Source organism: Xyrauchen texanus, chromosome 21, assembly GCF_025860055.1.
Source record: "Xyrauchen texanus isolate HMW12.3.18 chromosome 21, RBS_HiC_50CHRs, whole genome shotgun sequence".
In the NCBI taxonomy this organism is placed as follows: domain Eukaryota; kingdom Metazoa; phylum Chordata; class Actinopteri; order Cypriniformes; family Catostomidae; genus Xyrauchen; species Xyrauchen texanus.
The window spans coordinates 9,253,585-9,397,763 of NC_068296.1; the positions used below are offsets into that span (position 1 = coordinate 9,253,585).

Sequence of the window (144,179 nt, forward strand, 5' to 3'; positions counted from 1 at the left end):
GTTGTTGTTGTTTTTGTTGTTGTTGTTTTATAGCTGCAGTTTATCATAATACAAATAATAATAAAATTAAATAAATGTCATTAATAAAATAAAAAATTTGAAAATATATGAAAGTTTACCAACTTTCCGCTGCTATGCTAATAAGGTGGAAATGCATAATAACAGTCTGTGAAAAGGGTCCAATAGCATCATTTACCATTGGAATTTTTCTATAAAAAAAAGGGCAATCCACTAAACCAGATACCTTATTTTTTTATCTGTCAAAATGAGGGAAAGCATTTTTAATCATCTGTTGATGTTTTTAAAATTGCATATCATTTTCATGTGTGTATGCATGTTTTTTGGTGACTGTAATAGTGTGGTGTCATGTAGTGTATGAAACATGATGCAGCATGGGATATTTTTAGCTATCTCATAAAATAGCTCCACTCACATGCTTATTACTGGAGGTGTAGGTGTTCTAACTGCAGACTAAAAGCTCTCTATCTCTTAAAGTAATAGTAATTGTTTTCAGTCTTCTGTGGAACACAAACTCAAGCAATGCGTTTCAGTCAGGCCATTTAATGCTGTGTTCCATTCAACTCGGAAAATCTGATTTTCCAACTTCCTAATAACAAATGTACAATTTACACTACATTTACATTTATGCATTTGGCAGATGCTTTTATCCAAAGCGACTTACAGTGCACTTATTACAGGGACAATCCCCCCGGAGCAACCTGGAGTTAAGTGCCTTGCTCAAGGACACAATGGTGGTGGCCGTGGGGATTGAACCAGCGACCTTCTGATTAACAGTTATGTGCTTTAGCACACTACACCACCACCACAACAAATATTAATACACACAGACATGTTGATAGTTCATGGTCAGACATGTTCGCTAGGCATCTGCGTACAGGATGCGTATGCTCCTGGAATTATTTGCACTTTTTAGTGGGTCCACAAGGTGGCAGAACTCACAGTTGAGCCATTGCTGTCAAAAAGAAGCACTAGAAGAAGATGTCATCGCCGCTAAACAACAAGAGACAAAGACGAAAACAACAACAGTGGATGTGCATGACAAGAAAGTGTGTTTGAGGTCAGGAGATACCTGCATTTGTATAAGTTGAGTCTGAAAGAATATGAAGGCATCTCTTTGGGTCTAAACTCCTGAAGAGATATAGTTCACTATCACATAGCAGTCGTAGCGTGGATACGCCAACCGCCTGTGTATGTGCGCACAGTCACATAAAGAACATATACTTTGAAAGGCTGAGCATTTGACTGTACACAAGACTCTAAGCATTCGGATCAAAACTGAATTATACTTTGGGCTTCAGTGCTGAAATCTTTTCAAGACAGACAGAGAGACAAGGAGAATACAAGTTTCAATTTAAGATAGCACTTACCACGTCTTGCTTGCCTCTTACTATGTCATGAAGGATTAAGAGTGACTTTTGTTGGGGCCTGGGTAGCTCAGCGAGTAAAAACACTGACTACCACTCCTGGAGTCCTGAGTTCAAATCCAGGGCATGCTGAGTGACTCCAACCAGGTCTCCTAAGCAAACAAATTGGCCCGGTTGCTAGGGAGGGTAGAGCCACATGGGGTAACTTACTCGTGGTCGCTATAGTGTGGTTCAATCTCGGTGGGACGCGTGGTGAGTTGTGCATGGATGCCACGGAGAATAGTGCGAAGCCTCCACATTCACAATGTCTCTGCAGAAACGTGCTCAACAAGCCACGTTATAAGATGTGCGGATTGACGTCTCAAATGTGGAGGCAACTGAGATTTGCCCTCTGCTACCTGGATTGAGGCCAGGTAGGAAAAACTAAATATACCCTAGGTAGGACTTAGAGCACATTGGGAATGGGGTATTCCAAATTGGGGAGAAGAAGAGGAGAAAATTATAAAGAGTGATGTTTGTTGGCAGTGAAACAAAAGTCAGATTTCTAATCCCTTTCTGGAAATTATCCAACTTAGATGTCTTCAACTAAATTTAATTTGCTTAATACTTTGCTGCTGGGCTGTTTGTGTGTATGAAGCAGATGAAGTCCCAGTGATGGAGAATAAATCAGATGCTCAGTGGAGATTTGAGAATCAATAATACAAAGGGACAGACTTCTGTGTAGTACACTGGGAGCATGTACTTTCATCCACTCTCAATCTTAAAGGTTACTGATGTCATCTGCAGGTGTGTGTTTGTGTGTGAATAAATTAGTGCCTGTGTGTGCGTGATTCACAGATTATTTTTTTCTGTCTCAGTGGACCGAAAAGATCAGAGTCTGCCCTGTACGCTGTCAAGCTAAGAGGTATTAACTTTGGGTTCATTGTAGCTATACATTTGCATGTAACTTCCTTTTGGTGTGTGCTTATTTTCCTGTGTCAGACAGAATCTGCCATTTTTTTGTATTTTTTTTTTATTTTTAGTATTTTCTGTGCTTTTTGGGGGGAAATCTGCTGATTTCTGCAGAATGTTTTTAAAATATGGTCAAATGTATTAAAAAGAACAGAGACAAAGGTTATTTAAAAGATACAAATTAAAAGATGCACTATTTGTGACAGGGCCTCAGAGCACCTTAGCTACCACATAATGATGCCCTGGCAACCACCAACACCACCCAAGCATCATGGCAGCACGTTTTGCACAGGCAATAATCACAGATATTTTCTTCACTTCATTCTCTTCACATATTTTTTTAGATGTGATTTTTATTTTTTTATTTTTTTTGCATGATATGATGCAGTTTGTTTGTCTGTGTGTTTGTTTGTGTCTCCAAGGTGGTCTGTAATGAACTAAGGGTTCTTGAGATGGAAATGTCAGTGTGCTGTCAGGGAGTTGAGCTGTAATCACATAAAACGGTCAACAGAAAGGAAAACAAAAAATAAAGTGACTATCCTTACAGACACACTAATGCCATACCATAAAATAACACGTCCAAGTGTTTACCAATCAGTCATTTCATAATGTCTAAGGCATCCCTATTATGTCAACCATATCTTCACCATATCACATTTCTGAAACCATTCTTACAGGGCCACAGCTTCAATAGCCTGTTGTCTCATCCATTACCACTGTCCTAACCTCTCCACCCTAAGCTATTTTTAGCTGGTCTAAGCTGGTCCTAGCCTGGCCAAGTTGGTGTAGCTGGTTTAAAGAGAGCCCAAATAAAACATTTTAACCAGCCAACTGACCAAGACCAGCTAACCAGCCTAGGCTGTTTTCTTTGCACTTGAATCAAAATGAATCACTATCCAGCTAATATTAGGCTATATTAATTGTATGAAACTAATTGAAAAGGCTTTCAAATATAAGCTGTAATAAGGAAATATTGGTAGTGGATGCACAGCCAATCAAATACAAAACAAAAGTTAAGCTTGCACATTTTATTTTTTACTTTTAGTAATCCTATGATGTCAGACATTAGTTTAACAATGCACACATCATTTTATAATCTTTGTTTTTTTCTCCAGTATTAATTATATAACTTCTCTGTAAAACACCCTTAAAATGATTATTTATGTTTTTTATCTGAGGAGCAAATTTGCATAGATGTATGCATGCAACAATAAAACAATTGTCCAGAGATAATATTTATTCTCTGTGCTCATAGTTTCTCGTACCATTAAACTCGATTGTCACGTGCCCGGATGGTGATATGCATACGATAATTGTATGTAAATGAGTTTATGCATTTACATTTACATTTACATTTATGCATTTGGCAGACGCTTTTATCCAAAGCGACTTACAGTGCACTTATTACAGGGACAATCCCCCCGGAGCAACCTGGAGTTAAGTGCCTTGCTCAAGGGCCCAACAGTGGCATCTTGGTGGTGCTGGGGCTTGAACCCCCGACCTTCTGGTCAGTAACCCTGAGCCTCAACCACTGAGCCACCACTGCCCCCCTGTGTTTATGCATAGTACACAGCTGTTGTACACTCCATATATGGATATTTTGGGGAGAAGATGGGGTGGGGAATAAATAATGTGCATGTATGAACAATCTCCCCCTAGCTGGGATTATAAAGTGAACTTTGCACCAGTTCTGGTGTTGTGACTTATGTTCTTATGCAGACTTTTATGATGAAATCTACGCAGAGTTTTATAAATGAAGCCCCAGGTGTTTTTAAAGGGATAGTTCACCCAAAAAATTAAATTCTCTCATCATTTACTCACCCTTATGCCACCCCAAGGGGTATGACTTTCTTTCTTCAGCAGAAAACAAACAAAGATATTTGGAAGAATATCTCAGCTCTGTAGGTCCATAAAATGCAAGTGAATGGTGATTGAAAAGTTAAAGCTCCAAAAAACACATAAAGGCAGCATAAAAGTAATCCATAAGACTGCAGTGGTTTAATCCATGTCTTCAGAAAAATACAATTGGTTTTGGGTGAGAACAGACCAACATATAACTTATTTTATACTGTACATCTTGCCATTGCAGTCTCTAGGTACAATCATGATTTCCAGCTTGATTACACTTCCTAGTGTTTGAAGCATGTGCAGAGTGCTAGATGGTGCTAGGATGTGTAATCAAGCTTGAAATCATGATCGCCAACTGCTGATGTCAAGAATTATAGTGAAAAAGGAGTTACATTTTGGTCTGTTCTCAACCAAAACTGATTGGATCACTTCAGTAGACATGGATTCAACCACTGGAGTCTTATGGATTATTTTAATGCTGCCTTTATATGCTTTTGTTTTGTTCACTATTCACTTGCATTGTGAGGACCTACAGAGCTAGGCAGTGTTAAGCGGAATGTTAGCCTCAGTCAACATTTACTTTCATTGTGTGGGAAAAAGATGCAGTGCCAGTGAATGTTAAAAATATTATTGTGTAGCTTGAGATATTGTAAGGATGATAAAAGTGATACGCTTGTAAGTGTGATCCAAGTGTAAAGTTTGCCAGATTTGCTCTCATAGGCTGAAAGCTTTCAACTTTTGTTCATACATTAGCATCTCACTAGACACTCAAGTTGGAGGGAGCACGAGCTGCAGAAGTCAATTGGTCTTGTTTGCCTTTGAGTCATATTCTCACCACATTATTATTTACAAGAAGCCTATTCCATTCAAGTACATTTCTTGTTTTTTCTTTCCAACATTTATACTTTGTTTCCACTCATATAAATGTGTGATGCATTTGAAATCAGGATTTGACATTCAAAAAAGTGTTCCAAGAACATGCAGGGATTTTACACTGATCAGCCACAAAAATAAAACCACTGACAGGTGAAGTGAATAATATTGATTATATCTTTAAAATGGCACCTGTCAAGGGGTGGGATATATTAGGCAGCAAGTGAACAGTCAGGTCTTGTGGGGTGTTCCCTGTATGCAGTTAGTACCTACAAAAAGTGGTCCAAGGAAGGACAACCGGTGAGCCGGCGACAGGGTCATGGGCACCCAATGCTCATTGATGCGCTTGGGGATCGAAGGCTAGCCTGTCTGGTCCGATCACACAGAAGAGCTACTGTAGCAAACATTGCTAAATAACTTAATGCTGTCCAGGATTGAAAGGTGTCAGAACACAATGTGCATCGCAGCTGGCTGCGTATGGGGCCGTGAAGCTGCAGACCATTCTGAGTGCCCATGCTGACCGCTATCCACTGCCGAAAGTGCCTACAATGGGCACATGAGCATCAGAACTGCATCATGGAGCAATGGAAGAAGGTGGCCTGGTCTGATGAATCACAGGTTCTATCAGATCATGTGGATGACCGGGTGCGTGTGGGTCGTTTACCTGGGGAGGAGATGGCAGCAGGATGCACTATGGGAAGAATTCAGGCTGGCGGAGGCAATGTGATACTTTGGGCAATGTTCTGCTGGGAAACCTTGGGTTCTGGCATTTATGTGGATGTTACTTTGACACGTACCACCTACCTAAAGATTGTTGCAGATCACCATCTCCCCTTCATAGCAACAGTAATTTCTGTAGGCAGTGGCCTCTTTCAGCAGGATAATGCGCCCTGCCACACTGCAAAGATTGTTCAGAAATGGTTTGATGAACATGACACAGAGTTCAAGGTGTTGACTTGGCCTCAAATTCCCCAGTTTCTCAATCCGATTGAGCATCTATGGGATATGCTGGACCAACAAGTCCGATCCATGGAGGCCCCACCCCGCAACTTAGAGAGCTTTAAGGATCTGCTGCTAATGTCTTGGTGCCAGATACCACAGATCACCTTCATAGGTATTGTGGAGTCCAAGCCTCAACGGGTCAGAGCTGTTATGGCGGCACGAAGGGGACCTACATGATATTAGGCAGGTGGTTTTAATGTTGTGGCTTATGTTGTGGATATGCAGAATTACTTCAAGCCAATGTGCTCGCAGAGTGTGTGTGTTGGAGGGTAGATGAGATGAGAGTGGTTGACAGACATGCAGATGGTGATAGCTTTTAAATAAATACAGTATATTGTGTGTGAGATTTACGAGAAAAGCTTGAAAAACATATATACAGTATATATATATATATATATATCTATATATATGTATATGTAAAGTTTCTGGCAGGCAATGATACAGGAGCAGACAAAGTTTTATTTACAGTGGTACCTAAGCATGGAACAATACAAACATAAACATGAACTTGAGTATACATAAACTAGACTTGACCAAAACACAATGCTACAAAAACAATACTTGTTAAAAGACAATGGCAACATGAGGTCTTAAATACATGGACATGGGAAACATCAACCAACGAACAAACCTAACTATAAACAAGATAACAAGACAATGACCAAGGACCAATTACATAACAGAACTAATAAAATAAAACCAATGACAATCTAGAACTGATAATAACATAAATTGAACAATACACCAATGAAAACAAGACACATGAACATGGAGGGAAAACAGGACATCACATCACTAGGGAAACAGGAACTAAACTTTACATAATCAAGATATGGAATCAAAAGATGAACCAACAGAATAAACATAGCATATCCCCCCTCTAAGGGGTGGCTCCTGATGCCCCAACACATGAACAACAACACATAAAACATGACATAAGTCCCAAAGTTCCATAGGGAGCTGGGGGGTCTTGAGGCGTGGTCTGGCGTGACAGGGCGTGGAGCATGGGATCAAGGTGAAGCTCGTAGGGGGGTGGAGCCATGAGAGGCAGAGCCGATGGGGCTGAGGACCAAGGTGGAGTAGGGAGGGCCTGGACCGTGGAGCGGAGGCGGACCTGGACCATGGAGCAGAGGTGGGCCTGGACCTTGGAGCAGAGGTGGGCCTGGACCGTGGCGCAGAGGCAAGGCCCTGACTGAGGTTCGGCTGTGACATGGCATGGAGAAGTCTGTAGCTTGGCTGTGACATGGCATGGGGCAGTCTGGGGCTTGGCTGTGACATGGCATGGGGCAGACTGAGGTTCGGTTGTGACATGGCATGGGGCAGACTGAGGTTCAATTTTGACATGGCAAGGAGCAGTCAGAGGCGTGGCTGTGACATCGCATGGAGCAGTCTATGTTTCGGCTGTGACTTGGCATGGAACAGACTCAGACATGGTTGTGACATGGCATGGAACAGGCTGAGGCGTGGCTGTGACATGGCCTGGAGCTGAATCTGGCGTGGCTGTGACATGGCCTGGAGCTGAATCTGGCGTGGCTGTGACATGGCCTGGAGCTGACTCTGGCGTCGCTGTGACATGGCCTGAAGCTTACTGTGGCGTGGCTGTGACATGGCCTGGAGCTGACTCTGGCGTGGCTGTGACATGGACTCTGGCGTCGCTGTGACATGGCCTGGAGCTGACTCTGGTGTGGCTGTGACATGGCCTGGAGCTGACTCTGGCATAGACAGAGACTATGTAATGACCACTGTTGTCGGGCAAAGACTGAGAATCGGAAATGACCTCCGGGGTCATGAACATGGGCAGAGACTTGAAAACGACCTCCGGGGTCATGAACATGGGCAGAGACTTGAAAACAACCTCCGTGGTCGTGAACACAGGCTGAGACTCAGAGACGAAATCCCTTCTCCTCCTCCTCCTCCTCCGTGAGGCCGAAGATGGCGGTGCAGGCTCTGGGACAGACGAGGCTGGCAACGTTTGCTCGCACGCTACACAAACAAAACTCGACAAAGGACAATGGCAACATGAGGGCTTAAATACATGGACATGGGAAACATCCACCAATGAACAGAACGAACTATAAACAAAATAACAAGACAATGACCAAGGACCAATTACATAACAGAACTAATAAACTAAAACCAATGACAAACTAGAACTGATAATAACATAATGAAGCAATACACCAATAAAAACAAGACACATGAACATGGAGTGAATACAGGACATCACATGACTAGGGAAACAGGAACTAAACTTTACATAAAAAAGACATGGAGTCAAAACATGAACCAACAGAATAAACATGACATATCCCCCATTTCATTTTTTTATTTTTTATTATTATTATTTGTGTTCTATAATGTGCTTTTCTGTGTATAGTTAAATAGTTTTCCTAATAAGAAATATAAATTTAACTGATTTAATACAGCAAGAAAAAGTCAACACAGACAGCAATAAAAGGCACACACACAAAAAAAGTAATTTGATATACTGTAATTACAGGACGCAGTCACTAACATGGGTGCAATAATATGCAGTATTTTAACAAAGTTGAATTGCATAAGTAAAATTGATATATATATATATATATATATATATATATATATATATATATATATATATATATATATATATATATATATATATATAATCTTTAGCAGGTAAATACATTTACAGTGTAAATTATGGATACTCCAGGATTTCTCGTGCTTTAGCATTAGATGCTGCAAATCTCCCGCCCCTTACTGAAACGGAAAATATGATTGGTTAGCAAATATCCAATTTTGTTTGAAATGAACGTTCTGATTGGTGGATCAGCTTAGTCTGACTATCTGTCTTGCTTGTGCCATCAGTTGCGTTCCTGCCTCCCGCAGCTCCGTGTGTGTTTAGATAGAATCTCTGTACACTTTTTAAAATAATAATAATAATAAACAATTCACTCAACGGTGCTGCAGCATCATGTCATTAGATTGAAAAAGTTTCGGGTCAAAAGCCTACTTGTTGTACTGGCGGCCATACTTATCATAACTAATTTTAGGTGGGCATATGCAAAATCCTAAGAAAGATAGGTGGGCATGCGGTGTATGCCCTAGACTACATTTCTGCTTTCATGTATCCACAAAAGGGCATTGACCTTTCCATGCCCATCTCTGTTCTCAGCTTTAGATTCTTGCAGATAACACATTAACATTTTCCAGTGTTGGGCAAGCTACTCCAAAAATTTAGCAAGCTAAGCTACCAACTACTCAACAGAAAAATTAGATAAGCTACACTACAAGCTACACAACAAAAGTAGCATGCTACATTTAAGCTACTTCATATTTTTTTTTTTAAAGAGATGCATAGAGCATTCTGTCAAAGCATCCAAAATACTTATTCACATAATGTATAAAAAGCCATGCTACAGCATATTACAGCATAGTGGAATACAGTACAGTGTCAGGTATGCAGTATGGGGCAAATGATATGCATTTAAAAAAACATGTAAATTCATATTTATTGTCACGAATATCAGTGAAAACTCCCCAAGTGGCCACCGGAGATCTAGCTCTCCTGAATATTGACTTTTAGACTACATTTCCCATATACCCACTCTCCTGGTCTGATTCATCTACAGCTGTTGCCTATTACCTTCCTCTATTTAAACCCTGTTTGTTTATTCATTCATTGCGAAGTCTTGTTTGCCCCGGCTGCATTTCTGAGCATTATTATTACCTGCAATTCTTGTCTGTGTTATCGACCCTGCCTTGTACCTCCGTTTACGTCTGTTAGCCGCCTGCCTTTGTATTGTTTAACCTGGAACATTATTATTGCTGTCTGCCGCCTGCCCTGAACTTTTGCCTGTCTGATTACGATTCTGCCTATCACTTATAACTGTTTACCTGGTTCTCGATCCTTGCCTGTTCCACTGTGATTATCCTTGTAATAAACCGCATATGGATCCCACTCAACCTGAGTCTTCGTTACAGAAGGCTTCGCCACTTACCGATCCAGCGGTCTTCGCACGGGTGACCGAAGAGCTCTCTGTACAAGGCAACTTACTGGCGTATCACCAGCACCAGCTGGGCCGTCTAACCTCAATGATGGAAGAGGTAATGAGATCCGTACAAAGTCTCCACCAGCCCGCGCTGGAACCCATACCTGTAGCAGCACATCCCATTCCGGTGCCCATCGCTATTCCTCACGACATTGCAATTACAACCCGCGTCTAGCATTTCCAGAGAAGTTTGACTGGACTTTGTCCAAATGCAAGTGGTTTTTAATGCAATGCTCAATGTTCCTATCCCAACAACCCGCGGCATATCCTTCTGATGAGAGTAAAATGTCTCTACTGTGCTCACTGCTCACAGGAAGAGCACTTGAATGGGCGACAGCTGTCTGGTCAAACCAAGGTTTAAACCAAACCACATTCGAAGCCTTTACTCAACGACTGACTGAGGTTTTCGATCATTCTAAGGGAGGAAGGAGCGCCGGGGAGCAACTGCTCAAACTCCATCAGAGAAACCAGACAGCAGCTGATTTCGCATTATCCTTCCGCACTCTGGCAGCGCAAACAGTTTGGGTAGAGGATACACTGAAGCTGCTTTTCTGCCAGGGTTTGAACACTGAAGTACAGTCCGAGCTGGCATGTCGAGATGAGGGCATCACTCTGGACCAATTCATTGACCTGGCTATTCGAATTGACAATCTCATTCGCTCGAGGAGACCAGGTAGATGGAACAAACCCCTCAGCCCTGTGCATCATTTCAGCGAAGACCCCGAACCTACGCAAATCGCCCGAACACATCTCTCCCAGGAGGAGCGGGACCGCCGCATTAACCATCATCTCTGTCTATATTGCGGTCAAGCGGGACATCTGAGAGCAAACTGCCCGACGCGACCCTCTCAAGCATACAAGCACGGGGTGAGTTTACCTATTCTCTCTATTCAATCCACTACCAGTCTAAATGTGCCCATAAATATAACTTGTACAGAGGGGAATATTTTCACTAAAGCATTGTTGGATTCAGGGGCGGCCGGTAACTTCATTGATGAAGCCTTAGCTGTTCAACATAATATCCCACTAATTCCATGTAACCCTCCTTTGACAGTGGCAGCGTTAGATGGGCGCCCCCTAGGCACCGGTCAGGTGCTTTACTCCACAACTGACCTCTCATTATGAGTTGGGGTTCTACACACCGAGACCATTCGTTTTTTTGTTATTCATTCTCCTCACAATACAGTTATTCTTGGCTTACCCTGGCTGCAAATTCATAACCCACAAGTCTCTTGGCGAGACAAACAAATCATACGATGGGGATCAGACTGTTTAAATAGATGTTTAGAACCTGTCACCCCCATTTCCGTGCGCATCACCAAGGTATTCGAAGAAACTGACGGAACACCACAAATACCTTCAGAATACGCAGATTTGAGTGAAGCATTCAGCAGATCCAAAGCCTCACAATTACCGCCTCATCGTCCAAGTGATTGCGCTATCGATTTGATACCCGATGCTTCACCACCCAGAGGCAGAATCTTTCCCCTATCAGAACCCGAATCTAATGCCATGAAGAAGTATATCGAGGAAGAGTTAGCCAAGGGTTTCATCCGTCCATCCATTTCACTGGCAGCAGCGGGATTCTTCTTCGTGGGTAAGAAGGACAGGGGTCTCTGTCCCTGCATTGATTATCGCGGCCTGAACGATATCACAATCAAGTTTCGATATCCGTTACCTCTGGTCCCCGCAGCCTTAGAACAACTACGATCTGCTAAGATTTACACTAAGCTCGACCTACGCTGCGCTTACAACTTAATCCGCATTCGGGAGGGGGACGAGTGGAAAACAGCCTTTTCCACCACCAGCGGCCACTATGAATATTTGGTTATGCCGTTCGGCTTGTCCAACAGCCCTTCTGCGTTTCAATCCTTCGTCAGTGACGTGTTTAGGGATATGTTGAATCAGTGTCTGATAGTTTATATCGACGACATCCTGATTTATTCCAATTCACTGGAGGAGCACGTCCAACAGGTCCGGGCTGTATTAAAACGACTCATGAAACATCAGTTACATGCCAAAGCGGAGAAATGCGAGTTCCATCAAACTTCAATTGCCTTCCTCGGATACATCATCAGTCCTGACAGGGTGGCTATGGACGAGAAGAAAGCACGTGCCGTTCTTAACTGGCCTCAACCCTCTACCGTGAAAGAACTCCAATGCTTCTTAGGTTTCTCCAACTTCTACAGAAGGTTCATTAGAAACTTCAGTACCGTCGCTGCTCCACTCTCTGCCATGGTAAAAGGAGGAAACTCCAAACTGCACTGGTCAACCGATGCCCTCCAGGCCTTCAGCCAGTTAAAAAAACGCTTCACCTCGGCACCGATCCTGCATCACCCTGACCCCAACACTCCCTTTGTGGTGGAAGTTGACGTGTCTAACACAGGCATTGGTGCCATCCTCTCCCAACATCAAGGTAATCCCCCTAAGCTTTTTCCATGTGCTTATTATTCGCGCAAACTTTCCCCCGCTGAACGAAATTATAATGTAGGCAACCGCGAATTACTGGCTATGAAAGCGGCTTTTGAAGAATGGCGGCACTGGCTGGAGGGAGCAAGACACCCGTTTCTAGTTCTCACTGACCATCGCAACTTGGAATATTTACGGTCAGCTAAAAGACGCAACCCCAGACAGGCCAGATGGGCATTATTCTTCACCCGGTTTAATTTCTCCATTTCCTACCTCCCTGGATCAAAAAATGTCAAGGCTGATTCACTCTCTCGCCAACACGACTCTCCTCCTCAGAATCTCGTTTCAGAACCCATCATCTCTCCCACACTGATTCTAGCCCCGTGGGATGTTATGGCAGAAATCTCCCAGGCCCATACACATCACCCACCCCCATCTGGATGCCCACCCAATCGCACGTTCGTACCACCCAACCTAAGGGAAAAGGTCATTCGCTGGGTACATTCCTCCACAAATTCTGGACACCCTGGCATTACCTCCACGATACACTTATTGAGGAATCGATTCTGGTGGGAGACTCTACAGGCCGATGTCAACACGTTCGTAAATGACTGTCATACTTGCAATATTGCTAAAACCCCTAGACAACCTCCGGCAGGCCTGCTTCAAACTCTACCCATCCCACAACGACCATGGTCTCACATCGCCATTGATTTCGTAACAGACCTACCAGTCTCTCAAGGTCACACCACCATCCTAACTGTAATTGATCGATTCTCCAAAGCATGTCGCCTAATACCCCTGGCTAAACTCCCTTCAGCCTTTGAAACCGCGGAACACCTCTTCCACTATGTGTTCCGCTATTATGGGCTTCCAGAGGACATCGTCTCTGACCGGGGTCCCCAATTCACCTCCAGGGTGTGGACAGCGTTCTTCCGATTGTTAAACGTCAACATTAGTCTCACTTCAGGATACCATCCTCACTCTAATGGTCAGACGGAACGACTAAATCAAGAAATAACAAAGTTTCTACGTATGTACTGTCATCACAACCAAACTGACTGGAGCCATTTCCTTCCTTGGGCTGAATATGCACAGAACTCGATCCTCAAGCCCTCCACGAAACTAACTCCCTTCCAGTGCGTTCTGGGGTACCAACCTCCTTTGTTTTCTTGGTCTGGTGAACCCTCTGAAGTTCCGGCTGTGAACAGCTGGTTCCAGCGCAGCGAGGCTGTGTGGGACCAGGCCCACATCCATCTTCAACGGGCTGTAAACAGGTCTAAGAAACAAGCAGATCGCCACCGCTGTCAGAATCCTAACTATGTTCCCGGACAGTGGGTATGGCTTTCAACCCGAGATCTTCGCCTCCGCTTGCCCTGCAAGAAACTTAGTCCCAGGTACGTAGGTCCCTTCAAAATCCAAAAAAAAAAATCAACCCTGTGTCTTTTCGCCTTGAGTTACCTGCTAATTATCGCATCTCTCCTACTTTCCATGTCTCCTTGTTGAAACCTGCCGGTGGCCCGAGAGCTGAGGAGGAAGACGTTAACCCTGGACCTCCTCCCATGATAGTGGATGGCGAGGAGGCTTTCCTGGTGCGAGATCTACTAGATTCCAGACGTCAGAGAGGTCAGATCCAATACCAGGTAGACTGGGAGGGGTACAGTCCGGAGGAGAGATCTTGGGTCAGAGCTGATGACATCCTCGACCCCAATCTCATCTCGGACTTTCATAGACTCAATCCGGAAAAACCGGCCCCTCGGCACAGAGGTAGACCTCGACGTCGGATGTGTCCTCGCGTCAGGAGCCGCTCGCAGGAGGGGGGCTCTGTCACGAATATCAGTGACAACTCCCCAAGTGGCCACCAGAGATCTAGCTCTCCTGAATATTGACTTTTAGACTACATTTCCCATATACCCACTCTCCTGGTCTGATTCATCTACAGCTGTTGCCTATTACCTTCCTCTATTTAAACCCTGTTTGTTTATTCATTCATTGCGAAGTCTTGTTTGCCCCGGCTGCATTTCTGAGCGTTATTATTACCTGCAATTCTTGTCTGTGTTATCGACCCTGCCTTGTACCTCCGTTTACGTCTGTTAGCCGCCTGCCTTTGTATTGTTTAACCTGGAACATTATTATTGCTGTCTGCCGCCTGCCCTGAACTTTTGCCTGTCTGATTACGATTCTGCCTATCACTTATAACTCTGTTTACCTGGTTCTCGACCCTTGCCTGTTCCATTGTGATTATCCTTGTAATAAACCGCATATGGATCCCACTCAACCTGAGTCTTCGTTACATTTATGCATTATACCTGATCACTATTTTTACATTTATTGATCATATTTATTGTCATGTCTAGATGTGTTTTTGTTCATGTTTTGTTTTCATATCTTTTACTTTTGAAATTCTAGTTCCTGTTTCATGTCATGTGGTTCCCTTGTCATGTGATTTCATGTTTCTCTCCATATTCACGTTTCTTGATTTAATTGGTTTATTGTCTTATCAGTTCTAGTTTGTCATTGGTTTAAGGTTATTAGTCTTGTTATTTTGTTCATATTTCTGTCTGTTTATTGTTTTTCTTGTTATTGTTTTACCCAATGTCTGTGTATTTTAGCCCTCATGTTTGCCATTATCTCTAGTCAAGTATTGTTAATGTACCTTGTTTGCTAGTCTAGTTTAAGTCAAGTTTATGTTCATTGTTTATGTTTAGTTTAGTTCATGTCTATAGTTAGGGTTTAGGATTTCAAGTATGCAAATAAACTGCACTTGGGTTCTTCATCTTCACATCATCGTCTTCGTCATTGCCAGTGCCAGCACATCATTACATTTATACCACTACCACTACAAACCCATAAACATTTGAACATAATTTCCTTTGCACATTCCTGAATAAAAACTCTACATATAGCCTACTATTAATCTTATCCTGTAATTCTGTATCTAGCTGTTGTATTTCAGAAGCTTCTGCTCAGATGCCAAATTCCTTGTGAGTTAAGCACATCGGGGCAATAACAATGTGATTTCTGATGGTATCTGATGGTAATACCATGGTACTTTGAGATACAATTACCATATTTATGTACTATTCTGTATTTATATGGTACTTAAAATAATACCATATTACTACCATGGTAATTGTATATATTATTACTTCATTCATATATAATTAAATGTACATGGTATGAATAAATAATTGCTTCAAGGTAATTAAAATAATACCATGGTACTACTATGGTACTTAAATAAATGTCTACCTTATTCATACATTCATATTCATATTCATATATTGCTTTACAATATGTATTGTGCATGCAGGTTGTCTCACTTTTGACTACTGACGTAAAGTCTGATTAACATTGCAGCAATTCTTGGCAAGAAATGCCAACTTAGACTGGAAGGGGGTGACCACTGCATGTTATTTCCTACATGAATTTTACATTGAACATGCATCAGCAGCATACTACATAATGAGGGAGGACAGCTCAAGAATGAAATAGGCAGGTCGGGGTCCTTGGTAGGGTTGCACCAGCTGTGCGTAAGTTCTCACGTAAGTTGGGCGTAAAGTTCACACTAAAGGATTAGTTAATTTGTAACTAAGTCAGTGCTTAATTTGGTTGCACCACCTGTTATTAAAGCAAGACTTGACTAGTAAGCCATAAGCTCTATGTAAAGTAATGCATAGTCGCATAATATGATGTTTACCTGTATTTATTCAATGAGCAGCCTTCAAATTTGCACACAGATGTGTTAAAAAGCCATGAACTTCAATCTGTTCTTGTTACGGTTGATGTTCAAACTTTGTTTGTTCACGTAACTGTCAGCTGTAATAAATTATATCCCCATTAAAATATGATACATAATAAAAGTACATTTGATAAATAGTATATTTGCCCTGTGAATATAACAATATATAGGAACTGCTTCTAAAATAAATAAGGGGTGATAAATAAATGCAACAGGCAGGAAAAATAGACATTTATTAATTTGAATATCTTATATATTTCGTATATTTTGACACTTGATACCGGGTGACCCATCCTGAAAACGGCACCTCTTAGAATAGTTTCATGCTGAAGAGCAGCTTAAAAGTATGTTTTTTCCTCTCTCTCATAAATGTAAATGAGTGTAAATGCCAACACAATCCTATATATTGAAAGGATCAATGCCTATCAGCCAAAACATGAACTCATTGATGAACACACACACACACACACACACACACACACACACTGTCTGTCTGTCTGTCTGTCTCTCTCTCTCTCTCTCTCTCTCTCTCTCTCTCTCTCTCTCTCTCTCTCTCATCCCCAGTCCCAGCCCCAGCCCCGGCCCCTCCTTTAACTCTCTGCTGCTGATTAGGCAACTCACCACCGGATGTACATACTCATGGCCTGGCCCCGCCCTCCTACTTGTCACACCGGAATATTCCATTAACCTCTGGAAATTCTCTTGAACAGATGCTAGAATATTGATTCATTTGATTGATCAACACTGGCAGTCATCAGTAGAGTGAAATAACATCACTGCTCAAGTGTTTAAAAATATTAAAAGCATCAACACATGCATCACTCAGTTGCTTCTGCCTTGCTGTGTTTGGTGGGTATCAGTTGGGTGGATTAATGACACTTGATCTTTACAACCTACGAAAAACAACCACCCATTCTAGGACCTCGGTGACTGGCTAATCAGAGGTTCAATTAAAGCCTCTGCATGATGGTATCTACATTAAGACCCTTAGATTAAGGTAGCCTATTTCATTGCCCACAATGCAGCTCTCACTCACAGTTGCTATAAGGATTAAGGATCTAAAAGCAGGTGCAGACCTCGGTTTTATGATACTCCACCTCACACTGGTCTCAGATCGGCAATGGACACATTAGCTTTGACTCTGAGGACTCTGATAAAGCAGGTCACAGAACTCTGTTGGCTAGTTTGATGGTACAGACAGGTGAACCTGCAGTGTTCATAGGGAAGAAGAAGACAGAGGGTGGTCGGAAGGTATTCCATTGAAGTTTTTAAACCAGACATCAGCATTCAATCTTTAATGCTTTGTAAAATGTCAATTACAGATTATGCTTACACGCTCCAGCTTAATCTGACACAGTCTTTTCAAGCATCACCTAGTTCTCTCGGATCAAGTATGCGGGTGGTCCTACCTCCCTTACCGGAGAAGGTGCAGATGGCTGGCACTGATTTGGAGCTTGTTTTAGCTAGTACCCACATTATGATCTGCACAACCTTGAAGAACATTTCTTTGCAAAAACTCATTACAGAAAGGTGATCAAAGAACATTATAGCCTTCTTTTTTTAAAGTCAAATGAACGGGCAGTGACAGGTGCATCATTTATGAATGGCTAACAGGGAAATTTGTCCTTGTGTTAAACAAAGCCTCTCTACCTGCCAAAAATATACAGGACACAGAGGAAAAGAAGCAGAAGAGAAATATCTGTTTGACACATGATTCAAAAACCTATGAATAAATTAAGTGGTGATTACATAGGTGACACAAGATAGAGTGAATGCACAAAGTACAAACTTAAAGGAATATTTTACCTCAAACGGAAAATTGTTATCATTAACTCATAAAATGTTTTGCCCATGCAGCTACAGATAATAGGGCTGGAACTTTTAAGATAAAAAAGCACAATAAATGTATCATAAAAGTAGTCCATATTTCTTTTGCATTATACTTATATACTTCCTCTTCAGAGAGCTGTTCGTGATGGGAAGTCCGATTCTTTTCCACAAACCGGTTCTTTTGGATGGTTCGTTTCAATGAACCGGTTTAAAAAAATACGATTCACCAGTTCTTTAACTGCATCGCATAATGACATCACCTTACATAAAGATAATACCCCGGCGTCATGGTACACATGCTCAAACACATTCAGTAAAGCCAAATGTAAGCGCATATTGCTGATTATTACATTTTATTATTATTTAAGTTATAACAGCTAGTGTGTTTATTGTCATCAGGGTTTCATTCAGTGTTCTTACATCTTGGATACGTTTCCTACATTACATTCTTTCATCTAAAGCACCCAATACTGACACTGATATACAACCGTGGATGTTCTATGTGTCTAAAGCATAAAAAGTGAATAAACTAGTCTTTACTCTTTTACCTTTTTTCAGAAACCATGATCCAGCTCATAACAACTTCAAATATGATCTGCATGCACAATACTCAATAGTAATACTCAACAATACTCAATCTCTCGACTGAAACGTTTCGCCAGTATTTTTTATGTGTTATACTTTCTGCTGTTCTGTAAAATACATCAGAAACATACATTTCGCCCCACCCCCCTTAATCACACGGCACATGACTGCTCAGTGTCATCCGCTCATCAGTTCTCAGTATGTCGGACACATCCAAAAGAGGCTATTCTCAGTTCAATGTACTGTTGGCTGGAGAACTGCTGCGAGCGACTGATCATTGTACTGTTTTTTATTAGAAGTGTGCCACAACTGTTAGTATGTTAAGTTGTAATATGACTAAAAATGAACATAAATTTTGTTAACATAACATATTTATCATAGCCTGGAATACATGTAGCTGCAGGCGGTTCCTCATCCTCTTGCAGGCACTTGTTCAGATGGTTTCTTGAAGTGCTTCCCTAAACTGTTGAATCACATTCTTGAAGGAGCTAACAGCATCCGAGTCAGATGTCCCAACACACATAATTGACAATCGGATGTATTTCGTCAGGTCATCAGACTTCAACTTGAAGCGCTTGTCTTATAGTCGCCGAATCATGTTCTTGAAGGAGCGAACAGCATCCAGGACAGATGTCACAACACGATGTCCCAATTGACAATCAGGATGTATTCCATCAGGTCATCGAAGTCCAACTTGAAGTACTTTTCTAACTGTTGCTGAATCATGTTCTTGAAGGAGCGAACAGCATCCAGGTCAGCATAACACTAGTATTTTGGTGATATTTGGAGTCCAATTTGCATATATTGCAGGTCAATGTAGCACGTGTGTCATCTTTATCAGAGTATCTGATAAAGTATCTATAGATGGAATGTCCTGAACATTATCTCTGTTGATAAAATGCTAAGCACATGTGCAATACAGATACGGAGAATCCGTAAGATTGTTGTTGATATGTTGCTGCATTGCATTGTTGAGCTGAGCGACACAGTAAACAAACACCAGTTCTGAAGTGCATTCTGTGTGTGTGTCTTTTAAAGTGAATGTCTGACAGAACATCTCAACCTAAATTTGAGCCACTGCACCTTTGTGTTAGTGCAGAGCCACCGGTCTTCACACCTGCTGTATTTCCAACAGATGCATTTTATAAATCACATGGTAAGCAACTAGTCGACTTCAGGCTTACGGTGTTGACTACGGAAGTGTAACAGACATTCCAAGCAACAGGCAGTTAGACAAAAAGAGAACAGACCTACAAGTGGATTTGTCTCACTCAGTCACTCAAATATTCAGACTTGCTGAGCTCAAATGTTATGTTACACAAAGAAGAAATAAACTGAAATCTAAGAGGCGGCACTGAAATTATGTAGCGTGATACAGCATTGAAGTCTGAGGAGCTGAGCAAGCCATTGAGGTGTGACAATTCTCGCTCATGATAGCAAGCCAGAATGCTGTCAAAGAGTTTCATCAAAAGTGCCTTCAGAGAGAAAGAGAGAGGTTGGTGGTGCTGAAGAGACTTATATAAGCCTTTGATCTGAGACCATATGTTCATCATTCTCACTCATGACTAAACCGCACACAATAGTTTATTTACCCTGTTCACTTTGACAGTTTGACTCACATAATGGCATGAATGCAAGCAGAACCACCTGAAAACCATAAATATGAATTTAAACTGATATATTGGTGAGAACTAGGCAAAAAGAACAGGGCTGATTAAGAAACTGTTCTTCGAGTTTCAAGTTACATTACCATAGAAGGTGCACTCAATGAATTTTCGCTCGTTAAAAAAATGATATGCCTAAAGAACTAAATAGTCCGGTTACTTTTGACAAATATGTTTTCAAATGTACAATCACATGAGATGAAGTATCCAGTCATATCAGAAGCCTAATAAAGGATAGTTTATTTTACATGGAGCTGGGCTGCCTCATGAGGATGGCCATGTTAAAATCACATGATCAGCCAAATTAGACTCGCTATAGGTGGCACCACTAGGTGTCAGTGTAAGTCAAAAATGGCTGCTATATTATCCAGAGCAAAATAAACACATTGTGAATCAGTCAGTATTATTTTTGACCCACCAATATTCCGACAACTCCAGAGATTAACGTATTTAGACATCAAATGATTAGCCGAAAGTTGTATATATGTCACCAGCTTGAAGACACCTTCTGATTGGATAGTTATCTTATGCCAGGGATCAGCAACCTTTCTGAAATGGAGAGGCATTTTTTATATTCCTAGTCAATGGCTGCGCTGAGCAATATCAAAACAATATCAAAACGGGACTTCGTCACCAGCTTGGTGACTTAGTTATGAAGTCACAACACTTGGGTCAATTGTCCATGGCAAGTGTTCATTGAAAAACATCCAATAGCACTTTTTGTCCATAAAAGTGATAAATCTGAGAAATATTGATATATTCTCCATTGTTTACATGAGATCTTGCCTGAAAGAATTACCCTTCGTCATCGTTCTTCAACAACTATGCAATCTGAGCAGCATTAATGTTGTAAAACTGTATATTATCTTATATATTAGAGTCTCGTAAACAAAACGAGCCTGTCTACAAAGTCTGTTTTTATAAATGAGGCATTGTTTTATTCATAATAGCCAAGCAGTGTGGTCAGATTTTGTGACGTCATGAAAGGCGGAGCCTTAATTTTACTCTATATGCTTCCATATTGCTTAATTTACATTAAATAAGATTATTAAGTACTGTTCATTGTTAGTTCATGTTAATAAATGTAGTTAAGTAATGTTAACAAAAACAACCATAAGTGTAACCAAAGAAAATGCTGTTTAATATAGTTTTAGATAGTTTTAATTGTATATGACACTGCTGACAATGCTTGAAATGTTCATTTAGAGCAACATAATCAATGAAAATGAAAAGTTGTAGAGAATGAGTGCAAAAGTTAATAAAAGTTAAAACATCAGGGAAAATAAGGTAACTACAGCAATGTATAATGTATAATCATTTATAAGTAAAATTATATATTTTAAATAGGGCATATTAACACAACTCCTCTAATATACATACCGCTTAGAGAGCTGACATCTTTGCAGATAGGACGGTTTGGTTATTTCCAGATTAATTGCTCATATTTTCAATCTATGTGAGTTTTTTTGCATCTTTATATCGGCAGTGTCTGAATTTCTTCCTGTGTAGCAATGATTTGCGTTATGAATAAATTATACAGATTAGTGTGTAGTGCTTCGCTTTACTTCTTTACGATTTAAGATACACTGCTGTTATTTTATTTGTTGTCACTTTCAGTTATTTATCTTTTGTGATTATTCAGAGCTCATTTTATACGTAATATTATGTTTTTAGTTTTCACCGTCATTGTGATTTGTGTTAAATGATCAGGTCCACGTGCGTTGTAAGTTGTCTTGTAAAGAAGTGCTTTGGAAACCGTTGGACTGCAGAGGGTTTTAAATGAAAATTCTTCAATGTAGTAAATTCTGTCTTGTTCATTTGTTTTTCACGTATTTGCAAAGGCGGTCTCCTTTATTGCCTATTGGAGCCCTGGCCACATGCTATTGCTGGCATGAGTGCCATAGCTTGCCGACAATGTTTGAAAGAAGATGTGGGGGAAAGACGTTCCAATTTTGTTAAGTTGTTGCTCTTGTTTGTCAGTTTTAGAATTGCATAACTGTGATTCTTAATATTGTTCCTGGGGCCCATGAGTTGTGTTGTGCGTTGAGTATCCCCCTGGGGCATGTGATTTTTATTTATTTATTGTTGCTTTGGTAACAATGGGTTAAAGGGATAGTTCACCCAAAAATAAAGAATCTTTCATCATTTACTCACTTACATACTCCATCTCAGATGTGTATGATTTTCTTCTGCAGAACACAAATTAAGATTTTTTGAAGAATATTTCAGATCTGTAGGCCCATACTATGCAAGTGAATGGTGACCAGAACTTTGAAGGTACAAAAAACACATAAAAGCAGCATTAAAATAATTCACAAGACTCCAGTGGTTTAATCCATGTCTTCAGAAGCGATATGAGAAGCGTGGGTGAGAAATAGATACATTATAAGTCAGTTTTCTTCCGTTAATCTACACTTTCACATTCAGCCATCTACTTATTGGGGCTGGTCAAAGGTGGAGATTTATCGTAAAGAAAAGGGACTTAAATTTGTATCTGTTTCTCACCCACACCTATCACATCACTTCAGAATATATGGATTTAACCAATGGAGTCTTATGGATTACTTTGTGCTGCCACATGTGTGTATATATATATACACTCACCTAAAGGATTATTAGGAACACCTGTTCAATTTCTCATTAATGCAATTATCTAATCAACCAATCACATGGCAGTTGCTTCAATGCATTTAGGGGTGTGGTCCTGGTCAAGACAATCTCCTGAACTCCAAACTGAATGTCAGAATGGGAAAGAAAGGTGATTTAAGCAATTTTGAGTGTGGCATGGTTGTTGGTGCCAGACGGGCCGGTCTGAGTATTTCACAATCTGCTCAATTACTGGGATTTTCACGCACAACCATTTCTAGGGTTTACAAAGAATGGTGTGAAAAGGGAAAAACATCCAGTATGCGGCAGTCCTGTGGGCGAAAATGCCTTGTTGATGCTAGAGGTCAGGGGAGAATGGGCCGACTGATTCAAGCTGATAGAAGAGCAACTTTGCCTGAAATAAACACATTACAACCGAGGTATGCAGCAAAGCATTTGTGAAGCCACAACACGCACAACCTTGAGGCGGATGGGCTACAACAGCAGAAGACCCCACCGGGTACCACTCATCTCCACTACAAATAGGAAAAAGAGGCTACAATTTGCAAGAGCTCACCAAAATTGGACAGTTGAAGACTGGAAAAATGTTGCCTGGTCTGATGAGTCTCGATCTCTGTTCAGACATTCAGATGGTAGAGTCAGAATTTGGCGTAAACAGAATGAGATCATGGATCCATCATGCCTTGTTACCACTGTGCAGGCTGGTGGTGGTGGTGTAATGGTGTGGGGGATGTTTTCTTGGCACACTTTAGGCCCCTTAGTGCCAATTGGGCATAGTTTAAATGCCACGGCCTACCTGAGCATTGTTTCTGACCATGTCCATCCCTTTATGGCCACCATGTACCCATCCTCTGATGGCTACTTCCAGCAGGATAATGCACCATGTCACAAAGCTCGAATCATTTCAGATTGGTTTCTTGAACATGACAATGAGTTCACTGTATTAAAATGGCCCCCACAGTCACCAGATCTCAACCCAATAGAGCATCTTTGGGATGTGGTGGAACGGGAGCGTCGTGCCCTGGATGTGCATCCCACAAATCTCCATCAGCAGCAAGATGCTATCCTATCAATATGGGCCAACATTTCAAAAAAATGCTTTCAGCACCTTGCTGAATCAATGCCACGTAGAATTAAGGCAGTTCTGAAGGCGAAAGAGGGTCAAACACAGTATTAGTATGGTGTTCCTAATAATCCTTTAGGTGAGTGTAATATATATATATATATAACTGAAGTCAGAAGTTTGCTTACTCCTTGGCCAAATACATATAAACTCAGCTTTTCACAATTCCTGACTTTTAATTGTAGAAAACATTCCCTGTCTTAGGTCAGGAAGGATCACTACTTTATTTTAAGAATGTGAAATGTCCGAATAATAATAAAGAGAATGATTTATTTCCGCTTTTATTTCTTTCATCATATTCCCACTGGGTCAGATGTTTACTTACACTTTGTTAGTATTTGGTAGCATTGCCTTTAAACTATTTATTTGGGTCAAACCTTTTAGGAAGCCTTCCACAAGCTTCAAAATAATTGGCTGGAATTTTGGCCCAACCCTCCAGACAGAATTGGTGTAACTGAGTCAGGTTTGTAGGCCTCCTTGCTTGAACAACATTTTTCGGTTCTGCCCACAAATTTCATATCGGATTGAGGTCAGGGCTTTGTGATGGCCACTCCAATACCTTGACTTCGTTGTCCTTAAGCCATTTTGCCACAACTTTGGAGGTATGCTTGGGGTCCATTTGGAAGACCCACTTGCGACTGAGCTTTAACTTCCTGACTGATGTCTTGAGATTTTGCTTCAATTTATCCACATCATTTTCCTTCCTCATGTTGCCATCTATATTGTGATGTGCACCAGTCCCTCCTGCAGCAAAGCACACCCACAACATGATGCTGCCACCCCCATGCTTCACGGTTGGGAAGTTGTTCTTCGGCTTGCAAGCCTCACCCTTTTTCCTCCAAGCACAATGATGGTCATTATGGCCAAACAGTTAAATTTTTGTTTCATTAGACCAGAGGACATATCTCCAAAAAGATCTTTGATCTTTGTCCCCATGTGCACTTGCAAACTGTAGTCTGGATTTTTGTATGGCAGTTTTTGAGCACTGTCTTCTTCCATGCTGAGCAGACTTTCAGGTTATGTTAATATAGGACTTGTTTTACTGTAGATATAGATACTCTAGATACCTGTTTCCTCCAGCATCTTCACTACGAACTTTGCTGTTGTTCAGGGATTGATTTGCACTTTTTGCACTAAACTACGTTCATCTCTAGGAGACAGAATGATGTTTCCTTTCTGAGCGGAATAATGGCTGTGTGGCCCCATGGTGTTTATACTTGTGTACTACTGTTCGTACAGATGAATGTGGTACCTTCAGACATTTGGAAATTGCTCCCAAGGATGAACAGGACTTGTGGAGGTCCAAAGATTTTTTCTGGGGTCTTGGCTGATTTCTTTTGATTTTCCCATGATGTCAAGCGAAGAGGCTCGGCGTTTGAAGGTAGGCCTTAAAATACATCTACAGGTACACCTCCAATTGACTCTAATTAGCCTATCAAAAGCTAATCGGCTAATTGCCTAAAAGCTTGACAGAATTTTCCAAGCTGCTTAAAAGTACAGTTAAATCTAAATAGCTCTAACGGTGTACTCTTAAGTACTGAGTACTGGATTCACAGTAAGCAGGGACAGGTCAGGTCTTATTTTAGGCACACACTACTATGGCTATTATATCTGAGCCCTTCTCAGTTCAGCATCAGGATCTAACTTGACAAGGTGAACATTTTAACAGGCCAGTTTCTTGCCTCAAGCATTATTCTGAAATTCCTCCAGTTGCAGTAAAATATTTTACTTTTCCCTGTCAATTATCAGTTATTATTTGATACCTACAGCACCCTACAAGAATCATGACATTAGAGGTAAAAGTTGTGAGAACAAATGCTTGTACATGAGTGTCAAAATTATACACTGAAATGGCTGCATTTCTAGAGTATGGCTTCCTATTCCCTCCTTGATCTGCAATGTTGCAGTGCCCTCTAGAGGTAAATAAGGAAAGAGAAAAAAAAACAGAGGCAGAATTTGGAAACATTCACATTCCAAAAGTTAAATAAATGTAAGAGGAACTATTAACCCTTTATAGTACCGTATAACCATATAGCAACAATTCATTTTCTTTTACTTTTTAAATGAAAGGGCAGCCTATAATAAACCAATAGTGATATCATGTTTTTAAGCCACGACATTTGACTTAAGACTTGTCCTGGGGTCAAACCTGCTAAAGTGCTTCTCAAATTGCACCAACATATTTCACTATGTTTATTCTACATTCTATTTATTTTTCGTTGAATTTTTGATAAATTAATTAGTTAATTTGTGGCACGCTTTACCACTATGGAGATACAATAATGCATTTATTTCATTTGGGATTTATATTGATAGTGGCATCAATCATATAATTGCATTTATACAAATAACAACAGTGATGATGAGCTATACTCTAGTGACAGTGAAAACAACCGATCATATTGAAAAACAGATGATAATTCACCCAACTTCAGTTTGTAGGAGTTCTACATGTATAAAAGCATCAATTAATTAAATAACGATTCATTTAATTTAAGGACAAATTGATAATAAAAATACAAGTTACAAAGCTTATATTTACCATTGTTCTTATAAAATACTACTTTTTTCTATTACAAATATCAGTAAAACAATTCAAGTTGAGTATTTGGTATGTTCCCCTTTTGCTTTAAGCATGCTTAAGTTTGTTCAATACCGGATGAAAGACACAGACACACACAGACAGACACAGACACGTTGGATTTCTATGTTTGATGGGGACTTTCCATAGACAATGGTTTTTATACTGTACAAACTTTATATTCTATCCCCTAACACAACCCCTAAACCTAACCCTCACAGAAAACATTCTGCATTTTTACATTTTCAAAAAACACAATTTAGTATGATTTATAAGCTTTCCTCATGGGGACCGACAAAATGTCCCCACAACATCAAAAATGTCGGGTTTTACTATCCTTATGGGGACATTTGGTGCCCACAAAGTGACAAATACACGCTCACACGCCATTTTCCCACATTTTAGAATAGTAAAATCATCAAAACTATGGAATAACATAAATGGAACTATGGGAATTATGTTATCCATGCATTTTTCAGACTCTTTCATCCAGAGCACTAACTACAAGCAAAGAAGTGCCTGTAGTGCATTCATTTATGTACATGCCTTAGTAAATTCTCCAACAGCCAGGAATAATGCGCCCCAAAAATGGCAACAATTGTTCTGGTAAGATAATTGCACGTACACGTTTACTTAACAAAGTTCTAGGGAAACACATTTTTTTTACAGACTTACACGGACGCACGCACGCGCACGCACACACACACACACACACACACACACAAATAGTTTGATAAAGGCAAAAAAAAAAAAACAACATGACAGCTTAGCTTGGTAAATAGTTTATATACTGTATGACTGTATCTTTTTTATCTTTGCAAATACAGCATAAAAAAAACACATATGGTAACATTTCAAAACATTAAAGTGAGTCTGAGCCATTAAGTCATGTAGTGAGAATGTTCATCTACAAAGTAAAAAAAAAATACAAATAAACAACAAATAGACACTCATCCTCATTCTCCTCTGACAATTCATCACTCAGACTACTCCTAGTTCTCAATCCAAATTCACAGTTGGCCATAATACTGATTAATTGTATGGTGCTCCTAACTTTATTCAAAAGATCTAACATTCAATGCAGTTTGAAAAAAAAAAAACATGGATACATTTGTAAATACACAAGCTTATTGAATGAGATTTAATACATTATATATATATCTTTATTTATGGATACTTGCTGCTCAGGGTCACTACTTCACTTGAGTTTTCTCTCCCTTTCCCCTGAGCCTGAATCCAGATTCACTCCAACAGAGTCTAAATCCAAATTAGAATATGATTTTATAATTAAATTCAAAATCGGAATACAAAATATAACTGATTCAGAGTCTCTTTATTCACATAACCATGTATTAATTCATTTTGCCCCACAATCCATCATCCCCATAACAAGGTTTTCACAGGTAAATGGAGCTGTGTGTATGATAATATGTGTGCGTGGGTGTGTATGAACAATTGTATTTTAAGAAAATAACATGCACACATCATCCCATCTTGGCATCTTGTAGATTGATTCAAATCTCTACTTCCAAACCATTTGCAAATACAAATGTATATTAAAAATATCTAAAATTATAATAAAACAATGCTTTGAGTACCAATACATATATATCGCTTGTTGCGGCACAAGATATATCATACATTCATTATGGGAGGAATATACAGGCACTCTATGTGACTACTTTGTTTTTGTCGTCCTGGAACCTCCCTCTCACCACACAAACATTCACATCATTCTCTCCAAATCTTTAGAAAGACATCCTGACACCCTGTATGCTAATAAAAGGACTGGTAACAGGGATTACTTTTACTTAAAAAAGCAGCACAATCAAAACAATATCAGCCTCAAAGACCCCATGAAATCAGTTTTGTTGAACAAACTCTCATACGCTCATGACTGTACAACAGACGTCAAGATTTTCACTGTGAATAAGAGACGCTCATTCACTGCTTCAACTAACTCTGAAAGTTCTAAAGAACGTACAAAGGATGTAAAAATGTTCACTGAAAACTGACAAATTGTTTGTAAAGACATGAATAGGAGTATATTTTGACAAGATTTAATTTGTGCGAACAGTTACTTAAAAATGTATTGTAGAAATGTAAAATGTCTTTCTCTGCCAGGAAAACAGACCAAAAATATTGACGACTCATCATGCACTCAGGGGCGTATCCACATTATTGTCCAATAAGATGCTCTCTAGAATGAGAATGTCCCTCCCCTAAAACCACCTGCCTCAGACTAGCAAGTAGAAAATCATGGTACATGACTGTGATGTAAACTACAAGCTGTTGGCTAATTAAAAAAGGGAAAAGTTCTTGATATGGCCTGCCCCAGCTTTCTGTTTTAATAAGAAGCATGTCAACTCAGGAAAGAAAACTGCAAAGCGATTTCATGTGGTCTTTGAAATGCAAAAGCCCTGCATGAGTGTGTATACTGATTTTTCAATGGCACGTCTATATCACTTTCATTCATCACACACACTAGTATTTCTCAACCCTTCGCTTGTTAAAAAAAAAACTCTTCTTCATGCACACATAAACACACAAAACTACCCTAAACAGAGAAGCAGACTTGTACACTCTTGCACACTGTAGCTTGTAAAAATTTGTTTTAGAGAACCTGTTCCATAGTTATTCAAAGGCTCATGATCTGCACAAAAACAGACTACATCACACACATTGACTTTTGGTATCTTTAAAAAAAAAAAAAAAAACACACAAATAGATGCATGGTCCCTAAAGGTGATTATTCTATGGCCCAATAAAGGTAAAGGAATGCCCTAGGCTGGCTGCCTGCCATAAATATCAAAATAATATTGTCTCTCTCTCTTAAACTCTACTTAGCAGAAGGAATATACCTGCTATTTAAAAGTGACCCCTTAGAAAGTACTGTATTACACTTTATGAATAACCCAACAAAAAGTTGAATAGGCCCAAGGTTTTGATTGGCTAAACAATGGTAGAATGACAGATAAAATCTGTAATAAGTTCTTACCACTTCTCAAAACACCATATTCAAATACAGCAACTTTCAAGATGAAGTGTAACCATCATAACGATCAAAGTTACACAATGATGTAACTGTAAGTTGTACCTCACTGAAGTCGAAATATCTCTATAAATTCTTTAGTAAAATGGGCACAATCTGTTAGCTTACTAGTTGTTTTGCTTTCTTAGTAATTTCCACGTCATTACTGTCCCGTTTCCATCGCCTTCTAATTGTGGTTTTGTTTCATTTTTGTCATTTCTGTTTGTTTTTCGGAATGTTCAATTATGGTACAAGGACTAGAGAGAGATAGAGAAAGAGAGTACAGGTACTGGTGTATCGGTGCTCTCTCACACTTATACTCCCTCGCCCCCCTCACCCCACCCCCCACATTACAAAAGCTTCCTCAGTCATCGTCAGGTGTACTTGAATCTTCGGGAAACTCGTCGGATGATCCACTTTTGTGGATACGTCCGTCACTGCGCATGCTGTGGAAGGTTTTCTTAAAGGCTTCCATCATGGAGTGGGCCAGTTTTTTTGCCTCTAATTTACTCTCGCACTCCACAGCATGGCAGTCCATCTGGAACGTCAGATCATCGTTGATTTGTCGGTAGATCCACGCAAACACGTTCGGGCTAATGTTGTGGTCTGCTGTGCAATATGCAATACGAGCCACCTGGAAGGTGTCCATGGCAACTGTTGCCTCTCCCCGCCCATCCAGGTGATGCATTCGCACCTGGAAAGGACGGATCTCCAGTATGGTGTTGCAAGCGGTGATGGAGTCATCGAGGGCGAGAGAATTTCGCTTTGAGTCCCATAATCCCACAACAGCTGACTCGGTGCAGCCAGACAGGAACTGAGTGCCGGAAATCGTCACTTTGCCCAGGTAGGTCACCTAGTAGAGGCAAACACACCACACAAAGTGAAAAAATGAGTTAGGAAAAAATGAACAAGTATATTTCTCACATTTACTGTCACTGTTTTCTAAACATATTTCTAACATTGGATGATATAAAAATCATTTTCAGTTGGGTAACATTTTCAGTCATTTTAAAGTAATCGTCAATGAGCCCTTTCGCATGCACTGAAAAAATAAAACTGTTTAGTCCAGGGTTTTTGCAAAAAGTGGCATTCTGAAATGTGAATCTAGTGAGATTTTTCTCGTTTAAAGCATTACGGAGGAAGTCAAGTCGAATCTCTCAAACAGTAGGCAGCCCTGACATGCCAAACAGCACTGAGGAAGAGAGCAACACTGTGCTATGTGCAAAAAAGAAGAAAAAAAATATACTAATAATTACACACAAAAGTGTTTCACGATTCTACATGAGGTACTGTTATAGTTTGACAAAATGTGTATAAATTCACATAAAATAAAGTTTTATCTATTAGACCTCATTTTATATCAACAGTGGCAGTTGTAGTTAAAGTTTCAAGATGTGTTTCAGCTAGTATTTAATTTTTCATAAATACTATAATTTGTTATTATTATTACTATTATTTAAGACTAGCTACACTGACCTAACCATGGTAACGAGGCGCCTTTCCTCCTGTGTAACTTGTGTGCTCCGTTTGAATTATGTTTGAAATTAGGAAACAAACGGGATAATAATGGGCTCATATACGTAAATATGCTCTTCAATTTTTAAAGGGGAGAGAAAACTTCCTGTCGGTTTTGTTGTTGACATCAACAACAAAAATAAGGTCACTTGATGCATGTCCTTGTGCTGGAAAACCATGAACAAAACTATGCAACATAAAAGGAAATGCGTCCCAGGATACATTAAATACAGGTTGTTTTTACTATGGTGTGTCACCACTTGATTTCCAATGTAAAATCTGTCCTGAAGCAAAACCAATTGAGAACCACTGAGTTAAAGGTACAGACATGAGCATTATATGTTAATTATTAATAATCATAGGACATGACTTTAAAAGCTCACACAGCTGATATTAGTTTTCATTTAGTATTTAATTTAACATGCTATGTTAACATGTAAACTATAACATGTTATAGTTAAATGCTATTTTTATCATGCTTAAGATTTATTATTATAATTCTGTTAGCTTTCTTACTCTATTTATTTTATTTTGAAAAGGGAGCATATTTTTTTACACATACTTCAATAATTTTTTTTTTCAAGTTTCAATTATAATAAAGTGTGCTAAAAAAAAGAAGATTTTTTTTTTTTGTCTGAGATGGTTATCATACTGTGAAAATGTCATGCTGTTGCAACCTTAGTCATGAGACTATGGACTTTTGCAGCTGTTTTCAAAACAGTTGCAAAGTAAACAGAAAGATTCCAGAGAAAATAAGCAGTTGTGAATACCTGTTCTTGTTATAGTGTTTGAAGTTATGTACTTTTGGCAAGGCTTTAGGAAGAAAAAGTCAAACAAAAAATCTGTGAGTCTGGCTGTCTGTTTCCTATTCCAGACATTCTGTTTAGTCTGCAACCACAAGGTCTAAATGTGGCCTTGCTTTCTCCTTCCCATTTCTTTAACTCGCAATGTCCACATTTAGAGAATGTTGTTTAAAACTAAATCGTTTTTTTATTGCTGTAACTGTACAAACTTTGAAAAAACATCTGCAGCAAGGGCACAAACATCTGTGCTGTACTTAGTAACAGAACTGCATACAAGACTAAATGCTACAATGCAAAGAGATCACCCTTACAAACAGGACTCTAATATAGTGCCTCTCTTTCCAGATGAGTCTTCTTCTGTCTTCATCTCTTTCTTTCTCTCAAACAGAGAGTTGAGGACTTGCTGTGAGCTAGGAGAGGAAATGCCAGCAATATCTCCTCTCTTCTGAAAACGATTTACATCAGAGAGAGAGAGAGAGAGAGAGAGAGAGAGAGAGAGAGAGAGAGAGAGAGAGAGAGAGAGAGAGACCTGAAAGAAGCAAAACCCTCAATACACTATGACTAATAGATGAGATGGTGAGTATGCGTGTTTGCGTTTCCCAATACTTGATTGAAAACATTAATCCTTATTATCGTCAATGGAAACATCACAAAAACAACCAGACTGAGAAAACGATACAATTAAACTAAAACAAAGAGTTTAAAAAAAGAATTAACTAAACTGTAACCGTAATGTGCATTGTACGAAAACTAAATAAATGTCCAGATACAAAACAGAAAAACTAATATTTTTTAGATTTTCTTATATTATATTTATTATTACAAGGTCTCTGTAAAGCTGCTTTTAACAATATTTATTGTGAAAAGTGCTATACAAAGAATTTCGAATATTTTCTTATCCATTTATACATCTAGTAGTGTGGCACAATAACTTGGCACATACAAAATAAATATATTCCACAAACAACATGTTCATCTGAGAAACAACTGAAAATTGTCCTCTGCCACTCGGATTGAGACGAGTCACTAAGCCACCATGAGGACTTAGAGCGCATTGAGAATTGGACATTCCAAATTGGAGATAAAAAAGAAAAGAAAAGAAAACCCCTGATCTTAAAGACACCATTAGTGAGGCAAAAAAAAACTTTCAAACTGAAATTTCATGAGATGCAACTGGCTGTCAAACACATATTGAGCTACACATAACACATAATCTTCACATGTGTAATGCACGTGTTGAGTCTAAATAGATGCACAAGTTACATTATTTCAGTAGTACACCCAAATGACAACAGTCATATCAACTTTTCATGTGTTGTACTTGCTATAAGTTAACTTCCATGTTGTTTTTTTCATCAAATAGCAATGTCAAATTAAATCAAGTCACTGAAACATCAGTGCCACTTTGAGTAAGAACTTGCATATTATGTATAGAAAATACTGATAATTCATTGTTGATAGTTCATTGTTGCACAAAGTCAACATGATATAGTATTTATTTGTGTGAATATAGTCCTCATTTCTCATGTAGTACACAAAGTAATAGATATAATTTGTTTGTAAACTTAAATAGATATGAAACAATTATAAAAAATGATTATATGGATATGTAAAATAATTTATGGAAGTGCCAAAAAACAAACAAAAAACAACACTCCTATATCTCGGGTCTCTTTAGACCCTATACACTTTTGGTACTTAAACCATTATAAAAAAAAAAAATATTGACCAATTTTGGAATTTTTTGTGTATCACTATTTATAAGAGATTGATTGAGGAATACTAAAGAAGTGTGGGCAAAACAAAAAAAAACAAGATGAGGTACATGGGGTGGAATAAGGTTCTGGGTCTCTAAAGACCTGAAGTATGTGTTTAAGGGTCAGTGTAGTAAAAGCATTGTTAATCGTATCAAAACAATGGTTTCTGCCCAAACAAACATGGTTACAACAATCGTGGTTACTACAATATTGCTCAAGTAAAAGCATGGTTCCGCCAAAAAAAAAAAAAAAGTAATTGTTACTGTATTAAAACCATGTTTAATTTTCATAAGGGTATAATTTATTAACAACAATTAAAAAAAAACATGATCATGTTTTAACAACTTTTAAATACATTTATAAACAAGCCCATCATAATAAATGTCATGTTTAGATTTGTCCTTAATAAGTGTGAACTAATTCCAGATGCTGTTTGCTTTTTCTGTAATTACCTCAGCCAAGCACTGGCTCCCTCTGTTTGAACGAACACTGTGCGAGCGCTGTGTGTGACCACTTGCATCCTTCAGCAGTTCTCGCATTAAGCAAAAAAACTAAAACTTCTTATCCTACTCAACCATTTGCTAATGTATACTTATTTCACTTTGAAGCTTAATGTATTCATTTTCATGGTAACTAAATAATAAGATCACTAGTTAAAAACCAAACTTGCGTAGGAATCAATTATTTGTATTTTGTTTGTGAGGATCATTAGTATCTGAAGTAGTGAAACTTTAGGATCGATCTGCCCATTCCTAAATAAAACAAATCATGTGTGTATTTCAATGCCAATCTGACTGATTACTTGACAGCTTTTTCAAAAAAACATGCCGTGTATTCATTCGCACAAATGCTGTCTGTTCCTGGGTGTGTCTGTCTGTGTGTATATTCCTCAAAAGGGAAAACTGTGAAAAATCCTCAAACGCTGAAGCAGATTGATGCTTCTCAGTCGGAGTCTAGACACTAACAGAGCATTCATTCATCTTTCCATCCTCTGACCACCGCAGGCAACCAAAGTTAAGGCTTCCAACAATAAAGTTCTTCCAGATCATTGATGCAAAGCTGAGCTAAATTAATGTGGAATTCATTCATTTGTGATACACTTTACCTCCCTTCAATTTTTGGGGCAATATCCAGGTTCAAATTGGCAGTTACAAATAAACAAACAAACTCACAGACACACACATGTATTTCCACACAGTGTAAACACATGCACACAACTATGTAAAGGACATGGAGAAACAATGTTGTTTGTGTTAAAATTGTTACGCAACATGTGGCCACTATTACCAGAATCACAATTTTTTTTTTTATGGGATGACATAGCTTAAAAAACAATTACATCAAAATGTTTGAGCCTTTTGAAGATATTTGTGCATTTGCTCTGAAAACAAAAATATGGCTTGATTTAATTTAGAAAGACCTTAGTTTCAAGTTCACACAGCTATTGTAGCCAAGTAGATTCAAAATGTATAATGCAAGAAAAAATTAAAAAATACAAGTTTAAAACAACCAAGACATGTTTTTCAAACTTGTATTTACTTAATGAACACAAAGTGTGGATGTAATTTTTATATAATGCACCAATATAACAAATCAAAGTAATAAACAGTAATATATTTACCTACGTATTTTTTTTTTTAAATGTCATACATGAATAAATGTCAGAAAAGTACAGAAAGAAAGAAGTGTGCATTTCTTTGAACACTGTTTAGTAATGATGCAAATGAGTCATTGAATCAATTTTGATACATCAAACCTGACAATACTAACAGCTTTTTTTTTTTTTTTTTTTGCTACTGACATTTAAATCAGAGGTCTACTACAATGTCTTGCACTCTTTAGGAAACTTACTGAATAAAATAAATAATTTTACACATTAAGCTAAATTTAAACAAAGTTGCTTAATTTTATAAATCAGCAGCCAAATCATAGTGAATAGGCTTCATTGTAAATATATATAATATAATAATAATTACCTCACAAAATAAACATTTCCAGTACACTGTTTACAAGCAATTTTGCCTCATGTTTCCAGCAGATGGCGGTGTAATGAACAAAAATAAAGCAGGTGTTCAGAACTCTCGCTGAGGAGACTCCATGTACAATTCAGAAAAATAATTCTTCACCAGCTCGGCATTCCAGAGCGGGATGCTTACAGAAGTGGTGATAAAATATTGTACAACCAGGCCAAGAAACACACTGACTAAGAAAATTAGAGTGGCTAAAAGAAGCTATTCTGAAAAGGTGAAGAAAATAAAATTTCAGCCAACAATCCTGCATCTGTGTGGAAAGTCCTGAAAAGCATCACCTTTACAAGACACCTCCCCCTTGCTCTGTAGAGAGTCAACTAATGGCTGATAAACTGAATGTGTTTTACTGCAGGTTTGAAAAGCCAAGTCTAACTCCCCTCCCCTGCACTGATCTTCACTTCACACACACACACACCAACACCTCCTGGAACCCCCCTCTTGCCCCTCCTTTTACTCAATCTGCACTTATGATCCATTGGGAGGATGTGTGCCGGGTCTTTCGGAAACAAAAGAGAAGGAAAGCTTCAGGCCCCTTCAGGTCTGAAAGTCTACGCCGACCATCCAGCTTCACACAGATCTTCAATAGATCACTGAGGCAGTGTGAAGTTCCCTGCTTCTTTAAATGCTTCATCATCATTCCAGTCCCCAAAAAAACTAAATCACAGCACTTAATGACTACCGACCTTTTGCTCACACATCTGTGTTCATGATGTCATTTGAGAGACTGGGTTTAGCCTACATGAAGGACATAACTGAACCCTTCTGGACCCTCTTCAGTTTGCTTACCGAGCAAACAGGTCTGTGGATGATGCTGCCAATATGGGGCTGCATTATATCCTGCAACACCTCGACAGACCTGGGACTTATGCAAGGATCCTATTATACTTCAGTTCAGCCTTCAATACCATCATGCCTGATCTTCTCTCAACCAAACTGACCCAGCTTTCAGATAGGCAGTCTCTAGTGAGACTGGGGAAACTCACATTTGGGACCCTCACTATCAGCATTGGTGCTCCTCAGGGATGTGTTCTCTGCACTGCTCTTCTCCCTGTACACGAATGACTGCACTGCAAAGGACCCCACTGTCAAGCTCCAGAAGTTTGCAGATGACACCGCTGCCATCGGACTCATCCGCGACTGTGACGAGTCTGCATTCAGATGGAGGTTCAGCAACTGGCAGTCTGGTGTGGCCACAACAACCTTGAGCTGAACACGCTCAACACAGTGGAGATGATAGTGGACTTCAGGAGAAATCCCTGCCCCCCTTGGTTTGTAGGCTCTACCATCTCTCAGGACCTGAAGTGGGACACCCACATTGACTTCACTATGAAGAGGTTGGACTTCCTTCGCCAGCTGAGGAAGTTCAACCTGCCACAGGAGCTGCTGACACAGTTCTACTCGGACATCATTGAGTCTGTCCTGTGTACATCTATAACTGTCTGGTTTGGTTCGCCACCAAATGAGGAATTAAGAATCTACAACAGACTGGCAGGACTGCTTAGAGGATTATTGGTGCCACCCTAACCATAATCCAAGACACTCAATAATGCAAGTTGAATCACTCTGGACCCCACACACTGCCCACTCCCTCTTTGAACTGTTGCCCTCTGGCCGGTGCTACAGAGCACTGAGCACCTGGGCAACCAGACACAAGAACAGATTTAACCCTCAGGCCATTTTCCTCATGAACAATTAAACTGCCTCAGCACTCCCCCATAGTGAAATAATGTAAATACATATCTCATGTATGTATGTATGTATGTATGTAAATTCACATATTTAATTCAATAACTATACATACCACTACCTTGCACATAAATTACCACTTGCACATGTACATATGCCACTGTTATATGTCCTATTATTTGTGTTTATTTATACTCTTACCTTGTTTTATTGTGTCTCACTGTAATATTCGGTGCACTTGTTTCTCCTATCACCCAAAAAAATTCCTTGTGTATGTGAGAACACTTGGCAATAAAGCTCATTCTGATTAATACTCCAGTCTGCTTACAGATTGAGAGCCATACGAGTCCGCCAACACAGATGCACAATGAGGGCATGTGCATATAGTCATATATACTGCATACACTCAAGTGTGTATGTCTAAGAGTGGGTTTGTGTGTTTAAGCCAGGTGGGGGTGACAATGTTTGTTAAAAGAATGTGTGTGCGAGCATGTGTGTAAACAGCAAACATAACAGACTTTTTACACAGTACTAAGCTCCAAGAATGAAGCTTTCTCCTCTGACTATATAATGAAGGCTTTCACAAATATTTTTCTTTTACCAAACACACATATGCACAAAATGAGAAAAATAAATTCCATGAGAAACCATCGACGTGATCTTACGGTTATCTGAATGATGTCACTGTGCACCACGAGTCATCCTCCCTTACTGTGCTACATAATCCAGACACTGCTGAAGTCTTCAAGGAATATTTCGGGTTCAAATAGCAATTGTACATTATTTTATACATTAATAAAATAATGTAGAATTGCTCTATTACTGCAAACACAACTCACAAAAGCAAGGAGTTTGATCAGCAATTTCAAGACACAAGGCGACCTCCCTCAAGATAATGCGCATTACAGTTTATGGAAACCTGTGATCTTTCACATTTTCTTAAGTCAAAATTTCAGCAATGAGCAAAAAATTAACTTTGGGACACAAACCCAGCCCCTGATATTTGAAGGTAACTCTATCAAACCCCTGAGTACAGAGGTTTGTAAACACCACAGTAACGCAAGAAATTATATGCACTAACTAAAATGCACAACGGAACCATGCATTTACAATGCTTTAGCCAAGCATTCACATCTGCATACTTGGAGAGAGTATGTTTTTTGTCTTAAAGTGTGTCCTAGCATTACTTTGGTGACACCAAATAGTTAACTTTAAATATGTGTCCTATTAAACTGGATGTGTTATTATTCAGGTTGCTAGCTATAAACATGCCAACAGTTTAACCCAAGAAAACTAAATCACAAAAGACAGTTTATACGAATTCTCGCCATAGCACCCCTTGCGGCAATGCTCAAAATGCAACATTTTGTATTGTGTTATGAACTACTTCCTGAGACATTTCAAATGCAACAACATGTGAAATCAAGATATTTAAATGTGCATTCACATACTTGCATACAGTATGTTTCGAGCCTAACTCTACCCAGAATGTGTGACAGGTGTCACTTTAAAATCTGAAAATACTAAATATTCCTGTATACTACATATGCCCTTTAAACGCACAGTACTTTAAATATTTCCGAGTATCTACTCCGCCTCACTATATTTTTAAAAGCATCTTGGATTTCGAAATGCACAGTCATCTCTTGGGAAAGAAGAGAATAGATTGGGAGGTAGAAAGAATGTGTTTATGTCGGATTGTGGTGAAGGCTTAAACCCATGCATGACCCTGATCAAAGTATGGCCAATTCCGCAAACCCTCAGCGTTATGAGGAGATTAATATAGAAACCACTGTTACGAACACACAACAACACACTCTAAAAGCAGCTTTTTATGGCATTCATCATTCCATTCCATTTGTCTACAAACATTGGCATCGGAAATCTTGACCACACACATTTTGGACCTCCAGAAATGAAACAGATTATTTAAATGACAAATTTGATCTACAATTAAGAGTTTAAACTCAATGACACGGAGAACAACTAGGCCTGTTGCGATTATTCTTACATACTCTAATTGCATGATTTGATCCAATCACGATTATTTGAGATAATCCTGATCATTGTGCACTTTAAAAAATGAAACACTTTTATGTCTCATATCATCTCACTTGGGACACTTTAAGTCCAAGGTATTTCTGCATTATGAACACACTCTGGTCAACATTTATGGTCAATTCAGGCTCTTCCGAGGAGATGACAACATGGAATTAGGAGTTTATTTAAAATGCAACATGAATAATGGTATTAAAATTGTATTACTTGGGTAACACTTTACAATAAAGTTCCATTAGTTTACAATGAAAAATACTTTTAAAGCATTTTTGAATTTTGGTCGATGTTAATTTCAACATTTAAAAATACATTTTTAAAATTTAAATTTGTATACGTAAACATTAGTTAATGCAATATGAACTAACATAAACTAACAACAATCAATTGTGTTTATTAATTTAACATTAATAAATGTTAACCCCAACCCCCCGAATATTTAAAAAAATGAATTGTAAATATGTTAATATTTAAAATGTTAAATATTTATCTTAATATTTGGCATATAACCACTTTCATCATTCTACCCTTTAAAACTTCTACCCTGTTATCATTTACTCTCCTTCATGTTCCAAGCCTGTATGACTGTTTTTCTTCCATAGAACATAGAGAGTGACAGCCTCAGTCACCATTCGTTTTCATAGCATGATTTTTCTTTACAAAAGAAAGGTGAATGCTGACTGAGGCTGTCATTCTGCTTAACATCTCCTCTTGTGTTCCACGGAAGAAAATATCATACAAGGTTGGAACATGAGGGTGAGTAAATTATGACGAATTGACATTTTTGGGTGGACTATCCCTTTAATTGACATACACAATTTTATAATGTTGACAGCCCAAGGGCCAACAGAAGGAACAACAATATACATAAAAACAAGAGGAGAAAAATGGGCTTAAACTGGGACAGAGCAGACATTTCACGTGTGCCTTGTGCGGAGTGTGCACATACACAGCAGGGCCGATCTCCATGGAAACAGCGTATAGACTGGCTTTGTTGAGTGGTTACATAATCAGAGGGCCTCAATGGATGATTAGGTCTCTTTTCTGTCTTGTGTTTTCTTTCTGTCACTAGCTTTCTGAAACACGGCTACTCTCATGCTAAAACACGTGGTCTGGCAGATTAATGCATTGGACATTGGTTAAAAGAATAATTCTACCAGTCTACACCCAAAGTGTTGAAATGCTTGTGGTCATGTGTGGTGTGTGTGTTTTGGGTATGCCAGAGACTTCATACTCTCTGAGGTTCATGTTAAAATAGATGAAATATGTGAAATGTTTCACATATTTTGGGCTCAATGAGGAGACAGTTTACTGAGAGCAAGTGTGTGCCCACATTAAATTTCTTTAAATGTCAGAAATATGGCAGCAATCATTGTGGACCCTAAACTCTCAGCGAGAAAAGCCATATACTATATTTACATTTATGCATTTGGCAGATGCTTTTATCCAAAGCGACTTACAGTGCACTTATTACAGGGACAATCCCGCCGGAGCAACCTGGAGTTAAGTGCCTTACTCAAGGGCACAATGGTGGTGGCCGTGGGGTTTGAACCAGCGACCTTCTGATTAACAGCCCTGTGCTTTAGCCACTACGCTACCACCACCATATACTCTTACTATTCTGCAGTATGTAGTATGTAATACTTGGAATAAGAAATACTAGGTGATTCAAAAATGTTCAGAGTAGAATAGAAAATGGGAGCAAAAACAATTTCAATTGTTCCAGAGTGAAACGTTTTAAATTCTAGTAACTAAATAATAATGTTATTTTGTTCCGATAATTTAATGAAACCAAAGACCAAATAATTTGCAGTCTATTTAGACTATTTTCAAGTAAATTTGACAGATTGCATGTAGCTTATTTCTTTATTCTTTATTATTAACCATCATTTTCTTTCATTCTAACCAATGAAAATAATGTTTGGAAAGGACAGTAAAGATGCTGTTCCGAACCAAATACAGAGACAGACCAAACCTAAAAAAGAAAAATACAATGAAATGCACTTAACTTGAACTACCATTTCTGTTGTTTACACAAAAATAATATCAAAACGCAAAATAAACCATATCTCTGAGACGATAACTAAACTTTACTCACTGAACTCACACTAAAACTTGAAACGTCAATTGCTGAATAATACCTACGGTTTCACTTATCATTTAAAATATTTTTAGGCAATATAGAGTGTATAATGGCATGGGATGTAGACATGTCAAGCCCATTGGTTGGAGGTGTCCTGCTTTGTGCCTGATAGGCTTAAAAGGCTCTAACCATAAACTTACCCCTAATTAAATCAGTGAGACTGACCAGCCTGTCAGGCACAAAGCAGGGCTACCTGTACACCATTTATTAATTCAAGTGGTCAGAAAATGCTTCAAAACTACTGGAATCTTCCACAGCATATAAGTGCAAACCACAACAGCAAAAAGTGTTGTTCCATACCTTAAATCCTGTATTTGTGCGGTTCTTTGTATGAGGGGTGGTGGAACACAGCTCGATGGCTTCTGGCTCATGAAATATCACTGTAGGCAGTGGGTCTTTCCGGAGCGTTAACACATTGAGTTTGGTCTTCAGCATGCTCTGTAAATGCTGAAAAAGACAAAATCTTAGATTACAGTTTTGACAATGTTAAACAATACAGCTACACAGGTGCCTCTGTTTAGGCTTTAAAAGACCACTTCCACAGACGGATGGATCATTTGTTGTTGCGTAACATTAAAGCTACGATGGAAAGTGTATGACATACTTTTTTTTTTTTTAACAAGGTGGAAATAAAAATGCATCTCCTAAAACATTGATAATTGAAACCTTTAGCATGTTCACCTTAAACCCCGCCTTCCTGGAAATGTAACACCATGTTCCTAACTTTACCTCCAACAGAGCAAATGGTTCACTAAGCCTTAAGCTAAAGACAGAGAGAGAGAAGAATTTCTCAGAGTTTCTGAGAAAGAGGGCAGAGTTAAGTATGAATTTCAAGGTTTACACTTTCATGAGTGGAACTAAAACATGACTGTAACAGTTCGGGAAAGGATGATGCAGGAACCGGAGTAACAAACAACAAGTCTTTAATCAACATAAAACTCAGAACCGAAACATGACACATCGACAGAGACACACACACACACACACACACACACACACACACACACACACACACACACACACACACACACACACACACACACACACACACACACACACACACACACACACACACACACACACACACACAGCAACTCTCTCTTTCTGGCGTCCCCGGCTCTTCCTTTATCTCTCTCCCGCTGATTAGGCAACTCAGCGCCAGTCGTGCATCATCACGGCCCGGCCACACCCTCCTCGTCACAATGACCATAACCTTTACTAACCTCTATTAACCCCATTCTGTCTCACCATGTGCACTGTCAGAAAGGATTTCAGCATGTTTCTCTGACATACTAAATCAAACTAGATGTCTTGATATCTAATTCAATGTTTCATCAGCAGAATAATAAACCCCACTTTAAACAACAGAACAACTGGTAAAGCAGTTAAATTGGCAAATTACATATGGCATCTACTCTGACTAAGGTCTATGTCCCTATCTCCCAGTATACCAAAATGCTGCCGCAACCCTTGTTTTGAGCCTGAACTTATGTTATTCCTTTGCCAAAGTGTTCACAATGTCTGGCAGTTGCAACAATTCAATTCAAGGCACTATACTTTGTCTACACTGCTGCCAATGGCCTTAGCTTATTGACTTTCACACCTTCGCTCCAAATGGCTCGAGTTTGTTGCCTGCACTTTTCTGGGACTCATTTTTAAAACAGTCTTGGCTTTGAGTTAGGCACACTTGGTTTGATTACTTTGTCCGAACCAAAGTACCCTCCCCCTTCAGGTTTCTTTCTCATTGAATTATTTGGATCTAAACCATGGTAACTTGTGTTATGAACATTAGTACCCACATGATTCCTAGCGTCAAACAGACTCAGGCCAACAATAAATGTTCTACAGTAAAATACCCTTAGTTTAGTAGCAAAATGATTATTTATTCAATGTAATTGCAATAATTGTTAGTTTATTCCTGGATACTGAGGCTTAGCTTATCCTGTCCTAGTAATTGCTACTTATGTGACCACTTTACGGTCAATTGCTTTGGTAATGGAAGGGGTTTGCAGGTCCGTTCAGATAGGTCACGGACAGAAGGAAACATACAATGCTAAATACAAATAATGAAATGTAAGTAACATATTATCGTAAATAGTTGCATTGTACTTCCAAATAATTCATCAGGCACAAATTCATCAGTTACTTGGTAGAAGCTAGCCAAATTCATCAGATGCCAATATGGACATGTTGTTTAGAAAATGGTTAAAATGATAATCACGATATTTTGCTTACTATTTTAAAATCACGAATATTCTGCAGTTTGAAGTTTTATTTATTTATTTTTATTGCAAGGCAGCATGATTTGGACAAACAAATTAAAATACTGATGCCACAGCTATGATATTAGTTTCTTAAATCAAACATTTTATTTAATTAAACAGCAGCTCTCATGTTGAACAAGGTATTAAAACTACAAACAAGTTAATTATTCTTTCTGATCAAAATTAAGTAATGTTTTGCCAATGCTTTACTTCCAATTTAAGGGTTTTCATACAAAAATGAAAACTATCCCATAATTTACTCACCCTCAAGCCATCTTAGGTGTATATGACTTTCTTCTTTCAGCCAAACACAATCGTAGTTATATAAAAAAAAATATCCTGGCTCTTCGAAGCATTATAATCGGAATGAATGGTACCTTAGATTTTGAAGCCCTAAAAAGTGAATGTGCGGATGGCCGTTACCAGAAGCCAGTGAGCATCAATTTGCTTCAGAAGGCCTTTATTAACCCCCTGGAGACTTATTTTTTAAACTTTTATTATTATTATCGTAATAAAGAGTAATAATATATTTCTGTAATAATTTAGCAGGCGAAAATGCTTAAGTGATTAAGAAATTCATGGCTTTTGAGCACAGAACCACCCTAAAACCACTGTAACACCACGTTGCAACCAAAGTTTATTTAGCTGACTTAGTAATCAGTTAATGTTGATGAATGCCTGGTCTCAGAATAGCTTGAAAGACACCAGATTTCCATCCTACCTCCACATAGTCTCCGAAGGCATGTTCCAGGCTTCTGATGTGAGCCTTATATCAATCAAAGCGATATATGAAACATACGCAGCTCCATATGTCAGTGCGTGCTCAAAACTGAAAAAGCGATTGCTCGTGGTGAACTTCTGAAGAGAGTTCGACTGGTCAGGTGAGGAGAAAATAGACTCCAAAGCGCTTGTGATTTGACCTATCATCTTTAGAAAGCCTATTATAAAAATTAACAACAACATGCAACTTTATGAGGGTAATCACGGTTTGTGCCAACTGGAATGTTTCGGGAGGAAATTATGAACTGAGAGCATGAAACAATTGAACTTCAAGAAACATTTCAAAACCAATATAGTCAGTTTCCCATTCAGCCTAAGTCATGATAATCATTTTGCAGATTATGGCAATATAAATAATAATGTCAATGTTTGAATTTAATTGCATTTTTTGTTTACTTCAGTAACATTCACTCACAGTATTTTCTCTTATAACAATAATCCAAGGAATGAATCCAGGTTCAAAACAAGTTAAACTCTATGGATAGCATCTGTGGCATTACTAAAGAAAATAATTTAGATTGTGCTTTAGCTTAAATTATGCATACAGTAATTCACAACAGAAGATTATGGGTCTATGAACAAACATTTAAACATAAGATGTCACATTTGAACTACAACTCCAATTCTGAAAAAGTTGGGACAGTATGAAAAATGCTAATAAAAACAACAAGGAGTGATTTGTAAATGATACTCAACCTTTGCAATATTTAAGCCAATACAACTAAACAATATATGATGTTTTACCTTGTGAATTTCATGTTTTATTTTTATTTTTATTATGTACAGTAATTTCAAATCAAATGATTGCAACACACTCCAAAAAATTTGGGACAGTTGAGTGTTTACCACTGTGAAAAAAACACCACTTCTTCTAATAACCTTAAGCATTTAGGCACTGAAGACACAAGTTTTTAAACTTAGTTGCATTTTCCCACATTCATCCATTATGCAGGCTTTCAGCTGCACAACTTCGTTGCTGTATTGTGCAATTCATAATGCACCACACATTCTCAATTGGAGACAGGTCAGGACTGCATGCAGGCCAAACTAGCACCCATACTATCTGCTTATTCGGCCAGTATGTGGCTTGAAGTTGTCCTGCTATTCCGGGACGTCCCTGGAAAAGACGGTGCTGGATGGCAGTATATGCTGCTCCAAAATGTTTACATATCAGTCTGCATTAATAGTGCCCTCACAGATGTGTGAGTTACCCATGTCACGGGTACTGACACACCCCTGCCCATACATACACTGGCTTTTGGACCGGATGCTGATAACAGCTTTGATGGTCTCTTTGGCCCAGGGAACACGACTTGTTTATCAAAAGAATTTGAAATGTCCACTCATCAGTCCAAAAAACAAGGTTCCACTGTTCTGCTTTCCATCTAAGATGAGGCTGAGGCCCAGAGAAGTTGGCAGCGCTTCTGGACAGTGTTGATGTAGGGCTTCTGCTTTGCATAGTAAAGTCTTAACTTGCATCTATAGGATGCAGCGGCGAGTGGTGTTGACTAACAAAGGTTTACTAAAGTTATCCCAAATTCATGATATCAATACAGATGAATGATGTTTTTTATGACTGAGGGATCAGAGATCACGTGCATTCAGAAGTGGTTTTCGTCTTGCCCTTTACACACTGAGATTTGACCAGATTCTTTGAAACTTTTAACTATATTGTGCACTGAAGAGTCTGAAATGGTCAAAATCCTTCCAATTGTTCTCTGAGGAACATTGTTCTCAAAGTGCTGAATTATTTGCTAAAGCATCTGTTGGCTGTTTGCTGTCTCGAATGATCCTTCTTCTTGAAGGACTAGGCTGTTTTTGGAGGCTCCTTATATACTATGACATGATTGCCTCACCTGTTTAACATCTTCTGTTTCACATCGCCTTGTTATTTTAACTCGTCAAATTGTTATTGGTCTTAAATTGCAGTCTCAACTTTTTTGGAGCGTGTTGCAATCATCTGATTTGAAATTAATGTACATTAAAAAACAATGAAATTCACAAGGTTAAACATAATATCATGTTTAGTTGTAGGCAACAGTGGCACAGTCCACTAGAGGTTGACCGAAATATCGGTTTTGCTGATTAATTGACACCGATAACAGATTTCTGGAACTATCGGTTAACGACAAATATCCACACCGATAGTTTTTCCCCATTGCGACCGGTGCTGGGAAGGGTCCACTGCCTTTATAAAGTATGAGAGCGGCATCTTGAGACAAAATAAAAACGATCTCTTCACTGATGCCTTGTGGTGTTTGTTTTGACACGAGACCTCACTCTGCATGAACCGGAACACTTCAGATGTGGATTTAAAACACCAAAAATTAAAAGGTTTGTATAAAGTACACAACAGCAGGGCTCCAGACTGTGACTAAAATGGTCGCAAATGCGACCGAAAATAATTGATTGCGACAATCATTTAAAATCTAGTCGACATTGGTTACAGTTGGGTTGTGTGTGTTCATAAGTGGTCTCATCAGATATCTTGTGAGTTATTGAATACATCTTTAAAGCGTGAACCAGTGTGTCTCGAGCTGCTTTTCACTTGAAACCACATGCCTAATACTGTGTAGGTCCCCCTGGTGCCGCCAAAACAGCCCCAACCCACATCTCAGAATATCATTCTGAGAAACTATACTTTTTATATACACCACAATTGTACAGAGTGTTACTGTAGACTTTGTCAGTTCGAACTAGTCTGGACATTCTCTGTTGACCTCTCTCATCAACAAGGCATTTCATCTGCAGAACTGCCCCTCACTGAGTGTTTTTTGTTTTTGGCACCATTCTGAGTAACTTCTAGAGACTGCTGTGTGTGATCTCAGGAGATCAGCAGTTACAGTAAAACTCAAACCAGCCTGTCTGGCACCAACAATTATCCATGAGATTATCTAATCAGCCAATCAGGTGGCAGCAGTGCGGTGCATAAAATCATGCAGATACGGGTCAGGAGCTTCAGTTAATGTTCACATCAACCATCAGAATGGGGAAAATGTTTGATCTCAAGTGATTTGGACCATGGCATGATTGTTGATGCCAGATGGGCTGGTTTGTTTATTTCTGTAATTGTTGATCTCCTGGGATTTTCAAGCTCAACAGTCTCTAGAATTAATTTTAGTTTATGGTTCGAACTGACAAATTATATGGTAACTCAGATAACAGCTCTGTACAATTCTGGTGAGAAGAATAGCATCTCAGAATGCCATTCTGAAATGCGGGTTGGCGCTATCATGGCGGCACGAGGGGGACCTACTAGGGCTGGGACAACGCGTCGACACGAAAAATACGTGTCGATTCGTCGGATCCAAAACAAAGATGGCGGCGCCGGCAAGTAGTAATAACACAAGTGGCTCCTCAGACTATCAGAAGTGCAAGGCGGCATGCACTCGTTCCTCTAAAGTATGGGAATTCTTTAATTTAAAAGGAAATAATTCCATGATATGTCGTCTTTGCAAAATGGAGATGGCCTTCCATTCTCGCACCACGGCAATGCACCAGCATTTGAAGAGGCGCCACCCGGTTGCAGCTGCAGATGACAGAGCACCGTAAGTTTTTTTCAACTCCCCACTTTGCACTCGACGTTGGAGTAGGCTATAATACGTTGTCGACACCTAAAGTTTTCGCTTATAGCTATTAATAATGCGCTTATAGCTATGAATGAATGTCGTGAAAAATACATAGAGGACACTGACAACGCGCTGACAGACAGGACCAAGCAGGTAACATTTAATAAAGTCTCAACTTTCAAATTTGGTCATTCAAAGAAAATTAAACCATAAATAGGCCTACTATTTTGTGGCTCTTTAATGTGTCGTGACAGATTGCCTCAGTTAAAGCTGCTCGTGAACCGATCATCTTTTCCTTGGTTAATTTATAGCACCGCGGAAAGATGTCAGTACAGTAGCCTACAATCCATTATTCAAATTCAAATCCACCGACGTTAATCTTCTCTCTCCTGACTACTTTGTCGGACAAAAATGGCGTATTATGATTGATTGATCAGATCGCCAGTCAATCAAACTCCCGGCAAATGTTTTTTTTTTTACATTTTATACACCCCCACCCCCGATGAAACCGGTATTACCGGTGTTGTCACAAGTCGATTAATCGAATCGAAATCGGACTGAAAAAATGAATCGTTAGATCAATCGATGCATCGAAAAAATAAATCGCTAGATTGTTTAAAAAATAATCGTTTATCCCAGCCCTAGGACCTACACAATATTAGGCAGGTGGCTTCAATGTTGTGACTGATCAGATTATACATAAAATCAAGCTTTTGACACTTAGAACAATTGAGGGACTTGCACACAACTTTTACACAAGGTGAAAACATTAATTGATACTCAAGAAGACAACATTACTATATGCATTCTAAACTTTATGTAAATATCTGTAATGTTGATTTTGAAGAGCAGTCCTAAATAAAATACATATTTGTGACGTCACAAAGTAAGCAACCGTGTGGTTCTTCAGATTAGTACATTTCAATGGTGGATGTTAAGGTTATGGCAAATGAAAATGATTGTACATTGATATCTATGGTATAGAATAAATTGAATTATTGCTAAATTACTGCTTAAATTAGTAGTCCACGTACAGTAAATAATATGTCATATTCAAATTATTAAGAGCTGATTTAAATCAACCAAGTTACTGTGTTCAGTAAGCCTTTAGGCGGCTAGACAGGGGACCATTCATCCCGTTAGATCTTCAATGGTGATCTTGTTCATGTAAGATCATCGTTAGATCATTTTTGGCCTCAGCGGTTGCACTTTGGAAATTAAAAACAATAATTTGTGATCGGAGATTGTGCGATTCGTGAAAATGTAAAATCTACCAATACCAGCTGCGTGGCAAATGGGTCTTATAAAAGCAGACGCAATAAGAATGACAGTGATTCCTGAAATATGCTATTCATGTCATATTCTTTATATTGGCTACACCTCCAAAACACACTTAGAACAGTTAAGCTGAATTATTTTATTGCTACTTTGTACAAATCAATGACTGCATTTCGACGCGAGCGCAGTGATGCTCCACAAAATTTTCTGCACCCTCGCGAATGCTCTCATTAAACGCTGTCTAATCAGCATAATAAATCAATTATTTAGTCAATTATTAGTTATCAGTATCGGAAAAATCCACTATCGGTCGACATCTACCTCCCACCTTCCTCAAAACACAAATCAATGTTAGCTAGCATTGATATACAGAGGCTATTAAACCACCCACCGACCCACACAAATAAAAACACACTCACTGGTTCAGTGTAAATACATCCATACATTTTAAAGACCATGATTTATTTACATGTTTCAGACACATACACACCCCAACATAACCATCTCTCTGTGAACCTTGTGGGAGAGTCTTACCAGACACTAGAGTAGCTAACGATAGACAGACATTTCTGTGGTTTACCCTCAAACTCTCTCACTCACACAACCAAGTTGAAACCAAATGATATTCTTGGAAACTGGGAGTTGTAATAGAATAAGCTGTATTGTACTGCAGTTCTCTCAATTAATCCTTTAAAGAACACCCAAAAATATACTTCATACAAGTGTTTCTTAACACAGACCAGCACATGCCATGCCCAAATCCCTCCTCTCCACATAAACACTACAAATGAGTGCATTAAACTTTGAGCATGGATTCACTTCAGTTCACATAACCACATTAACAGTAAATATGACCAGTGCAGAGAATAGAACTAACAACTACTAAAATACTGTGGGTACAAAATTATCTACATCTGAAAAACTGTTTTAACAAAACATTGTTTTTAGTGTCTAAAACAAACACTGATTTTATAAAAGGTATATAAAATGTAAGCGTTAGCAGAAAAAAAGACTATGTAATAGATGTACACATATAGAGAGCGAAGAACAAACTTGTTGCGTCCATTGCAACAAATGAGGAGTTTAAAGTGAAAGAATGTCCCAATAGACACCCAATAAATCTATGCTGTGGGCATAACCTGCAGTGAAAATGCTATGCAAGCCATTTTTTTCTGCTGTCTTGGATTGTGCAACATATGATATGATATCCTAAATATTTCTAACACCCTGCTCAAAAGACCAGCTTATAGCAGAATGCATTTCCATTCTGGTCAAGGCCGGTTTATGCTGGTAAGGTACTGGGTAGGGTTGCATCAGCTGTGCGTAAAGTCTCACTTAAGTTGAGATGTAAAGTTCACACTAATGGCTTATTAACTATTAGTTTGTAACTAAGTCAGTGTTTAATTTGTTTGCACCACCTGTTCTTAAGGCAAGATTTAATTAGTAGGTCGTAAGCTCTCCTTAAAGTAAAGCGTAGTCGCATAATATGACGTTTACCTTAATTGATCAAATAAGCAGCCTTGAAATTTGTACACAGAAGTGTTAAACAGCCGTGATTTTCCGTTTAATCTTGTTCAAACCTTGTTTGCTCATAACTGTCAGCTGTAATAAATTATACTCCCACTGAAATACGATTTGGGACAATAAATAAATAAATACTAATACAACAGGGAAAAACATTTATTAATTTTAATATCTATTTTGAACATGTTGAAACTTGACACCGGGCAGTGTACACAGGAAAGTGCACCGTTAAATCGGTTTCATGCTGAAGAGGAACGTTTTTTTACATAGTGTTTTCTCCCATTAATGTAAACAAGTGTAAATGCAAACACCACCATATATGTCAAAATGAATGAAGCCTGTCAACCAAAACCTGAACTAATTGATGTCATTAAGTGAGTCTGCTTTTTATTCCATCCGTTACTCCTGGACGGAAGCTTCTGTAAATATTTAGTTTTACTAAATATATACCTAAATTTAACTGTGCAACACTCAAATATTTAGTAGTATGTAAATTGTGACTTAGTGCCCATTTACGCCACAACTAGGCTAAGTTGTAACGTACGTATAGATGGTGCAACCCTGGTGAATCTGGTCGACCAACATGTTTGTTATGTTGAAGCTGCTTGACCAATGTTTAAAAGGAAAAATTCACCCAAAATGTTTTTGCAGTAAACAAAGCAATTCTCACTTGAACATGTGAACCACCTGGACAAGCTTCTCTCATAGTGCTTATGCATTCATGAATGTGAAATGGATAAAGGTTTTTCAACCTGGTCTCATAAAATCACATAACTACACCTTCTGCAAAAATATTTTAACCTGGCTTGAGGTATTGGAGCAGTCTCCTGGCGAAATGAACACTAGACCTGCTCCAACAACAACTTTTAATAACTTTTAATAACAAATCACGAGTAAAGCAAAGGCCCCGATTTTGCTTGGCACTAAAATGAGACATGTATCTGTATGTTGTCCACATACACATTGAAAAGACATGTAAATGTGTTTGTGATCGGAATGTGTTTTGATCTTGTCCTGATCTAGAGGTAGTCAGGAGTGTATTCATTGTAATATGATATCAGTGTACCGGTAACGCAATCTAGTCATCATATCTGCATTCACAGGTCGACGTCACACAAACCGCCCACCCCCCACTATCACTATGATCACATCACATTTGAGGTAAAACAGCCAATTCATTCTAATGCATCCCAGACAGCAGCAAAGCACAACCTCTCACCTGTTAATGAACCGCTGCACTAAAACAAGAGTTTCAAAAAGAGATTAACATATACAAGCACAAGAACTTCACGGATCTCCATAAGTGTGTCTGATATCAACATGCAGTGTGACTCAGATAATAAGCATGCACATCTGAAGCTCAGTTAGTACAGGTACTCCACTACAATAACAGAGAATTCTGCTTGTAATGCGTTTGTGCTATGATAAAATTTCAACAGAATCTGGACCATTTTTTTTACGCTTTGCCATTCCTGAATTTTCCGCTGTTATTGTAATGCAGTAGCACAGTGTCATAGTGATTCATGTTTGTAGTCATGAAAACAGAGACACTCCCCTTCAAATCCGAATACAAGCGGTCACAGGAGCTGCATTTATGTGATCAGGTATAAACAGCGATGTGTCTCGCCTGACATACGCGATGATATTAAAACACTATGATATTATTAAGCTAGATTCTGTGGTAGTAGGCCTACTATGGCACAGGAATAGGCAAGTTTACATAGAACCATTTATTGAAATGTCCTTTTCACGTTTTACTATTTTTCTTAAGATTTGAGAATATAGACAACCCCCTACCTGAAATAATGTCTATAAAATTCAAATATTAATTAAGCTTTAGCTTTAGGCATCCTTTCAATGGTGCCTCAAACGTCCTATTGTGTTCTCAAGGAGCTTCAATAAATAGGCCCAATTTCAAGTGCCTTAATGTTGGGGTTACTGGAGAAGGAGGTATTTAGCTGCTGAAACTCAACATTTTGAAAGTTCCTCAAATAAATGCAATTTTTGAAAGGGTGCCTAGAGGTTCTCCAAAGAGCTCCACCAATGTGGCATTTGAGAAAGCACAAATGGTCCTTAAAGTACCTTTCATTGTGACAGTAAGCTCAGTGGGGACACCAATACAACAGCATCCAAAACACTAAATATGCTGGTGACCGGCAATGTTGCCCTTTTTAGCAAGGCAGTGAGTGGCAGCACAAAGTAAACCCCTTTATGTGAGCTACCTGAATCAATCCATTTGAATACACTCACAGTCACATATTTACAACACTTTTACTAATACACAAAACCATGGATCAAACACAACATGTGTAGTATTTTTCTTCAAAGCATATATTATTTATGAGTGGCAACACCTTTGCATCAGAACAAAGTCATCATACTGGCTACAAATATCAGAAGTGGAACTCTATAACATCTAAAGTGATAACAGAATACAGAAGAATGGTTCCATATCACAGAAAGGGAGAGAATAGAATGAGACTTGGCATCGCCATCAACACAGCGCTGTCTGTTACCATGGAAATGCCACAAAAAGAGAAACTGCTGGTAGCCATGGTTACCATGCAGTGGACACAGTGAGAGTGCTTCACTGAATTCTGAGAAAAGTGTGTTGAGAAAGAATCGGTATATGCAAGTTAAAATTTGAGGGGTTGAGAATTAGGTCTTGATTCAATCCACTGTCGGGAGGTCTTACTAGGCCCAGTGCCCATCACTAGGGTGGCATTCATAACTGAACCATGCCTAGATGTTCATGAATCCAAGTCCTTGGTTGTATGGTTTTTCTGTGATCACTATTGGAAAAGTATTGAGATCCAATTAATCATAACAGAGGGAGTCAGCTCCTATTAATAACCAGATGAATTTTACAATACCCTTGGTAAGACTGATCTATGGCACTAAGAACATGTGCAAACAAGCATCTGTTTATGAAACCGTGAGGTTACATTGGTTAAAATGTTCTGTATTACTTTAAGATAGAAGTGAGAGGGTAATCTAAAGAAAGTGAAGGTTTGCCTCAAAGCATAAGAAGGGATGTTAGACAGAATGTTAGAAATGTGCTGTCATATTTCAGAAAGAATAAAGTGTGAAAACATGAGTAGTTTCCATGTTTCTGAGCTCCAAAAATGTCACTTAATCACAAACAGAAAAAAAAGTGGTCAATCTTGAAGTTGGTTCTTGAAATGGCCTTTCTGAGATAACAATGAAGTAATGCCCTGGGTATACTTCCATTTTGATATCTGCATACCGTCGAACATGAGCCTGTTAAAGTATACTCGATTTAACTTTGTGCGCATACACATGCGGATGGCGCACGTGCGCTATGACTGTTGTGAGACACAGGAGTTTCTCTTCAGGTACTTGGACACATAAAGATGTCTTTATATTCTTTCAGACTTGAGTTATATAAATGCAGGTATTGCCACACCTCCTCACACATGCGCTCTTGAATTGCACATCTACTGTTGTTGTTTTTACCTTCATCTCCGCGATTACACCTTCTTCTAGTGCTTCTTCATTGCAGCAATAGCTCAAATGTTAGTGTTGCCACCATGTGGATCCACTAGTTAGTGCAAATAACCCCAGGTGCATGCGCATTCATCGCGTTCAAAGAAGCACGGTTAGAAACATAGCGCTTCGCGTGTTCTGTGCTTGCACACTCTGCTGATGGCGAGATTTGCATCAAACATCCTTGTATGCGGATGCACAGTGTTCGCATCTGAACTACACTTAAGTATACTTTGGGCTTAAGACAGCGAGAGCAGAAGAATTGGCCTCTTGAAAGGCCCCTTACATGTTTTTAACAATATGATTTATTTCAAGAAAATGCTCACTCATTTGTTTTGTTTATAACGGTGTTAAACTGAAAACAGCGACTTCAATGGACAGAGTGCTTTAAGGAACAAGCCTTTTCAAACCACGTGAAAAATGTGAAATACCACAAAACTCAAACCAAAACATAAACAGGAATTCTTTCAGTATAACTAATGAACTCAAGGCGATTAAATAAGGTTGCAATCTTTTGGATTACTTCAGAAAAGATTTGTTTTAATCTTGATCCCAATGTGTGCATATCTATGGTAACTTCCTAAAGATTTATAAACTCTTGTTGTCATTACATGCTTTTAAATAATTTATATTGTTTTCATACCACAACTGTGCAATGCATTACAGAAAATTATGTTGATCAAATCACTTGAAGTAGCTTTAAAAAGGTTTACTACACTATCACTGTCGCCTTGCCAGACTCTGTGAGGAATAAGTTAATCTGGCAAAGCCTGTCCCTCTCCACATCTGGATAATATTACAAACAGTGGAGAGTGAAGCCCAGCAACCCTGGAGTACTTGACATTAACTTTTTATTTTATTTATTAAAACGATATTTACAGGGAACTATTTGACTACAACTGCCTAGTGAAATTAGGCTTAATATTATTACGCACGGGAATTGGAGGCCAATGTCGCTGCCCAGAGCAGATATAAAAACCTAGATGCACAGCTTGTCAACAGATGTGCTGTGAGTATAAAACCGGCTTAAGGGGCGTTCACACAGGACGCACATCGTTTAAAAAAGTTGAACTGTTGTAATTTGACCCACCGTGCTAAAAACTAAATTAGACCAACAAGTAAAAATAGCGAAGACGGAACGTAATAACGCGTCCTGTGTGAACGCACCCTTATCTTAAGCAAGGCCACCACTGGAAGTTTACCGAACAACAAAGTCTTTCCATACGGAAGGCAACGTAAATGGTGTGAAATGGCCTTGTTTCTGGATAAAAATGTCGTCTTAAAGTTTAGGGGCAAGAATTTAAAAACAGAAAGCATAACTTCAGCTACATTTTGTGATCAGGCTCCCAGCTGCTGGCCAAAAGACCGCGCTTCAGAGATAAGGAGGAATACAAAATTGCAGTCGCAGGAAAATCGTGATTTATCCCTGTACCAGTTTGTGTGAGTAATAAATGGAAATTGAAAAGGATTTGCTAGATGAGAAGCTTGTGTACTTGCTGGTTGGCCTGCACACTAGGGCTCCAAAAACGCACAACAGATAACAAAAGCATTTCTTGCTCTTATTATGTATGAACACAAAGCCGTCCAATCTTACCTGCAATCGCTCCGACGCAGGCTGCCACATTTTAGTTGTGTATAAGCTCGATTCTCAGGTTGGAAACAGCTTGCTCGTGGCAGAGGGATAGTCCAGCTAGAACATCTGCTTGCTGGCGGCGCTTTCTCGCTCCTTCTCTCTCCTCCAGCAATCCCGAGAAAAAAACACAAGGACACTGTGAATTCCAACGGTGAGCGAGAACGAAACTCCGCCTGCAAAAACCAACACAGGCTCTTTTCTTTCTTTCTCCCCCCCTTCGAGTCCTCCGCCTCCTTTCAACTGATATTATTCTCATAGTGACCGGCAGAGGGAGGCAGCGGGTCGCTTTTAATTCCCGCGCTCGATTCCATTTCATTCGAGCACAATATTGGTGAGTGCATTCCAGTGTTTTGTGTCTGTAGTCGTTCTGATGTAGTAAACTAGCATGTTACAACGCAGGCTTTCAAACCAAAAGGTTACTCAATTAGGGGTGGTACTATAATAGTATTCTGCATACTGTACTGTACAATTCTTAAATATGTTAAACAGTACAGTGGGTTTAAGTACTGTAAGTATTATGGAATGCTAAATATTTCAATCCATAGTATGCTACATTGTTGTCATATGAACTTGTTACGTTAACATTACGGAAAAGGAAACCTTCATTTAGCATTTTAATGCAATTTTACATAAAAAAAAAAAAAAAATAGCTTGAACTCTTGCCATTCAAAGAAAAATTTAGTCTAGTAAATTATATTTAAACACTATTCCAAACATTCCAAATAATCTTTTAGGTTTTGAATTTGAGGTTAATCATATTGAAAATTGCAAGCTTATTTGTCACCCTTAATTCATTTAATGTTAATTTCATTAATTTTATATCCCAGGGGGTTGATTTATATTAAAACTTACAGATTTCAACTTTTTTTCTTTTGGTCACATTAAAGCTGACTTATATTTCTAACATGACTTAATCATGCATTTTTAATCCTTTTTTAAATTCCTTTTATTTATAGATATAACTGTTTTAGCCTTGTCCCAGACTTTCATTATTAAATAAAAAACATTATGTAAATACAAATTATTACATGTTTAAACTACGATAACCTATACAAAGAGTGAAATACACATTTTCACCATTTCAATAATTATTGTGTGAAAATTATTTCAGCCCATTTAAAAAAAATACAAAAATGCTGGAAATAACATGGTGGAGGGATACTCTGGGCCAAAGTATCATCAGAAACTGCCAGTTTTACTCTCAGAACATCTGGAAGCCACACAAGGTCACTAAAGGGTCTAGGACACTGTTTGAACTCCATATATGGGCACAGCCAGCTGGGGGACACTCCATGTGCAGACAGTCAAAAGCATTCCAGCTGTGAAAAAAAGCATCCTTCCTGTAGGCTTACTGTCTGTATCCGTGCATGTGTCTCTCATCGGACACATGAGACATGATTACAAAACTAAATGCTTTTACAAATGTTCAAGTTTGCTTTGTGTACTAGTTTGAAAGTGGTTTCTGTGTAATAGAGATATATAAAGTGTGTGTGTGTGTTTGTGCAGTATAAAAACATTGTTTTTGGAGAGGCCTCGTAATGATAGTTGCACCAACCTGTGTTTGTGTGTGTGTGTGTGTGTGTGTGTGTGTGTGTGTGTGCGTAAGAGAGACAGCGAGAGACTTACCATCTGTTCTTTGACTTAAAAAGACAAAAACAGTACTGATATGTGTGGAATCCTCCAAAACGTCTTGTAGTCCTCACTTATCTAGAAGTAAATATCTTCCTCAACAAATGCACATACAGTAACCCATAGATACCACCAAGATTAATTTTGATTGAATTCAGGGTAACATCCTTGTTTTATAGTTCTCCCAAAAATTAAAATTCTCTCAACATTTACGCACTCTCATGTCGTCCCAGATGTGTAAGATTTTCTTTATTCTGCTGAACACAAACAAAGATTTTTTTGAAAAATATATCAGCTCTGTAAGTCTGCTCGATGCAAATGAATAGTGGCCAGAACATAAAAGGTCCAAAAAGCATATAAATGCAGCATAAAAGTAATTCATATGACTCAAGTAGTTAAAATGATATCTTCACAAATTATATGAGAGGTGTTGGTGAGAAACAGATACAACTTAAGGCCTTTTTTATGATCAATCCACACTTCCAGTTTCCACATTCTTCTTCTTTTGTTTTTGGCAATTCACATCCTTCATGCATAGCACCACCTACTGGGCAGGAGGTAGAATTTATAGTAAAAAAGGATTTAAATATCAATCTGTTTCTCACTCACACCTATCATATCACTTCTGAAGATATGGATTTAACCACTAGAGTCATATGGATTACTTTTATGTTGCCATTGTGGGTTATTTGGAGGTTCAATATTCTGGTCACCATTCACTTGCATTGTATGGATCTACAGAGCTGAAATATTCTTCTTAAAATCTTCGTTTGTGTTCTGCAGAAGAAAGTCATACACATCTGGGATGGCACGAGGGTGAGAAAATTATAAAAAAAACAAAGAATTCTGTGGTTTACCATCCCTTTTAAGTAGATTATATCTTTAGGCTCATTTAGATTATATTTTAATCATACATGCATTGAAAACTTGCAAGGAATATAGAGGCGTTCACCTTATCTTTTATTAGTACATCATATACTGTACTGTATAACCAAATTGGTGTTATGTTTATCTACAAAAACTGTTCTTAGGCTAGAAGCTTCCACTTAGAACTACTCTTGAACCAGTTTTTAACACCTAGCCTTAAAAAACAGTTCACCCAAAAATGAAAATTATGTTATTATTGACTCACCCTCATGTCATCCCAAACCCTTATGATTTACTTTCTCTTGAATGGTTTGGAAGGTGAGTAGGGCCTAAAGGATGATACTATTTTCACTTTTGGGCAAACAATTCCTTTAATTCAGGCATTGAAAAAGACAAACAGCAAAAACTGGTTTCAGATTAGTTGCAGAGTGTAACTCCTATCTGTCTATATACTAAGCAAGAGGATAACCAGAGAAATGCAATCAGTATATGTAAGAGTAGATATGGTGGAAGGATAGGGAGATAGTAATTGGGAAGAATGAAAACATGCTATGAGTACAACTCCAGCCAGTCCCAAATGAAGAGAAAAAGAGAGCAAGAGAAAGTTGGAACCCGCTGTGGGAACACTAGACGCACACGGTAGAAATACACAGCGAACTTAACCAAGACTCCAAGGCCTGGCTGAGACACTGCTCTTGTTCCAATACTCTTACCATGAGCTCACTAATGTCTGAATAGAGACTAATAAGGAAGCCAAAGTCATTTTTGGAGGCTATTTTTTAAACCCATCTCTATGCCAGTCAATATATTACAGAGATTAAATGAACAATTACATAGTTTCATGTTTGAATGCCCTTATTCACATTTTTTTTCCCATCTAAAACTTCTATAGTGCATCCAACAATTAAAAGTTTTACATTTTCATTGCCTCTCATCCATTATGAAATTCTTACATAGTAATTTACATATGCTTAATTAATAGTTTTTACTTAGTTTTAAGCTTGTTCATATAATGCAAGTGAATGGTGCCCAGACCTTTGAAGCTAAAAAAAAAATCACAAAAAGACGCATAAAAGTAACCAGTATGACTCCAGTGGTTAAATCAATGTCTTCAGAAGTGATGTGCTAAGTGTGGGTGAGAAACTATGGAAGCCGGTTTCCGCCACAGTTAAATAAAAAAAGGTGATTTTGTAAGTCAGTATAATGAGATACTAAGTCATTATTATGAGAAACTTTCTCATAATAATGACTTAGTATCTCATTATATTGACTTACAAAATCACCTTTTTTTATTTAACTGTGGCGGAAACCGGCTTCCATAAGAAACAGATCAATATTTAAAAACTTTCTCTTTCACTTTCTTTTCCATTTTGAAAATGAAAGAGAAGATTTATGTAAAAACAGGACTTGATATTGTTCTGTTTCTTACCTACACTTATCATATTTAACAACTGGAGTCATATGGATTATTTTCATGTTGCCTTTATGTGATTTTTGGAGCATCAAAGGTCTGGTCACCATGTTCTTGCATTGTAAGGGCCAACAGAGTGGAGATGTTTTTCTAAAAATCAATACAAATATACTATATAGATATGTGTGTGTGTGTGTGTGTGTGTGTGTGTGTGTGTGTGTGTGTGTATTTACTCAACCTCATGTTGCTACAAACCTGTATGACTTTCTTCCGTTGAACATAAAAGGTGACATTAGGCCTTAGTCACCATTGACTTTCACTGCATCATTTTTACCATCTAATGAATGTCAATGTTAACTAAGACACAATACCTATGATATTGTGTCTAATATTTCTGTTTGTGTTGCACAGAAGAAAAAAACGTCATATGGGTTTTGAACAACATGAGGGTGAGTAAATATTTTTTTTATTTGTGAACTATACCTTTAAATTCAATAAAACAATATGAAATATAGATCAGGATGTCTGTTTTTATTACTTACGCAGTGAAATGACACCACTTAATATTATATTTAAAAGCACTTCTTTGTGCTGCCTTTACAATAGCAGTGGTGGATTCTTAAGATTTTGTTACTACCAAGGTGACACAAAATAGTCTACAATGAACAATAAATAAACAGCAAACAACAATGTACATAAGGTTACAGAGTAATGCCGAAACCATTGATCCTATCCATGCACCAGTTAGGGCAACATACATCATCTTATCTTTTGTTCTTCTAAGTTTTTCATCTTCTGTATAAAGTTACAGTATAACTGCACTATAAAGAGCTCTATTATTCCTAATTCTACAGCTTTTGCTTGAACTGTGGCTATCATACATTAATCAGAGTCTAGATGTAGGGAGGTTAGGTTCAACACCCCCCTCACAAACAAATTTTGCAATATAGCTTATCCGTCTACTCACATTCCACAAAATATTTGGTCTGCAAACAAAGCACATTTGTCCACGACTAACCCATTAAACACTAAATCTGTGTAGCACTCCTAGTGCTTGATATGTATTAAAAGATTTATGAGTTACAATGGTAAAATATGTTAAATTCAAAAGTTTCTTCATGTTTGATTAATATTTTTAACCTATTTTAAGAAATTAATACTGAATGATTGGCTCGTTTCAAAGGCTGGAACAGTGCCTGTGCATGTGTGGTGTAATATGTGTAAGTATGCAGATATATTGCTTCACAAATCTTTCGTTTTAATGAGTGCGACGAGGGGCTTGTCATCTGGGCTGTAATCTTCATAGCTGATTGGAGTTGCATCATACATTGCTGGTCTAGATTTCTTCCCAAACCTGTAACACAAACATCCACACAAAGAAACAGAAGTTATACAGGTTTAAAAAAAAAAAAAAAGGGTGTGTAAATGCTAACAGTTTTTTTTCAATTTCAGGTGAACAATTCCTTTAAAGGGATAATTCACCCCAAAAAATATAAATTATCTCTTCATTTACTCATCCTCATAACATCCCAGATGTGTACAACTTTCTTTCTTCTGCAGAACACAAATAAAGATTTTTAGAATATCTGAGCTCTGTTGATCATTACAATGTAAGTGGATGGTGAGCAGACATCACATAAAGGCAGCATAAAAGTAATACATAAGATATTTAAAATACTTCAATATTTAAGTCCTTTTTTTATCCTAAATCTCCACTTTCACTTTCTAAATGTGGAAAGTGAAAATGGAGAGTTATAGTAAAAAGGACTTCCATTTTAATCTGTTTCTCACAAACACCTATCATATCGCTTCTGAAGAAATGGATTTAACCACTGAAGTCGTTTAGATTACTTTTATGCTGCCTTTATGTTATTTTTGGTGCTTCAAAGTTCTGGTTGCCATTCACTTGCATTGTAAGGACCAACAGAGCTCCAATATTCTTCTAAAAATTGTTGTTTGTGTTCTGCTGAAGAAAGAAATTAATTCACATCTGGGATGGAATGATGATGAGTAAATGAGAGAAATTGTATTTTTGGTAGAAATATCCCTTTAATTAGTCCAACAAATTACAGTCTCCCCAACCAATGTACAGTAGATGCTCAGGAATACAGCGTACCTTGCATGACGAATGGAGGCAATAGCATTACTGAAATCACTGTCAATACTCCGACAGTTGTAAAACTCCTGGTAGGTGTGACGGGACGAGCCCTGGTACTCGATACGGCTGATGCGACAGATGCCAACGATGAGGATGATCAGCATCAAGATGAACGCAACACACAGAGCACCAATAATTATGTACAGAGAGTGACGCGGCATGTTAGTCAGTGAGTCCACAGGCTGAGTCATCTTCCACTGCAGATCTGAAAGAGAGAGAGAGAGCAGTGTGAATATAGAACATTACTTAGGTTGAAAATGAATACACTATTAAAGTAAAGATATACAGTAGAACAAAGGAAGGAGAAAAGGAGAGAAAAACTGGATTTAAAAATTTTCTAAAAAAATACATAATTAAATAAATAAATACAGTAAGTGGCGCTTGTCAGTGCCAAACTAAGGGGTTTCTACATATAGGTGGGATAGGGCATTGCTAGGATGTTCTAGATGGTTGCTAGGGTGTTGCTAGGTTGTTACCCTAGTTAAAAAGGCACATTTGAGGGCATGCTAGTGCCAGTTGCATTCCCACTTCCGGGATTTCATTGAGCCTCCTCAGGGCTTTCTTAAGACCAACAACAAATGGCTTTCGGCATGCCGATCATCCTTGTACCAAACAAGGCCAACTGGGGAGTGAGGTGGTGGTGATGTCAAAAGCGGTTTTGTATCCAGTACACAACGGTACAGGTTTGGGAACATTTAAAATTGTTAAAATCTGTTAAAAAGCAAATTGGACAAAGCGGTGGCCAAAAAAATGACTTTCCATGGTTTGAGATCATGGACGGTGTGATGGGACATCATCCCGCTGTAAGTGGAGAGACCATTCAGAACACCATGGCAGACACAGCAGGTGAGTTTTCAACGCTAACTTATCTTGCTAACTAGCTAATGTTTACAAATGATATAAACTCTGTATTCTAGACAAATAGATAACATGACACCTCAATCTTGCTTATGAATTGGACATTAGGGTGGTGAGTTAAGTGCGGATTTTAGGGCAACACTGTGGGGCTACTGGCCCGATAGTGGGAACGAAAATCGATTTTGGTCTCGCCGCTTGGCTGGCCAGTTGATAGCCCTGACTCGCACTGGCCCGATAGTTGAAAAACGTCTTACGAGTGGTCTTTAGGTATGGGCCAGTTCCATCTTCAGATATGGGGGGGTTAACCTGTTTTATTATCCACCAGGCAAAAAAACGTACTTCTGGTCACTTAGAAGAGCAATAGCACACCTTTTCTCAACAAGCCATTTTGAGGTTTCATTCCTGAGCACAAACAATGTGGAACGAGTTGCCTGCAGAAGGCCCCTGTATTTTGAACACTTAAGCACCCATAACACCCTAGACACCACAAAGCAATGCCTTAGCATTAGCTATGGTATAACAACAATACAGAACACGTTAAGAAATATAAAGCAACACCTTGGAAACCAACCAGAACACACTAGCAACCTTAAAGCAATACCTTAGCATTAGCTAAGCACTAACAACCATCCAGAACACGTTAGGAAACATATAACAACACCCTGGGAACCAGAACACCCTAGCATGGTGGAAACATGTTTCACATAGGCAAGCTTCACATTTCATTAGAAATCTAGTTTATTTTTACACTTTGCAAAAGAAGTCTATTTGTTGAAACACTTTATTAACAGATTCAAATAAAGTGTCGGCTAGCAAGGACTGACGGACACACAAACACGGTAGGGTGTTCGTCAAAAGCTCTCAAAGTTATTTCAGAGTGTCACAATGGCTCCACCTCCCCACACGACATGTCACCGTCTCCCTGGTTCTCCCATCATCCGGCTCCTGACAGGAGTGTGTAGTGAGAGGAGGGGCACTGTAATGGTGTGAGCTAGCAGTGTGTGATGAGGTGCACAGAAGGCTAATGGCACAGCATCACAGCCTCCATAAAAGGCAGTAGCTCGTCACTCTTCAGGGGACTGCGCTCTCTCTACCCTGTGCATGCATAATGGTGTCCTTGAAGTCCACACTCTTTATGTGATAGAGCAGCAAAGTCCATCACAAGAGCACTGGGCCCCACACCCTGGGATCCTTTTCCATCACTATGACCTGAACTGCCTCCTGCAGAGGACACCATGGGCACTTTATTCACCTTTTTATTTATGTTGATGTGTGTGTGTGTGTGTGTGTGTGTGTGTGTGTGTGTGTGTGTGTGTGTGTGTGTGTGTGTGTATGTATGTGTGTGTTTTTAATGAAGGAATAACACTCCTTCAAAAAATGTACATGCATTACAGAAAGCTTAGTATTTAGTATGTCCTCCTATTTCTTTAATGACAACATGCTCTCAAGCTGGCACGTTTATGCAAATATATGTAACAGTGTTCCAAAGAGCATCTTTTCAATTGATTAAAGAAAGCCTGACCTTTTGTACAAGAGTTAGCATGGTCAATGTCACAAATTTGCTTACTTCTTTGGTGACCTAGAAAAAGTGCAGAATTTTTACTATTTCATATTTGTCAAAATATCCAAAATCTGTTTAATTTCAGTTTTAAATTTGATTTTCAATCGCAGATTTTCACCCCACTTTAGGTCAGAAGGTAAAAAAGGTGAACTCACGGATCTCACAGCTTCCACCGACCCAGCCAGGTGGGCAGTGACAGGTGTAGCCGTTGGACTGGTCGATGCAGGTGCCGCCATGGTGACAGGGATTACTCTCACACTCATTCACATCCACCTCACAGTTCTCACCTACAAAAAGACAACAACATGTCTGCTGCTTATTGCATACTGGGCAGTACTTACCACTATTTGAAAGAATTGTGTATGAAAATATTTCAGTATGAAATATGCAATGATAAATATTTAAACAGTGACGTGTCACGTGACCTCATTATGTTGCATTTTATTGGCATCCAGTTATCATTTCAGAAATAAAAATTATTGTTGCATTTGACAAAAAAAGAGTTATGAAGTAGACTGCAGCATCAAATTGTTCACTTTTTTTATTCTGATTTCATGAGCCTTTTGGTATACACATATACAAACACAGATGTCGTTGACTGCATCTGAGCAACTGTCACAATGTAAATGCATCTGACTAAAACAATTACAAGTACACTTAATCCATTATACTGCATTTTGGCAAATTTAATAGGCCACCCTGCTTACTCCAGATATAGGTACATTATTCTTATGAATAAATGATATGTATTCACCCATGTATCCTGGTGGACACAGACAGGATGCGTTGCTGCCTCCACTTTCACAGAGTCCACCATTCCGGCACCTCAGCTTCTGACATGGATCCTTATATATCTCACAGTGCTTCCCTGAGAAAAAACAAGCCACATCCATATCACATTAAACATGTAAATATCATTATAATTACATGTCACTTAACTGGCTTTTTTTAATTATCTTTTTTTATTTTGTTTTTATTTTATAAGTTACTTTGTACACCAATTGTTCATTAATTACATTGACAGTCCTTCTGGGGAACACACCTGTGAACTGTGGGGCGCAGATGCACTCATAGGCATTGCTTAGGTCTCTGCATGTGGCATAGTTTTGACAAGGAGCAGACAAACATTCATTATATTCCTCTTCACAATACAGACCATGATAACCTAAGAGAAAAATTAGAGAAGAAAAAAAGAAAATAATAGAAACGAGAAAAGGGTATTTATTGCAAAAATATGCAGTATCATGCAAAAGCAGAAGTTTTCAGGTTAACAATGTCACTGAGGAAATGCACAATTTTTTATCAGCCATGATCCATAAGCACAAGACAGCTTTTTGAGGCTGATATAACTGAAGTCTTGATATCATGTGAGTGTAGAGTTTACAAGACGGTAAACATAATTTTTCAAAAGTAGTTTGAATTTCTTTTTAATGAGGAAAAACTACTGAATGCACCTTGAAGCAACGGTATAATGTTTTGAAAGCATCACAGATATGCAGTATTTACACTTTCTCAGGTAAATCAACCTACAAATAGCCTACTAAGATACAGTATATACTGTGTGTTTATGTATTATGCTGGGTTAGGAGAAAGTATTTTAACATGGACAAAATTGCACGCATCAGTGCTTTCTGCAGTTTGTCCACTAGAGAGCAGTATTTAGTCCTGATGGGGTTTTTCTATCACACACACACACACACACACACACACACACACACACACACACACACACACGCACACGCACAAGCACACGCACACGCACCCACACACGAAAGGAATGATAAGAGATATGAGCCAACTGAGATCAACAGAATGTGAAAATCATGAATGTGTGTAATTACATAAAAATTTCAACTTTGAAATAACAGCACAGACTAACATGATTAGTGGTGTTTGTGCTTGATCACTACAGAGAAGTATCTGATAACTTGATTTTGCTGTTTGCGGTTGTTTTCTGGGTGGTTGCCAGGGCGCTGATAAGTGGTTGCTAGGTGCATTTTTACTGGCCCAAGTCAATAGCCCACTGTGATAGTGCAGTACCTGGTATCAGGTTAATACAACAAGCATTTTATAGAATGAAATAATCACAAGATTTTCTGAAGTTCACCAGGCTAGAAGCATCAAATCTTTGTTTGCAGCACTTAACAGGAAGTTAACTAGATATTTTCACCAGCCAAACATTCTACCATCTCTCTAAGGCAACATCCACACAAATCTGTTTTTAATTTAAAAAAAAGCATTGATTTCACAACATTCACACCCCTCATCCACACTGGTACGGCATTTTCCTCCACTGAAAACAAAGACTTTCAAAAATGCTCTCCATAACCGGATACTTTGGAATAGATGACATATGAAAACTGAAAACAGAGGTTTCAAACTTAGTGTGGACATGGGCTATTTCTTTATTTCAGATGCGTGGCGAGCTCTCACGGGTGTGTCAGACTGGGTGCAAAAAATAATCGAGCACGGTTATATGCTCCAATTTGCCTGCCGGCCGCGTCGATTCAATGGAATTATACTGTCCATGGGCCCGTCACGAGACGCGCTGCTGTTACTTGCAGAAATTCCCAGTCTCCTTGCGAAAGACAATAGAGATCGTTCCAGACTGCCAAGTCGGCAAAGGGTTTTACAGCCGCTATATTCTCATTCCGAATAAAGATTTTAGATCTGAGACACTTGAATCGTGCACTTGCAAAACGGCCATTCAAAATGTTAACTCAGAAACTGATCTTATTGCACATCCGCCCATGAGACTGGTTTGTGTCAATAGATCTAAAGTATGTGTACATTCATATCTGAATTGTACCACACCACAGGCTATTTTTGAGATTTGTGTTAGAGGGTATGACATATCAATTCCCTTCGGATTGTCTCTGGCCCCACACGCGAAATGTGTCGATATGGCGCTCGCTCCCTTGAAAATGAACGGCGTACGCATTCGGAATTTCCTCGACGATTGGCTATTACTGGCCAATTATCAGAGGCTCTGCTATGCAAGCACAGGGACTTAAAACTTCACCATTTAAACAGCCTGGGTCTCAATGTCAACTTGGTGAAAAGCAAACTTTCTCCCAGCGAGCGCATCCAGACCATTCGCCAGTGTCTGTCTCAGTTCAAACTAGGGAAAGCATTTCCTCTGAAGTCATTTCAGAAAATGCTGGGTTTTATGACGGCAGCATCCACTGAGACCTCTCCAGTACTGGCTCAAACACCACATACTGAGTCACGCTTGGCGTCGGGGGCTTGCGCACGTCACCATAACGTGACGCTGCCTGACTGCACGTAACATATGTTCCAGGCCATCTGAACTGCACAGCGGACATGCTGTAGTGCCAAGGACCGATAGTGAGAGAATGGAGAATTCATCCTCAGACGGTTCTGAGGATTTGGGAATGTTCGGTGAAGCGCAAGTTGGTGTATTTGCCTCTGCAGAGACAGCCCAATGCCCTCTTTGGGACTCCATGGCCCAAGCCCAGCTGGAAGCGAATGCCTTAGCCCACAAGTGGCCAATGAAATGTAAATATTATTTTCCCCCGGTACGCCTCCTCCACGCTGTCATCAGCAAAGTCCGAAAGGATAAGGAAATGGTTATATTGATTGCGCCAAAATGGCCAAACCAGCCGTGGTTTCTGGAAATTATGGAGATATTAGGTGGTCCTCCATGGGAAATACCGATGAAGAGGGATCTGCTCTCTCAAGCGCAGGGCACGATTTGGCATCCCCAGCCGGAGCAGTGGAACCCATACATATGACCACTAAATGGAGCACAGCGAATGAGCCTGAATTGAAATCCGTTGAGTTACATGTGCTCTCCTTAAAGACAGCACTGCTGTAGGCTCTGGCCTCAGTCAAATCGGTTGGTGATATACAGGTGCTGTCGGTCAACAGTTTATGTCTGGAATATGGTCTGGGGTTTTTAAAAGCTACCATCAAACCCAAAAAAGGATATGTGCCTAATGTGCTTTCCACGCCCTTCAAGGCTCAGATAGTACACCTGAAAGCTCCTCTCTTCTCCACTGTCTAATACAGATGAGGAGCAGTTAGTGCATTTATTATGCCTTACGCAGGCATTGCACATGTATGTGGAACGTTTTCGCCAATTTAGACTGTCAGATTAGCTCTTTGTTTGTTATGGATGATGCACAAAGGAACTGTCCATCTCAAAACTCTTCAATCTCACTGGATCGTTGATGCAATCGTCTTCGCTTATGAATCACAGTGCGTAAGATGCCCTACTGGCGTGATGCCCTGAATGCTGCAAGCAAATAATTAGCAAATCTGTTTTGCCGAATATAATTTTCCTCTTAGTGAATGTACACAAATCCCTTTGGAAGGATCAGTTGTCGTCTTTATACTGCAATCCCATTGATCATTATTTACAATCCCAGTGGAAAACGCAGTGATCCCATCAGAGTGGGCTGATATCAGTGGATAGACACAGCTGCTACAGTCACACTTCACAGACAATGTTGTCTGAGCACGCAATACACAGGAGGCAGTTGCCATGACAACCGGACAGAGTAGGAGGGATGTGAGCAGGGTGTATGGGCTGAAGGGATACAGTCACAGCAAATGCCCACTGTTGTTACGATCAGCATTGATGGTCACCAGCATGTGTTGTATTTTGGATACTGGTGGGCTGGTGTCTCCAATAGGCTTCTTAACTAGCTTAACAAGAAGGACTTCCTTGGTTATCAAACCAAACCAGAAAGATCATTCTGCATTTTTTTGATGGTAAATATTTGGCTATACTGGACCACCAACTAAAGCCACATCTGAATCAAAACTCAACACATGCACAGATGCACAGACGCACGCATGCACGCACACGTTGGTACAGCTATCCTTATGAGGACTCTCCTTAGACATAATAATTTTTTTACTGTACAAACTATAGATTCTATCCCCTAACCCTAAGCCTAACCCTCTCATAAAACTTTCTACATTTTAAAATGTTAAAAAAAGCATTGTTTAATATGATTTTTAAGTGATTTTAATAATGGGGACACTAGAAATTTCCTCATAAACCACATATACAGCCTTGTAATTACCAGTTTGTAACCTAAAAAAAATGTCCTCGTAAACCACACACACACACACACACACACACACCAATCCTCACCTGGCACACACAGGCACCTATAGCTGGTACCAGCACTGCGGCAGATGCCGTGAGCACATGGGTTGAGGGCACAGAAGTCCACCAGCTGGCCACAGGTAGGTCCAGTAAAACCTGCAGGACAGGTGCAGCTGAACCCTAAACCTGTGCCCTGTTGAGAGCAGCTGGCATTATTGTGGCATGGCCCTGAAGCACAGGGATCAATCTTCTGCTCACACTTGGCACCTTGATAGCCTAAGTGAGAGAAAGAGAGAAAGAACTAGAGTCTTTGACGTCCTCTACTGTATAAAAACACATTTTATATAACATTACAATGGTTCCAATTTTCATTTAGGCACCATAAAAGCAATCACTAATATGTCAAACTAGCCTATTCAACAAATGTAAATTATATTCCGGTGGCGCTGCTCTGCTGGCGACCTTGCGTTTCTGTTTCACCCGTTATAATTGTTGTCATGTTTTTATATTGAATTTTGGTTTTGATATGACCTGCTGAAAGGTTTTTATTAGGTTTTTCTTTTCATAAATGTATATAGTACTTTTGGTGGCTACGTTTCGGGCTCTCATTGAGGACGCTCTCATATTAATACACATATTAAGGACATAGATTCTACTCTGGGTTGTGATCCTGGTGCTTGTGACGTTGGTTTGTCAAACATGTTCGACGACATCCGGAAATGGGAGACTACCTATAACATATGCACATGATGCCCTCATGTTGCTTCGCTTGCTGGTTCCCCCACGGCTGTGGAGCTGCTGAATCTGCCAAGAGCGGTAAGAGCCCAGCAGGATAAGAGACACTCTAGGAGGAGAGGACGAAGAGGGGGTATCCGTCAGCGTCTTCGATGTAGAGGTTACAGACCGCCCTTGCCTGTGATAATTCTGAGCAATGTGAGATCATTAAGAAACAAAATGGAGGACCTACGCATCCACGCTAAGGCCTGCTTCGAGTACAGGGAAGCGGGCCTGATGGTATTCACGAAGACCTGGCTGCACCCAGATATGGCCAGCTCGCAATTTGAGGTGGATGGTTTCTCCTTGGTTCGGTCTGACCTAAACGCATCATCGGGGAATCATCGAGATGGGGGAGTGTGTGTGTTTGTGAACAACAGATGGTGCAATCAATTCACAGTGAGAGACACTGTTTGTAATTATGATGCAGAACTGCTTTGCCTAAGTTTAAAACCTTTTCATTTACCAAGAGAATTTGGGAACATTATTATCTGTGGGGTCTATGTTCCTCCATCTGGGAATGCACTAACAGCGGCTGAATTTATTAATGACTGTATTCAACAACAACTTCAATGTACTCCTAGTGCACCTGTTTTTATATTAGGATATTTCAAACATTGTAAATTGGAATTATCATTAGCTGGGTTTGAGCAATATGTTAAATGTGCTACAAGAGACTCTAAAACTCTGGACAAATGCTATGGGAATGTAAAAATGGCCTATAAGGCAAGACCTAGGCCCCCTTTAGCAAGTTCGGCCATAATACTGTCTTATTCCTACATATAGGACAATTTTGAAAAGTTCTAAACCTGTTACAAAAAACATATCAGTATGAGACTCTGAAAGGTTGCTTCTTATGCACTGATTGGAATATCTTCTTTGCTCCGACATTGATGAATCCACTGAAGTAGTAACAGATTATATAACATTTTGCACAGATAAATTAATCCCTACAAAACAGATAATAATCTACCCAAACAATAAAAATTACATCACGAAAGAAATAAAGCATTGTATTAATAGGAAGAAAATAGCTTTTAACTTGTTCAAAAGGAATTAAATAACTTGCTTAAGGCTGCTAGGAATAAAAAAAGAATATTTTAGAAGATAATTTTAATAATTCAAATTCTAAAAGAAGGTGGAAATCAATGAAATGTATCACAAAAATTGAATCAGTAAAGAAAGGACTTTTCACTAATGATGATTTACAAAAGGCTAATGATCTGAACAGCTTCTATCTAAGGTTTGAAGTTTCCAATTTGGATTCTGCATGTAATTTGGAGATGAAATCATTAGATATTTCAATCTCAAATGAGAGTAGATTAATGATTGACCCGGATTACGTCAAACTGATGTTCAAACGTCTGTGCCCAAAAAAGGCATCTGGTCCAGAAGGCATCTCATCCTTTCTTATAAAGACATGTGCAGAGGAATTGTCCCCAGTATGGTGCCATATATTTCAACAGGCCTTAGATACAAAAATGGTACCATCTCTCTGGAAGAAATCTCTTATTATTCCTGTGCCAAAGATAGCTCGTCCTGTAGGAAATAATGACTTTCGACCTATAGCTCTAACTTCCGTAGTGATGAAATGTCTTGAGAAATGTATGGTGTCAATGCTAAAGACAGACGTTACAAACAAACAGTTTGCTTATCAGCAAGGCAGAGGAACTGGTGATGCCATCAATAGCACAGCTTAAAGCACCTCATTTTAAAACATCTTGATGAGTCAGATACTTATTTAATACCATTCAGCCACACATCATAATCAAAAAGATGAATCAAATGAGTGTTAACCCCGCAATTATACATTGGTATAATTTTTTCTAACAAACAGAACTCAGTGTGTCAAAGTAAATAACAGTCTGTTGGAACTAAAATACTGCAGTACGGGTGTACCGCAGGGCTGTGTTAGCTCTCCTGTCCTCTTTACACTTTACACATATGAGCGCTCAAACAGGCACTCCAAAAATTATATTCGAAAATATTCTGATGATACTGCTATATTAAGTTTATTAAACAAACATGATAGTGATTCTATTTATTATTATTTATTAATTGAGTTGGTGTATGAATTAATTGTTGGTTGGTGTGATTCCAATTATTTAAATCTAAATACAAATAAAACGAAGGAGATTATATTTGATCCTAGAGGCATTGGTGACTATAGCCCTGTACTCATACATAGCCAGGAAATTTGTCAAGTGCAGTCCTTTAAATATCTCTGTGTCTACATAGATAGCTCACTTACTTGGGACAAACATGGTAATCTGGTATGTAGTAAACGTTATTAAAGACTGTATTTTTTGCGTCGACTACGATACTATGGGGTGAACAACAAAATCCTTCTTCTTTTTTACAAAGCTATATTAGAGAGTGTTATAAGTTATGATACGGAAACCTTATTGTGAAATCAAAATGCAGACTGACGCACCTGATGCATATAGCAATGAAACTGACAGGACAGAAGGACTATTACAGCATCCAGTCTCTGTATGAACAGTGTACGTTAAGGGAAGCTAGAAGAATTTTAAAATGACCCATTTCACATTCTTTTTGTTAATTATGAAATGTTACCCTCGGGCAGGCGTTTTAGAACCTTACGGTATAAATTGAATAGATTTAAAAATTAATTTGTGCCTTTTTCTATTAAATTGCTAAATGATGTCAAATGATGTAGATTGTATGCTTCTATCGTGTTATGAATCTTTATGTTATTAGATGCTTTAACTGAAAGATATACATTTTATGATTGATGGAAATGTATGCTATGTTGAATTTCTGTGTATTTGATGTATCCTTTGTATTGTTATTTTATTATCTTTCTCGGGTGATGTTATGAAATGCAAAAATGTTGCTTATTGAGTCCACCGCAAGTTTCCCCTAACAGGGACAATAAAGTACATTCCATTCCACACTAAAAGACACTATAAGATAAGTTTTTGTGCATTGGTACAGTGTTCTGTACCCAAATGGAATAAAAAAACAGGATAGCTCCCATCCTGGATGCTGATTGGTCAGTACAGTCTTCAAGCTAAAGGCTTAAATACATGATTTAGCAGTAATGATCCAAAACACCTGTTTATCTTGCTAACCATGCAGCACCCATAGAGACCAACTACTGTATTAATCTTATTTACATACTGTGTTAAGGATTATATCTTCTAGCAGAAGGATGGCACGTTATGTATTTGGCTGCTAAAATAATGGTTTAATAGAAATCTGTGTCCTTTTTTATTTTCAATATGTAGTAACATGTTTATAAGAGCAATCAATAAAGCACTCGAGGACATGCCTTGTTGTGATTATATTTGTATCATGCCTGGCAATGCTATATTCACAATATACATGACTATAGTCACAATATAGCACAGTCCCTTGATCATTATTGCATAATTCCACCATTCCACACAAAGTTAACCCAACCAATAACAGCGTAACAGTCTGGTTCTGGAAGTAAAAATCCCATTCATTTTATCCATAGGGGAAATTATTATTAACAATAACTTTTAAAGACAGACATTTCCTGAGCTCCTTAAGGGATAGTTCACCCAAAATTTTCACAATGTGAAAGTGAAAATGGAAATTTATATAAAAAAATTATATACACCTATTATATAGCTTATTGAGACTAAAAATAGATTTAACCAATGTACTCATATGTATTACTTTTATGCTGCCTTTATGTGCTTTTTGAAGCTTGCATTGTATGGACCAACAGAGCTTATGACCAACAGAGTTTATGAAAGAAAATCATAAACATCCGGGATGCATGAGGGTGAGCAAATGATAGATCATTTTCATTTTTGGGTGAACTATCCCTTTAATCGATGCTACAATGCTTCTGCTGAAGCCATCAGTTCACATAATTTCAAATTTTTTAAAATAACATGTTTAATAGCAGAATTTCTGGTGAAGAACTACACTAGCCATATTCCTGAAGAGAAAGATCCACCAATTAGAGAATCACAGCAAAAGAGCTTTGTAGCGACCACCCACTTCCTCTCCCTACACTCTCAAACTACTTCTGTGTGTATATCAGGACATTGTAATAATAATATTTTTCTATACTTATAATCAATATCTTTAAATCAATAGTTTTAATTTCCATTATTTTGCGTACATCATTCACAATGCTTCATAGGATTGTAGTTCATTCCCCCATGAAAGACGGTATGTCCATAATTGTGACGAGGAGGAGGGCGTGGCCTCTTGAATCAGCTGATCCGCAAGAGAGCAAGATAAAGGGCAGATGCCGTTTCGGGAGAGAGATTGATGCACACAGCCATGCTGCATGTATATCTGTGTTTGTTTATGTTTGTTTTATGTTGAGTTTTGTCATTAAATTTTATTTTCAGCTGGTTCCCGCCTCCTCCTTGCCTGTCCTTTACCTGCTAAAATAGTCTTGTACGTTTATCGTTTTGTTAACGTTCCGATTTTCAAATAGCTTTTGCATCAAATCGTGATGTTGTGATTCACCTTGGAGCTGCTTGCTTTGGTTTATGGTTTAGAACACTTTAATGAAGTATTTTATAAAATCCTGATGAAAATAATGAATGGGAAAAATACTCCTGAAACCAAGACGGGTAAAAAATGCAATAATGCAATATGATGCAATGTGACACTATGATGATCTTCTTTATAGTGCAAGCCTAGGGATAAAATGTCACTCAAGACATTATCACCAAAACTATCACTATCAGTAATTATTTAAGCTAATTTTACATGACCTTTTTACCTATCTGCATTGTATAGTTAACAGTGTTTTGCCAATTCTATAAAGAGAGCGACTTCTCTAGATAAAGTACATTTATTAATCAGCTAAATTACTGGATTTAACAAACACAGAGCACCTTTAGGAATAAATAAACAATTTGAATATAAATTTGCAGTTTATTCTTCATTATGCACCTACTGATAAAGAGAGAGCATGTGTTGCTTGCAAGCATATGTCTTTGTTTGATGCAAGTATATGTGTTTGTTTGTATTTACAGTATGTGTAATTGTAGTCTCCTCTCTCAGTTATATGACACCCCAGAAGATTACAAGCCTTGTTGCTATGATCCCTACAATAAATGTCAATCACACGCAGAGAAATACAGCTCTGTGTGCTGATCCACCCGCCACAGTTTCACTTACGCAAGCTCTTTCATACATTATCCTAATGGAACTTATGCACCCTGACAGAGCCAACATTGACAAGTTTCACTCTCTGTATTAAAGTAATATGGACTATTTTCATGCCTTATTTTGAGCAAAGCTACTCTTTGGAAGTAGCAATGGACATTAAGGTTGTATTCAAGCTGCATGCATTCTTTCACCTTTTAGAGTATGGATGGATGTGTTGGCCCTGAGATGCAGAAATAAGCTGTTAGCTGCCTCACATAAATGTTGAAATATTAAAAGCAGTACCCTGAGCTTTACTACACTAATGAAAAATGTGCTAATGGTTTCAGCATTCCTTCTGTATCAAACAGTGCCTTATGGTGCCAGTTCAACCCACAAGATTCATATTTTAGCATATGAATGCATTTCTGGCTCCCCCCAAAACCAATCAAATGTTGTAACTTAAAGGGATAGTTCACCCAAAACTTTAAATTCTGTAATTTACTCATCCTCATAATGCTCCAAACCCATATGACTTTCTGCGAAAACAGAACTTGTTGCAACCCATTTGAAAAAAGAAAGTGATATGGGATTGGAACAGCATGATTATAGGTTTTCTTTTTTGGGTGAACTATCCCTTTAACGGTTTCTTAGGTTTCTTATGGAAGTCACGGTGTCCCTGTTCTATCTGCTGACAGAGTGTGTGCCCTGGTTAGAGAGCGAGTCATTGCTAGAGGTAGATGTCCTCCTTAGAGTGAGGGAGGAGCTGGGCTGAGTTTCACGTTTAATTGGAAGAAAGGAAGAGAGTTTAAAATAAGCAACTCGCTGACACACTTAAGAGAGTGCAAGTGGAGAGGGAACAGAAATGGAGCTTGAATCAGGACGATTCAAGTTTAAAGTCACACTCATGTTTTTCCCTCATTCAATATGTCTAACATGCAGAGACAGAATAGAAAAGTTCACAAATATGTTTAAAATAATGCACATTTACAAGACATGAAAACTCCAGTCTTATCAGTGGCCTAATTATATTCATAAAAGAGTTCTAAGCTGTGAACCAAACCAGCCAGCTTCGAGGTGAATCATGCCATTACAAACTTTCATTTGAAGCGAGAAATATTTGAAATTCAGACAAAAAGACAAAGGTACAAAACTGTGTCCCTAACATCTACCATGAGGGCATGAACTACAATCCCATGAAGCACTGGGAATTACATAATTTAATTATAAATGTAAAATATTAATTTAAAGCTATTGATTATAAGTGCATAAACAATATATTTTAAGTTTATTGCGAAATGTTATGATATAAACAGTACAAATATATAAGTACGTTTAGACTGCAGAGCTCTTTTGGCACACTTTTGTCTTGCCACGATTTGCTGATTAGTGGATCTTTTCCTTCAGGATCATAGTTAGTGTAGTTTATTAACAGAACTTGCGCTATTAAACAAGATTTCCAAAGAAAAATGTTGAAATAATGTCTTCAACAGAAGCATACACTCACTGAGTACTTTATTAGGAACACCTGTACACCTACTTATTCATGCGATTATCTAATCTGCTAATCATGTGGCAGCAGTGCAATGCATAAAATCACGCAGATACAGGTCAGTAGCTTAGTTAATGTTCACATCAACCATCAGAATGGGGAAAAATGACATGATTGTTGGTGCCAGACGGGCTGGTTTGAGTATTTCTGTAATTGCTGATCTCCTGGGATTTTCACGCACAACAGTCTCTAGAGTTTACTCAGAATGATGGTAAAACAAACATAAAAACATCCAGTGAGTAGCAGTTCTGTGGATGGAAATGCCTTGCTGATGAAAGAGGTCAACAGAGAATGGCCAGACTGCTTCAAACTGACAAAGTCTACTGTAACTGCGCTGTACAATCGTGGTGAGAAGAATAGCATCTCAGAATGCACAACATGTCAAACCTTGAGTCGGATAGGCTACAACAGCAGAAGACCACGTCAGGCACTTTATTAGGACCATAGTATTCCTAATAAGGTGCTTAGTGAGTGTATACTGTGCCATCACTTAACAAGCATAGCTCACGGTTGGTCTGTCTTTAAATTATAAAAATGTATCATTAAAAAATACATTTGCCTTTGGAGAAAATGAATGGGATTTTTACTTCCGGAACCAGACTGATGTTTCGGTCATTGAATAAATTAATCATAGCAATGGCATCAGTAGCTAAAAACATTTGCATAATGCTGCACTGATGTCGCTAGGTGTCAGCATAAGCACAAGAGCAACACAACATAAACAAAAAAATACTGAATGCACCTTTAACATGCACACTTCCACACCACTGATATTATTGTTCCTTTGTTACTGTGCAATTCCTGACGTGATATCCTTGGAGTAGGCTATAAATAAGTGTGTGTGTACCTTCTGCGCAATAGCAGTGATGTCCTTCTAGGCTGCTGGTGCACGTGGCTCCATTCCTGCAGGGTCCAGAAACACAGTGATCCACCAAAGACTGACAACGGTCTCCCTCAAAACCTGAAACATGCATACAAAACACACATTGTATTATTATCTCAATCTGCAAGAACACATCTTCAAATTTACAAGCACATTCAATTTGCATGCATACGCATTGTAAGTAGGAACGCCTCACAGTCAATTCTGTTCCTTTCTTCATATAAATAAAAATAAAATGATAAACAAAAACCAAATCTCTAAAAAACAAATGCCTTACAAACCACTAGAATAATGTATTTTCGTACAAAAAAGCAAATTAACATAATTTATGCCCTCCTAGTGTCGTCCATAATCCTCCTATAAACATGGTCTGAACAGCATACAGTATTTGTTGGTGTATCTGCCTACCTCCAAATAGGGTTTAATATGGCTTGCAGTCAACATGCCCAAATCAAAATTTCTTAAAAGGCAAATTAAAGATGGTACATCTTTAACTCCAGGCTCAAAATAATCTTCATTTACAAGATCAAAGGCATGAATCAATGACCTTCTCTCTCTCTCTCTCTCTCTCTCTCTCTCTCCCTCGAGTTAATTTCCCATTTACTCTCTTCTCCGTGTGATCTTTGCATTTCAAGCAGCTTCAAAGCACTGTGTACTACACAAGGTTAGCTACAATTATTCTCTGTTATGCACTTGTAAACAGACACATTGAAAACAGAATATATGCACGTGTGTACACACACGCACGCACACACACACACACACACACGTACGTGCAAACACACACACGCACGCACACACGCACATGCAGATACATTGACATTAGGGGCAGATGTATAAGAAAGTTTAAATTGCATATAAATATTTGTTGAGTATTCATAAAGTTATTTATTTGTTAGCAAACGCCTTTAAGATCAAAATTAAGCAAATACTCAGAACATTTGCATGTTAATTTTTGGAATATTTTGAATTTAATTAAAGGAATAAAGCACACTGAATAGTTTAAAAAAAAATTATGTACACGGCAAAGCAACTAAATGTTGTCATATTCTGCTTTTCAGTAGTTTCACAATAAACCAGAAGATACTGGCAAATGCAAAATGATTGTTTTCAGGGATTGATGCCATTTAAGCTATGCTGAAAAAAAGGTTATTATTGAACTTTCAAGAAATTATATAATATTTTCCATTTCCAGGATGATATTCAGATTAGTGATCAAACACTATGGGTTTATTCAACGGCTAATGTTTAAACTATGACATGTTACTAAGCCTAACCATTAAAATGCATTATTATAAAATGCATTTTTATAAATTAACATTATTTTATCCTGTATTTTCTTGAAAAATACATAAAGCGTTTAGGTAACATAAAATAATTTAGGTAGATTTGGATGTTTTATTTTTTAAACAATTGCATTTGTAAATAATGATGATGAATGAGGACACACAAATTGAATGATACTCTATTGAAAACGTTTCAAAGTTCTTGTGTATTTAAGGGGCTGTTCAGACATTCTCACGTTAAAAAAGATGCAGCACTACAAGTAGAACAGAATGCAGGCGTCTCGAGTTTTAAAAAGTTAAAGTTCCTTTTAACTTGACATACCTTTAAAAACAAACAAACAAAACAAAAAACATTATGACACAAATGGCTCCATTTCCTGAGAATGATGCCAACACAGAGCTCACACCTGGTTGGCAGGTACAGGTGTAGTTTTGTCCTTCATCTCTCTGTCTGAGGTCAGTGCAGGTGCCATTCTCACAGGGCCTCAGGTGGCATGCATCAAACTCCTCACAGAAGATTCCAGAATATCCATCCTCACACTGGCAGTAAAATGTGTCCTGTGATTTACATTTAAACACACACAATCCGATGAACATAGATTCTCAGGGGCATAAAGCACACATACAAGGTAACAGTTATATCAGTACTTTGTAAAGAGCTTTCAGTATTAAAGATCTCTTCTTCTCTCCCTATTTTCTCCTTTGTCATCCCTCCCTCTCTTTAGGGTTGTTTCTCAAAATAAAAAAAATAAAAAAAATTGTAGGCTATAAGTCTTGGTATATGATGCACAAGTTGCATAGACTACTGTTACGATACATTTGGGTCCTTTTTAAAGCTTTAAAGTGAGTCCCTTTCAACTGCCATTTAATTGAAAATGAAAGAAATGGGTCACTGACAAATAAGATTGTCTGCGGTGATACAATTGAGAAATCTTTTAAAAATCTCTTTAAACCATGAATAAATGAGTTTTTAAAACACAATTTTCAAGGATAAAAATATATATATTTTTTACAAATATCATGAATTTTTGGGTCAAGAATATTATTTTTTTGGGTTACACAATATGACCTTAACCAAATGGGTTTTGTCATAATTAAAATAAAATATCAAATTTACAGTGTTGAGCATCTATAGGGTTTTTTTTTTTTTGTCAACATAAACAACAAAATGACTACCTGCATGTTGGTTACACCACATGAATCTGATTTGGTGGACACATTTTTTTTTTTTTTCCAATATTAATAATAAATATCAATATCACAGTTTTTTTTTTTTTTTTTTTACAAAATAATTACAAAAAATATCCTGGACTGTCAGCACTTATTTATTCAAGATTTACCTTTTTATTCTTTTTTTTCTTGTTCCTGGATGGTTAAACCACATGAAAAAAAAAAAAAAAAAAAATGAATAGATATTAAAATGACTGAACTCTAAATTTTTTTTAATAAAAATGTATTTGCGTATTGTTTTTTTTTTCATTCTTTTAATTTAAATTTTTGAATGTATTATTGAATAATTTAGTAGATCTGGAAAAAAATAATGTCATTGACCCATATTCTGGGGTTAATACAAGTTAAGCTCAAAGAACAGCATTTATGGCATAATGTTGCTTACCACAAAAAACAAAAAAAATTTTTTTTATATTTCGCCTTGTCCCTACTTTTCTTTAAAAAAGCAAAAAATCAAGATGACAATAAGGCACTTACAATGGAAGTGAATGGAGGATTTAAAGGCAGAAATATGAAGCTTATAATTTTATTCAAGAACTAAATTTATTCAATCGATAGTTGTGTATTATTAGAGCTGTAAAGTTGTTTAAATTGTTGTTTTACAGTAGTTTTAAGGTTTGCAGTGTCATGTCGTCATGGCAACAAAAATTGGGTATAACTTCACAGAGAAAAGTTTAGTTAAGTGATTTTGTAACCCTAAAATCATGTTAACATGGATATTGTTAACATCTTGTGGCTATACTTTTGAAACAGTGAGTATTTTAAGATTTATGGATTGGCCCCATTCCCTTCCATTATAAGTGCCTCATTGTAACCCCGATTTTTGCTTTTTTTTTTATAGAAAAGGAGGATACATTGAAATACATTTTTGTGATAATCATCATCATGCAACAAATGCTGTTGATAAGCTTTACTTGTATTGAACCTGGAATATTCCTTTAAAATTATTTTGTGTTCTGCAGAAGAAAGTAAGTTATACAGGTTTGAAACCACATGAGGGTTAGTAAATGATGACAGAATTGTCCTTATTGCATGAAATTCCCTCACAAAGGCAGTTTATTTAGTGTACTGAAGCATCTCCTCTATTGAATTCCATTCAAAAAGAACGGCCTTGTCTCCCTGTTGGGATGCTGCAGAAGACACCTTTTTTTTTTTTTTTTTTGCTAACCTTTGAGGCTCTGCTGCAGCACAGATTCAGGTACTGTTGTCCTATCTGTTGTCCGAAACAGCAAATATGATTACACAGATAATGCTTATTATGATGTGAGATCCTTACCACAGAGGACTGAGTGATGCATTTCCCTTTCCCAGAGCACTGTGGGTCGCTGATACCGCTGCCGGGCTCCATGCAGTTATTGGTTTTTACCATGAGATGCAGCCTCAGAGTGACCTCCGGACCAGAGGCTGTGCCAACATGGAGTACACCTATATGAAAAAAAGGGATGAAAGGTAGTATTACTAGAAATGAGAAACACCTGCTACCATCTGACCAATTCAAGCTTGAAGTACCACCTGTTTTCAGCAGGGGGAAATAAGTGAAACTCCAGCTGTATAGGCAATGTGCAGGTGTACAGACAAACACACTCAGACTTGCTTGACACTAGTGACAGAACAAGATGTGGACGAACAAGTTTTTGCATTCAAACGTAGCTGGATGAAAGGATAAAAAGACATGTTTTTCAAACTTTCAAACTTCATTTAACTTGACACAGCGATGTAAAAACTGTTTGTTTATGACATGACGCAACCAATTCGAGACACTCCAAAAACATCTGTCTGTGACGCATGTGTACATTGACGCATCCTTAGAAAAGCCTACCTAGGACAGACTGACCAATTCAATTGCAAAATGGATTGCCAATGATAGGCTTATGCTTAATAATATGGAAATAAACAATATATTGCCTTCTAAAACCACGTTTTGCATTCTTTATCAATGCTTTATTTGTCTGACACAATAATATAATGCATGCTAATTATTACACAAATAATATATATTTTTTTATTATTATTTAAATATAACTATAATTATTTAATCATTGTATATTCAACTATTGTTATTTGAGGAACTTTCTCAGAAAATATTTATATATTAGATTAATTTTATTAATTAATCAGTAAGTCATGCAATTAATTCGATTACATATATTTAATCAACTGACTTAATAATTTTTTTTTAAATTATATTATATAATTTTTCAAAGACAATAAAAGTGAAAAAAAAAATGGTATACACATAATGAACACTACATGTTACATATTTATTGAGACACAGACACAATATAGGTAAGCAATATTTTTTATACAAATACAATTTAATAAATAAATTAGATTTTTACAGGACAAAAACTATAAATACAATTTCTTTTCGGGTGATATTTTATGAAGTTAATATCTTCTTGCTTCTTGTCAGACAAGTAAACACGTGCCTACACACGCACACACGCACACACACAAATATTTGTATTTAATCATTCGTTTAGCCTATTTTGATGATTGCATAAACATATATGCAATATGCAATGATCTAAAAATGACAAAGTGTAATCAACGCATTATGATAAGCTGCCTTATCAATGTTATTCATATGTTACATATTTAATAACTCTTTTATCGATTTAATACTCTGATATACTCTGCTTATTTAGATGCACTTTAAAAGTGTAGAACTACGGAAATCAGCTTAGCTTGCAGTCTCTCTCTGTGAGGTGAGAAAAGTGCATGATGTGATGCAGACAGTGAGAGTCCATGGGGAACTGGATGAGACAGGATGCATTTTCCAGGCGAATGAGTAAGGAGTTTTAAGGATAAGGAAAACCACCTGAGGCAGTGCACGTACTTCTCCATCTCACAGGGATGTTTTGTGTGTAACCAAAAATTGTAATAATGGAAAACATTTAATATACTAATCAAATGAATGCAGAAAAGAATGATTGTTAGTTAATATAAAACATGAAACCAGATGAAGTGGTTACAGTATGTTTTATGAATATAAAATAAAATAGTCATGTTTTTGCCATCATTGAAGCAAGCTGGGTCAGGATGACCAGCTAGAAGGGAGACGGTGATGACGAAATTAGGGGGGCATAAAATTATTTTATTGGGCCATCACTCAAAGAGATAAGGGGGAACAGAAACTGTATAAAACAATGCATGATTCTGAAGTGTAATTTCAGATGCTTCATGGACCACCTCGGCTTTGTACTTTGTAATAACACACACACACACACACACACACACACACACACACACACACACACACACACACACACACACACACACACACACACACACTTTTACATTTTCAATAAAACATTGTTTACAATTTTTTTAAGCAAATTGAATTATGGGGACACTAGAAATGTCCTCATAAACCACATTTATAGCATAATACCCTTTAATTACTGAAACCTAAAAAAGTCCTCGTAAACCACTTAAACCTGCCCACACAAACACGCCCCCCCCCACACACACACACACAAACAGCAATGCCTCAAGGACAGACCATCACAAGCGTCATGTAGACACTGAAGATTTTCTGCGCACAGAATCAACATAGTCAGATCACAGACTAGCAATACTCACAAATTTTATATTGCAACATTTTCTCTACATTATAGTATATACCTGTGAATACTAGATCATAATTTAAATTATGGTAACAGATACATACAGTACACAAAGCCAATCATGCAAGGACACACACTTACTTATGAAGTAGTTGTGTCCGAATGGCAGGGACTGGTCAGGGAGTACCAGACCATCTGAGCTCTGCTGAAACCACATGATTGTGCCATCTGCAACAGAGCACTGCTCATAACCAGTTTCACCTACATGCCACAGGACTGCAGAGCCACTCACATTACCCACCAACCTACATGCAGAAACACACAGATCTTTTCAAAAAATCACATTTACTCTAAATTCCAACCCGGTCTCATGACAAGTCGTAATAATTAGAACAAGATTGCAAAATCGTAAGAAATTGTACGAGTTGGCTTTTAAAAGTCAACTTTTACTCCCATTGAGAACAACAAAAAAGTAAAATAAACAAATCAACAAATAATGTTGTTGTGATTTTTCCGACATTTAACAAAAATCTAAAACTAACCATGATTTAATAGGGCAATAACTTTTGTGTACCACTGTAAAAGAAAAATCTGGGTTTTGAACTAGCATTCTTACAACTTGTCCTAAGTTTAACCCCAAACCTAAACCTAACCATAAAGTCTAACCTTTACTTCATGTGATTTTAATAGAAAAATCACTTTTGTGTAACAAATGTGTAATGAGTATCCAAAAGTGCTCACAGACGTTTCCTATCTTAAAATAAAGTGCTGGATAGGAGGCTAGCTAAAATGTGATGCCTGTATTGTATCCATCTGAAATTCTGTTTGTTTTAGTCTGCATGGGATAAATAGTCACCCTTTTCGTATGTGCCAAGTCATACGATGTCTTATGATTTTCACCATCCTGTATGCAATACTGCAAGTTGTCAAGAGACTATGTTGCTTATTACACATTCATTTCTATTTCAAACAACTGAAGTTGGGACAATTATTAAGTAAAATTGTGAAGAGGGAAAGGGAAAATCTATCTACATTAACTGTTATAAACCACCTGTAAGTTCGTAATAGTTAATGTCTAGAAAACGTTTAAGATTTGAATTGTTTTCTGTTTTCACATTATTTTGGCCAAAAATCCTGCAGGAAGTCCAGTGAAATAAATTTATTTGATTAAAGCTGAAGTTTATTATTTTTTCAATAATAATTACTCAAACCACTGATCTGTTTGTTTAAGCATCCCTATCCTTATTTTCTGTTGACATTAAAAGCATTATTATGTGAACAAATTAATGTTTTCCTATGACTTAATCTTAAAAGAAGTAATCATATACATTTCCAACCCCGTTTTGAAAATGTAATTATTTTATTTTTATTTCTGAAATGGGGAATTGCTCAGACATGGTTTTCCCTTTTATACCACAGAGAAAAAACATGAAAGCTGCCATTTCCTCCTAACAACTGCACACTTAAGACCAGTGTTGAGAGTAAAGGTATACATGTAACGGGAATACATATTTAAACAAAATATAGATAACTGTATTCCACCTACATTAACAATTTAAATAATTGGTAATTAGAATAAGGTTACATTCAAAAAAGTATTTTGAGTACTGAAGAGATTACTTTGCATTTTAATGTCATTTCTTTTATTTAATATTTAGTCCTTAGAGATGGAAAAAATGTATACATATAAATGATGCAATCCAAAGTGCATTTGAACAGCGGTGAAACACTTTCTTATGATGTGTTACATTCATACAAGCAGACAGAGAAATACGTTTGAAGTAAGTTTGGAGCAGAATAAATAGAAATAAACATTGTGTAAATTATCAGCTTTATGCTAAGCTAAAATGCTATTTTTAGCCATTGTACATGCACGTTACCAGGCACGATCATATTTTTTTATCAAGAAAATTCACGTTGGTGAAATTCACAAAGGTAAGACCTTTGATATTAGGGCAAAAATCATATTATTGATAATCATTTTTGTATTTTTTTCCTGTAAAAATTTTAAAATTCCTTAAAACAAGATCAATTTGATTAATCTTGTTTTAGAAACAACACTGCATAAGATATTTAGGTTTTTCAGAGACTGTATTTTTAACATGTGTATTTTTCTTACTGTACTGGCAGAGTTTTTATAGTCCAAACAAGTGAAACAAATCTACCAGTCCTGAAGAAGTAATCCAAAGTATTTAGAATATGTTACCTTGAGTAATCTAAAGGAATACATTACAAATGTCATTTTACTGCATGTATTCTGTAATCTGTAGTGGAATACATTTCAAAAGTAACCCTCCCAACCCCGCTTTAACTGAACAGACACACACACAAAACCCATAACTCTCTTCTTATACTATTTCTTATTCCCATTTTCCCCAGACAAAAAGAACAGGAGGAAGTTTCTTACTTTACAGCTGTTTCCTCTGCAACCTCCAAAGAAACGGTCATCATTCCGGCAGACTCACCTCCTGCGGTACTCACACATTCGGCTTCATCAGTAATCTACAGTGCACAAACATACAGTACATGCACATAAATTAATTATCCATAGGAGTAATTTTACCTTCCAGTGAAATATTTTTTTATGTGGATAACCACAACATGCTTACTCTAAGGGGCAATTAATTGATCGATTCGAATGGCTGTACGATTGGTTATGCACAACCATTTACATTTGACCATATACTGTAAATGTGTCTCTGCAAAAGGGAACAAATTAGATCTACTTTTTACACACTACATGCAAATACAATGGAATTCAATTCTGTGATTATGCTAATGCAATGCAGTACAATTTGATATGATTACATAGCTCATTTAGTTTCAATATACTGTATTTGAGAGAGTCTTTGTTGAACGCTCTCTTCACCCCATGTGGCATTAAGTGTTTGTTTTATGGTTTCTCCATGATTGCTCACTCTCATGTGGCTTGCAGACCTCCCAAACCTCCTTATTCTGATGTAGTTCCACTTGGGAGGAATAAAATGTATATATGTAGCCTTTACACTCGGCTGAGGTTTGTTGAGGTGATCAAATTGCTTTCTGCCTCAAATCCATCTTGGGAGGTCTTTTACACTTCAATCAGTAAAACTTATTAAAATTACTAAGTAAACCCCCTCCCCAGTACACACTTCATCTTTATTAGTTTATGCATGCAAACGCACATCTGCTCACCTGCTGATCCTCCCACAATATCTCCACCACTTTTTGCCCTGGTTTGGGTTGCCATGGCTCCAGGGTGGATGGAGCTTGAGTAGTGGTGGGGACTGTGGTTGGCTGAAAGACTTGAGTGGTGGTAGCAGGTGTGGCTGGAGTGGCCGGTGTGGCATGCTCCGGTACGTGGCTATTGGCGAGGTCCCAGGTGGTCTCTGACAAGTCAATGGTCAAGGTTGCGAGGTCACAAAGGACCCCACTGTAACCCTTGCTGCATTCACATACAAACCCATCCCCCTCACCATCCTGGCTACAGTTTCCATGGAGACAAGGGCTGCTGGCACAGGGATCTGCAAAAAACTGCAACCAATAAAAATAACAAGATGGAAAGGTGAAAAAGCATAATAACAATTTTAAATCTTTCGATTTGCTCTCATCACACAGCAGGGATAGGAAACAAAAATGGCAATACAGACTACAACCATCATTTCAGGCAACGTCTACTGATAATAACAATCACATGGGCTGAAAAATCAAACTGAGATGCATTAATGTACTGAAACCACAGGGTGCAATTATGAATATTAGCAACTGCAGCAGTCACTTTCCACAGGCCAAAAGACAGAAATACCTGCAATAAAATTAAATATGTGGGAATTCATTAATCTTAGATTATGTAGTGATATTGATCCAATTAGTCTGATTCTGGTTTCATTTCCTTTAGCATGGAGATAATTTTTTTCTAAAATAATTAATGAAGTAGGCCTGTAATGCAGCCATACAGTAAAGCACATGCACACTTTCATTTGCACATGTGTTCATCCATAAACATTAGGCTATACACCATCCTGTGTGTGTTTGCCTTTAACCTAACATTTACATTTCTGCATTTGTCAGACGCTTTTTACATAACATAAAACACATTTATTGATTAAAAACTTCTGTGAATAATACATAAAAAAAATATAAAAAACTATATAACATGGGCCACAACTGTATTGAGGGAGACTCATCAGGCTCATTAAGATCCATGTTATCAGGTTATAAGATTGGGGTCATAAACAGGCAGAAGGTCAAGTATACAGTAATCAGTCCAACCAGGCAAACATATCCAAAATGTGAGACACAAAGAATAAACAGGAAACGGGCAGTAATGTAATACACAGTGATCCGCCCCTCCCTCTCGTCATAGTCGACCCGCCTATTAGGGCCGCCCTTCAGCCAGGCTCATGACGGGAGTTGGGCAAGAGAGCGAGAAGAAGTGCATAATTATTAAGCCTCGTTCTGACAGCAGTGGATGAAGCACACCTGATTTGAATAATGCTTCATCACCGCTGTCTTTAAAATGCAGAATGCACCTCTTCTCCAGGATCCGGCTTCAAATCTCCATGTGTGCACACACTAGCATCTTCGCATGCCTGGGATCAGTGCTGGGAGGGTACAGATGAGTCAGATGCACTGCCGGACCCGCTCCTCAGACCCCCAGACAGATTAAATGAGTTGCTGGGGGAGAACAGCACACGTCTCGGCTGACAGGCTAGAGGATAGACCACCTTCCCCTCTCACCTGCCAAGGGCCGATGGACCCAGCTCATGCCTGGGCCACTCCTCAGACATTCCCCGCCCTTCATGGAGCCCCTTGTCATGCCAGGATGCCAGATTCCCCCTTTGACACAATATTTTGAAACACTATTCCCATTGGACACTTTATGTGCATCTTACTTTTATTAATATTTCCAATAAATGCCTCTCTACGCCACAACCACTGTGCCCCTTGCTCACCCTGCCACAACAGGATAAACAGATCAGGCAGGTAAATAATGCTCAGTAATGTTCGGTGATGAGACAAGACTTTGCAAAGGTAGAGTGTGAGTCCAGGACTGATCTTAATGAGAGATGGCTAGCAAGTGTGTGGAGAGTTCAGAATTCGGATGAGGGGGAATCCGAAGGGCCCCCTTGATGAGGGGTAATCGTAACTTTCCGTGGTCGAAGGGATCAGACGCTGTAGGCAATCTGGCCGTCAAGCTCATGTGGGGATGGAGGAACCAGATCGTCCATCGGAGGTTGACCAAAGCCGCCCACAGGTTTCAGCAAGGGTACATGGAATAAGGGAGATCATTGCAGATATACATGGGCAGCATCCCAGACTTGATTGCTTCTCTGAATTCTTGATAGACAACAGGGAGGTCGGTGGGTTCTCCAAAAAAAATTAAAAATAAAAACCCCAGCACACATTTGAAGGGGGTCATGCCAGCGGATGGATTGTGAAGTGAGTTTTGTGCATATTCAGCCCTGGCTCCAATCAGATTGGTTTTGATGGCAGTATGTAGGTAAAAAGCGAATTGTTTCCTGATTGAGACATTCAACTTGACCGTTGGATTGAGGGTGATAACTAGAAGTGAGACTCATACTGATGTTCAGTCTCTCGCAGAATGCCTTCCAGACATGGGAGATGAATTGAGGGCCCCAGTTGGATACAATATCCTCTGGCAAGCCAAAGATATGAAACATATGATTGAACAAGGCTTCAGCTGTTTCCAGGACAGACGGGAGCTTGCTGAGAGGAATGAGATGACAGGCTTTAGAAAAACTGCAGGTGAGAAACAAGATGGAGTATTACCATGCAATGATGGGAGGTCAGTTACTCTGAAGTTCACTGCAAGATGTGACCATGGTCGGATGAGGAATCGGCAGTGGTTGAAGTAGACCCACAGGTAGGTGTTATGAGGACTTCATCTCAGAACATGTGGCGCAGTTGCGGACAAAAGTAGATACCTCTGCGTTTAACTCGGGCCACAAGAAACTATTCTGAACCAGTAGTGCAATTCTCTCCTGGGTGTCCTGAGCTTAGAGAAGTGTGAACCTACTGAATGACATTGGATTGAAGGGCAGATGGCTCATAGGTGCAATTATCAGGACACAGGGGGGATATGGCTCAGATTGTTGAGCCTCTGCTATATCTTTCATGATGTTTCAGCAAACAGGAGCTACAATGACAGTTGGTTGAAGAATGTAAGTAGGTGTCTCAGAGTGAACGGAATTGGCGTATATATGGGACATAACATCTGCTTTGACATTCTTGGAGCCTGAAATCTGGAGAAGAACAATGGCTTGACGTGGATCGAATTGTTTGGCGTCCTGGATGTATTCGAGATTTTTATAATCGGTTAGAACCACTAACGGATGCTTGGCTCCCTCTAGCCAGTGACTCTGTTCCTCAAAAGCCACCTTCATGGCCAGTAACTCCCTGTTTCCCACATCATAGTTGTGTTCAGCGGTTGACAGTTTCCTGGAAAAGAATGCACAAGCGAACAGTTTAACAGGTGAGCCATGATGCTGAGAGTTAACGGCTCCCACACCTGTGTCTGACGCATCGACCTCGACCACAAAGGGAAGTGAAGGATCGGGATGCTTGAGTATGGGAGTGCAAATGCCTTATCAGCTGCGGGAGTCCATTTCAGAGAACGTGGTTTTCCCCGGAGTAAAGAGGTTCGACTACCAGACTGAAGTTGCAGATGAACCATCTGTAGAAGTTTGCAAATCTTAGGAAATGTTGTAATTCCTTAACAGACATTGGAGTAGGCCATTCCACCACCGCTTGGGTCTTTGCAGAGTCCATACGAGCACCCTATTCACTCAGTATATATCCTAAAAAGGAAATAGTGGGGACATGGAACACATATTTTTCTGCTTTCACAAACAGATTCTTTGCCAGACATTGTAGATGTTGATGATGTCTTTGAATATCTCATTCATGAATGCTTGGAATACAGAAGATGAGTTTGAATGCCTGAAGGACATGACCTGATATTCATAGTGTCCAATGTTGGTTTTGAATGCTGTCTTCCACTCATCGCCCTTGCGGATGCGAATAAACTTATAGGCACTGCGCAAGTCCAGCTTGGTGAATATTTTGGCCTCTCTCACCTGTTCAAGAGCTGTAGGTACCAATGTCAATGGATAAGTAAAATTTACTGTGATGTCATTAAGCTTATGGTAACCGATACACGGGCGTAGACTGCCATTCCTCTTTCAACAAAGAAAAAACCTGCAGCAGCAGGAGAGGTAGAAGTTTGGTTTAAGCCTAAGGGCAGAGCCTCCTCCACATACTCCTCCATGGCCTTGGTTTTTGTAAGAGACAAAGGATATACACGGCTTTTGGGGGGATATGTACCTGGGAGAAGATCAAAGGCGCAATCTTGAGGGCAATGTGGAGGTAATTTAGTGGCTTTCTTTTTGCTGAACACATAACTCAGGTCTCGATACTAATCAGGAACATTGCCAGGGAGGACTTCATGCTCTCTGTGCAGGTTTGTAGAGAGACAGCATACAGGGCGAGGAGTTTTCCTCCCTCCAAGATATTATGGGTATTATGGAGTGACCATCTAGGGAAAATCCATGGATGAGAGTGTCTTTAGAAGAGTTGGTGACAAATAGCTGAAGAGTTTTGTGGTGTAGAGCTCCTACTTTCTTACAGTTTTCATTATATTCTCAATGGCGCCGGACTCTAATGGACATCCGTTTAGCACTGTACTATACAAAGGGGGAATACAAGGTATGGTCTCAATAGCCAGAGTGTGAACTAGGGATGCATCAATGAAATTCCCCGCTGAACCAGAGTCAATTAGAGTAGTAACTGTAGCAGTCTGTCCGCTATAGCTTATTGTAACCAGTAAGGAGAGTTGAGAGTTAACAATGGGACTCACAGGAGGGGATTTGTAGTTAAAGGCTCTTGAACGACAAGGGCAGTCGGCTAGCAGATGACCAGATTCGCATAGACCTAGGCAGCATCTTCGTTGATGTTCCATAGGTGTGAGCCGACGAGCATGGGTTCAGGAGCGGAAGAAGGGAGCGTCTCGGAGGAACAAGTCAATTGAGCTGATGCCAGTGGTGAGCAAGAGCATATCAAATTGTCAATACGAATGGACTGGATGAACTGTTCAAGAGTTAGCTGGTCATCGCGGCTCGCCAGCTCAGTTTGGAGAGCTGGTGATAATCCTTGTCGGTAATGGGCTTTGAGTGGAGTGTCAGTTCATCCACTTTGAGCAGCCAGCGTGCGAAATTGTAAATGGTGCAACCATTGTGCATCTTGCTCACCCCGCCACAACAGGATAAACACATCAGGCAGGTAAATAATGCTCAGTATTGTTTGGTGACAAGACAAGACTTCACAAAGGTAGAGTGTGAGTCCAGGACTATTTATAGCTATCTTAATGAGAGATGGATAGAAGGTGTGTGGAGAGTTCAGAATTCGGGTGAGGGGGAATTGTGGAAGCAAATGTAACAACAACACAATAGCGCTTCCAGATACAAATACAAATGAAGAAATTATAAATTAATAGGCTTTACCATGATTACAAACTGTAAAATATTTCAATAAAAGTATATTCAATACTTAGGGTGTAAATAAATTAGTACAATTCCTATAAGACTGCAGAATACATAACATATTACACATCTGTCCTCTGAGCCCCCGCTATATATTACTCGCAATCACAGAGACATCACTAAACCACTTCCTCTGCAGTTTGAGGGCTACATAGTTGAGAAGGCATTTCAATACCAACCAACAAAGAACACAATATTCCAACAAAGAACACAACCTTTCAAAATATGGCTTCAAGCAGCAATTACGGGGGCCAAGCAGACCAATGGCTTGTAAGCAAGTATGACTGGACATCACTGATAGCCTACTGATTTGAAAAAAAGCAGTTTTCAAAACATAAGTGGAATTGTTTATTTTACAATTCAAATTAGTTTTGAATAATATGTGATACTGTCACCAAATTCATATGGTGCTGTCAAAATCATACAAAGTTTCATGTCTATTGCAAAAGCGTTGTCGAAATACAGCCTTTTGACGTCTTGCCATCTAGTTCATTGCTGCGCTATTCAAGAACCGTTTGGTATATCAAAAGGTTTTAATAAATGTTTGTCGTGAGTGTCACTAGATGATACATGTCAAATTTCATGTGAATCAGACAGATGACACAGGAGCTAAAAAAACCATCAAAAGCATTTTAAAAAATGTCGACATATCTTTTGACCACAAGGTGACGCTGGCCCCAAAATTTGTACTTACCCTAAGAGCATGGTGTCAATGATGCTTACCAATTTTCACAACAGTATGCCAATGCATTTGTTAAATGCTGAATTTTACAACAAATGTAAAAATATGGCCTACACGTGACAATTGGGTATCATCTGACTATGTATGAATCCCTAATGAATCCAAAGAGACTAATTTCATAATTTTAGGCCAAACTATTCAGTTATAAGAAATGTACCAACACTTCACAGGTACTCTAAGGATATGATGGCTATGACATATACCAAGTTTCATGCTACCGTGTTTCCAAGATATAGCTTCACAACCACATTCGTGAGCTCATCATTAAATTAGTTGAAGCTTTAAATGTGAACGGACTGTTGGGTCTATAAAAAAAGCTTTAAATATTTTTTTTCTAGATTGCCCCTAGATGATACAAGGTAAATTTCATGCAAATCTGACATATGGCCAAGTAGGCTTTTCGAAACTTCTAAAACATCAAGTAGAAATTGTAACCATTCTATACTTTGTAACCATCATGAGCCAATGAATCAGAGGGGAACAAAAATAGATTTTAGGCCATTTGGTTCAAAAGTAAAAAGCATAAATGTTAGTGCAACTTTGAACAATCTGTGACGCTAGACTAGCTACCATCTGGGCTGTCTCAGTCAGAGGAAGACTAATAATAATTAGAACAGATAAAATATGGGCTTTGCACCTTTGAAGATCAATGAGATTTGAGAGATTAGTGAATTAATACTCAAGAAGACAGAAACAAAGATTTTCAATATGAGAAGAAATAAAGGATGAAGCATTCATCAATGTCACTCAATCTCCAATATCAATCTCCCATCTCCTCCAAAACATGTGATCTTACCTAACCTGCTTTCACTCTCATTAATAAATTCCTGACCTTTAGCTCTTTTTAGCTCTAGACCTTCACTGCAGAGTATTTCTCCCCCACAGTCTTGACACAATAAAAAATGGTCCTTGTCTAGATCCAGAACCTTGTGAAATGATCTCCAAAACATAGTACAAACTCATTGGTTTTATTTCTACATCTTCTCATCTCTCTACATCTCACCCCTGCTGAAAAGATCAGCATTGCTGGTAACCAAAATACAGTAGAGTATATTTAGATTGCATCATGCAATGCTGGTGTCCCCTCTAGGATATTTAACTAGCTTGAACCAGCAATAGTTCCATAGTAAACAAGCTATACCAGAAAGACCTTGCTGGTTGACTGAAATTTTTTTGGATATGATAGACCAGCACTAACCAAAATTATCCAGAATATTGTACTTCTGCAGTGACCTGACCTGCTGCCATAACTTTCCTCTATCATTATTATATCCCTAACTTTGCTGCTCCAAGAGTCTGACCTAGGCCAATCTCTCTGATATTAGCAGTTGTGGCTTGCTTTTCAAGCTGTCGCAAGATAATTGTTCAGCCAAATTGCCCATTCCACTTCAGATTGATCTTTACAATGGTAGCGCTGTCCATCTACTGATCTGCGCTTTCCTGGTGTTTACCCTGTGGAAGACATGCCATTCTCCCTCTCTGAAATCACAGACAGTATCTCAGCCTACCTCTCAAAAATCCCTGTATTTCTACTCTTCATTTCTGACTTTACAAGACCAAGCTCCTCTACCTCTCAACAAAGACCTCCTCCAATTTCTCTCTTTTTCTATATTTGTTGAAGCTCAGAAAGCTACCTCAAGTCTAAAATCTCTCCCCAGATTTAAAAGGAAACATCTTAATCTAAGTAATAAAAAATAAAATTAAACTTTAAAAAATGATTAAAATTGTTAATTAATAAATGATCACACTTCACTTTTGATAAAGTTTGCATTATGCATTACTGGTCCAATTGTTATTAAGACTTATTTTATGCTAGTAGAATTAAATTTAGTGTTATCACTGATGGACGTGACCCAAATCCAGTTTATTGCCTAAATATGTTTTTTCAAATTAGTTTTAGGGTCCTCTGTGATCCCAAATCCAATGCATATCTGATCCACAGCCATGTGATACCAGTGTGAACTGTTAGTTTGAATTTATGTGTTTCTTAACCATCAAACATCACTGTTCAGTCATGGATCATTATTACTTGGAGAGAAATTATCAAGTAATGTTGGAGTGTTTTGTACGTGACACTTCTGTTGATGTTTTTGTACCATCCATTGTTTAATGGCACGGTTTATCACAAGCATGGCATAATCACACATCCACTCAAAAAGAGCTATGTTGCATACATGTGTTTAGGAGAGCGTGAAGAGAGAACAAAATTTTCCCGATATACACCCACAATCAGCTTGCTAACCCACTGTCATCTGACTATTAATAGAGGAAAAGGGTGTGTGAATGTGCATGCATGTGAGAGAGCTCATCAATCACCATTCTGTTGTATAATTATTATTAATCATTATTGTGTAATTGTCTCAAACAGCCACTGATCCTAGGATGTCCTATATCAATATTAACTAGTCTGCAGATGGAAGCCTTACAGTATCGATGATACTGGTAAGGCCAAAGTTGTGGGTTTAATTCCCAGGGAAAACACAAACTGATAAAATGTAAAGCCACACTTTTCTGTACACAAAAGTGAATGGTGATATATTGTATGCTAAGCTCACAAGAGGACACAAAAGCATTATTATGGTACCATTATCATACCAAAAATTGTCCAGAAGTTGTGTGCTATATTACAAATCTTCAGAAGCCATATAATAGATTTGTCAAGTCATTATTCTCTAAAAACATTCCTCTCCATAGCTCTCAAATCACATTTGCACTTGTGCATAAGCAGCAGTTTTCCCCAAAATATCTATCCTTTCATTTTGTCCAGTCAATTCCCATTTTACTCATTTAGTCTATCCTCAAATACCTGTTTTAATGAAACTCACTCACTTACAGGGTTAGTTAGCCTTAACTAATTAAGATCCTGGTTATACTATAGATTTGTAGTGTGCCTAAAATTGTGTCTATAAATATTAAATATGAAAGGTTTGAAGAAGCAGTGGTCAGTCAAGCTCTCTTGCATGTGTTCCCCATGGCTGCTTAACAGGCTGAAATCAAAGCCAAGAGATGAAAGAGTAGAACAGAAAAGCAGAACACAGCCAGTTAAACAGGCTTCCCTGGTGATATGGCTACTAACCAGACCTTTAGTGTCTTCCTTAAAGGTTTAGTTCACCCAAAAAGGAAAACTGTGTAGTCATTTACCTACCCTTTTATCGTTCCAAATCTGGACCCCATTTTAGTTATGATGAGCAGTGCTGTGCGGATTATTTTTTATTTGAAATCAGGTAATGATTTTGGGGTAATCTAAACGGATTACTTTTGGATTATTTTCAATCTAATTCTATTTTATTTTATGTCACATGCATTCACAGGATAATAACTTTAACATAAAAGTAAAAAGAGGAAGAACATGCATTCCATTATACTAACAAAAAGAGCTCCATATGACATTTTTAAAAAGTGCATTAGGCATTACATTAATAAAATACACATTAAATCTAACAGCAATGAGAGTGCATGGCCATAGTTTTTAATTAAAAACACTGAGACATCAAGTTCACGTTAAGTGCATAAAACAATAGCAGCATTATGATCATTAACGGCCATAAAATCAGCATAAAACAATTATAAAATGAATGAAAATGAATGACCATAAAATCAACAGATTAAATTATCATTAAAATAGATATTAAAATAGCCATAAAAAAGCCGCTTTGTGTGAGGAACAGACCAAAACTTAGTTTACTGCTAATTTTCCCCATTACCAAAGTTCAGAAATGGACTACAAAATTCGTAAATTGGCGTGCCAATGTGTCAAACAGTGTTGGTACTGGAAGATTTATTCCCATTCATTTGATCTAATAGTAATTTCACAAAATCCTTTATAAAAACATTCTAAGCCATGAACCAAATTAACCAGCACTGAGGTGAATTGCACCACTACAAACTATTTTGAAGCAAAAAAAAGTATTTGAAAATCTGAAACAAAGAAAACGTACAAGACTGTGTACTTAACTTTCATGAGAGAATGAACTACAATCCCATGAAGCACTGCAAATGACAATATTGAATATTGAAATCTCCCTCTCATTTCATGTCACTTTCCCTATCCTATTAAAGTTGTTGATTCTAAAAATAGTCACAATGTATTTTAAGTTTATGCAAATTATTCAGTTAAGTAAAATACAATAAGTAGTTTGAGATTGCAGGGAGAGCGACTCCATTGTGTCATTCATACTGCATCAAGGAAGCGAGCGTTCACAGCAGAGCACTTTTTTCCGCAGTTTGATAACAAAAAATGTCAGTATGTATGGCTTTATATAGCATGAGTAGAACTGACTATTTTTTATTTACATGGTGCTTTTTGTCATTTTGGAGATTGATGGCACCAGCCTTCATTGACTTCCATCATATGGAAAAAGGAGGAAGAAGAGAAAAAGTCATAGGGGTTTGAAACAACATGAGGGTGAGTAAATGATGGCAGAATTGTAATTTTGTGGTGAACTATTTCTTTAGTATGCCACTGCACATACACACACAGATTTCTTTCAGAGCTCAATCTCTCTCCCTGTCAAACTGACCTATCTTTTTAATTTCAGTTCTCAGAAAGAACAGGTGACTCATACACAATTGTTCTGCAACAGCCACTGCACAACACCTGAGATTGAAGTTAACGGAGTCCCTCAAGTGTGACAATGCAAATGTATTATGTCAACCCATCCTTAGTCACCCTTAGTTTCACTGCGTCACTGAGTTTCTCTGACAAAACGTACACTTTGTGATTACGATACACTTTTATTTCTGAAACTGAGCCACAAAGTGATTCTTCTGAATCTCCCACACCCAATTTCTTCAGCATCAACCATATTGCCCGCACCATTATTGACGTTTTGATAAATGGCTGTCTCATTACAGGGTGAATGAAGAGCACCAGCCTTGCCTGGGGAAATGGAACACTGAGTGACATCACAATGACTTCAAGAGTCTCTCCGACCAATCACAGTGAACCTTGTCAGTGGCATTAACCAATCACAAAGCAGCAACCTTTCTGGCTGCATTTAAGGGCATACAAATGAACCATATGAACTCACAGACACAGGTTTAGACACAAGACTTAATTGAGGTTGAAGAAAGGACAAAAGTCCCTGATACCACAGTGAAGAATGATGCATTTTTACACTTTTACACACAAAAAGCAAATGTTCTGCATTCTTTGCTCAACAGAACAGGCTGTTGTACTAAAATGACAATTGTAAATCCTTCACAATTCAGTGTAGACATACGCAATAAAAACACAATTTGATATTCATGTTGTTTTGCCACCTGTTGTTTTGCAATGTGGTCACCTTGTTCACAGAGAGTCTGCATGTGCACTTAGCAAGACAGCTCTCCTGTGCATTTCTGTTGAGAACACTTTGGTGTTATTTAGGTCAGAGGCCAAAACTGTGTCTAACTGTGTTGTTCAGATTCAGGCTCTGTTATAATTAGTTTACTAACTGTGAAGCCTGATTCAAATGATATTTTTTGTCTACTGAGTGGCACTAAAGGCGAGTTAAATGTTCTCCCCAATGAGGTTGTTAAGGTTGATGCTCTATTGGGTTTTATATACACAAACCTACCTCCTCCCTATACCTTAAACCAAACAGATAGTGTCATAAAAGCAAATGTGAGATGAACAACGCAACTCATATGACTCGTACCCTAGTTCTGTATGTCACAAGTGAAACGTGATATCAGTTGAGCTACTGCGAAAATCATCTTGTACTTGAACAAGCTTGTAAATGTAGTTAGATTTGTAACAATGCAAACATTAAAATGTATCGCCTTACAAGTCATGCACTATAGTAAAAGTGTTTAGATGTCATAAGATAGCATTGTGTGATGAACAGGGTGAAAAGTGAGTATTTATGAACTGATAATCTGCCGTTTTACTCATAATAAATTTGAAAGAAAATAAAAGTAATTGTTGTCTAGAGTACATTTCACCAGAAAAGTGCCAAAATACATACAACGAGCATCCTAAAAATAAGGTATTGCAACATGATTCAATGAGACCTTTTATTAAGGGAATATTAAGGATTCTAATCAAGTTAAGCTCAATCGATAGCATTTGTGGCACAATGTTGATTACCACACAAATTAATTTAGACTCATCCCTCCTTTTCTTTAAAAAAAGCAAAAATCAAGGTTACAATGAGGCACTTACAATGGTTAAAAGTGAATGTTAAAATACTCACTGATTCAAAAGTATAGCCACAAAATGTAAACAATGTGCATGCTAATATGATTTTAGTGTTAAGAAATCGCTTGCTAAACTTTTCTGTGTAAAGTTATATCCAATTTTACAACTCTGTTGCAATGATGACCAGGGTCTGAAATGAACACCCACCAAGTGCCAAATGCGGGTAAAAGTTTTGTTAGGCTGGTGAATTTTGCAGCGTCACAGGCCACTCTAGCAGATGTTTTTTGCTTTCTATCAGTTTGTGTCAGCTTGTAAAATAGTTTTACATGTTCTAGTTTTGTCCTCAGGGGGGCTTTGTAGGCCTACAGAACAGTCAGTAACACAGGTGTATACATAGAGCGGCTCTTATTAGCACGTGGCGCGTGGTGATCGAACGTGGATTCAGTGCTTATAATCCAGATTTCAAATGATGACTGCAAGCATTCTTTGTGGCAATTCTGTGGCTGGGTAAGCAAACATTTAAAATCAACACTGTTTGTATACTTTGGGCATTTGAAAATTAAACTGCCATTTTTCCAACTGTAATTGCACATATTTAAGATTACATCATTGCTTGTGTACTGAAAGCTAATAGTAGCAAATATACACTGGCTTGATGTATTACAAACTCACCCTGAAGTGGAAGTTCTCTGGTGTGGTGAGTGGGGCTGAGATGATTTTTTCCACGCCAGTGGGCATGGACAATCATCAGTACGATGAAGCAAAATTAAAGTATGTAGAGGAGCTTTCATGTTATCGGGATTCAGGATGAAGGGAAGACCACTCTTGGATTTACAGTGGATTTGTGACTACGTTTTAATTACCCACCACCACACATACTAATTCTCTGGTAATGAATGCATTATAATACAATCTTAATGATTTTCATTACATTTGGTTTCATTAATGGTTTTTGAACAGGGGCGAAGCTAGGAGTTTTTCACATGGGTGACCGGGCAGGGGCCAGCGATCAGTCTGTGGTGGCACAGAAATTTTCAGGCAGCGGGGAGCTGATATGGTGGGGTGTGGATGCAGTAACACCCGGGATGTAGACGTGCGGCGACCTTGGTGTACGCACGTTAAGTCTCCTGTGTGTTGCGGTTGTACAGAGATGTTCCACCTCTAAAAATCTAAATTATTCACAAGACAAAAAATTATCATAGTGGCAATTGCAAGTGGGGTGGCCAACGGTGTGGTAAGGCTTCGGTCCATGGTCACCCCTAGCCACCCCCTAGCTCTGCCACTGTTCTTGAACATGCATTATTCTGGTGATGTGGACAGGAAACCAGACTAAAATACTCAGACAGTCTTTCCTGTATTACTATTAAGCACCACAGCAACACTGCTACTGAATCCACAGTGCAAAACAAGACATAAAGCACTACCAGTAGTCCGATTCCCAAAGAAATGACTCCATTGGGCCGGCTCTTTTTAGTGAATCAAACAGTTTCATGAATGTTGTTGAAGCTGAATTCATTAATTGACTCACTCAGAGTAAACCAAGAATTGCTACTCTGTTGTGTGTACTTCAGGCTTATGAGAGCTACTTCATATGACAACATGTACTTTAAAATGTTAATTTTGTTTTTTTGTAATAAGTGAAGCCCCAGCTCCATACAAGTTAGGCTTTTAGATAGAATATCTATAAAAAATATTCTAAATGGATTATCTGGCAATTAAATATTTCATAAATAATAAATTAATGCAATTCTTTAAAAATGCAGTTCACTTTTAAACATGCATTCAGTATTATTTATTAGTCTCATACGTCTGTAAAATCCACTTGTAAAATGCAAAAAAGAAATGTCCGGTAAGAAATCTGACTGACTGGTAAATTTTTTCATCTACAAGCCACCAAGTTCTTTCCGGACCCTGATGATGACATAATGGCGTGAACACTAAAACCCTAAAACAACTGTAAAAACCACAATTTAATTATCAGCTTCACATTTTTGTTTAAAGTCCTCAAAAACTGGCCCCATTCATACCATTGTAAGTGCCTCATAACCTCGATTTCTGCTTTTTTAAAGAAAAGACAAAACGAGTCAAAATGTATTTTTGTGGTAATAAACATTATGCTACAAATGTTGTCAATTGAGCTTAACTTGTATTGAACCCAGAATTTTCCTTTAAACAATCTTTTGCTTCTATATTTCACAAGGACTCCCTCACTCTTTCCGAATGCATCTTGAATACAATTATAAATCTACACTATCTATCAAATCTAATATGGGCATATGCATTTCTAAGAACTATGACCTATCTCTGTAAACTACATTTTGGATTGCATCACCACTCTTACAGAAAGCGTAATTGTCCTGTACTAGCAGGTTGCAAAACTGAGATGATGTAAGGAGGTGAACACTGCATACTTGCATGAAGCAAAAAAGGTGGCGGACTGAATAATTTTTTTGCTGTCTTGTGTTGATCATCTAGAAATGCTGTGATAAATGACTCAAGATATAAAGGTTTTCCAGGTTATACAATACAAACTGCAGCACATACAGTAATGCTATGATCTTTACTTCTTACACACACATACACAAATACACAAATACACACGCACACGCACACACACACACACACACACACACACACACACACACACTCACAGCCACCTCTCCTCTCCTGTCTGTTGCCACAGCAACGCAGCACTCTCCTTCACATCTCACCGACAGCACATGAGCTGTTACAGACCTTTTCACAAACACACACTCACACACAATTTGTTTTTCCAACATGGTGCTGATTTTCCATCGACTTCTATTGTTTTTTATACTGAGCTAATTATATTTTCTATCTCCTAACCCTACCCCTAAACCTCACACAAAAATTAAGACATTATTGAGCATGATTTGCACTCTATTACTAAGTGTACAGCCACACACACACACACACACACACACACACCCCCATAAGTACACACACTACAAGTACAAACTCTCACCTCACAGTTCTGTCCAGTAAAACCCTGACTGCAGATGCAGGTGTAAGCAAAAAAGTCAGACTGCATTTGGGTGCTCTGACTGTCCTCCGCATCTCCCACCCGACTACAGACGCCCCCGTTCAGACAGGGTCCGCCCTCACAGGGGTCTGCCAGTGTGCTGGGGGTCTCGGTAGGGCTGAGGATCGGAGTTAGATGGGTCCCAAGTCCCCCCCTCACTCCGAGGAGGAGGAGAAGAGGAAGTATGTAGCGTTGCATGAAAGCGATCGAAAGCTCCTTTCCTCGTCACAAATTCAGATTCTCTCAGTTCCACTGTATCACATATGCTGGTTGAGAGCAGCTGAATGGATTAGAGTCGTCTGCTTGCCGCAGCTTGAATGCGAGAGTGTGTGTGTGTGTGAGAGACAGGAAAATTGTTGGAATGGAGGGACTGAGCATGTTTGAGGGAGAGAGGGAGAGTGGAAGGGAGGGTACTCACATTGTGACGACAGGTGACGAGACTCACATGCTCCACCTTTCTCTCTGAAATGGACACAAAGCTTTCAACAAATACTCTTTCTGCTGCGTCAGTCTTCTTGAGGAACAATCACACAGAAACATCATTTGAAGTCTCATCACAGATAGTCCTGCTAGAAAGACGAGCTTAACCAGCATGCAGTTTCCATGCTGGTCTAGGCTGGTTTGGTACTGGTGGACCAGCATAGCTACAGTATGTTGTTCACTAGCAAAGCTTTACTGATGAAGATGGATGACCAGAATGGTTAAAACGCTTTTGCTGGTTAACCATGAGAGTATTGCTGGTTACGTTAGTAAAAAGCCTTGTTGAAACCCCAGCACACCAGCACCCTGTGTTGTTGAAAGAACATTTTTTTTCCTGCAGGAAGTTCAAACTGATCTAGAATAGTGTGCTCTATCTTTCCTAACTGATCGGAATTCCCACTTCCGAACAGGCCCAAATTCTCATTGACACACATTCAGAAGTGATTTCCTGTAATGACTCCTTTAGAGCAGCGTATCTCAAATTGGGGTATGCGGACCCCCGGGGATTTTGTTGTGTGTTTTTGTAATTTTGTATTGTTCAGCACTTTGGTCAGCCTTGATGCTGTTTTTAAATGTGCTATATAAATAAAAGAACTTGAACTATATACAAATGTTGTAGATTCTGGACCTCAAATTTAAGTGTAGGAAAATCTGCTTATTCTCATAGTAACTGCGACTTCTCTGTTTGGTGACTGAATCTCGCTTCAAAATGAAATGAATGTTTACAGGAGTTTTTGCGTATGACATTGGACATTATCCATCAAACATTGAGACAGAGCTGTTGCTTCATCCAGTAAAACAAAAAGGGGTTTAACAACATGCATTTCAAGTTATATCTACCGCAATGAGTGTGAATATTTACAAGCCACAGCTGGCCAGTTCTGGATTAGCACGGTCCCCGTTTCTGAATTCATATACTTATAATTAGTTTGCTTAATCTGGCTAGATTAAGTGTGCAACTGGGGTTATAATAAGTTATAAGTTAGTATAATATGACAATTGAGGATCCAAGTTCATGTCAAACGCGATCATACATTTCCTCACAGTGTCCTTTTTTTTAAATCATACCATCTTTCTAATAGTTAGTTAATTTCATTGTATTTATGCATTATAATTTTACACTTCAGTATATTTGCCATTAATGTGATCGCATCCTATTCGCTGCAGAATGGAAAAGAGATGTAGGAATACGTTTTATTCTCCAATTCTTCCTTATTCGCAGAAAAGAAAAAAGTGACAGTTAACAATAAATTATTTGAAACATTAAATGATGATTAAATTGTGTTATCCTATCATTACTGTTGTTTGATTATCAACAATAATGTGATATTACAGTAACAAATAAAACAAACTAATCAATCCACAACTGTTAGTATTTCATCAGAAGAATATGCTGCTTTACTCATGTGTAAACTCATGCTTTGACTATAAGAGGAAACAATAATAATTTATAAAAAATCTGTACTGTTTGAGCTTTGAAGTGTCCTCAGTGATGTTTCCTCCTGCGGATGGCGCTAAAACCTCAGCTGAGCAACGGACTGTCTCCCTAACTTAATTTTATGGTGTTTGTTTTTTGTCTTTGATATGAATTGTTTGTATCTCACATGTGACTTGCTGTACAATAACTGGATGTAAATATAATTGAAACACTTTGCACACAAAAGCCCAACACAGAAGGACAGCAGTGCCCAAAGCTTTATATCATATGTATTTAAACGTATTTTTATATTTCTTGTAAATAATATCATATATGTTGTGTTGGTGGTGGTGCAAGGGTCCGCAAACAATTTGAGGTTATGAAAGGGGTCCTTGTTTCAAAAAACCCTGCTTTAGAGGATTTAAGCTACATCCACCAAGTTCATCACACCCCTTTTGGCTGTTTTGACATGCTGTAAAACAACATGCTAGCATTTAGCTATACCTAGCTGTATGCTACCAACATGCTAAAACAAGCTAGCAATGCCTAGCTAAGTGCTAAACATGCTAGCAGCATGTAAAAACATGCTAGCAAAGACTAGCTAAGTGCTAAAACATGCTATCAATGCCTCGCTAAGTGTGAAAACATTCTACCAACATGCTATCATCATGCTAACAATGCCTAAACATGTGCTAAAACATGCTAGCAACATTGTATCATTTTATTTGTATTTATTTATTTTTTAGCAAAACTTTCAGACAAGACTTTTTCAAGCCAAAATCAGAGTTTGTATCTACAAACTTTTCTAGTAAAAAATTTGTTGTCCTGCTGAAAATGTACCACCAGTAAACCCTGTTTCATCACACAAAAATCATGTAAAATAAAGATTTTAGCACACTAAAATCATATTAACATTTATAATGTTTGTCTTGTGGCTATACTTTTGAAACAGTGTGTATTATAAGGTTTATAGACTGGCCATATCACTTCCATTGTAATTGCCTTATTGAGACTTTGATTTTTGCTTCTTCGAGTGCAAATATTTTTTTGTGGTAATCAGCATTATATACATATTAGCTATTATACATTATGGCAGAACTATTTTTAGGTCATCATGTCATTCCAAACCAATATGACTTTACTTTTCCATGGAACACAAATGGAGATGTTAGGCAGAATGATAAGGACTGACAGCCTCAGTCACCATTCACTTTCATAAAAAAACATTTTTAATACAAAAAAGTGAATGGTGACTGAGGTTGTCAGTCCCTAACATCTGCCTAACGGAGATATCGGTTATACAACAACTCAGACATGTTTGAGAGTGACATTGTACCCCTAACCTAAACTATTAAACTTCAGCACGTAGCTTCCCGCACCACCTGTGCTACAAACATGCCGGATACCCCTCAAGTGAGAGAAAAAAATAAAATAAATCCCTATGAACTTACATTAAATCAGGGACCCTAACCATGAGGACAAGAATATTATTTAAAAATGGTTATTTAACATGAATCACCAAACAACAACCCACCCTAGCATCTGCATAGCAACATGCTAAAAATGACTCAGAACACCTTACCAACTGTAAAGCAACACTCTGGCAAAAGTTTAATGCTTTTTAGGTCCAAAGTCCAAAATTAGTAAAAATACCGAATTTTATCCAACACCTACTGAGCCCTCACAACACAAGCCAATTACTGTACAGTATAGCGTAAAATCGTATAATACTCAAATACCTTCCTAAACATCCTTCCCATTGAATAACACTCCCTTCGTCCCAAAAATGATGAACTGTGAGCATTTTGTGATGCGGAGTTGGGTGTTTATTATGGGCTCCTGGCTAGCAACTCTCACAATCTACATTCATGACAATCTCCCCCTCAATTACTCCTCCTGTTGGTTACCATGACAACCACACTATCTTAGTTCCTGCTCCAGCAACAGCTTTGTGACAGCCGCTGTTACTGTTGCTCTCTTTCACAATCACTCTATCACCATCAAGTTTATATATATATATATATAAAAAGAAACTTGCAGTAAACTATTATAGATGTTGGAAATCAGTACACGAGCAATGGACAATGGCGCCTCCTCCTGGACACAAATGGCACTGAAGACCATGGTTTGATATTTCACCAGTCTCTGTATAGCTGCTTCAGAACAATATTTATTGTGTATTAAGCGTTATACAAATTCATACGAAAATTATTGTGAAAATGTTTCTCTTTAAGTTTATACATCTAACCCAACTTAATAAAAAGTTAATTATTTTAAATTATATTTTAATATAATTTAAAAAATATTTTAATAATTTAATTTGACTTTGGTAGGCTACAATGACAACATTAAAGTCAATTATTTAGTTTTACAAACATGTCTTTATAATATCACTATTTTTCTCACAAATAGGGTCTCACAAGGGGATAATCATATTTAAGTTGTGGGTCCTCGGCATTAAAATGTTCGAAAATCACTGGACTTTATCACATTACGCCCACAGTGCAGAATTCTAAGAAATATCAAGTATGTCCATACAATGTCATAAAGAGTCAATGTCCATACAGTCATAAAGGGGTCATGAAATGCTCAAAAATGAAATGGGTCATACATTTTTTTTTTTATAATTGTATTACCTTCCCCGAAGTTCACTGATAAATAATGTTTTTTTTTTCATTACAACAGTCATAATCTAGTAAAATATGATAATTTTCCACCCTGTTTCTGGCCCTCTATATGAAACGCTCGAATTTGGCCCAAGACAAACTCCTTAGAACTTCAATGTAAATGCCCACTGTTTGGCTAACATTATACAGCCCCTTGAATAGAGAAATTTTTTAAACTCAACAGGAAGAAACTGAATAAGCACCAAAACATTATAATATGAAATATCAGGGTTTACACAAAACGCACATCCAACACATTGCATCTGAATATATTAAACTGTTCATCTCAAGCACAACTGTTAACACTCACACCCTGTCTACAAGGAACACGAGAGTCACATCGCATCAAAAGCAACTGAATCCATCATAATCAATGATGTTGTCCACCATGGGAGCATACGTTGCGGTGTGTCATGTTGCTCTGACAGTAAACAGATGTTCCATTCCATTTGCGCTGCACATGCTGGCGCTACTACAGCCAACAACACAAATAAATTGTTTAGAAAGTTTGTGTCATCAACAGACGCACCCAGTGTAAACAGGATGTCAGCACATGAGTCATAATGACATATTAAATATTCATGAATTAAACGGTTTACTCAAGTTTTTTTGCGATCATGTCCAAGTATTTTTAATGCCCCATCCTTCAATAACAGTTCCTTGTCAAAGCTTAAATCGTAACAACTAAAAATAGCGCAGATGGGTCTTAGCGAAAGAAAGGGTCCATGACGCGTTTGTGCTCAAAACAGCAGAGCAGCAGCTGAATGACAGAGAGCATCTCCTCTTCAGAGTTGTAACTTAACACCGCATCTTTTAAAAGCGGCCTGAGGTATGTATCAAGTGGTCAAAGACGTCTGTCTGTGCATATTTATGTCGAAAAACATTTATATTCAATTAAATTCAACATTCACAGCAGGTCCGACAAATTGTCTGCCGACAATCTGAAACAGATAGTAAGTTATGAATGTAACTATGGATCTGTGAGACCGAAGGATAACCGTCACTATCCTTGTCGCTCAGAACACTGGGGCGTTCAAGGTAAGTGGACGAGCCGGAAGTTCAACCGGCTTTTATAGTGCGGGATGTTCCGCCATCGGGACCATGCGCATGACTTTGTTTACATAAGGTCTCGAGGAAAGGGGGAAGGCAGGTTATCATTCCATTTAGACCGTAGTGGCAGTCATACTTTGGTCTCACAGATCAATAGTTACATTCATAGCTTATGTTATATGTTATTGAATGGCCGAGAGCGGTCGAGGGACACACTCTCCGCCAGACGATCGCCCGCTCCTGCACACCTCCCTTTCAGAAAATTACTTTGGTGTACTCACACTCATTAAAAAAATAAATAAATCATTCATAATCACTCATGCCTTATATTTAAATTCTTCTGAAGCCATTGGATAGTGTTGTGTGATGAAATTTAAGCATCAATTAATCTTTGTGAGACATCTTTGTGTACATAAGAGCAGCTGTGAGCGCACCTGAGTAGGGTTGCACTAGCTGTGCATAAGTTCTCACGCAAGTTAGGATGTAAAATTCACACTAAGGGCTTAGTAACTACTAGTTAGTTTGTAACTAAGTCAGTGCTTAATTTGGTTGCACCACCTGTTCTTAAGGCAAGACTTAACTAGTAGTTCATAAGCTCTCTGTAAAGTAATGCGTAGTCGCATAATATGATGTCTACATGTATTGATCCAATAAGCAGCCTTCAGATTTGTACACAGAAGAGTTAAAAACCTGTGAACTTCAATTTGATATTGTGACAGTTGATGTTCAAACCTGGTTTGCTCACATAACTGTCAGCTGTAATAAATGATATCCCCATTAAAATACGATACATAATAAAAGTAGATTTGATAAATAGTATATTTGCCCTGTGAAAATGCCTTCGTAGGACAAATGGAAACGGAGTGTAAAATGGTTGCAATGACAGCACGTTACTCTTTAACAAGCACGAGCGCTTTGATTGAGAAGGGAACAAAGTTCCAGGAATTGTACGAGTTTCATTTTAGGAGAGTTATAAAAATGTAGAGAGAAAAGGAAATAGATTTTACAGGTGTACTTTTAGTCTAATACTTTATTTTAATTATATATTAATATAATAATACATATTATATACACAGCAACCATCTACTGAGGTACTGCATTTGAACATCATATTGGCATTTTTGTTTGAAAAAAGTCATTTTTTTTTATCAAATCTAGACAGGCCCTATTTCCAGCAGCCATCCCTCCAACACCTTATCCTTGAGTAAAGATGCTAAATTGCTAATTTGGTAATTAGCAATTTGAAAGCTCTTTGGTTTGTTAAATGAAGCATAACATTGTCTTTGTGTTTGTTTTTGAGTTGCCACAGTATGCAATAGACAGGAATGTCTTAAGGTCAATATTAGGTCAAAAATGGCAAAAGAAACAGCTTTCTCTAGAAACTCATCAGTCAGTCATTGTTTTGAGGAATGAAGGCTATACAATGCTTGAAATTGCCAATTTCAAACAAAGGTGTTCGCTACAGTCATACAAAGGAGAACTGGCTCTAACAAGGACAGAAAGAGATGTGGAAGGCCCAGATGTACAACTAAACAAGAGGATAAGTACATTAGAGTCTCTAGTTTGAGAAATAGATGCCTCACATGTCCTCAGCTAACAGCTTCATTGAATTCTACCCGCTCAACACCAGTTTCATGTACAACAGTAAAGAGAAGACTCAGGGGTGCAGGACTTATGGGAAGAATTGCAAAGATAAAGCCACTTTTGAAACAGAAAAACAAAAAGAAAAGGCTAGAGTGGGCAAAGAAACACAGCCATTGGACAACAGATAATTGGTGATCGTTGTACCGATCAACCACAACATTAAAACCGTTTGCAGGGGTGGACTGGGAAGAGAAAACGGCCCATTCAGCATAAACCATTTCAGCTTATTGCCACACGTTCGCCCCGACTGGTCCCCTTTCGCAGCCGAACCACTGGGAAAAGTCCCTGTTCTCCCTATGGCCAGTCTGTCCCTGACCACCAGCCTAATACTGTGTCGGTCCCCCTCCCTACAAGACCGAACTCTAGGAATGCACCTAATCTGCATACAGCAGATGGTCTCTGGGAGAGATCTGGGAGGGGTCATGCCCCTGATAGAATACAGTATTTTACTAAGTTCTTAAATCTTACTTGTGATTTGACTTTGCTTAAAGGGAATGAGACCGTTTTACCAGTTGTAAGACCTCTTGTATGGTACCAAACATGTATGACCAGAAAACCTTTTGCATTACAGAACAGTAAAAGTCATAACTTAGTCTTGGGCATAAGAGAGATGTTAGAGAGATTTGTGAGAACAGGATATGTCATCCTAAAGTGGCCTGAGGTGAGATAGAGTGCAGATGTGAGATTTGTGTTTTATGGTCCTTAAAAATTAGGGAGTGTTCTCTTAGGTGGAGATGCTCATCTGTGTGAGTTTTATGACGTTGGTTCTCGCAGAGTTCTTTTCCGGAAGTGATGCAGACAATTTTGTGCCAGTCTTAAAATGCATAAAGGATTTTGCATGATTTTTGGCATACTTCTATGACTTTTTGTAAATTATAAAATTACGTTACAGTGATGTCATTGTAAGCAACAACTTGCTACAAATAAAAAATAAGTTGTTTAGTTAAAAAGTTCTCAATGCAGCAAACTTTGGAGCTTCTCTTTCACCATGTGGCCCCAATTTAGCTTTTTGAGTCAAAATATTTATATATTTATTTATTTATTTATATGTAGTAGGTAGGGCATTAGAACATATTAGATGCTCCCTTTGAATGTGACTTTAGTTTCAAAGTTTATTAAGCATGACATAATTGATAGAGCGACAAGCCAATTCAGCATCCCAGCACAGCATGGGGGAATAAAAACACGGTAGATTGTGATATGTTGCTTTCTGAAAAGCTTGCACTGATAGAAAAGTGACACTTTTCTACTTTGTACTTGTCTGTTTCAGACATTGTATCCTATTCAATCTGTTGCTAATGAAAAATTACTATATGAGGACATAATCCATTTTGGATTCAATCGCTCCCTGACTTTGTGTTATAAGCATTGCAATCCGGGCCTCAGTGTTTCTAAGTAGGGGCTTGAGAGTGGAACAATTTCTCACAGGTAAGCAGAATTACCTAGAATGATATATCACTACCACATTAATTGAACCTACATGGTGCTTCATTATCAACTACTATAGTACTTCATTACTAACTTATTCGTATACCACTGTATTAACATCAGGTAATGATACATTGTAAAGGGGGTTAATGGAAGAGAGAGAGAACCGGCGTGACAATATTAATAATAGTTTAATATAAAACTGAAGAGAAAAGACAAACACACACAAAGGTGTCGGAATCTCTCCCTCTCTCTCTCGCACTGCTGTCACCGGTCGGCCTTTATCCCTCTCAGAGGCTTGATTAGCCTGATAAGGGGCAGGGTGTGCAGCATCATGACCCGACCCAGCCCCATTCTCCGCCCTGCCACATTCCTCCCTCGTTCTCTCAGGCTAGGGAGCCCCTGGCATGGCATACATACCCCCCTCCCCTTTTCCTGTTTGTGCGGGCCTTCCGCCCCGTCTGCTGGCAGGTCATCCCTGCCTTCCTGAATCTGGGAGGGGATAATTAAAAACACAGGGGGTACTCCCTGTAACAGTGCAGTACCCACTAAAAAACAAAGTAGAATTTAAAAGAGAGGGAAAGGCCAATGCATAGCGGCAGTGGGGGAGAGAGAGTGGAGAGAGAGAGAAGAGAAAAAAAAATGCCGTAGCTTGGTCCCCGGCCACTTCTCAACCCTATTACGCGGATGACAGCCGTGCCTCCACAGGTGGATCGGAGGCAATCCTCCGGCCCCTGGCATACGGAATGCCCCGCCACATTTTTGGTGGACGGTAGGGTTCTCCCCTGCCCCTGGCACCGGTAACCGCTCCAGGCGGTTGGTTGGGAGCCCCTCCTCTCCACACGGTCAGCAGCTGTTCCTCTGCTTCCAGGCGGCCTGGCTCCTCCGTGCTCCTTTCAGGTAGATGGTAGTCCACTACGGCGCATCCCACCTCCTTCCCGGGTTTCAGCACCAGTGTAAAGGGGGTTAATGGAAAGAAGGCAAGAACTGGCTTGACGATATAAATAATAGTTTAATATAAAACTGAATCAAAAAGACAAACACACACACACACACACACACAACACACACACACACACACACACACACAAAGGTGTCAGACAACTGTCCATAAATGTCGGGCTTTATCCCTCTCGGAGGCTTGATTAGCCTGATTAGGGTCAACTCATGTGCTGTTTATTAGGCTTGGGACTGATGCCTTTTTCAAGCATCGATAATCTGAAGATGATTATCTATATAAATGTGGGATTTTATTCAGAAATAAGTAGGGCAGCTCGTAATAAACATCGCTGTGGAGCGGAGGGGGGCTGGGCCGGGTCGGAATATCGCGCGCCCGGTCCCAATCGGCCTGATGAGGCGCGCGAGGGATAAAAGCGGCCGGTGAAGATGGTTAGAGAGAGAGAGAATTACAGGCATGTCCGTGATGTGTGTGTTTATGTTTGTGTGTTTTGGTTTTGAGTTTCATTAAATATTATTTATATTGAAAAGCCGGTTCTCGCCTCCTCCTTGCCCATCCTTAACAGTGGTACATTTGTGCCGAAACCCGGGAAGGAGGAGGGATGCCCGTCGCAGAGTCCTTGACACTGCCGTCCACCCTGGGGAGCGCCACTGCCATCTGCCGGGTGACGGAGTAGTAAAAAAGTAATATATGCAGATTATTTCCAAGATATAATTTAGACAAATGTTACATAATACAGTGATTCATTCTTCCTCTAGAAAAAATTAATTGTACAGTATCTATCTGGTAACTTGTAAGCACTTTGCTTCCAGGAAGTCTGATGCACCCCCTGACTCCTGAGAATTGTGTAGCACCATCCATGTAAGACTCTGATTGGTTAATTGTTTCAGCATAAATGCATATTACCATCGATCATACTCTGCACCCTCTCTAAACTGGGCATCACCGGAACTGTGCTTGGCTGGTTCAACTCCTATCTCTCAGACAGGTCCTTTGAGGTAGCCTGGAGAGGGGAGGTATCCAAGCCACACCAGTTACTTACAGGGGTACCTCAGGGATCAGTGCTTGGGCCACTTCTCTTCACCATATACACAACGTCATTAGGACCCATCATCCAGTCACATGGTTTCTCTTACAATTGCTACGCTGATGACATGCAACTCTACTTGTCTTTCCAGCCCAACGACACCACAGTGACCGCTCGAATCGCTGCTTGTCTGACAGACATCTCAGCCTGGATGAAGGAACACCACCTGCAACTCAACCCAGCCAAGACCGAACTCTAGGTCTTGGCTGGGTTGAGTTGCAATCTAGGGGTAACCATTGATGATGAGCTAAATTTCACAGACCAGATCTCAAAGACTGCAAGATCATGTAGATTTACACTCTACAATATCAGGAAGATAAGACCTTTCCTCTCTGTACATGCCACACAACTGCTCGTTCAGTCACTTGTCATAACTAGACTGGACCTTCCTGCATGCGCTATTAGACCTCTACAAATGATCCAGAATGCAGCAGCACATCTAGTCTTTAATGAACCTAAGAGAGCACATGTTACACCACTCTTTGTCTCTCTCCACTGGCTGCCGGTTCATGCATGTACTAAATTCAAGGCCCTGATGCTGGCATACAAAACAGTCACTGGGTCTGCTCCAGCATACCTAAAAACATTTATGCAGAGCTACGTTCCCACCAGAAGCCTGCGGTCGGCTAAGGAACGTCGCCTTGTCGTACCAAAACAAAGAGGCACCAAAACACTTTCCCGGACTTTCAGTTTCATCATACCACGTTGGTGGAATGACCTTCCCAACTCAATCCATGAAGCTGACTCACTCTCTATCTTCAAAAAACAGCTAAAAACACATCTTTTCCAAGAGCACTTAACAAGTCACTAAAAAAATAAAAAAAATTATTACAATTATTTTTGCACTTAAATCTATTTTGTATACTATTCTGATGATAGTGAAACTTTGTAGTATGGCACTTTTCGTACCACTGTCTCCTTAAGATATTCACTTGTGTTTTCCTCTTTTGTAAGTCGCTTTGGATAAAAGAGTCTGCCAAATGAATAAATGTAAATGTAAATGTAAATATGTCAAGTTTGGAGATAGCTATGTCTGGTACAATAGTCCAGTATCTCTTAGAAGTGTTACATCACGCACATACACACATGCAACAACACAAATAAAAGAAGCTAGAAAATAGAGTTGAGGTTAAATATGAGAATAATACATAGAAAATGAATTTTTGTTTACATATCCATCCATCAATCTACCCCTATTATTTCTTGTCTCCAAAGGCCACACTATTTAAAAAAAATTGCCACTTGTACTTGTATATTGTTCTATAAATGACTGCTCTCAGTAAATTCCATTATTTATTTTAAAGCACTTGCAGAACACTAGTGATCTTTAAACTGAATCAGTAAAATTCTATCTATGCTCACCCACATTTTGTGCTTATTTGTGAATAACGGCAGTTCACTGGTTTCAAGTAACAGAGATGATGAAAAGGAAGCGATGACTCAGATTGTGGCACAAAAATGTGTTGAAATCTTCTTCAATCACATGATGCCAACAGACTAGCCTCAAACAGGAACCAATGTAATGCAAACACAATTCGAGACTATAAAGTCTTTTAGATTTCACCTTGTTGTATCATCCTTTATCTATTTTCCTTTGCAGATCTCCCCAGATCCAGTGGAGGTAGTTTTGGGTCCCGAGGGCACTATAACTTGTGTTCAACAGGCGATGGGGGCGCCTGCCATCCATTGTTGTGGAGCCTATTGATGTTAGTGAGGTGGAAAGTGGTGAGCTGTGCTGGCCTCCAGAATACATGGACTTTGATGAAGATGAAGATCTGTTCCTGGAACAATGCATCCCACCTGCTAACATTGCTGAATGTGGGGAGGACGACGAGGAAGAGACGTCTGTCACTGAAAACAACCAGCAGATCACTTCACTATTAGGTATTTCTACAATGTTCTATACAAATTTTCTCTAGTTTCACGCCCTTTATCTATCAATCTACTGTATTGTCTTTCTGCAGACCTTCAAACGGATGACTTTAGAGACGACACCCCAACTCTACGACCGGAGAGGGCTCCTACTCTGAACTGAAGCCCACTGAACACTTCACTCTTCTCAGGGCCTAACCATGGACCATGACCTTTAAAACCCTGCTGTCATGTCTGATCTAGAGGCCCTTCATGAAATTACTATAAAATGAACTAAGTGGTTCTCTGATTGTGGTCTGAATGTTGTCATCATAAAAGGATGATATTCAACTGACCTTTTAACTTGAGAGAAAAGAGAGCAACAGCAACCTACGCCATCATTAAAATATACATTTTACCTTTGGAAATAGTAGCTCACATTGCTCTCTAAGCACAGTTTGCATCTCTCATAGGTTAGATTATATCCTTTTTACCAGGAGATTCAGTGGATCACTTTAAAAAGCACTTTATGTCTCACCTTAATGTCTAATTATATGCTGTTTGAAAGCAAAACATTGTCAGTGGATGTTCCTGTATGTTTCTGTTATAACTAGGGCTGCAACTAATGGTTATTTTGATAATTGAATACTCTAAAGATTATTAGAACGATTATTCAACTATTCAGCCGATTATTGCAACAATTAATATTTAGCTATTAACCAACTATTCAGCTTGTACCTTGACTTAAACAGTTATAATAAACGTGCTTACTAATAATAAAGAGGACAAAATCAAAATCACCTCTAAATGACATTCATTGAATTAAAGGGAGAAAAAAAAATGACTTTTTATAAAGTTTAATTTCACTGCAAAAAATAATATTGTAATCAAGTGTTTTGTCTAGTTTTCTATTCAAAAATATCTAAAAATCCTTAAGAAAATATATACATTTACCTGAGAAACAACATATAATATATTTAGACTTGCTTTCAGAAAATGTATCTTGAATGTTAGTGAATTTTGTACATAAGCGTATTTTTTCACTTGTTTATTCATCTGTCAGTCCTATAAAGACAAAATATACTTGTATTCAAAATCTATTCTCTGAAAGCAAGTTGAAATGTATTATATGTTACTTCAGGTAAATGTATCTAAATATTTGAGATACAATTACCATATTTATAAATAAATAATTTATATTAATAAATATTTAATATTATATTCGGGGGCTTGGGTAGCTCAGTTAGTATTGATGCTGACTACCACCCCTGGAGTCATAAGTTCGAATCCAGGGTGTGCTGAGTGACTCCAGCCGGTCTCCTAAGCAACCAAATTGGCCCGGTTGCTAGGGAGGGTAGAGTCACATGGGTCACATAGGTTCTCGCTCTCGGTGGGGTACGTGATGAGTTGTGTGTGGATGCCACAGAGAATAGGGTGGGCCTCTACACGTGCTACATCTCTGTGGTAACGAGCTCAACAAGCCACGTGATAAGATGCGTGGATTGATGGTCACAGATGCGTAGGAAACAGATTTCAGTAGTCGGTACCAATACCAGTGAAATTTCATGGTACTCGATACCATTTTTGGTACCAAAGCGAAAACAGGTTCCTAAACAACACTCTTTTATTAACAAAGTCTACAAAACATTAGCAGCAGAACTAAGAACAAAAATATGCCATTGAGCAACACTTTAATTTAAATATATTATTTTTTAATTATAACAAAACTGAACAATGTATGCTGAAAATATTTTTGAACACTTATATAAGATTTGCTTCAACTTTTGCAACTTTTAATTTAAGTTTTTACCAAGTACTAAAAAAAGCATACAATACAATTAATACAAAACAATTTCCAAACTAATGTGCAAAAGTGCTCTCTTATTAATAAAGCTGCATATTGCCAATTTTCTTCATGATAAGAAATGCACAGTGACATATATATAGATATTATGATGAAATAAGTCTTATTTAGCTGCATTTAGGGATGAGCGACCGAGGCAGAGACTCTCTCAGCTGAGAGCAGTTTCAATCTGTCCCCCTTAGATCGGGACATTCGCGCAACTCATAGAAGAGGCACCGACCACACAGAGAAATGCCAGTTTCTGAGTTTATAGTTATTAACATGATCTGCTTCTGTATTATTTGAACTTTAATAAAGCAATTTTACTGCATTTAAGATGTTACGCCGGGATGTTTATTTTAAGAGCTCCGCCTCCGCTTATTCCACAACGGTACATGCTTCTGAATGTACTTTTTTTTAATCATTCCCTAATACTTTGGGATCTACATAAAATAAACTGTGAAAGTTTATAGTGCATCTGGACTGATCTGTGTAATTCTTCCTCCATCAGGCGTGAATTGCTGCTCTCACGCGTCACCGTTACAGTTTAATGTGATTTCATGTTACGTTAAATGAGATCAAACGACTATTCAACAACGAACATTTTTCTCATCAATTTTGTATTTTCGACGATGTCGATAATGTCGACTAAACGTTTCAGCCCTAATGCAAATGATAATATGCTTTTAAACTCGCCTGCTTTATTTGCTTGAATAAATCCGGGGGTCTGTCTTTATTAAGTTTGATGTGTTTCCTCCTTTCATCAGAAAGCAGTGTTTACAAATAGGTTTTTGCTGATCTATTATGTTTCCCTTTTCATCAGCCTCAAATACAAAGAATTTCCAAACCTGGCTTTTTCCACTTTTAATTTCGACAAGATTCAGTTGAGACTCCGCAGCAGCAGCTTTGCTTGTCGTCATCTTTTGCTTGTTGTGAGCGTTCGAAAGTTCCCGACTCTGCATGGGTACCGGGAAACCCGGTATTCGTTACCCCGGTACCTTCAGAAATTCTGGTATCGTAAATCATTTTTTGTTTGAGTACCGACTTGTTACTGGGGTACCGGTATTTTTGACAACACTAATCTCCTGTTACATTAAATGAGATCTAATGACTATTCGACCATGACAATTTTTGTCAATGTTGGCGATAACGTTAACTAATCATTTCAGCCCAAGTTATAAAAGTTAATCAATAAATAGGAAAATCATTATATGCTGATGATAGTGCCGTATGGAAAAGATGACGAAATTTAACACATGTGGTTAAAAGGATGCAGACAGCAATTAAAGAAGTAGAGGACTGGGCAAATAAATTGAGTTTTAAGCTGTCAGTGGAAAAGACCAAAGTGGTGTGTTTCTCAAAATAGAAGAAAACTACCTGCCCGTATGGCAGGGATAGACTGGGGTGCAGATCGGCAGTCTCTAAAAAGAGTTTATTGCACATTAATAAGGTCTACAATAAATTATGGAAGAATGGTGTATGAAACACAGCGGGGTCTGAGCAGGGAGGGGCTCAATGCCAACCGCCTGGAACATGAAAACCGCTGCCAGGGGTGGGGGAGTCCCCTTCTGTTCCCAGAGAACGATGCAGGGCATTCCATCTGCCAGGGGCTGGAGGATTGCCTCTGATCCCCCTGGGGAGGTGCGGCAGTCGTCCACTAGAGGGTGGGGGAATGGCCGAGGACCAAGCTATGGCGTATCAGAGAACCAGCGAGTAAGTGTTTTTTTTCTTTCTTTCTCTCTCTCTCTCTCTCTCTCTCCTACTGCTACTCCGCATTGGTCTTTTCCCTCTCTTTTAAATTGAAATGTTTATTTTTTTTGTTGGGGGGTACTGCACTGTTACCCTATTTTTCATTATAGTTTCCCTCCCCCTGTCCCAGATTCAGGAAGGCGAGGATGACCTGCCAGCAGACAGGGTGTAAGGCACACCCTCCCCCAGGGAAAGGGGGGTTGTGTACATCATGCCGGGGGCTCCCCAGCCTGAGAGAACGAGGGAGGAATGTGACAGGGTGGAGGGCAGGGCTGGGTCGTGATTTTACACACCCAGTCCCTTATCAGGCTAATCAAGCCTCCGAGAGGGATAAAGGCAGACTGCGGATGGTGGTGCGACAGAGAGAGAACGTTTACGGGCAGCTGTCTATTCTATTTGTGTGTTTGTTTCTTTTGGTTTATTTCTTTATTAAACTATTATTTATATTGTCAAGCTGGTTCTCGCCTCCTCCTTTCCATTGTTCCCTTTACAAATATAATTTTCTATTTACCATAACATCATTGCTCCACACTCCATACCAGTAGGTGGAGGAAAATGCACCAATTGCAGGTTTGCCAACCACCATAAAACAGTAAAGAAGAAAAAGAAGCCCTAGTTATAACCAGTAAGCATTTTCAGCATTTTCCCATTCCTTTGAGAAAATTCATGCAAAGGGAAGGATCACATTGGAAACACAAATTTAATTAATCAAATGCACACACTTGACATGTGACAGAGGATATTTGTGGAGGAGTAATGTAAATTCTAGTATTGGAACATTAAGTGTAAATAAACAGAAAGTAACCCGAATTCTGTTTTCCACCTTATTTGTCTGTTATTCTTTTATCCATATCTGTTTCTGTGTTGAAATATTTTTGAAATATTTTGAAACATTTCATTCTAACCATGAAATGCACCTACACGAGCAAATTAAAAAGAAAAATAATATCTGGTTTCAAACACCTCATTTTATTTGTTGTGTTCTGTGAAATACTTAAATTCTGGGAATGAACACTATCAGAATCAGCTTTATTACCAAGTATACATACACATACAAGGAATCTGACTTAGTGACAGGAGCTTACAGTGCACAACAATACAAAAACAGCAGCAAGACAAAAAAATTTAAAATAATTGTACACATACGTACAATACAGACACATACATACACTGTTAGGAATATTTTGGATCTGGTCGCGATCTCCAATTCCCCTGTCCCATCTTTCTATGTTCGTGCCCAGTGAGGTGCAGTCGTGAGTCTGAGTCTCTGGAGACTTCGTGAAGGAAATAGAAAGAATGACACACACACACACACTCGGTCTGTATTCAATCTATTCAATGTTTATTAGAGCAAGCATGTCATTTATATGTTCATGAGACAATAACTAGCCAATGGGAAAGCGGTAACAAGGCCTAGGGTCAAGGGGGAGAAAATGGGTGTAGAGGCCATATACAGATGTTCCAGCCGTGATTACGTTATGGTTGACTTTGTGGACGGGTGTGACCTTAATCAGATCACAGAAATAAGTATGCGGAACATGATAAAGAGGAAAAAACAGGTCAGCAGTTGCAAAATATATTGACACACTATCGTGCGCACTTTCATGTGTGTTCAGTTGACCCCAGATGGAAGGCCAGAAGCACACACACACACACACATGGAGCAGAACAGCATGTACAATTTCATATTTCTCACAATCCCTCCTTTGATCATAAAATGATCACAATCATATCAAACATTGTACCATGCTAAAACCTTTACCATGGGAGCTTTAAACCCTTGTATCTTCTTCATTCATTCTTAGGGGTCGATAAGCTACTTGAGGTGGTCTTACCACTAAGCTAAGAGAGCTGGAAATCATTTGTTTGATTAAAGCCATAAAACAAGGCCATAAGCAGGCGATGATGAAAAATACAAGCAAAACGCAGAATATGACCATTAAGTAATGTTCCATTTTGTAAATGAATGTCCAAAAACCTGAAAAGAAATCAACATCCCCATTGGCACGGTCTTGTGACCTCTTTACTATTTCAGAAATATTTTTTTATAACTTGCTCTATGATTCCACCTGTTCCATCCTTTTCTGGGATATACGTACAACATGCTTCACCTTCCATTACACAGACCCCTCCCTGCGCTGCAGTGAGCTGGTCTAATACCATCTGGTTCTGGAGCTCTTTCTTTATTCCCTCTAACACTTGTTCTGTAACATTCATAAATTTAACTAAATCAAACCTGTTCATTTCTACCTGATTCATAACATTTGCTACGCCAATGGGTCAAAGAATGATTGAAAAAACTTGTCCACTCTGTTCCAGATTTTTTGGTCCTCCGGCATGTAGTTCGGCTGTGTCAGAGTGGAGGACTCCCTTTTTGTTTGGGTTTGGGTTGTTTAATTCACATATTGTGTTTCTTCACAGGCCCTAGGGCTCCTGCGTTATGCTAGCCACTGACGCTGCGTGTTCAGCTCCTCCAGTGGGGTCGTACTCAGCAGTTACTTGTCGGTCCCTCCTCTGGTGCTGGCTTAACTCGGCTGGTGAGATGTGTGCACAATGAGCGGAACATTACGCTCCGCATCTTGCACCATCAATGCTACAGCAGCCACGGCTCACAGACACGCAGGGAGGCCTTTGGGTACCGAATCAAGGGTCTTTGCTGTAGGTGCCGCCATGGGATTGTGCAAGGATCGCTGCTGCTGTGCCTGCCGCCTCGTACACGTAAAGGTGGAATGTTTCACCATAGTTGGGTAAGCTTAGGGCTGGTTGGGAGCTAATGCTGCTCCGGAGATGCTTAAAAGCCATGTCCATCTCAGCTGTCCACTTAATGGGTTCTTCGGCCCCTGAGAGTGTGGCTTCTCTCACAATCTTGTATAGAGAGCAGTTCGGCACCCAGGCTCTTTTGCAGTTCGTGACCGAGATAATCAACTTTCAGTTTCCCATTGCAGTTTCTCTTTGGATGCTTTGAAGCCAGCCTGTGCCAGAACGTTGCAGACAATAGTTGAGGCAGCTGTGCAGGACACAACATCGGGGCCAAAAACTAGAATGTCGTCTGCATATTGTAGCAAACAAGTCTGTGGTGGAAGCTTTGTGTCTTTTAGCGAGGCGTGCACTACAAGCGGAGAATACAGCAGGCGAGTCTCGGAAAACCTGTGGCAGACGGCACCAAGTCTACTGCTGGCCCCCGTATGTGAATGCGAACAGAGGCTGTGTGGCATGAGATACTGGTACAATTGTTGTATTATGGGACCTATACCTTCCTCCTTTTCCTTGGATAGTGGGTATTGTTTTGTAGTACACCGATATGTCAGAGCGGAGTTTTGCCACATATCTGGTCTGATATCATTGAGGCCTTTTTGCTGTTGAGGATTCAGCAGATGTGAAACTGCAGACATCACCACAACATTAATAACGATTCAGTTATTTCTGGAGGTAAGGTTTGGACAGTATGAATCTATAATCACGTCCAGTCAATTGACTGTGTCGTAAGTTTCTTTAAACATTCACATATTGTAGAAGATACTTAACTGGGTCGGGTAATTTCTTATTTTATTTTTTATTTTTTGCTAGTGCCTCTGTCATAGTTAGTGGAATGATTATTGCAGTTAACATTTTCATCAGTGGTATGCAGTATTAAACATAATTACAATAGGAATTTTATGATCGTAATCAAAATGTTATGGTCATGTACAGTACTATTATGCCTATGCTATAATAGTGTTAATTCAAAAGTAATTCAACTTCTAACGTTTATTCCTTTCAGACCGTCTATCCTTTTATCATGTTCTTCATTGCGTATTGGCATTGTGTTGAAAACCAGGGGCCCTCTGATCTGCAACCATGCCAATTGCAGGTTTTTTTATTCTATTTATCTAATGGAAATGTTATTACTTGAGTGCCAAGTTGTACTTGCATTTTATCAATTTGAACCATCGAGGTGTGACTGTAACCATACAGATATCCCATGTATGTATCAGAGCTTAAATATATTGTAATCTAAAAATGTCATAACTTATCAGATTTGCAAACGCGGATAAAATAAGGTATAACCTTCTATGTTATGGTTCTGTATTAATATTTCTGAACGTTTTTATACTTTTCTCTTATTATGTACAGTTAATTTTTTTTTCTTTCAGAGGAATTAAATGGTAGAAGTGGTTGGGTGTGTTGGATAAATATACAAAGATTGAACTGTGTATTGCACATAGTTATTGCTCAATAGGGCAGTTTTTAACCATTCATGAGATGGATAGCCTGAGGGAAAAAACTGTTCCTGTGCCTGACAGTTCTGGTGCTCAGAGCTCTGAAGCATCGCATATATAGAAGAATGCAAATGTGTAAGAAAGTTTTCTCCGGTTTTGTTATTTGCATATAACATGTATGCCTTTTATGCCGTAAAACATGTTGAGAATGTTCATGTAAAGCATGTTGAAGATACTTAAATATTTTCATAAAGATTAATATATCTACATGTTTACCTTTCCCTGTACTTGTTGCAGTGTAGGAATAGTGGGTTAAGCAAGGGAAGTTTGTGTAGTGCATTGTGTTGTACACTTCTTGCACACAGCAGACTTTCAAGAAAAAAAAAAAAAAAGAGATTTGAGAAATGGGGGGCTTGTGCCCCAGTATACCTGTATGTCTAGCAACACCCCTGCTCTATGTTCTTCTAAAAATCTTCATTTGTGTTCTGAAGAAAGGCAGTCATACACATCTGGGATGACATCAGGGTACATGAATAATGTAATGTAATCATTTTTGGGTGAACTATCACTTTTATAGAATTGAAAGTCAGTAAATCTCATCTGATTACAAGCATTTAAAATATACTGTATTACATAACTTTTTGAGAAAAGTAATTCGTTTACTGTAACTAATTATTTTGTACACCCAACACTGACCTTAATTAAACAGGAAAAACTACATTTGTACTTCATTTTAGGCATTACAAAACTACTATAAATTAAGTACAATATGTACTCATTTATACAGTGTTTTTCCACACATGATAATTACAAAATGAAAATGTCAGGCATTTAATTAAAAAGTAAAATGCATTAAAATATTTACTTAAAATCAGTCTATAGTTTATAATTATGTGTCACAAGTCTCTAAAGGTCAAGTCCATTATCCAATAACAATTTAAAATGTAAGAATGAAATTAACTGAAAAGACCAATATTTGCACATTCAAATACAGTGGCTGGATACACTATAAATAGTGGTTTAAGAGTTTGGTTTCAAAAGAACATCACACATCATGCAAAAAGTGCTTACACAACATTGTTAAGGAAAAGGCTTGGTACACTTGACAACCATTTCCTGATGAAAATACTTTAAGAGAGGCAACTAAAAACAAGCTATTTCTAAAGACTGAATATTCCATTTGGTGTAGGAGGCAACAACAGAACCACAAAGACTGAGAGGTAATTTTTTGGTAAACTTTTCATAGATTCTTAATCTTAACAGAAATTGTCTGTATGCATTACAAGGTTAAATTTAAGCATTTTTTAAGAAATTGCATAACTTTGTGAAAGATGTCTACAGTGGTGGCCGAAGATATTGGCACCCTTGGTAAATATTGTGCAAAGAAGTCTGTGAAAAAAAATCTGAATTTGTTTTATCCTTTTGAGCGTTCATTTAAAAAAATCACAAAAATATAACCTTTAATTGAAGTAAAACAAATGAAAGAGGGGAAATATCGCATTATGAAATAAATATTTTTCTCCAAAACAATTGTGAACCAAAAAAGTGATTCATGTGTTAAGTAAATTTGATTAAACAAAATTAATAATTTTATTATAAAATTATAAATATTAAAGATATTTTATATTTGAAATTATGAAAATATTTTATAAAAAATATTGTGTATATTTAACTACTACATTTGAATCTACTTTATTTGGGCGAAATTTGTGCAATTTTGTGGTTTAATTCATGGACACCAATTCAACTAATACAGTCAAGAAAGCAAGAACGCATACTACCTTAATATTTTGCAATTTTGTGGTTAAATTTGCTCACACAAATTCATTTCAAAGTGAACAACTGCTGATTTCATTACATTTTGGCAGACTGGTCGACACGTGCACATGCTAAAAGGTAAGATTTAATAATTTGTCATTTCCTTTTATTTTTTAATTGTCTCGTTAAATGTTGACCAGGGGTTGCACCAGCTCTGCACAAGTTAATGCGTAGCCTAGTTGTGGCGTAAATGAGCAATAAGTCACAATTTACGCACTACTAAATATTTGAGTGTTACACCATTAAACTTGGGTTGAAAGTAACCCTACGTACAGTGCCGGTCCTACACCATCTGGCACTCTAGGCGAGACCCTCCAGTACAACCCCATCATAAATGGGTATCGCTATATAACTTTAATGTAAAGTGCACATAAAACAAGTCAAGTGGTCTAAGATGTATAAAAAAATAAATAAGGCACAATGGCCTAAAGATCAATGCATATTGTACAGTGTATTTCACAGCAGTCACATTTATAGGCTTTCATCATTACCGAGGAGTCTGAGGGCCCATCAAGTATACAATCTATGATGTTATGATGTCATTTCTGTTGATTTTAGGAACATCCTTTGAACATTATCTTTAGTAGCCTATATATATATATATATATATATTTATATATATATTGTGTAGCATTAATAAATAGACTCAAAAATATTGTCACCTTTTCACATTAGGCTACACAGCACAAGATGAAGTTTATCAAAGTTACCTTTCTCAAAAGCCTACTGTAGCAGTATCATGGTACAATTATACTGGAATATGGTAAAACCTAGGTATTTTTATTAAATACAGTAGGCCTATATTATGGTATTTGTATGGAAGGCTATTCCAAAAAACATGGTATTGGTTTGTTTGTTTTTTGGTACTTTTAAGTGCTTTCATGCAATGCAAGTGTTTTGATACACTTTTATTTAGAAAGTGTCTTTACCTGCAGTGGACAATCGTTCACAGACTGCACTTGCACATGATCTTCATCACTGGAAACGATTGAAAGCAGCTGCAGGATTTGTTTCAATACATTTTATATTCACTTCATTTAGCGTTGTTTTTGTTCTCTGTCTTCTGAAGCATCCCGTTACGGTTTTACTGTGTGACAAAGAGCTTCACGCGACTCAGCCCGCAAGTTAGACAAATTAAATGAGAAGAACCGACTCAAAATAAGAATTAATTCATGCATCAGGCATTACTTTGATTCACGAGCCACGCACTCGTGAGTCTATGTCCGTTGTCTCATTGGCATACTATCCATACTACTCTATAGTAGCATTTAGACACAGCCTATTTGATCAGAACACACAGGGCGCATTTTTACGGAAGCCCTTAACCGCATGGTGGAGAAAGAAAAAAAAACGTGAAAAAAAAATAAAAAAATGTGTCTCAGTTCCTTCCAGAGCCTAAGTCCTAACTATTTTTTTACTCTCTTAAAATTTTTTTTTTCTCTTAATCCCCCTCTTCAAAGTGTTGTCTTCTCTCTTCAAAATTGATTTTTTTTTCTCTCTTCAATTTTTTTTTCTCTTCAAAATATGGAATGCGGTACCAACCTAAAGCCTAAACCTTGAGCTCAAGATTACCCCAAAGTCGCAAATAACCCTTCACAATTTACTCATGGCAATTTCGCAATAGTAGCCAGCCCACATCCTGGCACAGCACGGCTGAGGCAAAACATTTTTGCAATACCAACACCCCCTGCTATACAAAACAGGTTTGTGTAGCCTACTATTCTTCCCCTCGGGCGGAACCCGGGGAGCGATACTATAGGTGATATACTGACCCCTCACCAATTTGTTTGAGATGAGCATTTTACATCGGCTTAACTGTCTAGCTCATGTTTAGACCGTTTTTTTTTCTCCACCTTGCGGTTCAGGCAGAGCCGGATTATCCATAAGGGCACTTGGGCCAGTGCCCAGGGGCACCAACCATTCACAACCACTAGGGGGGCACCACATGACACAAGCTTTAAAAATATTTTTCGTAAATTGTTATATTATTAACTTGAAATTCTTGAAAGACCATACATAACTTGTTTATGAACACTAATTTAACAATAATAATAATAATAATAATAAATTATAAATAAATGAAGATTACATGACCACTATCACTCCCCCCCTCCCCAATCTGTCAGAGTTGAGTTGGTCCACAACAATTACGCGCAAATGTGTCATTTTTTTAACGGCTACAGAAAATGAATCAAAATCCAAAATGGACAGACGGCAATTGAGTGGTTTCGCAAAAAGAAGATTAAAGAAAGAGAAGGACGCTAGACGTTTAGCTACAATAAAAAATGTTCCACAATCGACAATTTTTTTGTTAGATCACTAGTTTTTTGGGAGAACACTGGAATTGCATTGCAGACACCAGCAGCGCTAAGTCTGACACCGCCGGCTCTGCTAGCGGGGGAGATGCAGCAGCTGCTAATGTTAGTCAGGGCGTCGGCGATGACCGCCAGGCGAATGAGGATATTCTCCTTGTCCTTGGGGGAGACAGGAGCGAGGAAGACTCGGGTGAGGAAGAGGACATTAATGAAGGTAAATATTAGGGGTGGGACGGTACATGTAAGTTATTCGTATTGAACCGAAACGGTACGGGCATCACGTCTCGGTGCACGAATTTACACGGAGAATACACGGTATAAAAATAAATAAAACTAAATAGCGATACATATCGCTCTATTTCGCATAATGAACAGTCTGATCAAGATTGCAATGCTGGAGTGTGTGTGTGTGTGTGTGTGTGTGTGTGTGTGTGTGTGTGTGTGTGACGTGAGAGAGAGAGAGCCGTGGGCGCGATCAAACATAAAAACATACTCTGTCATTTTGTTCATACAGGACATCATTCAAACTGCAAAGTGTTTACTTATATTCGTGTACACTCGCAATAAAACACAACAAAGTGCTTTTGTCACACTCTAAACTCTTGTCAAACTGTAACCTACAACTGTCACCCAACAAAACACACACACACACAAATCTGTTTATTTTTAAGTTACACATTCTACATTGATTAAAAATCAAATGTGTTTTAATGGTAGTATTAATAAATTGAGACATTTGAATATAGTGCTCACTGCTCAAATGCCTACATGTATGTAGTTGGACAAGTTAGGAAATTACATTTGAGAAATCACCTTGATTATGTCTTGTCTGTTTTGGACGGAGGGGCCTTTTGAGGTATAGTGCCCAGGGGCACCACACTGTCTTGATACGGCCCTGGGTTCAGGGCTTCCGCACATTTAGTTCCACAAAGAAAACATATTTAATTCAGAGCTAATACTCAAAACAGTATTGCGCCCCTTCTGCTTTTGATTTATTTGATACTGTAATTTGGAAACTTTGTTTTGCAACCGGAGTTTTAAATGTTCAAAATGTCATTGCCATGCGGTATTCAAGAAAGCGTTCGGTTCTGTGCATTGCCGACCGTATTCGACCATTGCGGGCAAAAATCTGTGCAATTGCGCTGTCAGCTCAATGTGCTTTTTATGTAACATTTGACATTTGACATTATGTAACATTAGCAAGGTTGAGCTCATTTGCTGAAAAAAAAAAAAAAACACCACACAACACTGTAAAAACAGGTCTCTACCTTGCGAGCAAATGTGATTTAAAATTACTGCGTGTGAATATGGAAAATTATTTGGTGCTGCTGAGAGTCTGACACCTGTCATCAAATCTTATGCACTTATACCATCAGAATCAAAACTCCCTATGCATCTAACATTAAATACAGATTACGTTTTAAACTGTGGGAAAAAAAAAATAATAAAAAGAAAATAACTAAAATCTTGACTGACATGTGCGAGTCTGGTAAAACAGTGAAGTATTTTACTTGCTATCACTTAGCTACGTCACCTAGCACTGGGCTGGGCTGACGAACAAATACTTGTGTGACGCACGACGCATGAGTAAATGCATTTTGTAACTGTAAAATATCGGGTTATTTCATTGCATTTTTTTTTTTTTTTTAACTTTATGACACAACCATGTTGGTGTTTCTATTTAGAGGCACACCAAATAATTTTTGCCAGTAAGAAATCTACATGAACTGGGTTTTTTAATGTTATTTTAGACTGATGAAATTGAAAGAACGGCAAATCTCAGAATGTCATTCACGTACCCACATTGTCACCTCACATACCCCCAGGGGTACGCGTATATAAATCGATAAAGCGTTAAAAAATTTGTTTTAAGGTGGTAAAATGGTACTTTTAGAATTGATAAGCTTATAAAAATGACTAAATTAGCTTAATGTCATTAGAAGTATAAAACATGTTACATTTAATTCATGTGATTTCATAAAAAAACCAAGGCTTAAATACTAACTAATTTGGATGATTTCACATTATTTATTTAAGGAAATGTTATTTTATAAAACAAGGATTAAATACGAACTAATTTGGGTGACTTCACATGATTTCATTAAGGAGATTTCATAAAAAAAAAACAAGGATTGAAAAGTTCTTAAAAATATTATGTGTAATATTGTTAAAATATTTTGTTATAAGTAGTTATCACATAATACTTTTTACAGTGTATAAATTCTTGAGTAAATATATCTGAAGTATATTCCAATTCATATTTTACATTTTTTAGTGCACCTGGGTGACTAGGAACATGAAACTGTTTGGCCAAAACTTCCTGTTTCACAGGGGTATAAATATGAGGTAACACACAGGCCAAATTCCCTTAATCATCAATTAAAGTGGGTTAGACTAAAGCATATAGTTGTGATGTGCAGCAAAACGTTGTTGAGCTTCACAAAATAGGAAGTGGCTATAAGAATATGCCCATTTCTACCATCAGGGCAATAATGAACAAGTTCCAGTCAACTGGAGATTTTAAGAATCGGCCTGGATGTTATGATGTGTGGAAGCAGGAGAAGGCAGACGGGGGTGTGGATCCAAATGCGGCTTTTATTGTAACAAAACAGAATAAACAAAACACAGGAACAAAAGAAAGTCCTCGATGGCAAAAAGGCAAACTAAATACTAGAGGATACGGAGGGCGGAGAACGACAGGGTAACCTCAGACGGACAGATAACAGGGTAACCTTGAGCGGGCAGACAGACAGGCAGGGAACACGAAGAGAGAGTCAAATCATACATGAGCGGAGACATGGAACATCAACGAATGACCACGGGAAGGGGAGAAAGCGGGGTTTAAATAAACAGACAAGGTAATGACAAAATAACCGACAGGTGCGGACAATAACACAGTGATCAGGGCTGGGAGTGTGATCCGAGAATTGTGGGAAGTGCAGTTAAACACACGGACAGTGAGACTCAGGGTGGACAGCAGGGAAAACATGACATGGAACGGGATCGGTGACGGGTGAAACGGAAAACACGGAGCAGACAACAAGGAAACGTGACATGAACGTGACTAGTGAGACAGAGAACATAGGGCAGACAACAGGGGATCGTAACACTGGAAAAGGACGTGTGTATATTGTCTCCATGCACAGTGAGGAGGATGGTTCAAGTGGCCAAAGAATCTCCAAGGATCACAGCTGGAGAATTGCAGAAATTTGTTGGGTCTTAAAAAAAAAAAATCAGCCATCAGTTACATCACCACAAGTTGTTTGGGAGGGTTAAAAAAGTATCTGCTCTCATCCAACAACAAATGAAAATCATCTTCAGTTTGCCAGACACTAAAGGAACTTCAAATGCGACTGGGTTCTATGGTCAGTTGAAACAAAAAATAGCTTTTTTGGCAGCAAATACCAGTGATGGGTTTGGAGCACACAGAGATAAAATACCAACAGATAAAAAATAAAAACCTTGCTGCCTCTGCCACAAAGCCCTGGTTGGATCTTTGAGCAGGACAATGATCCAAAGCAAATATCTAAATCAACACAAAAATGGTCCACCAACATGGACCTCTGAATCTGAAGGATGTGTAGAGATTCTGTATGGAGGGATGGTCCCAGATCCCTTGCCTGGTGTTTTCCAACCTCATTAAGCATTGCCAATAATTATGGCCAATGTGTTTCAGAGAAAAATATTTATTTAATAATGAGATATTTCCCCATGTTTTAATTGTTTTACTTCAATTAAAGGTTAGATTTATTTTTTAATTAAAGTTCAAAATGATAAACAATGCAGATTTGTTTTCACAGCCTTCTTTCCTCATATTTACCAAGGGTGCCAATATTTTTGGCCACAAATGTATTTATATAATGCAATGTCCTCACAATTGGTTGTCAACAAAGTTGAAGATGCAATGTTTGATTCCATAAAATATAAAACTATTTATAAAACATATCACTCTGATTTGACAGTTTTATGCAATTTTAATGAAATTTCTCTCTCTCTTTTACATTTCACAGCTAAAATGAATGAAAATATTTATGGAGATTTTAATTATACTGACTGTGATGGGAATGAAAAATGCACCCCTATACCATTCCCTGAAGAACTTTTGTCTGTGATAGATCCTCGCCACTGGATCGCTCTGATTTGCTACGGCATTGTCTTCCTGATAGGTGTCCCCGGCAATGGACTTGTGGTGTGGGTTACAGCATTCCGAATGCCCAACTCTGTAAATGCACAATGGTTTTTGAATCTAGCTATTGCAGATCTGTTGTGTTGCTTATCCCTGCCTCTGCTTATGGTACCACTTGCCCAGGACATGCACTGGCCTTTTGGTCCACTGGCTTGCAAAGTACTACACGGTCTGTTCTACATGATGATGTACTGCAGTGTTCTGCTCCTGGTCGTGATCAGCTTAGACCGCTTTCTACTTGTAACCAAACCTGTGTGGTGCCAGAACCGGAGGCATCTGAGGCCAGCCAGGTTGACCTGTTTGGTGATTTGGATTCTGGCACTCTTAGGAAGCTCTCCTCAGTATGCCTATATGGAGCAAAAAGAAAATAAAGACACAGACAAAATATTGTGCGTTAGTGTCATTAGCCATGGTCACGCTTGGGCTGTGACCCTTGTCCGTTTTTTACTGTCTTTTCTGCTACCTTTCTTCATAATCTGTGTCAGCCATTGGAAGGTGTTCCAGACAACAAGATATGGGCGTGGGAAAAAAGGCAATGATAAGTCTGCCCGCACGCTGCGTATAGTCCTTACTTTGGTGATAAGCTTCTTCATTTGCTGGATTCCTATACACATCGTCGATCTTCTTAAATTGATTACACACAACATATCGGGAAGCGTTCATCAAGCCAACCTGCGTCTAGCCCATGTGTTGGCGCTCTGCTTGGCATACATTAACAGCTGCCTCAATCCTCTGCTCTACGTATGTCTTGGACGTGGTTTTAAGGAAAATCTGATCAGCTCACTGCGTAGTGTGCTCCATTTTGCTTCCGAGGCACCACCCATTGGAAAGAGTTTTACTGCAAGCAGTAAGACAACCACAGATGGCAACACTGGCAACATTAATTTGAAGCCCCTGTGAAACCTTGCCAAGACAAGTGGATTCAAACAAGAAGTTCTATACCTGGGGAGATCAGTATTTTATCATTCCCATTAATTTCATTGCTGGTTGATCAATTAGTGCATTTTAATCCTGAAAGTGTGCGACCTTGATGCTGACATCTTTGCTTTAAGGACACTCAGTTCCAGAAACATTAAGCCATAAATGCCATGACTCTATATTAGGACTTCATGCAGCTGAGATGCCCGTAGTCATTAGCCGCTTTTCCACTATCGGGCCGAATTGTTCTCATTGCAAAGCCATGCAGTTCCAAGCTAGTTGGCATGTTTACTGTTTCTTTTTCCAGTGTGGGATCAGAATATATGTAGCAAATATGTCTGTTGGTGATGACAAAAGAGGTTAAGATTGGCGTGAGTGAACTATGGAGACTGATCACATAATCCAGTTTTTAGGAATGCTTTTTTCCTTGGAACTTTTCCATCATCGTGCTAAGACCGTTCGGCCTGATGGTGGAAAAGAACTTATTGAGACTCATTCCTCTTTGGGCTCCATTCAACTCACATCACTTATGTCAGTCTACCTGGCCATTCTTGCTCAAGCAATATGTCCCATTATCCAGTTTCTTTTTTTTTTTTTTGTCTAAATAAACTGTTACTTTTCGCAACTAAGCTCATCCTCTTTTTTTTTTTGATGCAATCTCAGAATCAGGGTTATAAAACAGTGTTTGCTGAACCGCTTATATAATCAACAGCAAAATGAATTGTTTTGTAAAAAATTTGACATAAGCTGTGATATAGATGTTTAAAATGAATGCAATGAGATAAAAAAAAAGCCACTATCACAAAATCAAATGTCTTTCTATTGAGTTGAAAAATACACGCAAAAAGAGCGTAACCAATGTATTCCGATTCACAAGCAAATTACTCTTTTGAACTGGTTCTTTGAACCGATTATTTTAAAGGACTCACAAGTTACTGGTTTTAATCAGTCTTCTAAAATATCACTGAATCAGTCAGAAAGGTTACTGAATCAACATTTGACTCACTGAATTGAAGTTACTGTTATTTTCAGGAATGAATCAAGAGCTATTTTAACCTTTTTAAGATTAAGATTTCACAAAAACAGCAATCTGGTACACTGGTACAAAATGTGCATTAATACATCATAAAAATGATTGTGTGTGTGACAAATATATTTGTTTTCTGACAGAATTCTCTAGAAAGAAATTGTATCCACTTGTTTTGTATTCATTCAGTGTTATAGGTTTATTTTAGAAAACAATTAAGGCCCTATTACAGCACCAGGAGCATTAGTTTCTGTTGTTGATGTTACAATCTCCAAAGCTCATTGTCTAATACCCATATGGACTGTAATCATTTAAATCAAATTTCAAATTGCACTTGCATTTACAGTAGAAGTATAAATATAATTCACTTGTGGATATAATCGATTTAGTGTTGTTTCTGGTACACATTCATGTAACTAGGCTGGGCCCTTATGATGATTCTTTCCACTCTGAAAGGGTGACATTTGTGTGTGGCATTGCATCCACTTTTCATTCTGCCCAGGACCAAGGGCCCCCCAAATAAGACTCTTAGCCAAGAGCAAACCCTGGGACCGCCAATATAAAAAAGATTTTAGCACTTTACAGTAACTTTCATTAATAACCTTAGACAAATATTATTAAATTTAGCTAAACTTATGTTGAACTAGTTGCTCAAATTACTAGCTTTTTATTTTTAGAATAAAGCTATATAAAATGTTAATCACATCTCAGAAATATACATTGAATATATATATATATATATATATATATATATATATATATATATATATATATATATATATATATATATATAGGGGTGTATAGTAACTAATTAAAAATACTCATGTTAAGTAGTTTTTCCAAGGAATTGTATCTGTTATCTGCCTCTGTTATCGCTACTTCCCTGTCCTGATTTTGTTGTTTTCCATCAACGTCTGGCTATGGAGAGTCTCATGACTCCCGTCAGATCACTCCAGTCATAATCAATCACACAAAAACTTGAACAGCAGCTGTATAGATTGGGCTCCAACTGTTATGGATGTGGAGGATGCCTCAAGCACAGTTCAACACCTGAACATCCACAGCCGCACCTGACAGGGAAAAAGGCCAATTGCTTGATCGTGTCATGAAAGTTTAGCTTGCTCAAGCCAGATATCAGCATTAATCCTGCCTCTAATTTGAAGAAACATATTGAGGTAACTTTCATATTTCTGATTACAAGATTCTATGTGTAATTTAGCTATATATCACTGAGATTATTGGGTTGCTGTGAGAGATTAATGCAATGTTATCAATAGGGCTGGGCAATAAAACTTTCTCTATGTTTATCGGGGAAAAAAGAGAGAGATGTCCTCGATATCGATGATAAACTTTTGAGTATTTTCTATACTTAGTCTATGTTCTACATCTAGACTAGGGGTGTTCATTACATCAATCGCGATGGCAAGAGCACCACTGGTTGTTTGATATAGATAAAATATTGACTTTTTATTTCCTGGCGTCTGTAGTTATGCGCTGTTTGATTGATAGGCAGCTTATGTTTGTACGCTTTACATGTGCATTTTTTCCGAGAGCGCTATTGCGTGTATGCACCTAAACGGTCAAATACTGTACATTTTATAATTCTGCCAATACCCGTCTTTATGAGGCATTCATGTAAATGCAGTCATTTATGTCTAAAGTGAACGTAAACAGTGGGACAAAAAGAGTATTTGTACCAAAATGTCTGACATGAAGTGTAACCGAAAAGACCAGTCTAGTATGTCATTAAAAATCAACAACCATAACAAGTTGATTAATAACAAACTGCCTTTGGCTTAATATCTTTAGTAGCTTTAAAAGTATTCTTGTATTAGAATCAAACAGTGGCATTGTTAATATATATATATATATATTCTTTTAATATTGTCATATTTTAATAATACTGACCCCTGAGGTTGAGAGTGTGTTAATTGGTATAATAAACTACCAGGAAAGTAGAGATGATAAAATAATTTATAATTATGCTTAGCCTTTATAAATATAAAAAGTATCAACCCTTGCAGAGCAATACTTCAGGCAGAATATTGGACCTGTCACAAAGAAAATTGTGCATCATGCATTAGAATGAGAATACAACTATTTCTTGGCTTAAAAGATAAAATTACTAAGTCAGTGCAGAACATTGTATCTCAAAAGGAGTTCAATGTGGCCCCCCCATGTACTTCTTAAAGTAAAAATTATACAATTATCTTATCATTTACTCACCCTCATGCCATCCCAGATTTGTATGACTTTCGTTTTTTAGAACAACACAAATTAAGATTTTTAGAAATATATTTCAGTTCTGTAGGTCCTTTCAAAGCAAGTGAATGGGTGCCAGAATTTTGATGCTCAAAAAGCACAAAGGCAGAAATCCATACAACTTCAGAAGTGATATTTTTGCTAGAAATTCTTCTCTCTGTCCAGTAGGTGGCGATATGCATGAAGAATGTGAATCATCAAAAACACAAGAAGAACAATATGAAATTTAAAGTGGAGATTGACTGAGCAGAGAGGAGAATTAATAGTAAAAAAGGAATTAAATATTGATCTGTTTCTCACCCAACCTATCATATAGAATCATGCAGAATCCTATTCTGAAGACATGTATTTAACCACTGGAGGCACATGGATTAGACTACTTTTATGCTGACTTATGTGATATGAGGAGCTTCAAAAGTTTGGCATTGATTCACTTACATTGTATGGACCAAAAAAAGCTGAGATATTCCTCTAAAAGTCTTAATTTGTGTTCTGCAGAAGAAATAAAGTCATATAGGAGGGCATGAGTGTGAGTAAATGATGGGAGAATTTTCGTTTTTGGGTAAAAGTTTAAGCCTGATGTAGCCCCTGTACCAAACAAATTTTCCTACACTTCCTCAAGTGACCCTACTTGCTTGCACTGTTTTGAACATATTTTATGCACAACAATAACTTGCTCTGTCGTCATTAAGGGAAATTTAGACCCTACACATAAACTGATTTTAATGTAATTGTTTCATACATTATGATTTAAAATGGTGATCAGTGTACTGAAATTACATTTTTAATCTATTAATTTCTGTAATCATGTTGCCCTTTTATTTTTTTGGAATTAGATTAATGTAGTGTTTATCATAGATAAGTGATGTATTTTAAAAGTTGGCATACAGTTTTCATTATAATGGGGCATAGGCTTTGCAACTCAGTACTCAATACTCACTACTCAGGAGTACTTTAAAATGAGCTACTCTTTTACCCTTACTTGAGTAGTTTTTAGGACAGCTAATTTTACACTACTCACACTAACTTTTTAAGGAAGTAACAGTACTTCTACTTGAGTATAATTTTTCAGAACTATTTCCACCCCTATACACTCACCTAAAGGATTATTAGGAACACCATACTAATACTGTTTTTGACCCCCTTTTGCCTTCAGAACTGCCTTAATTCTACGTGGCATTGATTCAACAAGGTGCTGAAAGCATTCTTTAGAAATGTTGGCCCATATTGATAGGATAGCATCTTGCAGTTGATGGGATGCACATCCAGGGCACGAAGCTCCCGTTCCACCACATCCCAAAGATGCTCTATTGGGTTGAGATCTGGTGACTGTGGGGGCCATTTTAGTACAGTGAACTCATTGTCATGTTCAAGAAACCAATTTGAAATGATTCGACCTTTGTGACATGGTGCATTATCCTGCTGGAAGTAGCCATCAGAGGATGGGTACATGGTGGCCATAAAGGGATGGACATGGTCAGAAACAATGCTCAGGTAGGCCGTGGCATTTAAACGATGCCCAATTGGCACTAAGGGGCCTAAAGTGTGCCAAGAAAACATCCCCCACACCATTACACCACCACCACCAGCCTGCACAGTGGTAACAAGGCATGATGGATCCATGTTCTCATTCTGTTTACGCCAAATTCTGACTCTACCATCTGAATGTCTCAACAGAAATCGAGACTCATCAGACCAGGCAACATTTTTCCAGTCTTCAACTGTCCAATTTTGGTGAGCTCTTGCAAATTGTAGCCTCTTTTTCCTATTTGTAGTGGAGATGAGTGGTACCTGGTGGGGTCTTCTGCTGCCCATCCGCCTCAAGGTTGTGCGTGTTGTGGCTTCACAAATGCTTTTCTGCATACCTTGGTTGTAACAAGTGGTTATTTCAGGCAAAGTTGCTCTTCTATCAGCTTGAATCAGTCGGCCCATTCTCCCCTGACCTCTAGCATCAACAAGGCATTTTTCGCCCACAGGACTGCCGCGTACTGGATGTTTTTCCCTTTTCACACCATTCTTTGTAAACCCTAGAAATGGTTGTGCGTGAAAATCCCAGTAACTGAGCAGATTGTGAAATACTCAGACCGGCCCGTCTGGCACCAACAACCATGCCACGCTCAAAATTGCTTAAATCACTTTTCTTTCCCATTCTGACATTCAGTTTGGAGTTCAGGAGATTGTCTTGACCAGGACCACACCCCTAAATGCATTGAAGCAACTGCCATGTGATTGGTTGATTAGATAATTGCATTAATGAGAAATTGAACAGGTGTTCCTAATAATCCTTTAGGTATTATATATATATATATATATATATATATATTAGAAGAGCTTTCAAAAATGACCATCCCAATAAGATTATAAATCTCTCATATTCCATATATTATCATACGATATTGCATTAGATCTTTTTATCAACTTCTTTTTTAGTAATTATGAAAGGTTTTGTAATTGTAAATGTCAATGCCACAACAATTATATTCAGAGTTGGTAGAACCATAAAAAAGATGAGATAGCCATGTGTTTTATATATTTGGAAAGGGCTCAATTAGTAGAATACAATGAGCAAATTTGATTAACCCAGAGACCAAACTGCATTGGGTATTAGTGTATGAAATTCCCACTGACACAAATAAATGTAATAAACAGGAGTGTCTTTTTGTTGTGTTATTCCTTATTACTTCCTAAAACATACATATAACATAGACATAAAGTTTTTGATGTTTCAAAGGGGGGTGTGACCAAATAAATTTGAGAACCTCTGGATTCAGTAAAACAAAAATATTATAAGAACAAAAAGAAAAATAATCCGGTTAAACATGACAGGAACACAGCATAAGGGTTAACCCCCCAGGGGCCGTGAACACCCAGGTGAAAACTTTTGCCGTCAAATTTGTTTTGTCACCTATAGATACAGGACATTCATTTTCACAGAAATCGTCTTGGTTACTTTCATAACCGCCGTTCCCTGATAGAGGGAACGAGACATTGTGTCGATGTAGTGACACTAGGGGTCTCTCTTGAGAGTCTCGGTTACCTCTTATCTTTCAGGGGGAAAAGACCCCATGGAGACCACATCCTACCCAACAGGGAAGGTTAACATGTGGCAAATACGTCACATGGGCTTACCAGCCACACATGGAAGTGGTGCGGTGTTAGGTCCTGCCTCGACAGGGAGGAGCTCTACAAACACAGTGACTGGGGGGCTGAGGGATCTCTATCCAAGGGAGATGTGGGTCCGCCGACAGGGGGACCATACCATGAAAAATTCATCAAGACAAGAGATATTGGAATTATCAGAACCTGTGGAGTACCTACTCCAGTGCAGGCAAGTCGGTGCCTGCATTTGGTCTGGCTGTGAACTTCCTCTGCTGAGATCAGAGCCAGAGGGCTAGGGAGGAAGGACACCCAGGGTCCCTGACTTGTGGACTTGACAGCGGGAGTAGAGCACACGTCTTCAACTCAGGGGAGGGGAAAGGCACTATGCACAAGCGAGACACCCGGCCAGCTGTTGTCACCGTATTACCGAATTCTACGTGTTCGACCTATCAAAACACGGGACGAGACTGGCTCAACCCAGGGATTGTAAAATCTTGCAAAGGAATTGGGTGTTTCCCTGCCCATATGCAGCAGGAATGAGAGCACTGACCCGACTGCGCAGCTCTATGGGTCTTTAGATAGGGAAGAACACCAATTTTTTGTATAATTTAGGCATAAGGCTGCCTGGTAGAGGGAGCTGTGGCTTGAGTGATCGTGTCTATGACAGCTGGTGTAGACCGTTTAGAACTTCCACATCCCATCCAAGGGCCAGAGGTGCGCAGAAGCCAGAGGGTCCCCCATCCCAGAGTAGGAAGGACCTTTCTCAGGGAAATTTGCCAGAGAGGTGCTGTCGCGAGGAGTGCGACAGTCCGAAAGCCAAGTCCAAGTGGGCCAGTTGGGGACCACGAGAATGACTTGTTCCTCGAACTCCCTGACCTTGTACAGGACTTGTGCAAGTAGGATCACTGGGGAAAATGTGTATTTGCGCAGCCCCCGGGGCCAGCTGTGTGCCAGCGCATCTATGCCGAGTGGGTCAGAGAGTACCAGAGCGGGCAGTGGGTGAAATCTTGGGAGGCAAACAGATCTACCTGCGCTCTGCCGAACCGAGCCCAAATCAGCTAGACCACCTGAGGGTGGAGTCTCCACTCTCGACTCAGCGTTACCTGACATGACCTCGTGTACGCTGTGGTGTTTAGGTTGCCCGGGATATGAGTGGAATGCAGCAACCTCAGCCGCAGCTGACTCCAAAGGAGGAGATGACGGGTGAGTTGCGACGAGAGTGAACGGCACCCTGGCGATTTATATAATCTAGTGTCACTGTGTTGTGTAAGCGAATCAACACATACTTGCTGCGGATGAGCAGCAGAAATCTGCGCAGGGAAAGAAATACAGCCAGCAACTCAAGACAGTTGTTGTGCCAACCAAGCCAGGGCCCCATCCAGGAGTCACAGCTGTGTGCCCCTTGCACATGGTGCCCCTGCCCAACTGGACACCTGCTATAGGTTGACTCCTGTCCGTAGAAAACAGAGGTCTGTCCAAAGGCTGAATAAGTGACGGCAGGAAAGGGTGAGGATCTCATGGTGTGTGTCGTGGCGCCATGCCCATCTCGGAACTCGAGTCTGAGGCCAGTGCTGAAGCGGTCTCATATGCATCAACCCGAGCGGCGCGACCATCATTGAGGATGCCATATGCCCTAGGAGCCTCTGAATTTTTTTCAGTGGAAACGCTGTGCCCGGTCTGAACGAACTCAGCACCGTTCAGCTCGCTCGTGAGGCACGCTGTCATTGAGACTGAGTATAACTCCATGCCGAGATAAGAGATGCTCTGAACCGGGAGAGTCCCAAATCCCTAACGGCTGAGGTGCTTGAGCAGCAGGTCCATGTGCGCACAGACCAAATGTCGAGAGTGTGCTAAGATTAACCAGTTGTCGAGGTAGTTGAGTATGCGAATGCCCACTTCCCTTTGTGAGCGGCTAGAGTTTTCCCTCGGAAGAAGGAGAGCTGCGACCGTAACGTTGCCATGGTCACGTTCTCGCAGTGAGAACGCTGCCTCTGTGTGATCTCTGCCCATACACGAGAGGCAGCTCCTGTGGCAACGACCGCATCCAGGAATGACACAAAGACGGAAGGGCATCTTGAAAAATACGCATCTTTAAAAAGATGTTCAATGTCAGTGTGTTTACTCTTTTAGGAAAATATATACTCTTTTAGAGGGCTGTCGAAGCGCTCAGGGGCGTAGTCTGCATTGGCGTGCAGAAGAAGAGAAAAGACGCTGAAATGCACCATATTATCCAACAGTGTATTCTCTTTTAGAGGTGAGGGGAACAGAAGTGGGTTTTACTCAGCTAGCTGAAACACAACCAGCTAGGCTCCAAAGAAAAAATCTGTCTGAACAGATGCATTATTCCCTCCTTTTATACCTGTATGTCTGGGGGAGGATCATTAAAATTCTGTTAGCCAACTCTCATTGGCCTTTTCTCAAAGATAAGAGGTAACTGAGGCTCTCAAGAGAGACCCCTAGTGTCACTACATCGACACAACGTCGAGTGAGTGACTGAAGTGTAACCATGTTTACTATACAGATATAAAACCAGATTAAATATATAAAGAAAAACAAACACATGAATGAGTTCAAAGGAGTTTACAACAACATGCAATGAACAGAAACATTTTCAAAGATTATAACATCACTAAATCACTAAAATACACTGCAGCAGAGAGATCAAAGGTGGTGAAATATTACATGCAGGCAAGGCAATTTATAAGATATATTTCACACTGGAAAATTTTTACAGGTGTGTCCACTTCACATGTCAGGCACAGCCAGGTAAAGTGCCCTTATCTTTGCTATTATCAATGTGCTAGGCAGCAGCAAGTAAAGCAAATATTTTTGTTCTCCAAAACACTAGGTGGTGCTAATGAAGAACCTACAAGATATATATATATATTTTTTTTAATCAAAGTATAAATACTAATTAGTTATTATACATGTCAAAAATTGCAGTAGGGATACTACAAATCTTTTGAACAAACATGCTATTAAATATGAATTATTCAAGCTGACTTAAGTCTTGTCTAATTCTGACATCATTAGACAACCCATGTGATGTGTAAACTAGAGAAATCACCTAGGACATAGCAGGTAAAGTGCTACATAGTACTAATAAGCATGCCTGAATTACCCTAGCAATCCTGTCATATATGCGTGTGAGTTGATCTGTGTAAATTTCCCTCATTCAAATGCTGCTCTTATGAGAATTAAATACAGGTGACACCTTTTATGCTTCAATTAGCTCATGAGGGCACCTAATTTACTAACAGTAATTTACATAAACAAGGCAAAAAGATGTGCATTCATACAGTATCATGTGGAACTGACTTCCCATTCTGCATTAACTGTGGACAACATACAACAGCATCAGCAGCAGCAGCAGGGTAGAGTTAAAATGGTTTAATTCAGGTATAAGTTCTGTGTAGTCATTAAAGAGAAAAAATCTTGCTAAAAAAATTGTTTGCTTGATAAAAAAAAATGTAAAAGCCATATTCCCATTGGAAGATATAATATGGAATATTCCCACATATACAGTGTGGCCAAATACGGCTGTCATTTCCTTTCTGAGAGTGTGATCACATTGACCTTTGCACTGCGTAACTCTACATGTGAAGAAGACATGGGCTAATGTTTTTGTTTAAACTTGCAATTTAAAGTGAAATTCTTCGCCATCAGTAGTCAATCAGGAGAAACATGATTCCCATCGAAACTACTGTATTTTGCCAACATAATTTCACTGTGCAAAGGAAAATGTGACTAGACTCTAGTCTGTCTCTCTCCAACGTTATCTATACCAGGCGCTGTGTGAAAAAATCTCTGAGGATCATCAGGGACTCCAGCCACCCGAGCCATGGGCTGCTCTCACAGCTACCATCAGGCAGGTGGTATAGCAGCTTCATTACCCGCACCAGCTGATTTCATGACAGCTTCTTCCCCCAAGAAATCCGATTTTGAACTCTTGATCATTCACAATACATATATCCGCACTGCACTTTTTTAAGCCTCAGACTGGACTCACATTTTATACTTCTCTTAATAACACAATGGCAACTGACTATCAACCAACAGCTGAAAGTCAACACAATACTACATATTTATTTCCACTGATTACATGGGGGTGGGGTGTATAGTGTATTTGTATTATATGCAGTCTTCTTATTTTGTGTATACTGTATATTGTATATTATTTTGATTGTATACAGGCTTCTTATTTAGTTTATACTGTACATTGTGTTGTGTAAACTGTGCTATGTGTAAATCAGATGTTTATTGTAATTGGCATAATGCAATGTTGCTTGGAACTGCACTTAAGACTTTCACCCAATATTGCACTTGTGTATATGGTTTAGTGACAATAAAGTGATTTGATTTGATTTGAACATGTTTACATCTGGTATTATGCTGCCTTTATTGCTATCGGAATTATCATAAATACGAGTTTTCCACTTGGAAGTAACACATGCACAACCCCTCAAGTCATACTTACGACTGGGAAACTCTGTTTCAGTTTACGAGATGGGAGGAATCCTAAACTTTCAACATGGCAGAGGAGAGTACACTTGAACTCAATGTGGGAAGTATGATAATTCTGATAGCACATGAAGGCAGCATTAGATGCATCTCGGGTGATCCGATCACATGTGGTCAGGCGAGACAAATCGTTGTTTAGACCTGGTCACTTAAAGGATCGCTGAACACTTGTGATAGGATCACCCGAAACACATCTTAACACCAGGTGCAGATGGGGTCAAAGTTGAGGTTGGGCTACAAATCATAACTTAAAGTAACATAATGATGTGAACAAATGCTAACACCAAAGTTTTTGATGAATGGTGGTATACAACTTTAACTTATCCTTCAAATAAGATCGAGCACTCTTCTAAAACTGTAAAAAAATGTATCCAAAACATTTCAGCATGTGCCAAGAAAAGGGCAGAGATTTTCTTAAACCTGATCTACAGTATATGGGGTTGCCAGACTCAGACAGTGGTCATAAGTTTGAGCGAGCCTGAGCGAAAACGCATGATCTTCTTTTTGAGTGCATGCGAGGCTTTAATCTTGACCACAGCATTGGAGGGGTTCTGTGAGGAGGGAGGAGGCAAAAAAGGGGGCAACTGCTGTGGCCAGACCAGCCCTCCACTCTCATCTGAGTCACTAGACACCGAACTGGTCCCTGGGGAGAAAGTTTCACTTAGACTGGAGTTTGAACCATTGGTTGGTGCAATACCTGCCTCCAACCCCTTCCCAAACCTATGGTCCTGCTCCTTGAACTTAATACAGGCATGTTTGAGGCTGTGAACAGGTAAACAATTATGTTTGAGCTCACAAGCCTTCTCTCTAGATATTCCCTCCTCCTCCTCTTGACTGAGATCTGACGAGGAGCACCAGAGGCGCTGACTCGATGGGTAAAAGTCGTTACTGCGGTGACTGCCCATGTCTCGTCCCACTGTAAAGTATTTGTGCTCAGGTTGGGCGGCCCTTCCTCGAGAGAGGTCACTGTTTTCTGACCGAGAGTGGGTGGTTGTCTTGGTGTGTTCATGTCCTGCGGATGTCCAACTTTCTTCTGAACCCC

At 38.6% G+C, this 144,179-nt stretch overlaps 4 protein-coding genes across 4 annotated transcripts in view; 1 reads left to right on the top strand and 3 right to left on the bottom strand.

The window, feature by feature from the left end:
* Window positions 1-27,318: 27,318 nt before the first annotated feature.
* Window positions 27,319-56,377, bottom strand: LOC127661578 (PTB-containing, cubilin and LRP1-interacting protein-like). The gene is made up of 3 exons (XM_052152340.1): window positions 56,171-56,377; window positions 41,955-42,101; window positions 27,319-30,518 (listed from the first exon to the last, which is right to left on the bottom strand). Exons 1-3 carry the CDS (start codon window positions 56,198-56,200, stop codon window positions 30,030-30,032), a joined length of 666 nt encoding a protein of 221 aa, XP_052008300.1. The 5' UTR covers window positions 56,201-56,377; the 3' UTR covers window positions 27,319-30,029.
* Window positions 56,378-60,626: 4,249 nt separating this feature from the next.
* On the bottom strand, window positions 60,627-103,004 carry LOC127661565 (delta and Notch-like epidermal growth factor-related receptor). The gene is made up of 13 exons (XM_052152328.1): window positions 102,563-103,004; window positions 87,348-87,686; window positions 86,581-86,675; window positions 84,315-84,478; window positions 81,881-82,029; window positions 79,782-79,932; window positions 78,053-78,166; window positions 69,819-70,049; window positions 65,736-65,858; window positions 65,448-65,561; window positions 64,849-64,980; window positions 62,233-62,479; window positions 60,627-61,470 (listed from the first exon to the last, which is right to left on the bottom strand). Exons 1-13 carry the CDS (start codon window positions 102,815-102,817, stop codon window positions 61,359-61,361), a joined length of 2,226 nt encoding a protein of 741 aa, XP_052008288.1. The 5' UTR covers window positions 102,818-103,004; the 3' UTR covers window positions 60,627-61,358.
* Window positions 103,005-124,082: 21,078 nt separating this feature from the next.
* On the top strand, window positions 124,083-133,587 carry LOC127661576 (C5a anaphylatoxin chemotactic receptor 1-like). Its single transcript, XM_052152339.1, has 2 exons — window positions 124,083-124,211; window positions 131,135-133,587. Exon 2 carries the CDS (start codon window positions 131,140-131,142, stop codon window positions 132,208-132,210), a length of 1,071 nt encoding a protein of 356 aa, XP_052008299.1. The 5' UTR covers window positions 124,083-124,211; window positions 131,135-131,139; the 3' UTR covers window positions 132,211-133,587.
* Window positions 133,588-143,360: 9,773 nt separating this feature from the next.
* Window positions 143,361-144,179, bottom strand: part of LOC127661568 (dapper homolog 3-like) — an 8,404-nt gene continuing 7,585 nt past the window's right edge. Inside the window, exon 4 of the mRNA XM_052152330.1 lies at window positions 143,361-144,179. This exon is cut by the window's right edge and continues 792 nt beyond it. Within this exon, the coding sequence (XP_052008290.1) occupies window positions 143,587-144,179 (593 nt within the window). The 3' untranslated portion in view covers window positions 143,361-143,586.

Coding starts and splice junctions, on each gene's coding strand:
- LOC127661576 (XM_052152339.1), top strand. CDS start 131,140: ATGAATGAAAATATTTATGGAGATTTTAATTATACTGACTGTGATGGG.
- LOC127661578 (XM_052152340.1), bottom strand. CDS start 56,200: ATGTGGCAGCCTGCGTCGGAGCGATTGCAG. Junction 42,102..56,170: donor CTGCGTCGGAGCGATTGCAG/GTAAGATTGGAC, acceptor TGTCTTTTTCAG/CATTTACAGAGCATGCTGAA. Junction 30,519..41,954: donor GCACAAATACAGGATTTAAG/GTATGGAACAAC, acceptor TGCCTCTACTAG/GTGACCTACCTGGGCAAAGT.
- LOC127661565 (XM_052152328.1), bottom strand. CDS start 102,817: ATGCAACGCTACATACTTCCTCTTCTCCTCCTCCTCGGAGTGAGGGGG. Junction 87,687..102,562: donor TTACTGGACAGAACTGTGAG/GTGAGAGTTTGT, acceptor TATTGGTTGCAG/TTTTTTGCAGATCCCTGTGC. Junction 84,479..86,580: donor GCAGAGGAAACAGCTGTAAA/GTAAGAAACTTC, acceptor TTCTGCATGTAG/GTTGGTGGGTAATGTGAGTG.